Here is a 144,179-nt window from a genome sequence, read left to right as displayed (position 1 = left end):
GTGTCAAAGTGCTGTCGTTAGCAGGCGGTCGAGGAGTCGGGATATCGATACAGGAGTCGGGATATCGATATACACATGCCGCCCTACCTAATGATCACGTGCTACGTGACGCTCGCGGTATAACAGGATGTATCACATCCGCCGCTAGGGATGAGGATGGCGCTGGTGCACGCTCACATGTTTAAACCGGTTAGTGAACATATATACCCAAGCAAGCGGAGGGGAGGACAGCCGTCGGCTTCCGTGGGAGACGGACGTGCGATGGCAAGCTCTGAGCGTGCTTCGTTATCGGTCATGTCTGGCCGAGGATGCGGCGAACGACGCCCACCACTTGGCTATCGCAAGGTTCTACCTACGTTTCCCTCGGGAGAAGCAATGAAGACAACGGTTTTCCTTCACTGTGATATTGCCGGCCGGCCTTATCGCATACAGGATTTTCGTGAGCCGTTTGAAAAGGCCAGTGTACTACTCTACGTGGCTGGCATTGGACACTTCCAAATGTCCCATATCTGGATGCTGAAGATGAAGAATGAGGAAGCGAAGGAACGCCTGCTGACAGAAGGCGCGCTGGAAGTGAAGAGACACTAATGTGTGGTCATCGACCCGAACAAGCGTGAGTTGGATTTCAGGGTGCGCTGGGTGCCTTTCTACGTTTCGAGTGAAGCGGTGGAGAGGGCGTTTGAAGACTTTGGAGATGTGAAAGAAGTCCCTTATGAGCAGTGGAACAGCCCGGGTTTTGAAGAGGCCGAATCGACAACTCGGCTATGTAAAAATAGTGCTCGAAGAGGGGCTTTCGATCGATGATTTGCCCCACATGTACAAGTTCTACGGAGGGCATGTGTTAGTGGTGGTGCCTGGACGGCCACCAATATGCTTAAGATGTAAGAAGACAGGCCACATTCGGCGTGATTGCTGCACTCCGAGATGTAGTTCGTGTCATATCTTCGGGCACGACCGGGAGGGATGCGTCCGCACGTATGCCAGTGTGGCCACGTGTATTGTGCCCCCTCAAGACAACGGGAGCGAGTTAATCGTGGACCAGGAGGAACTGGAGAGCGCTGGAGCCCTGCCCCCTACAGGATCCGGAGAGGGACCGGCTGTCCAACAGCTGGAGCACACCACCGGCGGAGGGAAGGCGCAAGTTAGCGAACCCGCTGCAGAAACGACTGGGAAGGGAGCGGCGGCTGCAATGTCGTCGGATCAGCGAAAAGCACTTTGGAAGGAAGCGTTGCTGAGTCCCTGATGGATATGACAACCGCCTCCATGAAGAGACCACGAGACTACGAAAATGTACCAGCTACAGAGCGGGAACTGCGTCGACTAGAAAAGTAGTGGAGGGTGGAAGGTGCTAAGAAAAGCAAGTTAGCCTTATCGCAAATCGCGTTGCGGTCCTCGTCGCTCACTCGCTACGAGAAACTGAAGAAGTGAGCCTTTAGTCATTGTTTGTTAGCTGGGTTTAGAGTATGGCTTACTGGAAAAAAACCGCTAAAAGTGTGCACTCTAAACGTCCGAGGGCCCACCTCGAGACGGAAACAAGTGCAGTTGAACCGTTTGTTGAGCGAACTAGATTTAGAAATTGTAGCCATACAAGAAACGAAGGTTGAGGATGAGCAGCAAACAGATAATATGGTGTTTGGTCTTCGGTCACTCTTCAATTTTTGCGTAAGCCATGCAGTCGGTTTGTCCGCAGGTTGCTGTCTTTTCCCGAGGAAAAGTGTAGGCATAGCAGTGGAGCAAGTAATAACTTGTGCAAGGGGGCGTTTCGTCGTGTGCGACATCAAGTACGAAACCTGTGCGGTGAGGGTGGTGGTCCTGTATGCACCAACGACACAAAAAGAACGGCGCGACTTTTTCGAGCAGTTGGTGCCTTTCCTTGAATGCAGTCGAGCGCTTATATTTTTGGGAGATTTCAACTGTGTTGTAGACTTTAAGGATCGTTCGAATAGAAATGTTGGAAAAGACCAAAGTGCCGAATTGCTGAAGTGTGTCCTCAGTGAGTGCAGCTTAGAGGACGTAACAGTCCTGGTGAACGGTGAGAAACGTGTGCATTTAACACATTTTCAAGATTGTAGTCACGCGCGACTTGGCTTAATATATGTGTCGCCGGAGTTTTCGCCTACCTGTGAACAGTATGAAGTTAAGCTAGTGTCATTTAGTGACCATTGCTTAGTTACGGTCACGCTGGGAGGAACGAAGCAGTGTATATCAAAGATGAAATGAGACTTATGGAAAATAAACTCGAGGCTTACAGAAGACGAACTATTTTTAAGAAAAGTTAAGGAAAGAATTGATATTTTTTACGAGAGCGAAACAGGCTGTATTGAATCCCGGGAACGATTTAAACAGGAGGTTAAAATGAATGCAATTGAGCGCTCTTCCACTATTAAATATGAGGAAAAGAAAGAAGCAAAGCAACTGCAAGAGCTCTTAAAATATTTAGGACGTGAAGAAGAACGAATGCCGGGTATGTTCATGCATGATATAAATGGCATCAAAGTTAGGCTAGAGGCTTTGGATGCCCAGAAGTACAGAGGTGCTGCGATAAGAGCGCGCACGGAAAAATGGCTCGGTGGCGAGACGCCAACAAAACGCGCCCTCGCTGATGAAAAGCGATATGCGCGCGCGAACGAAATAACGGTTATTGAATACAAGGGGCAGAGGCATGATGATCAAGACGGAATTACGAGCGCCTTCGTGGAACATTACCGCGAGCTGTTTTCGAGCAAAGCACCAAGTGAAGAAGGGTTTAGAGATAACTTTTTGCCTCTGATGCCAATATTAGGAAAATAAGTTACTGAAGAGTTAGAGAACGAAATAAGTGTGGAGGAAATAGAAAAAGCCATTGATGAATTGAATGTCGGAAAGTCCCCGGGTCCAAATGGTTTGAGTGCGGTCTTTTACAAGAGCCTTAAAAGTGAGTTATCTATCATGCTCTATAGGCTTTTCAAGGAGTGCTTTGATATGGGTTATCCGCCACCGTCGTTAAGCAACGCGCATACGGTCTTGGTTCCCAAGACTGATGAGCCAGCCATGCCTTTAAAAGTAACAAGCTATAGACCGATCACGTTAACAAATGTTGATTATAAAATTCTGATGAAGGTGTTAGCTAAGAGATTGCATTACATTATAAAAGATATTGTTGGACCTTATCAAACATGTGGAATAAAGACCAGACGCATATTTAATGATATTCATGTAGCGCGTAGTGTGTTCGAGTGCTGCGATGCTCTAAGCAGGAGAGTGGCCATGGTTCAAGTTGATTTTGAAAAAGCATTTGATCGTGTGTCTCATGAAATATTGTACTGTTTGTTGGAACATATTGGTGTTGGTGTAGTTGTATTGAAAGGAGTTAAAATGGCTTATGCATGTTGTTCTACACTCCTTATGAATAACAAAGTGTTATCTGAAAGAATTGATATAAGAGCATCTGTGCGGTAGAGATGTCCACTATCTCCTCTCCTCTTTGCTATATATTTGGAACCATTGTGTAGAATGGTAACTGCTAACGAATACATCCGTGGTTTTAAGCTTGGAGTATATGAAGTAAAAATATTGGCATACGCTTATGATGTGGCGCTTTTTTGTGAAGACCGCGAAAGCATTTCGGAAGCTTTGAAAGTAACACAAAGGTATTGCAGGCAGACTGGTAGAGCTGTTAATTTAAAGAAAAGTCTCGGAGTCTGGCACGGGGAATGGGAAGAGGAACCGGAAATTTTCTGGGGAGTAAGATGGGTTACAATGCCCGGAGTTTATTTGGGAGTCCCATTGGACAAATACGCACGAAATACTAATTACTGGAATGAAAAAGCGGAAGAAATACGGGAAAGGACGAAAGGATGGATGGGACGTAACCTGTCTAGTTTCGCCCGTGCGACTCTATGCAATACCTTTTTGGTGGCAAGAATAATGCATTTACTTCAAGTATTGTATTGTGCTCGAAGCAATATACAAAGGCTCCATCGGTATTTGCGGTCTTCATTTGGTCGTCCAACTGGGAACGAATTAGTAGAGATAATCTCTTTCGGCGAGTTAAAGACGGAGGGCTGTCTCTAATGCATCTATATGTGCGGCAGATGGTTTTAAGGTTCTGTTTGCGACGTGACCAAGAAGATGCATTAATGAGAACCTTTATGCAAATCATGCTGTCCAGTGCAATTCCATAGTTTATAGTTTCTTCATGCTCTGCTCGGGCATCCACTGTGTCACGCTTCCTGCGAGAATTGTTGTGGTCGTTCAGGTTTTTGCGCGTGTGGTACTCTGTAGAGTATTTAGCGACGGTACCACCTAAGCGGCAGTACAAGGATCTTATTTCACAATTGTTCCCAGCTCCATTGTACATAACCGTATACTGTGAAGGCCCAGGGAAAGACGTGCTCAAGCGAGTGAAAAACATGACTGTTGCACCGGGCGTAAAAACATTCCTTTTTTTAAATTTCATACAGGAACTTTCCCAGTCAAAACATGGATGGAAGAAGAGGGCCTTTTTGTACCTTGGGGCTGAAACTATCTACTATGTAGGAAGCCTGAAATAGTTGAAAACGTTTTCCTGGATTGTTGGGATGCGGTGTTTTACTGGGAAGTGTTACAAAGGGCACTTAAAAAAGACCTGCCATTGAGGCCACGTGGAATTCGGTACTTGGCAACTGTTAATGATGACGTCATCATGCTATTGGGCCTTCACAGTATTTGGAGGAGTAGGATTGCTGATGGCTTATAGACACTCTGATGTCGATGCACGATCTGTATGTGATTATTTTGTTGAACAAGTGTATAAACTAGAAGAAATTTTGAAGCAGCAAGACGCGGCGGAGGAGATCTTGAGTCTGATGGGCGAACTTGTGGTAATGAAAGTCCATTAGACACGGTTGTCAGCCAAGGGGCATGGCAACCACGACCTTTTACTGATGTATTTGTACCAATTCACGCAATAAAGAAAAAAAGTCGATGTAGCTTAGTTGGAAGAGTACTGAACGCGACATTTGGAGGTCGTGGGTTCGACTCCCACCATCGGCGGGTTGTTTTTCCTTCCGCTTTGCATTTAATGCTCTTTATTCCAATAATCAACACACGACAACATTCCCGTAAATGTCAACAATATATGAATAATAAAAAAAAAGTTTGTCTTGCACTCTGAGGCTGTTCGCTCCTTTAAATGCTTTATTAACGAGCCCCTCATTTGCCTTTCAATTGTCTGCTTAATAGCTTGCGAGGGTTTCGGTTCTGGCAGTGTGGAGGTCGCGATGGTAGCGTAAGAGGGCTGTAGCCCAGCTGCCGCCCTACCTAATAATCTGCCAAAATTGTGCACGCCGCCATAAGCAGTTTTTCCTCGATTTCGGAAAATCTAGGCAAGTACCGATGGTGAACCACTTATCAGATAACGTAGACGATACTTTGCTACTTTCTGAATGTCATTTAAGCTCGAATGGGGTACTAGATTCTGCATAATAATTTTTCAAATCCCAGCGCCCAAATATTCAAGACCCTATATGTGTGTGTGTGTGTGTGTATGTATGTATGTGTGCGTGCGTGCGTGCATGTGTGTGTGTGTGCGTGCGTGCGTGCGTGCATGTGTGTGTGTGTGTGTGTGTGTGTGTGTGTGTGTGTGTGTGTGTGTGTGTGTGTGTGTGTGTGTGTGTGTGTGTGTGTGTGTGTGTGTGTGTGTGTGTGTGTGTGTGTGTGTGTGTGTGTGTGTGTGTGTGTGTGTGTGTGTGTGTGTGTGTGTGTGTGTGTGTGTGTGTGTGTGTGTGTGTGTGTGTGTGTGTGTGTGTGTGTGTGTGTGTGTGTGTGTGTGTGTGTGTGTGTGTGTGTGTGTGTGTGTGTGTGTGTGTGTGTGTGTGTGTGTGTGTGTGTGTGTGTGTGTGTGTGTGTGTGTGTGTGTGTGTGTGTGTGTGTGTGTGTGTGTGTGTGTGTGTGTGTGTGTGTGTGTGTGTGTGTGTGTGTGTGTGTGTGTGTGTGTGTGTGTGTGTGTGTGTGTGTGTGTGTGTGTGTGTGTGTGTGTGTGTGTGTGTGTGTGTGTGTGTGTGTGTGTGTGTGTGTGTGTGTGTGTGTGTGTGTGTGTGTGTGTGTGTGTGTGTGTGTGTGTGTGTGTGTGTGTGTGTGTGTGTGCTGCATGACGAAGGCCCGTAGAGGCTTTCATCATATCTGGCAGGCGCCTTTCCCAACCAATAAATTGGACGTTGCGTTGCTTCAAAAATCTGAGAAAGGAACGCGACAAATTAGAAGGAAACCCATCAACGAATTAGCGGGGAGGGGGAGCGCAGAAGAGTTCAGGATCTCGCTACAGAATAGATATTCAGCTCTTACTGAGGATGGCGACATTACTCTAGAAGCAATGAACAATAATTTCAGAGATATCATTACTGAGTGCGCTGTAGAAGTAGTTGGTAGCATAGTTAGAGATGATATGATGATACCTGTAAACTGTCTAAGGAGACGAAAGGTTTGATTAAAAAACGCCAGAGTATGAAAGCTTCCAATCCAACAGACCGGATAGAATTGGCCGAAGTGTCAAAGCTAATCAATAAGCGCAAGTTGGCCGATGTGAGGCAGTATAACAAGGGGAAAATTGAGCATGCTATAAGAACGGGGGAAGCCTTTAAGCCGTAAAGAAGAAATTGGGCATAGGCAAAAACCAGATGCATGTGATAAGGGACAAAGCGTGCAACGTCATCACGAATATGATCAAGATAGTCAAAGTAGCCGAGGAGTTCTATACGGATCTCTACAGTAGCAAAAGTAGTCAGGACAGTAGTGAGATTGTGGGTAGGGAAAAACAGTCAGACGTTTCACCAGTGACGAAGGACGAGGTCAAGAGAACATTAGAAACTATGAAAAGGGGGAAATAAGCTGGAGAGGATCAGATAACAACAGATTTGTTAAAGGACGGGGGTTATTTTGTGCTAGAAAAACTGGCCACCTTGTATACGCAGTGCCTGGTTGTCATCGACGGTACCAGAACCATGGAAGAATGCAAACATTATCCTCATTCATAAGAAATGGGACTCTAAGGACCCTAAAAATCAGAGACCAATCAGCTTACGGTCTGTTATGTATGAGGTATTTACTAAGGTAATCACTAATTCAATCAGGACAAGCTTAGACTGCAATCAAGCAAAGTATCAAGCAGCTTTTTGGAAAGGTACACTAAAATCGATCATATCCATACCATAAACCAAGTGATGGATGAATTCTCGGAATATAACCAGCCCTTATACCTGCCCGAAATATAACCAGCCCCGGACTACATAGGCTTCATTGATTACAAAAAAGCATTTAACTCATTGAAACCTCGGCGGTGATGCAGGCATTGCGAAATCAGGGGGTAGACGAGCCATACGTGAAAGTGCTGAAAGATATATATATAGTGGCTGCACAGCAAACATAGTCCTGCATAAAGAAAGTAACAAATTCCCATAAAGAAAGGTGTTAGGCAAGGAGACACGATCCCCTCTGTGCTATTAACAGCTTGCTTAGAGGAAGTATTCAGAGACTTGAATGGCAGCGGTTAGGCATAATGGTAGATGGAGAATACCTCAGTAATCTTCGATTTGCTGATGATATTGGCTTGCTAAGTAACTCGGGGGATGAACTGCAAATGATTGATGACCTATACAGGAAACGTAAAAAGGTAGGCTTCAAAATTAATATGCAGGATACTAAGGTAATGTTGAACAGCCTCGGGAAGTAACATACATTTACGTTATGTAGCGAAGCACTTGTAGTGGTAGGTGAATGTGTCTACTTAGGACAAGTAGTAACCGCAGATCCGGACCATGAAAAGTAAAGGAAATAACAAGAAGAATAAGTTGGGATGGACCGCATTTGGCAGGCACTCGCAGATTATGACTAGCAGCTTACCGGTATCGCTCAAGAGGAAAGTATACAACAGTTGCATCTTACCTGTACTCACCTATGGGACTGAAACCTGGAGGCTAACCAAGAGGGTTCTGTTTATGTTGAGGACAACTCAGAGGGCTATGGAACGCAAAAGGGTAGGGGTAAAATTAAGAGTTAGGAAGCGTGCAGAGTGGGTCAGAAAAATAACTCAGGTTACTGACATTCTAGTGGAAATTAAGAAGAAAAATGGGCACGGGCAGGACATGCAGTGCGAAGAAAGTATAACCGATTGTCGTTTAGGTTAACAAACTGGATTCTAAGAGAAGGAAAGCGTAGCAGAGGGCGGCAGAAAGTTAGGTGGGGAATGAGGCTAAGAAGTTCTCTGGGGTCAAGTGGATGCAGCTAGCACAGAACCGGGTTAATTGGAGAAATATAGGAGAGGCCTTCGTTCTGCAGTGGGTATAGTCAGGCTGATGATGATGAGATTGAACGACCGAGGGGGGAGGGGCTTGAACTCTGGCCTCCTAGGTCGCGCGATTTTGCGATACCATTGGATACCCCTGTGGGGATACGCTGAGAGCGAAGGTTTGAAGACAGCCCCAGCGAACCTCGAAGGCCTGAAGCCGCATGTTATATCATCTGAGGAGATTTCCGTAGAGATGCCCATTTCTGCTTTGAACTTCGTTAAAGACAACATTCTTCTCTGTATCAAAATGGACAGCAACGAGAATAAACATGTCAGGGTAAAATTATTTTCTCTCACCCGAAGTAGCATTACTTTGGAAGGTATGCAAGTGGAGCTGCAGCGAACTACGTAATAAAAGTTAACCAGTTCTTTTTATTCCAGATTTTATACATCCAACCAGAGAGTGCGTGCTAAACATCTACCGTCGAGGCCGATCAGATCGTAAAGGATGAAACGTGTGGGATCCAGCACACACTAGCCCTATCGAGCTAGTCTGTGCAAAGCAGCGTAGAGCGAAACTTCTAATGTTTTCGGCAATCTTTTCATCTTACGAAGGCATCCTCCTTTAATTTAGCTGTGAAGCACATAACGCGTACGGGAATTAAACACTCGGCAGTAATAATGCAATGCCCCCCCCCCAATTGATATACCAAACCGCTTAATCGCTCTTGCCTGCATAAACCACACGTGCTTCTTTCATTACCCGGCATCAGGAAGAAGGCCGAGCTATCGCTTACAAACCTAAAACAAATCACTCTTGAATACTTCTATGAGCACCATGCTAATCGTTTGCATGTCTACACCGATGGTTCAGTGAATGCCGTGAGTTCCTTAGGCTGCATGGTCATACCCTCAATTAATACAGAGATAAAAGTTAGGACAATTCACCAGATATATTCAACAGCTGCAGAGCTAACCGCTCTTTGTGTCGCAATTAGGCACATCAGTCAGCAGAGCCCTCAGCGGTGGTCTATTTTCACAGATTCAAAAGCAGCCCTGCAAGCCTTAAAAGCGGCTCTTCGCCGTGAGCCCAAGAACAACTCGTTGCGGAAATACGACAAATTCATCACTGTGCAACTATTGGAGGACATGACATCACCTTTCAATGGCTTCCAGGACACTGCGGTATTGCGGGCAATCTTCGGGCGTACGAGGTCGCACGAACAGCCCACCACGACGGCAATTGTGTGTTGATTCCCTTTTCCAGGGCAGACGCAGCGGGCAGGCTTCGCGCACTTGCGTGGGAACAAACACTCTCCTTGTGGAATTCTGGCCAGTTTGCGAACTGCCGCTTAAAGTCCCTGGACCCTGACCTGAAGCTCCGGCTTCCACCTGGTCTAACCCGACGCGAGGAAACTTTGCTGTGCAGCCTGTGCGTTAGTGTAGCATTCACAAACTCGTATTCTTTTATGATAGGCATCGCAAATAGCCCTCCATGTACACACTGTGGGTGCGACGAGTCTATAGGCCACATTTTTTGTGAGTGCCCCATATACAGTGAGGAAAGTAGCGTCTCTGCCGTACGCTGGAGCATCTAGATGGACGCCCAATGACTGAGAGAGAGAGAGAGAGAGAAACATTTATTACGAGCAGGCGTGAAATATTCAACCCTAGGTGGGCAGCCTCCACAGTCCAGGAAGCCGTGGACCCGAGCCATCTCCCGAGTCCGGCTGACCAGACTAGGCTGTTCCTCCAAACTGGGGCTAGACAGCAGTCTCCCGCTGCTCTTCGTTTATGGCCATGGTGGTTATAGTGCCATTTGGTCCCTTGCATTCCCATACCATATGTTGTAGGATGTTTGGTACGTTGCAAAATGCGCATTCATATCTGTAGGTGGTGGGCGAGGTTCTCTGTAGTAAGGTGCCGTGGACGTGGCTGTTCGTTTGAATTTTTCGGAGAGTGACTGCTTCTTCTCTGGTTATAGTTTCTTGTGGGGTGGAGAATATTTTCTTCTGTCAAGTCTGTAGTGCAGGAGGATGTCAGTATATTTCTTGGGTACATCATGTGTGCTCCGAAACCCCTAATTAAGATTTTAGGCCCCTGGTCACGACGATTGTCTGCGGTGAAGGCTTCCCAGGTACTGCTCCGCCTTATGAAAAGTACAGGCCTAATCGAAATGCTATGAGTTTGCTTTTATGTTATGTGATATGACTATGACGTGATGTGGCACGTCTGTGATGTGACTGTACTAACTTCAACCATCTCTCTCTCACAACGTTTATATCCACTCACCCCCTTCTCCCAGTGCAGCGCAGCAAACTTGTTGCGGTTACGGGTTAACCTTCTTGCCTTTCTTCCTCATCTTCCTCCTCCTAACATTAAACAGCAATCTGCACGCTGTCACAAAAGCGCGGCGTTATTTAATTGTTTCGCAATACTGGCGACCAATTTAAAAAGATAAAAAAGGTAATTTCAAAGGTGACCTGGAAGATTGAGGGCCAGGACAGAGCTTATAAGTGTTGCCAAAGTGACGGTGCCATAGCTGAAGATGACTAATTGCGTCGAAGCAGACGATAACACCTGCTGTAGTCTAAGTAAAGCGTCGAGGTTCCTTAGCCACAGAAGTTATCACACGCTCTTTAAATTGTGCGAGGCATTCATTGCGACGTGTCACCAGCGGACGTTGCGCTTGTGCCATACTTCAAGCTCTACTTGCGCACTCAGTTTCGGTTGCATGTGGAAAAAAGCGTCGGTTTTCATCCAACTTCATGGTAATAAAAAATGAGCTTTTATTCACCTTAAAAACTGGTATGGAATCGCGTTAACAAAGCGAGTTGGAAGTCATATTCCCTGGTGATGGCATTGTGAGGAATTTGCCTACAAATTTTGCTTCCTATTTTCGTCACATGTCGACGCCCAACATAGCCTGAAATATTAACCGCTAATATTACTGCTAGCGACATGCTATGGTCAGACAGAACTGCGTGTGCAGGCAAAGATGTCTTTGCTGCCGAGCCTGCTTTCTTGCCTTCATGCAACCAGCATGAAGGCTAGGAAGGTCAGGGTAACGTCAACTTTTAGATTATTCTCTGAGCAGATTTCTAGCTACCAGGACAGCGGTGCATATTGTTCTCCCATTTTTCCGCTACTTTCCGTTTCACGGGACAGCAATAAATATATTTGGGGCACCCTCGATGTGAATGTAACCCGTCCTCTTCCGTGACGCGTAACAATGGCTGTTTTTCGACACTGAGTCAGGCTCAACAAATCTCAACAAATTTTCGTGAAGTCTCCGTCACATTCGCTTTAGGCGCCTTTTCATCACACTAATGAAAAGCAAAATTTCATAAACAAAACGCGAGGAGCAGGATATTTAAGAAAACGCGATTACAGCACGCGTGCACAGGTTTTAACACGGTTGGCATGGCTAAGCGCTACAGTGAACTTGACATCAGCGCCGCGACGCGGCCACTCGGAGAAGCAAAATTCGTTGACATTTACGGCGCCACTGCTAGCATGGGTTCGAGTAGGCCCACTGCCCCCTTCTATTAAACTAATTAGTTTGGTCATCCGACATGACGCTTTGGGGCCTGTTGTAATCACTGGTTTAGGAAGTTCGAAACATGAAAGGCCGCACATCTACCAAACTTCCACTGATGGTGACAAAGCTTACGACAAAAGATTTAGAGTAGCTTGGCATTCAAATCAAATCTATTAAAGCAAAAGTTGCACTAGTCCCTCCGCAGTTTCGCCCAAAAAGATATCAGCTTTGCACTGAATGGACGAAGCTTTGACGCCACAGTGAGTGGCTCCTACCTCACACGCCAGCGCCTGTGCCAGATCCTTTTGTGGCTCATCCGCCATTGCCCATTATCGCTCTACATGGACTGTCCAGCTTAGGCAAATCGGAACTAATCCAACACAAGACATCTTACTTCGCTCATGATCTTTAAAAAACAAGTCATCCTCCACCGGGAACTGAACTCCGACAGCTCTGCCCACTGGCCAAGCAGGCTGCACAAATACGTCAGGCTGGGCACGTGAGAACCGTATCTTATTTATGCTTTTCTAGCGTTCCTGCCGTCGCCATGGTAGCGTAGTGAGCGCGACGACGGTGGCAGCAGCCGTGTGCCGACCACCCTCACGCGCTCAGCAGCTCTAAAGATAAAGCGGTACAAGGAGCGCACTCCATCACCGCCTCCTAACCTGGACCTCCTAACCTTGAATCGGGCACCAAAGAAGCCGATCCTAATGTAATTGGCAGCCATGTGGTTATATCAAATAAACACTCAAGTCGAAATGACGCCAAAGATTTTCGCATTATCACTTTTAATGTGTCTCAAGTGCCTCCTAGAATTGTATTAGGCTGCGTTGTCTGTTAAAAAACAGAACTTGGCAGCGGCGTTAGCATCAAATGCGCACGCCGGTATTCCAACTATGAATATTCGCTTCATTCGGCAGCGATCAGCTTAAGATCGACGAATAAAAACTGATACAAACCAGCAAGGGGAAGATAACGCTTTATGAAACGAAGTAAAAACAGGTGGTACAATCATTACAGATAAATGTCGGGACTTCAAAGACAGTGATAAAGACGCATTTGGGCGATACTGAGCGTGAACAACAAAAAGCGCTACATGGTTATATAAGCAGTGTAGGCAGCCTATAATGAAGTTTGCTATGTCGATCGCCACGCCGTAATACATATCCTAGCGAGAAGAGCAAACACGTTTAAGGCGCTCCCGTAGTGCGTTTCCGCGCAACCTGCTTGAGCTTAAAGAGGTTAGATTTCACGATCTGTCAAACCTTTTCATGGTGTGTTTAAAATAACTGGGCTACATCGAAAGCGCCTGGGCAAGTAAGTTATCTTTCACATGCGTATCTATACTGGTACCGAATTTGTTCGTTCTTTCATCGCGAAACAAGCGGCTACCAGCAGCATTTTGAAGCTCACTGCAGAACCATTTCAGCGCCACCTGGGCAATGTAGGTTCCCTATTCTTCGCTCCCGTAAGGCTTTTATGCTCATCCAGGCAGCACATAATGGGCTATGAAGTGGCGGCCCCGTTGGTCCGCTGTTGGACATGCAGGACCGCAGTTGGGCTCGATGAGACTGCTGCAACATGGGCCTACGTAGGCCTGAAGTGGGCTGCCGACAAAAGCCCCATTAGGCCCCACTTGGGACCGATTCAGGCAGCTCTTGTGGGGCTGCCTACATTTTTCTCGCATAGCGAAATATGCACATCGCTCCAACTTTACCCGATGTACCTATTTAAGACATATTCGGGAATGCCCCATTCTGGATTAAGTTTATTTTTTGTTTCTGTCAGCCCCTCAGAAAATGGCATAGAACCAATGTGGGTTCTGCAGCAACATGGCCGATTTGGGTTTGCACACACTATTCTCATAGTGATCTGAAGCAGGTAATTGATAGGCAAAACTACTCAAAGTGTGCAATAATTTTTATGGCATAATGAGGTATTTGTTTACACATGTCAGGTCTTTTTTTTTTTAGAGCGACATAAAATTTTGCAATAATTCATAATGCCGACAGCCATTCAAATTTGTATTCATTCTTTTTCTACAGCCGCCGACTGCAGTCTTATCAATGTGAATCTAGTGCGCGGATCACTTTAGTATTATAATGCCGACAGCCATTCAAATTTGTATTCATTCTTTTTCTACAGCCGCCGACTGCAGTCTTATCAATGTGAATCTAGTGCGCGGATCACTTTAGTATTCTTTGTTCGTGGTCATCGCGAGACGCGAGACTCGACTTTAATATTTGTTTTGTTGTAGCAGATTATTGGAAATTTGTATCGAAGCATTCCTTCCACGTGCCTGTATTTCTACAATGTATCTCGGTTATGCTAATCACTGATCGCAGTCTTATCTAGATGTTTCTAAGTCGCTTTTAAATTCAGCGTTGACGAATGAAACGGGCATTCTTAGTTCAAATACCGACGAGCACGTTTGTTGTTATCACCACCGCTGATCATCTTTGGTTCTTTGCGGGCGCAAGTCAGCCCCTGCAAAGAGTTTCATTCGAGTGCGACGCCAGTGCCTTCATTTGTGGCTACCGAGCTTGGAACCAGTGCGTGATATCTGGTGGAGGTGCTGCACTTTGAGATCCGACCTACCTCTCCAAGCGAAGACCTCTGCATTGTTCCTGTCGCCCTTGGGGACCAGCCTGTAGGTCAACAAGTCAGCCGCTGACGTCAAGGAATGCTAAGTTAAGAATACTGATGTCTTGGTTTTCGAGACAGTTAATGAGTGTAGGCAAGCTGTGACGAAGCATTTGGAGCCCATAGTTTGTTCGTGTGGAACACGAAAGCACTGTTTGGCGTGGATTTGAGATATTAGATATTGCTGTGCTTTGTTTTCTATTGCCATAATAACACTATAATATATTGTAGAATTGTCGGCCTGTAAGGAAAATGCTTATATATAATTGAAAATATTGCTGCCACAGAGTGTTTAACTTAGGTGGGTCAGTATGACTTCGTGTTTGACGTTATCGAAAGCGCCTTTCAAATCTAGCGCGAGTACAACTCGGTCATTGTGGGGGCGGGGTCCAGTGCGAGCACGGTCTGCTGCTGAATCCAGTTTGATACCGAAAGAAGGCCCCAACGTTGACACTGGCCCAAACTACAGCACCATTCGTTTTGGTGAAGAAGCTAGCACACTTCGCTTCTGTGCCAAGCTAAACGCGAGACCCGAGGCTTTGCAGGTTATGTCAATGGCGGGTTCGCTTTGTGTTGTCTCGCCTCGCCTAGCCTAGAAAGCTCTGTCGACAAGATTACTGGTTATCTCGGCTCATTCGTTCCTAGGCCTAAAAACATATAATCCTACTAAAGCAATCGTGCTGCAGAGCATTCCACATATTATATATTACGTACGTGCACTTCGGAGAATCGTCTTCAAAAATACATTAATAAAGATTTTTATCATAAATGTAATTTATGCAATAGAATTAAGAGCTCGTTTGAATACGTTTGCATCACACAATAAAAAAAGAAAACGATAGAGTAAAGACTAAACCGTCACTTAAATGGCATGAAATAGCGAATTTATTCCATTTAAAGCTATCATAAACGCTGCCAAAAAGGAGGAACTGTCTTTATAAGCAGTGAGAAGATTTTGCATATTGAATGAGATCATATGTGATAAAATTCAGCAAATAATGAATTGAATTTCTGCGCCAAGTGTTTAAGGGGAAGGCCGAAGCAAGGTAGAATAAAACCATGGGCTCATTTGTGTATTTATTTTTATATTTTCCTTCTGAATAATGCAATATTCTTAGTTTCTGATATTTATGAAGAACTATTGTTTTAGGTGGCTTAAAAAAAAATCAAAGATCGGGATGTTTCTTAAATTCCAATAAAAAATGCCCCATTCCTTGATATTTTTTAATATTAGCCAAATTTTCAGTAATATTAAGAATGTGCATACAGCTTCAGAGCAACAGCAATAAGGAACAAAATTTTCGCAATACCGAGAAAAAGTTTCAATGCCACCATTTTATTGGAAGGTGCCAGAACGCAGGGCTAAACAGGGACAATTTTCAGTACAAGCACTAAGATCTATACGAGTTCTTATAGTTTTGAACAATATCATTCAACACCTTTTTGTCGCTAATGATTCTGGGGCATTGAGGATTCCTCCGGAGGATTTTGTAAAAAATCGATTGGGTTGGATATCATTTAATTTGTCAAAATGCAGATGCAGACGGTTCACTCTAGATGGCCTCCTGTCCATCGCTTTTCGCGATCTTAGCAGTCCACTCGGTGGCCAAGGCTTGAATGCCCGGGTTCGAGATGACCAGAACGGCCTCCCGTCGCTCAAGAGAAGGAATTTGTGCTAGATTATCTGGTGCAGGTTCTTTACATTGCCATATTATGTCACCATACTTGACTGCTTCGCCACAGAACCGGCACGTTAATTCAACGTCATCCGGGTACATTTTTGCTAGTAGATAGTGGTAAGAAAGGATCTGCTCTGGAGAAGATTTTTTTTAAATTGGAATCAAAGTCGACCCTTCATTACTGTTTTCAAAAATAGGCCGAATTCGATGCGTTGCGGAGAAAACATGTAGCAGTCTAGAGTCTCATTTTCTTTTAAATTAGGAGCATCGCATCAGTAATCAAGAGAAAAGGTTTTAGTGAAACAGCGTAACTCTTCCTGTCATAACATAGGATTGGAAACAGACTTTTTGCAGTGTGCTGCTCCTGGAGCAAAGTTTTCGATTTTTTAGTAAAACATGTGAGGCAAAAAAAAACCTGTTTATTAATTGTCCTAAATAAATGTTGCATAATTGTTTATTAAAAATATTGAACGACAAAATTTTAGTTCGCTAGCAGCAGAGGCCCTATTCTCGATATACATAAGGCCGCAGTTTGGCACCATTTTATTTCTTTGATTGGTTCTCAGAACAGTCACGTGTTTCAAATTTGTGGCGCGAATTTTTGGTGACTCGAAATGGCTTTTTTATGTGACGTAAAATGACGTGTGTGTGAAAACGGATTTTTAGCAGAAGTATTCATAATGTCTGGATGGTATTTATAAGTACTAGTGGAGGGAAAACAGAAGTATATATGACAGAAAGGGAACACACGCTTGTATTACGAATGGGCTGAAATGAACTGCCCACTGTCAAGAGCCGACTTTTGAAATCTGACTGGCTGACGTTGTGTGGCGGGAAATACGGCGTGCTAAACCATTTAATGATGACGTCAAAGTGACATTACATTACGTAAAGAATGTTCTGCCATTGCTGTTAATGGCCAAAGTTAGGCGCCGCATTTCGGACCAGTTAAGGCGGCCACGAAAAAAACATGGCGAATTCCACGTGAAGTGTAGGCCGCCGTAAGCTCACCACAGTTTTGTAGACATTTTGGTGGGTGGTGAAGTGATCTGACACATCATGTTTTAATTGTAGAAACATCGTCATAAGGAAACGTTTCAGTTGCGTCATCTTTTAGAGGATTTATAATGAAGACGCAGATTTACAGCCGCACGAGGGTGGTAGCTACCCTCCCGTTGCAAATGCTTTGCTATCATAGAGAAACCATCGATCCGCGCACTCGTTGCCAAGCGTAGCAATGCGCCCCGCTACCTCAAGAGGTTGATCTGCGCAAGACGAGGCATTTCAGAGAGCAACAGAAGGGAAAGGTGGGTGAGTGTTGGGTTGTTTATGTTGGTTTCATGGGCGCTTTTTAACAGAGACAAAGAAAAGAAGAGATGTAAAGACGCCAGTACTATGTTTTCTCCCCTGTTTCCCTGTGTTAAACAGCGCCCACAAAACCATCACGAATGTTTTAGAGCATCGCGATGCTTTCTAATTACCTGTTTGGTCGGGTCGTTTGTACAACCTGAGGGGCCATATGATTCGATGGCTGTGCAGACACTTCGCACGACGGGCCGCGAGGAATCACCCAAGACTGTCTTAAAGATCTGCCCTAAACACGGCCTTTTATGCCTTGCACTATGCACTCACTGTAATGCTAATGAATTGAACAGCACTCACATCTTCTATTGTAATAAAGGAATCTATGTTCCATGTACATGACACCTCTTTGCTTGCTACATGTGACGTGTTCCATGTATAAAGTTTTGTTTCAATATGCATTTGGGTTCACTATTTGCTTATATTTTAGAAAAAAATAAGTACTCTGGTGCACGTTATGGTGGTACGCTTTAATCATATGATATGGTTGAGTGACATTTTGTGTTGATTGCTTTTTTTAATACAGCCGGAAAATAATCTCGCTTTATTGATTTCCATTTTACCGCTTCGACAGTAAGGAATATGCGCCCGCAGCGCCGCCCATACCACGATTTCTTCAGTCATCTTTCGCTGTCTTCTCTTAACGTCCGTTTATTAGATTCTCCGCGTGTATGGTAGACTGGCAATCGCCCAATTGTTGTTGTTGTTGTTGTTCTCCTCTAATGTGATGGCACGTACCCACACAGGGGGATCGGCCAAGAATTGGGGTGCAGAAATATTAGATTTTGAGATGTATAACTACATCGGAAAAAAAAAATAAATAAATGCTAGGGAATAGAAAAGGAAATCTAAATATGCTAAACCAAAATATTGCCGCGAAACCTGCAAAACAGTATTTGTTGTTTTTTAACAGCCGCCGGCATACAGGCTTATCACTCTGATTCTGGACCGCGTATCAGTTCTGTAATCTTTGTTTGTTACTGCTCGATGTCGCGAGTCACACCTTTATCAGTTTTGTCGTAGCGCAAGACGCACCGAGATCTGTCTGGAAGGTACCGGCCACTCGGGTGTCTTTCCACAATGTTCCAGCCCGTGCTGGTAGCTGTTTGCGACGTTATCTAGATTGTTCTGTGCAGCCTTTAAATTGAGCGTTGCCGAGTGTGACGAGCATTCTTTGTTCGACGATCGACGAGCACGTTTGTTTCTATCGCCCCCGCCGAGTTGCTTAGTTCTTTTGCGGGCGCAAGTCAGCCCAAATAAAGAGTTTCTTTAGTGCAATTATCGACCCCTTCATTTGTGTCGTCGACCTCGTCACTACTACGTGACATCTGGTGGAGGTGCTGCCTTTGATCCTTCAAGCGAAGACCCAAGCCGTGTTCCTGTCGCCCTGGAAAACCATCCTACAGGTCAGCGAGCCAGCCGCCGACTTCAAGGCCTACAACCCGAACACGGTCTGCTGCCTGACCCTACTCGATCTCGGAAGACATCGACGCTCACAATGGCCCAGCCTACAGCACCGGTTGTTTTCGTTCAACCCCGTGAGCCCCCCTGCTTCCATGGACGACCGGATGAAGATGCAGAAGACTGGGTGGACCTTTTCGACCGTGTGGCAGAATTCAATGGCTGGAACGACGCCACGAAACTCAGGCAAGTCTACTTCGTTCTTCAAGGACATGCCCGAGTTTGGTTCGAAAATCATGAGGCAGCTATGAAGGACTGGGACATTTTTAAGGAAGCGTTTTTGACTGCCTTTTCAAGCGTCGTCCGAAAAGAAAGAGCCCAGGACCTCCTTCAGTCAAGACTTCAACTTCCTAACGAGCCTGTGCTGGCGTACGTTGAAGAGATGAAGCGCCTCTTTCGCCGCGCTAACCCTAACATGACTGAAGCTGAGAAAGTCAAATTTTTAATGCGAGGCGTCAAAGAATCGCTTTTTGCAAATCTTGTCCGAAATCCGCCAACAACAGTGGCGGAATTTGAAACGGAAGCGTCTGCCATCGAGAAGACGTTGTACACCCGGATGCGCCACTACGAGCGACCACTTCAACCAGACTACTCATGCCACTACCCCAGCGCATCTGCAAGCGGAGAGAACCTTCGGGACATCATCCGGGAGATCGTGCGAGAAGAGCTCCGCAGAATGCAGCCATCATCGCAACAACCCCAGGTGGCGACACTCGCGGACGTCGTCCGTGAAGAAGTCCAGCAGGCGCTGGGCGTTCCTGAAGCGACGGCTGCGACTTTTCCAGCACAAGAGGCAACAGCGATGAACTACGCTGGTGCATTACGTCGCCCTCCGCCCCGACGTGATGACTTTCCGAGCCCTCGCCGCTACCGGCCTGTTCCTGAAAACCGTCCCTTGGCTCCCGCCCGCCAAGCCTACCAACGACCAACAAGCCCCAGGAAGTGCGACGCATGGAGGACAGCGAACAACCGCCCATTATGCTTCCACTGCGGTGAGGCCGGCCACATTCTGCGGCACTGCCCGTACCGACGAATCGGTCTCCGCGGATTTGCAGTCGACGCTCCACGACCACGCCCAGGTGAACGACCACAAGAAATCGACAAATATCTGCGTAGCGGTGAGATTGCGCCACCAAGCCGTCGATTCAGGTCTCCATCGCCGTACAGGGCCCACTTTGCGTCGCCAGGACGTAACTATGATGGTAGTGTGCGCGGAAGGTCCCCAAGCCCCCGTAGGGGAAACTAAAGGCAGCAACCTTTGGAGGTAAGGTTGCTCAACGGCGAAAAGAAGAAGATCCTCCGCCGCCGACGACCACTAACGACGACGCAACCATTTCATCGCCGCTCCACACGACGACATCGCCGACAACACGACCAGAGTGCAAGCAGACACCGCCGCCCAGCGAAGTAACAACGGTATGCCCCGGCCATGACCTGAAGAAATGACGAAGCCGAGATCGGACACTAAGGCCCACGTGCAATGCGAGGACGCGAACAAGTGACCTTGAAGTTGATATCGACGGTCGCAGAGTCACTGCCCTAGTAGACACCGGAGCTGACTATTCAGTCATTAGTGGACCGTTAGCCTCTCAGCTCAGAAAAGTTACCGCCGCTTGGAATGGCCCGCTGATTCGCACCGCAGGTGGCAACCTGATTACTCCATCGGGACGATGCACTGCAAGAATAACCGTAAATGGGCGTACTTACCCCACCAGCTTTGTGGTCTTGCAGCAGTGCTCCCGGGACGTGATTTTAGGTATAGACTTCCTAAATGAACATAGGGCTATCATCGACCTGCGATCCAAGCTCATCAAGCTCTCTGCAGACAAAGCCATTCCTGCTACGACGACGTCGATGCAACACATCGCTCTAAACGTCCTCGATGAAGAATTGACCGTCCCGCCCCGATCAAGCATCGCAGTCTGCGTTGGTAGCGCAAACATTGAAACCGCTGAAGGCATCGTCGAAGGAAATATCCAATTGCTCTTAGAACGAGGTGTCGGCATCGCAAGAGGCATCGCGAAATTCCGGAGAGGTCAAGCTCAGGTGCTGGTAACAAACTTCACCGAAGAATACCGGCATCTCAACAAGGGCACGACGATCGCTTTTCTCGACGAATTAGCCGACCTCAAAGATGTATTCTCCCTCCACGACCAAACGCTGGAAGACGCACCGGACCTATTCCGTCAGCCCACATTTGACATCAACCCGGCATTGACCCACAACAGGAAAGACCAGATTCTCAGTCTGCTTCGAAGCTACGGGGAGTGCTTCTCATCGTCATCGAAGGTACGACAAACACCACTGGCCAAGCATCGCATAATAACGGACGAACACGCCCGACCTCTGCGCCAAAGCCCTTATCGTGTATCGCCGCGAGAACGCCAGGCCATTCGCGATCAAGTTGAGGAAATGCTGCGTGATGACGTAATCCAGCCATCGAACAGCCCCTGGGCGGCACCAGTCGTTTTGGTCAAGAAGAAAGACAGCACACTTCGCTTCTGCGTTGATTATCGCCGCTTGAATAGCATAACGAAGAAGGATGTCTACCCGCTTCCCCGCATCGACGACACTCTCGACCGGCTCTGCAATGCAAGGTACTTCTCATCGATGGACCTGAAGAGCGGATATTGGCAAATTGAGGTCGACGAAAGAGATCGCGAAAAGACCGCATTCATCACACCGGACGGCCTTTATGAGTTCAAGGTGATGCCATTTGGGCTCTGCTCCGCACCAGCCACGTTTCAACGAGTAATGGACACAGTCCTGGCAGGCTTGAAGTGGCAAATTTGTTTGGTGTATTTGGACGACGTTGTTGTCTTCTCGTCAAACTTTGAAGACCACCTAAAACGACTACAGACAGTGCTGGAAGCCATCAAGTCATCGGGACTAACGCTAAAAGCAGAGAAGTGTCACTTCGCCTACGAAGAACTCCGGTTCCTAGGTCACATCGTTAGCAAGGACGGTATTCGCCCAGACCCGGAGAAAACAGCTGCAATCGCACAATTCCCACCGCCTGCCGACAAGAAAGCTGTGCGCCGATTCCTTGGGCTGTGCGCTTATTATCGACGATTTGTCAGAAACTTTTCGCGGATCGCCGAACCGTTGACGCAGCTTACAAAGGCTGACGTACCTTTTAAATGGGAAGCGCCGCAAGAAGAAGCCTTCAACGAACTTAAGCGCCGCCTGCAATGCCCTCCTGTACTTGGCCACTTTGATGAAAACGCCGAGACCGAAATTCACACCGACGCGAGCAGTGTAGGCCTAGGAGCCATTCTTGTCCAGAAGACTGCCGGACAGGAAAAAGTAATCGCCTACGCTAGCAGGTCTCTCACAAAAGCCGAAGTCAATTACTCGACGACCGAGAAGGAGTGCCTTGCGATCATCTGGGCTACTTCTAAGTTTCGTCCATACCTATACGGCCGACCATTCAAGGTGGTAAGCGACCATCACGCGCTCTGCTGGCTGGCTAATTTGAAAGATCCTTCCGGCCGCCTTGCCAGATGGAGCCTACGACTTCAAGAATTTGACATGACTGTAGGCTATAAGTCAGGCAGGAAGCATTCCGACGCAGACTGCTTATCCCGCGCTCCCGTCGATTCTCCCCCGAAGGACGATGACGATGACGCCTTTTTGGGACCGGTAAGCGCCAACAGTTTCGCAGAACAACAGCGATCAGACCCTGAGCTGAAAGCGCTAGCCGATTACTTGGAAGGAAAGACCGCTTCCCCTCCTGGTGTGTTCAGACGACATTTATCATCCTTCACGTTAAGCAATGGCCTCCTCGTGAAGAAGAACTTCGCACCTAACAAGACCGCGCAGCTTCTCGTAGTGCCTAAAACCCTTCGGCAAGAAATTCTGCAGGCGTTGCACGATGAGCCAACAGCAGGCCACCTCGGATTTGCGCGCACGTTGCGTCGAATCCAGGAGAAGTATTACTGGCCGCGACTGCCTGCCGAAGTTGCCCACTACGTGAAGACGTGTCGTGAGTGCCAACGACGCAAGACGCCGCCGAACAGACCAGCAGGACTACTAAACCCGATTCCGCCCCCAATCCTGCCCTTTCAACAAATTGGGATGGATCTCCTCGGCCCCTTTCCATCTTCGTCTATGGGTAACAAGTGGATCATCGTGGCCACTGACTACCTTACCCGTTACGCCGAAGCAAGCGCACTACCAAATGGTACCGCGGTAGAAGTCGCCAAATTTTTTGTCGAACAAATTCTCTTGCGACACGGCGCCCCAGAAGTGCTCATCACGGACAGGGGAACGGCGTTCACGGCAGAGTTGACGCAAGCCATCCTGGAATACAGTCACACAAGCCATCAACGAACAACTGCGTACCATCCCCAGACCAATGGCCTTACGGAGCGCCTGAACAAAACGATCGCGGACATGATCGCTATGTACGTCGACGCTGAACACAAGACCTGGGACGCCATCTTGCCGTACGTGATCTTCGCGTATAACACGGCAGTCCAGGAGACGACCAGAGCGACCCCGTTTAAGCTTGTGTACGGCAGGGAGCCCACGACGACGCTCGACGCAATGCTGCCGCACGTAACCAGCGAGGACAACCTTGACGTCGCCGCCTACCTGCAGCGTGCAGAGGAAGCCCGACGACTCGCACGGCTGCGTATTAAAGACCAACAGCGCACCGACAGCCGACGATACAATTTACGACGACGCCACGCAGAGTACAATCCAGGAGACCAAGTGTGGGTTTGGACACCAATTCGCCGTCGCGGATTAAGTGAAAAGTTGTTGCGTCGATACTTTGGGCCATATAAAATCCTTCGCCGCGTCGGACCCCTGGACTATGAAGTCATTCCCGACGGCACATCAGCATCACAACGGCGACGCGCACGCCCAGAAATTGTACATGTTGTACGACTGAAGCCATATTACACGCGTTAAAGAATCTGTGGTGTTTATAGTTTGCAGTGTTTATGTTTAAGTTTCTTTGTTTTGAAACATCGAGGCGATGTTTTTTTAAGGGGGGAGTAATGCCGCGAAACCTGCAAAACAGTATTTGTTGTTTTTTAACAGCCGCCGGCATACAGGCTTATCACTCTGATTCTGGACCGCGTATCAGTTCTGTAATCTTTGTTTGTTACTGCTCGATGTCGCGAGTCACACCTTTATCAGTTTTGTCGTAGCGCAAGACGCACCGAGATCTGTCTGGAAGGTTCCGGCCACTCAGGTGTCTTTCCACAATGTTCCAGCCCGTGCTGGTAGCTGTTTGCGACGTTATCTAGATTGTTCTGTGCAGCCTTTAAATTGAGCGTTGCCGAGTGTGACGAGCATTCTTTGTTCGACGATCGACGAGCACGTTTGTTTCTATCGCCGCCGCCGAGTTGCTTAGTTCTTTTGCGGGCGCAAGTCAGCCCAAATAAAGAGTTTCTTTAGTGCAATTATCGACCCCTTCATTTGTGTCGTCGACCTCGTCACTACTACGTGACAATATATAAGAGTAAATACTAACGCACGCAGTAGGAGAATAGTAGGATTTATATGTACAGATTAAAAATTCAAAGCATATTAGCCAGGTAGACCTTTTGTTTCTATTAAGAAGTTTTGAATGGCGTTAAAAACATACCTGTGACTGTACCCAAGCATGGTGGCACCGAACGATAATAAAATTTGGCTGCTCAAATTAAGACCCAGCTGTTGTAACGGCTTCTCTAAGTACCGTTTTCTTATCATGGTAAAACGGCGGCAAAATATCAAGAAATGGTCTATTGTTTCCGGTTCCCCGCAGAATGCGCAGACAGGAGAAAACGCCAAACCAGACCTGTGCATATATAAATTTAGGGGCGGAATACGACAGTGTAGCCTGGTTAGAGAGACCTCAGTCTGCCTTGATTGACATGATTTCCTATTCCAGGAATACTTGAGGTGCAGGTAGTCATCCGAGGATAAAATAGATCCAGACTGCGTGCTTAATAAGGCACGCCGCCGAAATCGTGCTGCTGTTATGTACGCTGTTGCCGGGAGGATGGGCAATACAGGGCCGTTCAGAGAATATTTGGCTAGTCTGTCTGCAACCTTATTGGCTGTCACACTGCTGTGTCCTGGTACCCACACTATATGTATGAGGCTCAAATGTGAGGGGAACAATGAAAGAAAGGTGTTTAAAATTGGCGAGTCCATATTCGAAGAAAGCGACAAGCACAAAGAATAAGAGTCTGTAATTACAGCCACTGTTGAGTATGTTGGGTCTAGTTTGCGCAGAGCAAGCACCACCGCCAGCAACCCCGCCTGGAAAATTGGAGTAAAATCCGGAAGACGGACTGAAAAAGCCCAGTCTAAAAGCGGACAGTATATTCCAACGCCGGCTTTTTCATTAAATTGAGAAGCATCCGTTGCTATCGTTATGCTAACGGGAAGACTTTGTAAATGATCTTCTAATAATCCATTTAAAATGTGAGGTGCTAAGTGTTTTGCATTATTTGGGAAAATGTCATCATAGACAATTTGAACCGACGATGCACTTAGTTTTGTTGGAAGGATGTTAGAAAGGACTACGTGCAAAGGTTGTAACAGATTTTGCACTAGAATTACCTGCGGGGTATGAAACCGAGGCCATCCGACTCCAAAAATGGAGTCTGGCTCGCAACAAAAAATTGATATGGAGCGGTGGAATTGTGATTCATATATTTTCATATACGTCTGGACAGTCAAGAATTGTCATCTAGTTAACAACGGTGGTATTCGGGCTTCAAGGTATAATACATTATTAGCCACGAATTTGGGGAGCCCACGGCATAATCTAAGCGCTTCCCGCTCTAAAAGAACAAGCGGGCGAATTTTGTAAGCAGGTGAACCAGAAAATAACACAGATCTAAATTCTATAATTGGGCGGACATACATAACATAAATCAGTAAAAGTGCGTCTCGCCGCGTCCCAGACCTTGGATTGCTTAACCTGCGCAACATACCTACAGCACGTGCCCCCTTCGCTGCAACATGTTCAATGTGATCCCTCCATGCCAGATGGTCATCGTAAATCACCCCTAGATATTTCAAATACTTAACTTGAGGAATCATTTCCTGCTTAAATGTTAGAGCAAGAGTTACCGGATCCTGAATTTGGAAAACAAGGAACGCGCACTTTTTAACATTTAATTTAAATCTTAAGTTACCTAACCAATTTTGAAGGGAGCTTAGGTACGATTGCAGGCGCCAGCTGTTTAGGGATTGAATGTCAGGTGCAGCCGTAAAGCATGCGATGTCATCCGCATAGACATACGTGCGAACCTCCTAATGAGTGGGAATTGAACTCATTAAAATGGTAAAGAGCACGGGCGAGAGAACTGCCCCTTGAGGGACACCTCTGGTTTGTTGATATTTGCCAGAATGCACTCCATTCAATGAACAGTAAAATTGTCTGTTTTGTAGGAATGTCAATTTCCAATCAATTAAGTATTGTGGAAAGCATAGCGATTCTAATCTGTGCAATAAAATTCGGGGCTCTACACTATCATAAGCCTTCTCTATATCTAGAGTCACCAATGCAGCATGCATTTTTTTGAGCCGCGCAAGAATTCGACTCTCAAGGTTGATATGTGCATTCAATATTGAAAATTTTGCTCGAAATCCGATTTGACAGGGACTAAGAATATGTTTTTCTCGACAAACTCGGTAACCCGTTTGAGTACGACCCCTTCAATTAATTTTACCAAGTTTGATGTTAAAGATATTGGTCAGATATTTTCCAAAGTATAGCCACCACCATTGTGTTTCCGTAAAGGAATCACTTTGGCTAGTTTCCAGTCACCAGGTATCCAAGAATGAATAATTGAGTAATTTACCAATTCTAACAAGGAATTTGGAGACACTTCAAAGAGGAATTATAACATTTTTGACGTTACTCCGTCAGGGCCAGGCGCAGCAGTTGGCAACGTCATTACAATCGAAGAAAGCTGAGAAAAAGTAATTTTAGGGACATCCTTTAATTTTAGGGCCAAGATAAGCAAGTGATTGTCATGCTTAAGTCTCTGATGAGCGCTATGCGAATCCTGCTTTCGAACATGCACACGCCAGCAGCGAACAGCGCCTTGCAAGTACTGAACGCATTGCAACCGGTTCTTGCAGCTTTACAGTAGACAGAACCATGGCTTTCTCGGGATTACCTTTTCACAAAAAGTTCAAGCAAGCATTCATCTTTCAGTGGAATGCCCGTGGACTACAGTCCAAGATTTCAGATATTCGACGCTATGTTTACGAAAATAAGTTCCCTGTTCTCGTTATTTGCGAGCCGAATCTACCAAATACTTTGCGAATTTCCGGTTACGAGGCATTTCCTTCGCCAACACTCAACAGACCCAGCAAAGTCGTCGTCTACGTACGACGTGAACTAACATATGTGCTCCACTCTGTTCCCCCGAACAATGACAACCAGTATGTGTGTTTGACCGTGAAGTGTTGCGCCCTAACATTTACGCTAGTGGCTGCATGCGTGGCACCATCAAGTCACTTCGACGATGACAGATTAAGTGATCTTATAGCCATCACTTCTGGATCATGGATAATCACAGGTGACTTTAATGCTCACCACCCCGTTTGGGGAGGCGTTCGGATGAACTCTAAAGGCAGAAAGCTTGTGTCCTTCGCCTCTGACAATGGTCTACTCTGCCTTAACGATGGAACGCCGACCTATATTAGAGGTGTTAATTACAGCAGCTGCTCGGACTTGACTTTCGTTTCACATTGCCTTACAAAACATGTCCGGTGGTTTACAGATATAGAAACTCATGGAAGTGACCATATCCCAACCTACCTCAACATTACTGGCCATTCGACATCTCTCACAGCGACACGTATGGGGCGTATTGATTGGACACTTTTTAAAACTATTATGGAAGATACTTGCACCCAAGACTTGTCCACAAGTCTCGAACAAAAAATTAAGGACGCTATGGAGAGTGCAACCTGTACCTTTAACCCTGTCGCAAACTACACAGATTTTGACTTTGAACTACAGCGACTACGATCGCTTCGGCGCAGGGCGGAACGTAGATACCGGCGCACAAAGTCTCGCCTAGACCTCACATACGCAAGGCACATACAGAAAAAGATCCAGCGCAAAATTCAATCCCTGGAGTCTAACCGCTGGAGGACATTTTGTGAAACTCTCGACCCACGGAAGTCATTGTCACGTATCTGGACTGTCATTCGTGGCCTTCGTACACCACCTCAACAACGACACCCTTTCAAATCAATCGCGCTTCACCAGAGATGCAGTGAGGTCGACGTAGCCGAAGAATTCTGCACAAGAATAACAGGACCTTCAAACACACTCGCGCCACAGCAGTGTAGTGATGTTCCGCCATCGAGGGATTCCCGGATGGATCTACTGTTCACACTGGAAGAACTTGACGCTGCTCTCGCTTGTTGTAAAAGGTCATCTTCGCCAAGACCAGATGGTGTGACGTACTATGCGCTTGCCAATCTAGGCCAAGAGGCTCGACAGGCTCTCTTGCAGACATACAACAGATCATGGAGCGATGGCAAAGTTCCTAGTGAATGGAAGACAAGTCGTATCATTCCACTTCTGAAACCCGAAAAATCACCGCTCGATATTAATTCATACCGCCCCATTGCGCTCTCCAGCTGCGTCGGCAAAGTAATGGAAAGGATGCTATTAACACGCATTGAGTGGTACTTGGAACGACACGAAAAATATCCAGATTTCATGTCTCGGTTTCAACGCGGCCGCTCCTCTATAGATAATGTCGTAGACCTGGTTACGTCAGTCAATGTCCAAAAGAATCTGAAAAGATTGACTGCGGCATTGCTTTTAGACATTAAAGGTGCCTACGACAATGTAACGCATGAAGCCATCCTAGATGCACTGGAAACTGCTGATATCGGAGGACGAACTTATAGCTGGATACGCAGTTATTTGTCAGACAGGTCACTGTTCATCCAGACAAAGGACGGACGAACATCCTCACATAGAACCTCTCGCGGAGTTCCGCAGGGTGGGGTACTGAGCCCCACTCTATTCAATCTTGTGCTCATCGGCCTAGTCGACCTGCTGCCTCAGTCAGCTCAGATCTCCATATATGCGGATGATATTTGCATTTGGGCCTCAAGCGTGACTCGACCCCAAGTTTATGCAAGACTACAAAAAGCGGCATCTATTGTGACGTCATATCTTCGTGTACAGGGTCTTACTATCTCAACAGAGAAGTGTTCTCTGGTGGCCTTCACACGAAAATCAATGTCGCAATACGCAGTATACATAAATGGCAAAGCTATTCTTTATGAAAAGAGTCATCGCTTCCTGGGAATCGTCATTGATAGGAACCTCTCGTGGAGTCCACATATCAGTGGTATGAAGAAGAGACTGACGGCGATTGCCCATGTTCTCTCCTTTCTAGGAGGCAAGTCCTGTGGCGCGTCAGTGCACTCTATGCTGCAACTACACCGTCACTTTTCCTGGGTTACATGCGGTACAGCTTTCCAATATTCAATAATATTAGGAAGACGAATATCGAGATCCTCCAAAGCGTGCAAGCTCAAGCTCTCTGCATCTGCCTTGGACTGCCAAAATGCACCTCAACGGCAGCAACGGTTCTTCTCCCCGCGAGCATCCCATAGCTACATATATTGCTGTTGAAACCATGAGGACACATATACGACACCTCACCCGGGTTTCCCGTCACCACCTGGCAACTATCCCAACAATTAGACCACATACTGCATTTGCCAAAACCATAGCAGCTCATCGCACCTACGTTCCTTCACAGTTCACTCCAGCTTCAAGACCGAGTTTACCCATATGGAGCCTACATGAACCGAAATTTTACCTATCTATTCCGGGAGTAAAAAAGAAAGCGGGTGTACCATTGCCTGCCTTGAAGCAAATGACGTTGGGTCACCTGTATTCTATGCACAATAATCGTGAACGCGTCTACACCGATGGCTCAGTTGCTTCAACAAGCTCCGCGGGGTCCGTAGTGATACCGTCGAGGTCCATCGTGCTGAGGATGAAGACGACGTACCCCACCTCTTCAACTGGTGCTGAACTGGCTGCCTTACGTGCAGCTATTGAATACATCGGCCAGGAACTTCCAGGTGTCTGGTCCATTTTTACGGACTCGAAAGCAGCGCTTCAAGGCGTTCAAACTGCGCTACGTCGTGGATCACATGAACAACTAACTGCAGAGATCCGCGTGCTATATCACGACGCTACATCAAAAGGTCATGAAATAATTTTCCAGTGGCTACCTGGACATTGCGGTATTGAGTGAAACCACCAGGCAGACCAAGTTGCCCGTTCTGCACACAACGACGGAACTACAGTGAAAATTCCTATATATAGAGTTGACGCAGCTTGTCGACTTCGTTCCTTAGCGGCGGAGCTAACGCTTTCAGCCTGGAACAAAGGAGAATTCTCCAATCGACGCCTCAGGGAACTAGACCCTGGGCTGCGCCTTCGTGTTCCCCCTAACAAAGGGCGGCGCGAAACAACACTGATGTGCCGTATGTGGCTCGGTGTTGCATTCACCAAAAAATACGCTAATGTGATGAGAATGGCGGATAGCCCTAACTGCGAAAGATGCGGCTGCGAAGAGACCACAAAGCATCTCCTTTTCGAGTGCCCTGCTTTTTCAAGCGAAAGACATGCGCTGCGTTCGGCTCTGGACCATCTTGACAGGCGTCCTTTCACAGAGGAGAAAATCCTCGGCCCATGGTCACAGAAGGCGTCTAACGGCAAAGCCTTCAAAGCACTTATGTGTTTTATGAGAGACACAAACTTGATTGAGAAACTGTGACTGTGCTCCTCGCCGCCTTACCTTTCCTATCATTCTCTTCTATCTTTCTCCTTTAAACTCCTCATTCCCCTTCCCAGTGCAGGGTAGCAAACCGGAAGCTTTCCTGGTTAACCTCTCTGCCTTCTCTCTCTTTCTCTCTCTCTCTCTAGGGACATCCTTAACCGTATATACTGGGCTTACAAACATAGGGTATTTGGGAAGTGTTGACAAAAAACGCTTTTCTAAACCTTTAGCGATGTTTTCTACTGTTCTAAGAGCTTCTTTAGAAGTCGAAACACTTGAGGGTAAATTTTCTGAGACAGGAATCTTTTTTCGCGATTTTAAAAACCTGAAAAGTGCACGTCGGTTATTCGATTGTGAAAGGTAATTAAAATACTAATTATCATAATTACCTTTCGCTTGTGCGACTGCGTTTAAATGCAGCTGCAAAAAATTTATAATCATGCCAATTTTTGGGGCACTGGTTGTGAAGGAGCTTCTTCCATGCAGCCTTTCTTCTTCTATAATCGCGCTAACAATCTGCATTCCACCATTTTGTTGATGCATTGCCTTTAGATGCACGTACTAAGAATTCACACTTCTTACGACAAGATGCAATAGCCTGGCATAACGTTTGCGATTTTAACTCTTCCGTAGACTCAACTACTGACTCAAGAGACGAAATCAAAAATAAGTGAAACTGGTTATAATTTACGTATGATCTCAACTCAGATGTTGGCAGAGTTAAGCGGCAGTTAACCTCAAAAACAATAGGTATATGATCGCTAGAGTTGTCATCATCAATTGTCGACCAATTTAGTATAGAAACACTAGTGCTGGAAAAAGTTAAATCTATCACAGATTGACTGTGAGCACGTAAAAAAGTTGGTAAGCCAGAATTCATGCAGTGAAGGTTATTGTCTGAATGCCAATCCCACAGTCGCTTGCCGCAGGGATCCGTCTTGTAACCCCACGATACATGGTGCGAATTAAAATCTCCAGCCAAAATAACCGAATTTTGTCAATTAACTAGTAGGTGGTCTAGAGATCGGTGTCCTGAACACCATGAGGGAAATAAACATTCGCTAATGTAAACGGACTGAACCCTGGAATTTCAAAATCTAGAGCCAATAATTCTGAATCTAAACTAGAATATTGAAAAGAAATCTTAGCCCTATGACAAAATTTTGAAGAAACTAGAATTAGTAACCCACCACCTCTTGACTGGCGATCTTGTCGGAATGATCGATAATTTTGTAAGTGAAAATGTTTTTCAGTTGTAAGCCAAGTTTCTTGTAAAACGATTATTACTGGATTATGTTTCAAAGAAAGATAAACTAAATCTGTAATAGCTGAAAGAAGAGATCTACAGTTCCACTGAAGAACTTTTAACTTTCCTATGGTTATGTAATCCGGGCAGCAGCAACAGCCTGCCCCAAAATGTTTTCCTTTGGTTTAGAGCCTAGCTGTTGCTTTTTTGATTTTGCTTCTTGGCGAGGTGATGACGGGTTTGACAACGGGGATCCACTGCGTTTTAGAATTCGCGTATCTGTCTCTTCCATAGCTGCATCATGAGCCTCATCTGACTTGTTGAAATTTCGCATAGGTGATGTGGAAAGAGACTCATTTTGCGAACAGGACATTGCAGCTAATGAGCGCTGCACTGATAGTGAATGTCCAGGTGCCGTAGGAGAAACCATAGCAGTTTGCACAGTCTGAGAATTTTGAGCAGCTAGAACATTGGATATGCATTCTGTGACTATTGTCACAATCCTATCCACTATTTTGGTCACGGTTGCTTCCACAGCAGTTATTATGGTTTTAGACATCGTGGAATCTAATGATGCTCCTGAACGGGCCGACCCACCTGCATACCCATGAGCTCTGTCTTTAATTTCCTGGATTGCCTCACGCCTCGAGCAACGTTTGCGGTCAATAATCTCCAGAATTTTCATTTCATGCGCTCTTGAGGGACATTCCAAAGAATTTGCTGAATGAAGTCCGCCGCAAAGACAACATTTGACAATTTGATCAGAGCATAAGTGTGTTTTATGTGCTTCACCACATTTGCAACACCGCAAAGTGGATTTGCAACCGCGTGCAGTATGGCCATAACGCCAGCAGTTGTTGCACTGCAGAGGCTTTGATGGTAGGTGATCTACTCTGAATATTAAAGGTCATGCTTCAATCTCCGATGGACAGACTGTGTCTGCAAATGTAGCAATAACCGATTCTGTCGGCACACGAACATAATTTACCTCCCGGCTGCAGCGATAGACCGCAACAACGCCTGCCGCGGAAAGAAGCTCAAGGGTTTCTTGGGGACTTAATGAGGAATCTACACCTCGGACTAGACCTCTTGTGCAAGCCAGGTGTGCAAGGGATAAAACTGCTTACCTGATGAGAGGCGAAAGTGGAGCATTTTAGCAGGTCCTTTATGCATGATAGTTCTGGCGAACGGCAAAGAATCTCGCCGCGACCAAATTGGCGCACCTCGGCTATTTCTTCGTAGAAGGAAGTGATTTCCTGAAGGGAAGCTCGAACAGCTCCTGGGTTGTTCATTTTAATGGTGCCCCCATCCTTAGGTACGAGTGCCACAGGGATGTTGCGGACACCGGAGCTCTGAAAAGCTTCCAAGGGCAGATCATCGGTCAGGAGGGAAGCTGACCAAGGGAGCGCCCTTGGCCGGGGGACTGCGTCGACATTACCTCAAATTGACAATGTCACCGCGTGTGTTAGTCAACAGAGAACAAAAGAAGCACAGGGGAAAGACAAAACCGGGACCAGCAACCCAATACTTAGCCGATCGTCAAGGCCCAGCTTCTCTCAAGCGACCGCTTTTTTTACTACCGCTGCAGACAGACCGAACGAGCTGCTGATTCCGTTCTTCTGTTTCTTTCTCTTTCTAGGACATCTTTTGCGTTTCGCAAGGGCTTTCCGACCGCCAGCGCATGATAAATTACCCGACTGGGTAAGGCCCAGCGTATGCCTTCCACTTCGTGTGTGTGTGTGTGTGTGTGTGTATGGAAGACTCTTTCTCTCTCGCTCCATCGCTTTCTCTGCGCTGCTATCCGCGCTCTGCACAAATCAAGCCGACACAATATGGTGGAAACGTAAGCAGACTTGGTGACCTGTGACCTGACGATAGCTGCTGGTCATAACGCGGCTTTTCGAAAAAGATGGACAGCCAGTACCTAACAGTAATTGATACTTTAAGACTGCAAGCATTGTCCTCAGACATGGACCATGCCGGTCGCTGCGCCGACGCGTCTTCGTCAGTGCTGGAGCTACTTTGGAAATCTGTCAATTCATTCTGTTTACGACCAAGTCTTCAAACGTTTTAGTTCCTGCATTTAAAAGCCACCGCTACGTGAACGTGAAAGATCCTCAGCGCTTGAACAGCAATGCTACTTTGCGCTCCCATTTTGCACCAACCCACTGCGAATATTTCGTTGCCGTTCTTGCTCTTCAGCTGAAACTCGCGCCGCCTTTCTATGCGTAGCTGATGCCGAATGTTCAACCACAAGTATGTCATGAAACTGATACCACATCGCTACAACATACTTCACTGACCTCACTGCAACCCGAGGCTTACGGATCACGGAATGCAGCGCAGCACATCGGTTCCTGCAGGAGCATCGTCGTTTTTCGTACTTGGCGCCAATATATAGTAGGAGACGACAGCGTGCTTTTTTCTGTCACATTATTTGTTTGTTTGTTTTTCAGAAGGCGTAACCCGATTGTGTGCTTACGTAACCTGGTGCCATTCTACTGCACACATTTTGCGTATGTCACAATTTGTACAAAATGGTAAATTGTCGAGAATATTGCTCCAGGGCTCCAAACTTGCAGCTTGTTGAAATGGCAAAAAAAAAACTAAATTTTCCACCCCTTGTGATAAACGGTTTTTTCCAAGATATATACTCCATATCTTACAAAACTAAGGTTGATTACTATGCGTTGAGACACTTGCCCACCACACATAAAAATTTCATTGAAAAAAAATGGTCATCAGCTCTATGTGGCTCTACAACAGAGCTTTTGCAACCTGACATGACAAGCATCCCCGAGAAAGGCAAACAGCAGGCCAATATTATAGCAGAAACGTAAAATTGTGAAACCAAAGCAGAGCACTGTTCTCTCTACCAATTGTCGAAGACTTTAGTCGCTGAAGGCCTAAGGAGAAAATGCCACTGAGCAGAATGTTTTACCCATTCCTGTACCATTATCACATGTGCCACATTTGCTATGCACCTACATATTCGCGGTATTCTATCCGACCGATGTGCCGCCGCCGTAGTTTGGTGGGCACATAAATGAAATTAATCGGTATATGCATCTGTCTCTGTCATACCTTGAATCGCTTTGGGACGATGAACCTCACAAATCAAACCAAACAAACCAAGCATCTATCTTGGTCAACAGGTACCCAGCTTCGTAGCACGCTACCCCGGGTTATGAGCGCCACAGCCCTTACTCCAACGATCTCGCTGCCGCGACGAAAGCTCCGAAAATAAAAAAAGCACTTTTTGAAAGGACAAAATCGACAGTGGTCTTCCTGTGTCACCACCGCACTTCCCGGGACGCACGTTTCACATTACAGCGTTTACAATTTTTAGACGATCTCGGTTCTATGTTCTGAAACCCAAGTTCATCACTCCAGTTCAGCTTCCTCCACTTCAGGAATCAAGAACTCGTAGCCGAACGCTTCTAAAATGTCAAAACACGACTCTTCGATTATGCTGAGCGTGGCTTTCGACAGTCTCTTTTTCCACCGATCAGGGGCACTACTTGGGCTCTTTCTTTTCGCAAGGTACTCAGACACGGCGGTTGTGTAGTTCAAACCAATGCGCCCAAAGAGGCGCAGCGTCTCGTTCCGGGGGTTTGCGACGAGGTCTTCGAAGCGGAGTCGTTGCGTCCAATTAACCGGCAGCAGGCCTTCCAGATCGCTGAAAGCGTCGAGGTCAAAGCGCATCTGATCGCACAGGGAACTGGCTTTGTCGCACTCTGCACTAACCGTACACCACTTCTGAGTTCTACGTGAGTAGTATACGGCGCGCGGGTCCCGCACAAGATGAATCACGCGTAGATATTTGGCCATGTCCGGGTTCCGCTTGAGCCAGTGCGCGACCTGCGCAGCAGAAAGAAAGGGCTATGTAAAAAACATTTGACATGCCTCCATTTCTTAACGCCTTCAATGTCATTTTGCAATTTATAGCAGATAATTCTATTCGGGAAAAAAGCGGTTAGGTAGCTATCACCATCATATACTGTGCAGCACAAGTAGCATGGTCGTAGGATAATCGGCACTGTTGAGTGAGCTGGAATTTGCGCTCTGGCCGACACAAAAAATGTGGTGCATGCATCAGTTTTTGTCAATGATAAAACCATTTGTCCATGTGTTCTATATGCAATCAATGGCCAAAGGAATTAATTTTCTAAGTGTATCTTAGGATGTTTTGTCACAGACGTACTGTATTATAAGATTGTTAGGGAACAACAAGACGTAACTAGAATCACTAAGCACGACAGATTTAGTGCAGGGTGTATGGAGCTAAAATGAGCACAGCTACGAAGAGCACGGGATGGGCGGATGACGTTATGAAGTTTGCGGAGACTCGGGTGAATGTGGCTGGTACAGGCCCGTGTTAATTGGAGTAATAGTAAACAGGCCTTCGCTCCTCAGTGGGTATATTCTGGTTGATGGTGACATTAACGGCGATGACGAAGATCAGACAAGACAGGTATCAGCGCAAGGGCTGCCTTCCAACTATAAGGCAGCAGCATACATCTCCACTACGCAGATTCAGCGGTGAGGGCTGCCGAGTACTGAGCACTCGGGGGACCCATTTTTACCGGTGGGTGTCCGGCGGTGGGTTTCGAACTAACCACCTCCCGCAGCCGAGACGGGCGCTCTAACCACTAGGCCACGGCTCTGAGTGCTATAAGACCGTGTCAGCGAAGTTTCAAGAAGCTCAGCGATGTGAGAGCAAGATATAGAAATACACTGGTGGAAATTTTCCGGAACACTCCATTATGCCATTATAACCGAAGAAACCTTCACATGTGAAAATCCGTAAACCATACCAACCAGACGACAAATTAAGCCATTATGCAGCCAAATCTTGAAGAAAAAGCGACCCAAAATGACTATTTCCAGGAAAAAAAAATCTCTGGTTACAAAATTGAAGATTATGTTGACAAATGTCAGATGCTAAAATAATTCAATTGGCCGTATTATTTGCGTCTCACATTGTTCTAGCAGTGGTTCCTCTTTTTTTGGAATGTTAATTATTACACGTGATTTACACATGGAGGTTCATGTTTGTTTCCGTTTATTATGTTGCATAGACGTATTTTAGAGGAGCGCTGGGTTCTTTGCTTTCTGTAATGCTTGATTTCATTGTCTGCTGCGCTCCCATTTTACGTGACAGCGTTTTTGTACAGACGCTATGGCGTCAGCCTGTGCACAGCGGTGCTTGAAATTGTGTTTTTGAATAACTCGCATGTAGCGTACCATTCCATCATTTTCGCGTCGTCTCTCTCCCGATAGTTCAGAAACTGACTGCCACAAAATCTAGCTCATGAGCTTCCCCAAGTTTGGCAGTGCATGCCAAACTTAGGGAAATTCGGGGATTTGTGAGTGATGCTTCACCAGTGTTGCATGCATTGTAAACTTTAAAGGAGTAAACGTAACCAGGGTACCCTTCCCACCCGCCTAACTTTCACGTTTGTTTAAGGATGCGCTTAGTACGTCAACATTATTACCACTTGTGTGCCTTCGCAGATGCAAGAGCGTAGGAAATGAAGGGGGCGTACGGCTTCTTCAGTGTTTTCACTCTACATCAGTCTTCACAAATTATTCACTTCTTTATCAAGCCTGCTTTAATTATGGTGTACGATATCCGAGTAAAACTCATGAACCAGTGAAAATAGCCGGCTGTAAACCATTTTCTCCCCTTTACGTCGCCGCCCCCGACACTGCTATCCTTATTCAACGCAATGTGCGGGTGCTTTAACACTATTTAGACGACGTTTGCGTCGACAACACCTTGCTGGAACTCCTCCCTCGTGAAAGTAGTGATGAAAACTTCTTCATTCCAAATATTTATAGCTCTACAAAAGACAGAATATGAGAATTCACCACACCATTCGGTTCTTTTCTTCTAGGAGGTTTCGATGCCCACTACCCCGCTTGGGCCAACCGCTAAACCAAAGGGTAGCAATGTGGCTGCGAGTTCAGGAACTGATCCCCACACTCCAACCTGCATTGAAAACTACTGTCTGCTAACACATTACCTGATCTAGCATTCTGCAAAAATGTGCCGGTTGACCAGTGTCTCAACACTAGGGATATCATCGGCAGCGACCACCTCCTCGCACCGGCGAAAAGGGCACCCGACCATAACCACAGATTGGGATAAGTTTTGTGAACTGGGTTCTCAGAACTCCCCTGCCCGAATTGTAGCCTGGACGAGTGAGTCGCCATCCTCCAGGAAGACATCTGAGCTACTACTACGGAGTCCCCTACTACGGCTGAACAACTTAATACAGACACCTGTCTGCTGCCTCTATAGAACGCCTGCGAAAGGATGCAAACCGGCTCGAAGATGCAGCGTTACAACAGAGCGCTTCAGTATTGAATAGCTCATATAGACCAGATCGAGGCTCGCATTCTTGCCTTGGATAGGATACAACAGGCTGCGAACTTTGCGATATGATGCGAGGCCAGCTCTGGCTAACCCACACCTTTCAACTTCACCGCGGCTTTTTTGACCCAAACGATTGCAAAACTACCGAACAGAACAGCCTTTGCAGCATAGGTCTTAAATACATCAGTTCCGACTAAGACATTCTCGATGAACGCCCTGCCTTGTATTTCAACGCTGCTCCCCCAACGCTCTCTCCCTATATGGGCAATGCCGACCCCGCCTTCGATGCGGAGATTTCAAATATTGAGGTAGCATTCCCTCTACTTCAACACCACTGTTACTCTGCTCCGAAACCGGACGTCATTTCCAACAAATCGTTCCGCAATTTAGATCGCCCATCCATTGAGGCCCTCACTGCCATTATGAATGATCGCTGTGCCGTGAGTGAAATTCCCACTGCATGCTCGGGTGACTTTCATACCGATGCCGGCAAATGCAAACAACCCGCTCTCGGGCAACTCTACCTCACCTCCCTCACTTCCTGTGCTGGTAAACTAATTGAACACGCCATTATCCATTTGTTTACCCAATATCATGTAGATAATCACCTCCTCCCTACCACTATGATTAGCTTCCGCTCAAATATCTACACTCAGGGTATTATGCTGTAGCTGTAGAGAGAGCTATTATGTTCTCTACCAGAGCGGGCACAAAGGCTATACTAGGTATTGACATAACCAAATCCTATCATAATAATCTCCCACGCGGCTATGCTTACAGACCAATCCCTTCTAAATCTAGGCTACAGTATACCTACGAATATATACGTACGTTTCTTTCCGGCCGTACTGTCGAAGCAGGTTCTTGCTGCTAACTCTCAGGCCCTATTACCCCTAACTTAGATGCTATTCTCCGGCTTTCCCATAGCTTATACGCGGGCGATATCAGCTCCTGTGTTTAAACAGACAACTAGGCCGAAATTTAATCCAAACTCCTGCAAGCGTTGAATGTAAAGGAACGCCCTGCAGCTGGAGCAGATCTCTCGTGCTCCCCTCAGAAATCCGCGCTGCTCCTAATCCGAGCTTCACCCGACTTTCCCGATACTCTTCCCATCTTCTCAACTGATAGCGGCCAGCCAATATGCAAGTATCGACCATTAGGGTATTGGTGATTCTTATCCAAAGCGATCGTAATAACATCGACAGTCCAGCTAAACTCACATGTGCTGTCTCGCATACGATTGTTCTCATTCAGCACATTGTTAACAAATATAGAGGCATGCGAAAGGCTGACTTACGACGTATCTTCCATGCGTTTATTATCAGTAGCCTAACATATACCCCCGCTTACCTTTATCTTAGCTGGCAAGAACGGGTCCCTATTGACGGCCTTATTAGACAGGCATACAAGGCGGCTCTTCACCTCCCTCACCAGTCCCCCCCCCCCCCCTACAAATGTCTGGTCAAGAGTCTATAGCACTGTAAAGGAGCTCGTGGAAGCTCGTCTCACCTGTCGGTACGAGCGCCTCGCCTACACCTCGACGAGACGTCACATACTCGATAAGGTGGGAATAGGCTTCTAAGCGGCCTTGCCGAAAAGGCCCAGCTTCCACGTCGCCTCCACAGTAATCTAATCATTACCCCTCTTCTAAGAACGTGTACCCAGTGTACCATATTGTGCACCGCAAAAACAGGGCTAAGTCCCTGCACAAAAAGCAGATTGTACAGCAGTCTATGTCGATGTAGTTGAATACTTATACCACGGTGCTTTTTCGCTCGCGGTAGTAACCCACTGTGGAAAGCTGTTGCTTGCGTATTCGTCAGATCCTCTAAGATTCCGAGGAGGCGGCCATAGCCTTAGCGATAGTCTCCACCTCTGCAGAGATTATATTCAGTCACTCCAAGTCTGCAATTCGTAACTACGCCAAAGGCCGGGTATCCCCCGTCGTCTTATCGCGCCTCCTTTCATCAACCTCGAACTCCGCCAGACAGCTGATGTGGGTTCCAGTGCACTCACCAACCCAGGTAATGAGATGACACACAACTACGTCAGCGAATTCTTCGGTCGGGCTGTCGCGTAACCCGTGCTGCAGAAGGTGAGATATCACATCGTTAGGTTTCATGACATCAAATTGCACTACCACTTAGGTAGACTTAAATTCCGCCGCACATATTTTCCTTACGAAACTGCAAGAGGTCGCGCGAAGGCAAATCCAGACGAACACGTTCCCGAACCCCGCGATATATGTGCGCATATATTCTATGGACTTGCCGTAGGGACTCCCCTCCCGCAAGTTTGCAGCTAGTAGGAGGTCGCATTGCTCAGCTCCGACTCAGACCGGCAGTTATGGATCGTGACAAGAGCACTAGAAATTGCCGAGCCCAACGAGCTCGCGGCCACTTAATGGAGCTATACCCTGATATTGCAATACTTCCTGCTTAAGGAATATTGTTTACCCTCCTCCTCAAATAGTGACCTGTTGCGGAAGCGATATCCACCCCTATGACTGCAATTTTCGGCAGGATATTGCAACAAATTATTAAATGGGTTCCTCTCGGCTGCTAAACTCCAATGGTGCCATATATAGTGTAGAAATAAATTACAGTTTATATATGCTCTCGATGGGCCCGTGGAGGCCGCATATTCGTAATGTCTTCGGTGTGCGAACTTTCTAGCCAGCACTTACCAGCGATTTGTTCAGCCTTGTTATGTTAGGCTTACAATTTCCCTCTACCTGCCACCTGGCTCGGTAATAAAAACGACGTTCTGTTCTCTTTTTCTGAACCAAAATTAGTGGCACAGGCTCGATCTGCGAACTCCGGCTGCCCCCCTCTACCCTTGTTGAGTGCTCTTTCATGCCACGTTATTTGTCACACGGCATTTTATGAGGAGGGAGGGGGGGGGGGCGGATGCGAGCAAAATTTTCACTCTTTTCAAAAATGCAAACGGGGCGAATTATAGATACAGAAGCGCGCCCAATCTTCTATCGTTGGACATGTTCTCTGTTTACGTTTAGAGAGCGGCTCGTAAGTGCGCCGACAATTACACTGTAAAACGTCCGTACTTTTAGGAGACTTATACTACGTTAGAAAAGGAGCCAGTTCTCGCGTTAAAATATATGGAGAGGAAGTCCGCACTTTACCCTACTAACGGTTCAAAGTTGCAAGCTTTCGTAGAGTTGATGTTCACACAGAGGGCTTCCACAATCTATTGTAGGCGTTCCGAAGGACAAAAATCTAACATTTTAGTAGCCAGGAAATCTTCCCATAACAAATGGTTGACTCCTATATTATGCTTCCGCCAACCGGACAAACACCCTGCTTCATAATTGCAAAAAATGATCTGAGGTGCTAATGGTGTAACGCCGCTGCTTACTGTAATAGTATGCGTGAATAACTTATATTGTTTATTTGAAAGGTAACCCTCAAATATCTGCCTCACTGCTTCGGTGGACACCTGAGCCCTACCTATCACCGGAACGTCACAGTATTGTTACATTTTAGAGCGCAGCTCTTTGGCACCCGTTCCTGAGTTTCGCGGCGTCGCCGTTGTCCCTCCCAACCAGCTCCATAGATAAATAAATAAAACAGATAAATCATCTCTCCACCACGAATTTAGCCGCCATCCATTGGATCCCCAGCCGACCGCTTTACCCACTGCGCCACTTCCGAGTTTTTTTCTTTATTGCATGGAAGTACGTCTAGCCCGATTTAACAGTCGCATCCCACAACTTGTCGTACACAGTCGCACCAACATCGAACACTCACTTTGCTTGCACATCAAAATGATATGAGACATATACTTTCCTCGAGTAAAAGTAACTATAGGCAGGAGGTCGATCCTGCGAAGCATACACCAGTCTGTCTTCTGGTAAGAATGTATAGGATTCTAAGAAAAACAGTACAGTAAGGAAATGGAATGTGTCGACAACTTCCTTAAGCAAACCTCACAAAGGACCCTCACTTTATATGACCAGTGGGATCAAACACATTATGCAAGTGGCCACTTAATCATCTATTAAACATAGCGCCGAGGAAGGGATGGCTTGCTTGAACAAAAAACTTGAAACAATTGAAACAAGCTGATGAACAATTAAGTGCTGAAGACTAGCTCCACGAGCCTCCAGAGGGAGAAATAAATTGCTTTAACACTTAGGCCCCCATTGAAGGCGCCATACAAAAGTAGTAAAAATTCTATGCATGGACAGTATTTTGTTTCTTACACAGTGCAACCCCTGCATGACATAGATAAGCTTCGACATTAAGAAAAAATTGCAAACTTGTGCTCGCGCAATTAGAAACAGCTTCCTAGCCATTAAAAGCCTGGGTTTATCACCTAACTAATGAGATCTGAGACTCGCAGCGAAACCCGCTATTGCAATGCAAGGGATCCTCGAAATGCTGTATATCTTCGGAGTGCCACCTGATGCCAGACAAAAAATAGGTTTTGTATCCCGGTGATCTAGCCAAAATTGTTTTGATTTATCAAGGTTAAGAGACGCACCCGAACTGTCCCACAAACGCTCAGTCATGCGCAAAACCTTTACGACACTCCTTTTATGAGAACAGAAATGGCAATGCCACCAGCATAAGCAAAAATCAACATTTCACATTGTGATAGCGAGAATGCACAAATTTCTTCGGTCTTGACGATACGACGACATAGGCACTACTGATATAACGCGAATAAGAAAGGCGATATAGCGAACCGCCCTCTCGAACCGATGATTTAAGCGGAACAATTAGATCTAGAAGACAAAGAGCCCGAAGAGATGTGGACTGATGTTCGTGATATAATACAAGAAGTTGCTACTAAGGTAGTTCCAAAGCAAAATAAATGCAAAAAAGCAAACTGGTTATCTGAAGAGGCTTTGCAAATAGCTGAGGAAAGGAGGATGGCAAAAGGTATGGGGGAAAGAGAAAGATACAAGGTTCTCAATGCGGATTTTCAGAAAATAGCAAGGAGAGATAAGAATGCCTTCTTGAACATACAGTGTCAAGCAGTTGAGGACAACAGCCAATTAAAGAACACAAGAGCTCTGTATAAGACAATCAAAGATATCAAAGGAAGCTTCTGTGCTAAGCTGGGCGTGATAAAGGACAAACGAGGCAAGGACCTCACTGAAGCCTCAGAGATAAAGAAGAGGTGGCAGGTATACACAGAAGAACTGTACAAGAAGGACCCGGATGTGCAAACCCAACATAGGACGGTTGTGATTACTGATCTTGAGCCGGGCATCCTGAAGAGTGAAGTTGAATGGGCCTCAGCCAGCCTTGCTAAGAACAAAGCTAGCGGAATTGATGGTATTCCAGCTGAGTTGCTTCAAAACCTCAACCACGACGCTGTTAACACACTGCATACATTATGTCAAAAGATTTGGACAACCCTGCAGTGGCCACAGGATTGGAGGAGGTCAGTTTACATCCCCATTCCAAAGAAAGGCAGTGCCAAAGATTGTTCCAACTACCGCACGATCGCGCTTATTTCGCATGCTAGCAAGGTGATGTTAAAAATCCTGCAAGGTAGGCTGCAGCAGTATGTGGATCGGGAGCTTCCGGACGTGCAAGCTGGGTTTCGCAAGGGCAGAGGAACTAGAGACCAAATTGCCAACCTTCGCTGGATCATGGAAAAAGCAAGAGAGTTCCAGAAACCCATTTACTTCTGCTTTATTGATTATGCGAAAGCGTTTGACTGCGTAGATCACAGCAGATTGTGGCAAGCTCTCCAAGAGATGGGAGTTCCAATTCACCTCATATGTCTCCTCAGGAACCTTTATGAAGGGCAAGAGGCCACAGTCAGAACTGGGCATGGTCTTACGGATTGGTTTCCGATTGAGAAAGGGGTGAGGCAAGGCTGCATACTGTCGCCCTGCCTATTTAACCTATATGCAGAGTGCATCATGAGGAAGGCCGGTCTGGACAGTCTTCAGCTGGAGTGAAGATCGCTGGAAAACGCATCAACAACCTTAGATATGCGGATGATACCACTTTAATGGCAGAAAGTGAAGTGGATCTCAAGAGTCTTCTGATGCGCGTACAAGAAGAGAGTGAGAAGTTTGGGCTTAAACTGAACATTAAAAAGACGAAGATCATGGCGTCTTGCCCTATCAAGTCCTGGAGCATCAATGGACAAGAAGTGGAAGCTGTGACAGATTTTCTGTTCTTGGGCGCCAAGATTACCTCGGAAGGAGACTGCAGCCATGAAATTAGGAGACGCCTGCTTCTGGGAAAGAGAGCAATGGTTAGCCTTGACCGCCTAGTAAAGAGCAGAGACATTAGTCTGCCAACCAAGATCCGTATAACCCGTGCTATGGTCTTTCCAGTTGTGATGTATGGATGCGAGAGTTGGACTGTGAAAAAGGCTGACCGCCGAAGAATTGACGCGTTTGAATTGTGGTGCTGGCGAAGACTCTTAAGAGTTCCTTGGACTGCCAGAAGATCAAATCAGTCGATATTGTCGACCATAAACCCTGACTGCTCATTGGAGGGTCAAATTCTAAAGTTAAAGCTCAGCTACTTTGGTCATCTGATGAGAAGAGGGGAGTTGCTGGAGAAAGATTTGATGTTGGGAAAGGTTGAGGGTCGCCGGAGAAGGGGTAGGCAGCGAACGCGATGGTTAGATGGCATTCTCGAGGCATTGCAGATGAAGCTATGTGATGTTAAGAAGATAGTGAGAGACCGGAAAGCGTGGCGTGACATGGTCCATAGGGTCACGAAGAGTCGGACACGACTGAACGCCTGAACTGAACTGAAGGTTTGGTTAAGTTTTAATTAACAATCAGTCTTGCAGCGGCCGATTCGTATACAGGCAACATAAATACCCAAGAAAGTAGCAGGTGAGACAGCGGCCGATGTAGCTGAGTTGGAAGAGCACCGGACGCGATATTCGTAGGTCGTGGGTCCGGTTCCCACCATCGGCATGTTGTCTTTCTTTCTACTTTGTGTTCATCTTTCGCCTAAACAAATTACATTGCTAATTTATTTGATTATCAAAGTAAAAATTGAAAAAAGACATAAAGGACAATCACGAATTCTCTCCTTGGCCTCGCGGACTGTTGGCTCTTTTCCTTCACGATTTACAAGAAGTTCGATGACTTTAAGCAAGATGTTACCAATATTTGTGCTGTCTAATACAGCAAACGAACAATCATGACGCACTTCATCAAAATCTTCTGCCAGACATATCTTAATTATGGCATATCTGAATTGATTGACTTCATCTGACACTGTCTTTGTCACGGAACGTGCGATATGGATATGAATTTAGATACTATAGCTTTTGATCCCACACACAGGGTGTGTTCGTAGTAAATCTAATCCCACAGGCTGCAGATAAGAACCTTCGAAAATATCTTATAATTCGAATTGCATAATGATATCGAATGATATCTTTCAAAACTATTGAACTGACATGCGTCCATACGTTTCGAGATTAGTATTGCGTGGCCAGTATAGAACATGGGAGAACAAGGGTCGTCATGATTTGCAGCAGACGGCCTGTGGAGCCGCGGCGGGCAGCTGAGTCCACGCCTATCGGTTAGGCTTAGGTCGTACCCCGTTAAGGTCGTCATGATTTGCTGCAGACTTTGCCCGTGGAGCCGCGGCGGGCAGCTCAGTCCACGCCTATCTGCTAGGCTTAGGTCGTACCCCGTTAAGGTCGTCATGATTTGCTGCACACTTTGCCCGTAGAGCCGCGGCGGGCAGCTGAGTCCACGCCTATCTGTTAGGCTTAGGTCGTACCCCGTTAAGGTCGTCATGATTTGCTGCAGACTTTGCCCGTGGAGCCGCGGCGGGCTGCTGAGTCCACGCCTATCTGTTAGGCTTAGGTCGTACCCCGTTAAGGTCGTCATGATTTGCTGCAGACTTTGCCCGTGGAGCCGCGGCGGGCAGCTGAGTCCACGCCTATCTGTTAGGCTTAGGTCGTACCCCGTTAAGGTCGTCATGTTTTGCTGCAGACTTTGCCCGTGGAGCCGCGGCGGGCAGCTGAGTCTACTCCTATCTGTTAGGCTTAGCTACTCTTTCAATACGCTTCAACTTGAAATCCTCATTGGATTTGAGAAGGGTTCCACCTGATAAACGGTGGAATCCTCGTTGTTGTGGAAGTTACCGGGAACGGGACCTGATGCTTTTGAAGCATTTCGCGAAACCTTTTTCGCGAAAAGATCATAAATTCAGCTGAGCCGACGTAGGAAACCGCCGTACTTCTCGACTGCTCGCAGCGCCCTCGATGTGAGGGGACAGCTGCCGAAGTTGAGGACGCGCGACCGAACCATTACTGTTCAGTCTGGAGCACGGTGTAAGAATAATATAGGTAGGTGCTGAAACTCTACCGCTGCGCGCGAGACCGCCGCTCGCTCGCTGCCAAAGTATGTGCGGACGGTTCGAGCGTGTAGCCATGGCAACCGGTTAGAGGGCGCTGCCAAATGCGGGCCCGCGTTGAGTGCCTCAATTATCATCTTGTCTAGCGCTCCTGCCATCTCTAATCCCAAACATGAACGCGCGCCATGGAACGCCACGCGACAGGAACGATGATGTACCGTCAAAACGCGCACTATTCGGAGAAAGTGTGACAGATACTGCGCCATTAATTTCCTGTGAGCCATTTAAAATTATATGTTGATTGCAACGAACGCCGATAAAACACAAACAATGATAGCCAAATGATAGTAAATGAAGGGTAAGCTTTCGTCATTCTTTTAAGAGACGTCTGAGACCCTGTAATTTTATGGAACTAATAAATAAACATGCCCCCTTCCGCTGTTTTATGGACATTACAACACACATTAGTAAGAAAGAAACCAATCAACGAATTAGAGGTGGGGGGGAGGGCAGAAGAGTTCAGGATCTCGCTACAGAATAGGTATTCAGCTCTAACTGAGGATGGCGACATTACCCTAGAGGCAAGGAACAATAATTTCAGAGATATCATTACTGAGTGCGCGGTAGAAGTAGGCGGTAAGATAATTTGAGAGGATTCCGGTAAGCTGTCTAAGGGGACGAAAGATTTGATTAGGAACGCCAGAGTATGAAAGCTTCCAATCCAACAGACCAGATCGAACTGGCCGAGATATCAAAGCTAATCAATAAGCGCAAGTTGGCCGATATAAGGAAGTATAACATGTAGAAAATTGAGCATGCTGTAAAGAACGGGGGAAGCCTTAAAGCGGTGAAGAAAAAATTGGGCATAGGCAAAAACCAGATGTAAGCGATAAGGGACAAGGCGGGCAACGTGATCACTAATATGGAAAAGATAGTCAATGTAGCCGAGGAGTTCTATACAGATCTTTACAGTAGCCAAAGTAGTCAGGACCGTAATGAGATTGGCGGTAGCGAAAAACAGTCAGACGTTCCACCAGTGACGAAGGACGAGGTAAAGAAAGCACTAGAAACTATGAAAAGGGGGAAATGAGATGGAGAGGATCAGATAACTACAGATTTGCTGAAGGACGGGGCCGATATCGTGCTAGAAAAACTGGACACCCTGTATACGCAGTGTCTGGTGTCATCGACGGTGCCGGAACCATGGAAGAATACAAACATTATCCTCGTTCACAAGAAAGGGAACTCTAAGGACCTTAAAAATTACAGACCAATCAGCTACTGTCTGTTACGCATAAGGTATAATACTAAGGTAATCGCTAATAGAATCAGGACAACCTTACACTGCAATCAAGCAAAGGATCAAGCAGGGTTTCGGAAACGGTACTCTACTATCGATCATATCCATACCATCAATCAGGTGATAGCAAAATGCTCGGAATATAACCAGCCCTTGTACATAGCATTCATTGATTACAAAAAAGCATTTGACTCAGTTGAAACCTCGGCGGTGATGCAGGCATTGCGAAATCAGGGAGTAGACGAGCCTTACGTGAAAGTGCTGGAAGATATATAAGGTGACTGCACAGCAACCATAGTTCTGCATAAAGAAAGTAACAAAATTCCCATAAAGAAAGGTGTTAGGCAAGGAGACACAATCTCCCCAGTACTATCCACAGCTTGTTTAGAGGAAGTATTCAGAGACGGAATGGGAGCAGTTAGGGATAAGGGTAGATGGAGAAAACCTCAGTAATCTGCGATTTTCTGATGACATTGCCTTGCTAAGCAACTCGGGGGATGAACTGCAAATAATGATTGATGACCTAGACAGGAAAAGTAGAAAGGTAGGCTTGAAAAATCAATATGCAGAAGACTAAGGTTATGTTCAACAGCCTCGGGAAGGAACAGGAGTTTACATTAGGTAGCGAAATACTGGAAGTAGTAGGCGAATATGTCTACTTAGGACAGGTAGTAACCGCAGATCCGGACCATGAAAAGGAAATAACAAGAAGAATAATATTGGGATTGAGCGCATGTGGCAAGCACTCGCAGATTATTACTAGCAGCTTACCGGTATCGGTGAAAAGGAAAGTATACAACAGTTGCATCTTGCCTGTACTCACCTATGGGGCTGAAACGTGGAGGCTAACCAAGAGAGTTCTACTTAAGTTGAGGTCAACCCAGAGGGCTATGGAACGAAAAATGGTAGGGGTAACATTAAGAGATAGAAAGCGTGTAGAGTGGGTCAGAGAAATAACTCAAGTTACCGACATCTAGTAGAAATTAAGAAGAAATGGACATGGGCAGGAGATGTAGTGCGAAGAGAGGATAACCGATGGTCGCTGAGGGTAACAAACTGGATTCCAAGGGAAGGAAAGCGTAGTAGAGGGCGCAGAAAGTTAGGTGGGCGGATGAGATTAAGAAGTTCGCAGGGGTCAAGTGGATGCAGCTAGCACAAAACCGGGTTAAGTGGAGAAATATGGGAGAGGCCTTCGCCCTGGAGTGGGTATAATCAGGCTGATGATGATGATGACACACATGCGTCCGCGTGCGCAGTGCTTACCAGGTAACAATGTTTGATCGGCGCATATAGAAAAAGGTGCGGAAGAACTTGGACTCAAGTATAGGGTACTGTCTACAATTTTAATATGTGCTGCCGCGCCCCTCGTTGTTCAGCACTGGTGGTGCATCTGTTGTGGAAGCTGAAAACCGGCTTATGTAGAGTATATCATGTGATCATTGACTTCATCATGGTGGTTATCAGAAACCACTGATGTGACACTGTTTCAGTTTCGAGCCGTCCAACCTGAGGGTGCGGAGCGTATTGCAGGTTCGGAGAGAATCTGCAAACAGAACAAAGAAGACGAACACGAGGTTTGGGATTAGCGCGCGAGACGTTGGCGTCGCCATGTTGGCATATCGATAGCCAAGGGAAGAGTCTGGTATTAAAGATATTCAAAGGCGTTCTGGTGCCTGCTCTCCTTCTTCAATATCGTGTACGTTGCGTTGAATTGACAGGATCTGTGAGGAAGCGCAGGACGGAAGGTTGGTTCAGCGGCTTTCTCGGTATGCAAAAATGGCGGCGCCGCGCCTCCCCCCTACTGCCTCCGTGTGGATTCGCGCGCAATCGCGCTTGCCGGTAGAACCGTGCGTCGGTTTTTGGAAGTCATGGCGGTGCAGCGCTCTTAAAACCGCTTATTTTACAAGTTGTAACGTGATTTTTGTTTTGTTTTTTCAGGTTCTTTCGATTGAAGAGCCATCACCGGTCCGAATTTTGCAATCATGCAATCGAGGGTTACTTGGATGTCATCAATGTCTTTTTTATGTGCCACTATTCGGCGCACTCGCTTATGTTGCTATGCATTTCAAAAAACTTTCACTGACGTACCATGCGACTTTTGACTCTTATCCTCCTCCAAAGATCCGTCGTTTCATTAAGCTCCAGAAACTGTGTGCATGCTTGCAGGAAGTACTTTCAACGTTTGTCGAGCGGGTAATCGTGTTTTGATTTGGGTTCTTTATATATTTATATATCGTTCCGTGCACCAAACCGAACGTGTTACTGTTATCTGACACGACTTGTTCCGAGCTCAACCGGCCTTCGGTTAGATGCTCAGGCTACAACATTGCGTTGAGGTCTTTGTGTTCGAAGATTCTTAGCTTAGCCGCCCCATGGGAGCTCATAAGATAGAAACAGGAAAGCCGAGCACTGTGTGAATGGACAGAGGACGCGAGAAAGACCAAACAAAAGCTAGACTAATCGAGGAACAACGTTACAGGGGAGCGCTGCTGAGCACAAGGGCTAAAAACACATCTGCTGGGGAAGCGCCAACAAAACGAGCGCTAGGCTTAGAAAAACCCCGTGCCGAAAGGAATCACATTGAATAGAATAGGGACGGCTATTATGAACAGACAACAGCCTTTTTCAAGAATTGCCTGGCGCTCTTCGTATCGCACCCGGTAGAAGTTATCCTTTTAAGGATTAGTTTCTGGCTGAGCTTCCGCATCCCAACGACGAAACAAAAACAAATTAGAACTTGGCATAACCTAATTGGAGGTGGAGCACGCAATTGATAAATTAAACCCAGGTGAATCCTCTGGATCGGACGGGTTGAAGGCGGCATTTTATAAAGACCTTAAGCACCAAATTGCTCCTGTCTTGGCTGTTCTCTTTAACCAAGCCTTCAAAAAATATGCTCTGCCTCGATCATATAGGCAGTCCCACACTGGGTTCATTCCGAAAACAAGTGAAATAAATAAGTTAAGACTAGGTACCGCATACTGGAAAATAACACTCACAAACGTGGAGTGCAAAATTTATGAAGGTTCTCTGGCGCAAGTTGCAGACTGTGATTAATGACATATTTGGGCCTTATAGGACGTGTGGGATTAAAATGCGCTCCATTTTCGCCAATACCCAGTCGAAAAAAACTACAGAACTGTGTCAAAAATACGACAAAATGTCTTGTAGTTCTGTCGTAACCATCAGATTTTTCTGTAGTTCTGTAGTACTTTTCTGTAGTTCTGTAGTTTTTCTGTAGTATATTTCTGTTGTCTGTAGTTCTGTAGCACTTTTCTTTTGTAACTACAGAAATTTCTGATGTTAAGACAGAATGTTCTGTTGTCACAACAGGTTTCCCGTCAAAAACCGCACAGAAATTCTGTCGTAACCTCAGAAAATTTTCTGTAGTTTTTTTCGACTGGATATTCATAAAGCACACAGCGTATTAGAATACTGTGATGACAGTAATGGTCGGGTGGCCTTTCTACAGATTGACTTAGCAAAGGTATTTGACTGTGTCGCTCACGAACAATTGCTTGCCATTTTCGACCATGTGGATGTGGGTTATGTTATCCGTGAGAGCTTTGCCTTGGTGTAACGGAGCTGCACGACGAGATTGTTCGTTAAATTTTAAGTACCCCGGTCCGCGCACAGCGTTCTGTACTGTAGGGCTATCCCTTCAGCCCTCTTTTATTTTGTATCTGTATAGAGACCCTTTGTTTGAAAATAAAAGCACTTAGGGATTCAAGGTACAAGTTTTCGAAGTAAAGCTGTTAGCGTATGCAGGCGATATCTCAATATTTACTGATGAGGAGGGGGCGTATGCCAAGCTGTAAAGTGTGGGCGCCAATTCAGTCACGTCTTCGGTAGTGGAGTTAACTGGTCGATATGCTTCGGACTTCAGCATGGAAGATGGCCATCTACGCACGAACGGTTTGCCAGTGTCCCTGGACGACGACACCAGATAGGTGCTTGAGAGGCCCGCTTATGGCTTAGCGTGACAGTAAACAGTATTGGAGAGGGAAGGCGAAATAGATAAAGGAAAAAAGGTGGGAAGGGGAACGGACCAACCTATTTTTTCAAGTGCCACCACTTGCAACTTGTTCTTTAACAGCAAGCTCTGGTACGTTATGTACGTGTTGCACTGTTCCTGGTTAAATATTCGGAAGCTGTACACTACCACGGCCGCTCGATGGAAGCGCACTAGGTGCGGCCTGCTACGTCGCCCGAAACCTGCGGGAGGCGCCTACTTCCAGTCGCCACCGCCGTGGCGCCACCGTTCAGGGACAGCCGCGCGCGGAGAGCTGCGCCTGGCTGCGCTTTGAGGGAGGCGTCGGCGTGGTAGAAGCCTTTTATTTTAAGGATATAAGAGCTCCGCTTCACACAGTTTGGCAACACGAATTAGTATACTGTCATGTCTAGTGTAACCATGTCAGCACTTAGCACTTGCTCGGCAAGGATGTATACTGGAGTGTACCCTGAAAAACTTACAGTGATGATGGTTCAAGACCACTAGATTGGAGAGCTCTTATTACTGTGATGTTGCATTCTGATCTAGTTTTTTGTCACATGCAAATGTGACCCGGTTGTGAACAATTCGAAGCTGTTCAGCTGTTATGGTAGCATAATGCATAACCCCTTAATTAACTATGTCGCGAATTCCGTGTGTCATTTTCATACCATTTACTCATTCCTGCATACAGCTTTTATACACAAATTGATGTCACCCTGTTCTAAGCTGCCAGCGCTATCCAATAAAATATGTCCTACTATGAGCAACCTCTGGGAAAATGCGACATGTAACCAACCGTTCTATCTCATAATGACAAATAATGCTACGGTGGAAATATGAAGCTGTTTATTTTATTAAATCTAGATGATAACCTGGGATCTTCGACTCAGTTGGAGACCTGAAACTTTGCACGCCAGAACGCTATTCGTCATGGTTTCCCGTGTTTTGCATGACCGGACAAAGTAAGCGCTCTTGATAGAGCCGTCTGCCTCAAGGTGCTACGTATATGCGCTGAAAGTTTTTATTACTCTTTTTATTGGCTGCTTGCAAACCCATGCAATTTTGCTGGTTCGTAATTTTCAATGGAAAAACGCGCATCGAGTGTTCCTGTTGTGAAACTCTTAGCTGCCATCACAAGAATGTTCACGCTTAAGAGCGCAACTTCAGCCGAGATTCAGCGAGCAGCCGAGTACGCTTATTTAATAGCCACACAAAAGAAAGGAAGAAAATTACCAATCGCAGACGGAAAACCTTTCTTGTGAGAGTTTTTCCCATAGCCATAAACGCCGCTCCACTGCTGAGTTGACATTTGCAGCACAGCTCGCTAACAGTGGGGGCAGCAACTTAATGATATCTTGCATAGCGCCTTAGCATGGACACGATCATTGTTATTATAGATTAGCTGCAGGTACTGTGTACAGGGAGAAAACAATGATGAAATCAAAAGTTTACACAGCTTGCTACTTCGCCGGACCTCTTCAGACTTCACCATACCGTTAATGAAGGTGCTCGTTAGCTGACAAAGCTTGATTACTTCTTTTGTGGGGTAAATCAAGCCTCCATTGTCCTTCGTTTTCATTAACCTGTAACTGGTCCAATTGACTCATATTTCCTGCAACAGGCTCCTGCACGGCTGATATGTCGCCTCAAAGCCATTACCAAATATCGCATAAATTAAGCAACAACCTGGTAGTGATAAACAAAACTTGGGGTTCTTCAGTCTTCCTGAGGAGCCTCGTTAGAGTGCCCGCACTTTGCTACCTGCTTATTCACGGTATCCCGTAAATGCTGCCTCTGTCGCATATCATTAGAACGCAGCCATAAGCAACCGCATTGTATGAAATAGCACCCTACACATAGCTATATAAAGACCCTATTTACCGAAGCCGTACGAACGTGCCCTATAGGAGTATAGTGTGCCTGACTTGGGATCTAAGGGTCCCGCTTTCAATAATTCCCATTCACCCTTACATCTTATTGACTCTCCCTGGTTTGTCAGCTCCTGCCACATTGAATACGTCATGTGTTCTCATTGCGCCAAATGTGTCTGGTCATATCACCAACTAAAGTGCCTCATACCAGAGAGGTTTTTTTTCCCACTTTCCGCCGACAGAGCGGGCGCCGGAGTTTCTGTGGAACGTGGCTTTTCATTTTATCGCATCGGCTCAAACAGTCTCAAGAGCATAAACAAATGTGGTATGCACGCTCCTTTACTTGCAAGGCCACTCAGACTAGCGCGGCAAAATTTAGAACAAACTGCATGCTTATATATAAAAAAAAAACAATTTGTAGCGTTTTCTGATATGTCCTCGCAACATAACCCGCGAGAAAAGCTTCTGGTGCTATCTCATCGTGTTCATCTGCTTCACAACACATCGTTAAAAATTCTAGTTCACTGGCCAGCTCCCTGGTACCTAAATAGGTTAAACAACGTGACGGGAACACAGGAAAAGAGGACGACACACCTAGTGCGGTTGTGCCGTCTTCTTCTCCTGTTCCCGTCACGTTGTTTGCATGGTTAACCTATAATCAATCACCAACAAGTCCAATCTACTGTCCCTTGTAGCAAATTCAATGGCAGCTGATAGGGCATTATGCTTCAGCATCTGGACTTTTTAACCTCAGCGCTACTTTCATTTCAGAGGAAGCGAGCGCATTCCCACTTCTGGCTGCTGTGTTTGCCTGAAGCGAGTTCAGAAAATGAAATTAGAGGGTCTCCTAGATGTCTCTTAAGAGAGTTCCAGAAACCCATCTACTTCTGCTTTATTGATTATGCGAAAGCGTTTGACTGCGTAGATCACAGCAGATTGTGGCAAGCTCTCCAAGAGATGGGAGTTCCAATTCACCTCATCTGTCTCCTCAGGAACCTGTATGAAGGGCAAGAGGCCACAGTCAGAACTGGGCATGGTCGTACTGATTGGTTTCCAATTGAGAAAGGAGTGAGGCAAGGCTGCATACTGTCGCCCTGCCTACTTAACCTATATGCAGAGTGCATCATGAGGAAGGCCGGTCTGGACGAGTCTTCAGCTGGAGTGAAGATTGCTGGAAAACGTATCAACAACCTTAGATATGCGGATGATACCACTTTAATGGCAGAAAGTGAAGCGGAACTCAAGAGACTTCTGATGCGCGTACAAGAAGAGAGTGAGAAGTTTCGGCTTAAACTGAACATTAAAAAGACAAAGATCATGGCGTCTTGCCCTATCAAGCCCTGGAGCATCGAGGGACAGGAAGTGGAAGCTGTGACAGATTTTCTCTTCTTGGGCTCCAAGATTACCTCGGAAGGAGACTGCGGCCATGAAATTAGGAGACGCCTGGTTCTGGGAAAGAGAGTAATGGTTAGCCTTGACCGCCTAGTAAAGAGCAGAGACAATGGTCTGGCAACCAATATCCGTATAACTCGTGCTATGGTCTTTCCAGTTGGGATGTATGGATGCGAGAGTTGGACTGTGGGAAAAGGCTGACCGCCGAAGAATTGACGCGTTTGAATTGTGGTGCTGGCGAAGACTCTTGAGAGTTCCTTGGACTGCCAGAAGATCAAATCAGTCAATATTGTCGACCATAAACCCTGACTGCTCATTGGAGGGTCAACTTCTAAAGTTAAAGCTCAGCTACTTTGGTCATCTGATGAGAAGAGAGGAGTCGCTAGAGAAAGATTTGATGTTGGGAAAGGTTGAGGGTCGCCGGAGAAGGGGTAGGCAGCGAACGCGATGGTTAGATGGCATCCTCGAGGCACTGCAGATGAAGTTATGTGATGTTAGGAAGATAGTGAGAGACCGGAAAGCGTGGCGTGACATGGTCAAGAGGCTAACGAAGAGTCGGACACGACTGAACGACTGAAAAAGATGTCTCTTAAGTGGAGGACGGCGAAAGCCTACCCTTCTCCTATCATTTGCCTCTCATCGTTTGCCACAGTTCATTTCAAGTCGTCGTTTGATACATTGGTCGTTTCCATGTCATGATGAGTCTGCTTCCGTAGTCATTGTAGCCCTTATCACTCATAACTAAGCAGGTTACTCATTTAGAACCAGCGGTAGTCATTACATGTCGTCGTTTCACATATTGGTTATTTCGTAGTCATTAACAGTAATGATGAGTCACGCCTAGCTATTATAGTCATTACCACACATCGCTAAGCACTTTTACTCATTTGTAATAAAATGCGGTGATTACATGTCGTAGTTTGATATACTGGTCATTACAAATCGTTGTAGTCATTATTAACCATTATTAGTCATTATCATTAGTCATTACCTCTATTAATGTGTATTTATAACTTTTATTGATTACCTGTTACCATCGATCATCTTCATTATAATCTCCCTCCTTGCACGTCTGCTTTTGCGACTGACACACCAGTGCAAAGATGCGACCCCCAGATTAAAGGCACAGCTTTTGTGCACAGATTTTCGATCCATGAGACTAGAACGGCCTTCGCCTTAAAAAACAAACGCATTCCGTCTCAACGTTAACGTGGTTGCACATGCGCACACAAAAAAAAGTTTGCGTTTACCACGCAGACGCCAGGCGAACGCGCCCAGAAAGGATGCAAACCGCGCGCTCAGAGCCGGCGACCACGGCGGCGACGTGTCCCCGAACAGTGGCGCCCTCAGCAGAAATAGCGGGCGCAACTGTAAACTCCCCAAGGGCGCGCTTGCCCATTGACGGCGGCGCGATGCAGCAGGCCGCACCCAGTGCGCTTCCATCGAACGGCCGTGACAGTATACTTTCGCCGTAGTTGTCTGGGCGTCTAAATGGGAGAGCTGCAGCCGGACCAATTCGTTCCGACGAGTAGAAGATGCTGGGCTAGAATAGAGCTACCTGTTTTTGCGACCGCCGAATTCAGTCGTTTTTTTCCTCTTTAGAGGCACGACTGATCCGTTCTTACGCACCATATGCCAAGTCAGGCTGATTCAGCTGCTGCCGGAGAGCGTTATTTCAACTGGAAAATTTTTCTGCAGGAATTAGGCGCTTTTACAGAGAATGTCGAGCGGGTGTGCGGCTTCTTTCATTGCAATTTGTAAAGCATCCCACAGTAAAACAAAAGAATTTGTCCTGTACATTGTGTGACATTATATTTCTGGTGCCTTTGTGGAAGGCCCTCTACAGTGGAGGCCCAGGCGCAGATGTTTTAAAAAGGTGTAATGAATGCAGGTGACGCCAGGAGTAAAAACCATCTTTTTTAAATTTCACATCGAAGCCTTACCGGTAAAAACGGTTTCGGAGGAAAAGCGATTCTTTATACCCTGGGGATCACCCTGTTTCAAATGCATGAAGTCAGAAACAATAGACCATGTTTTTTTTTCAGTGTTGAGAAGGGAATTATTTTCGGGACGTATTATAAAGAACGCCCATCAAAGGTTTATTCGCTAGGCCCTCATATTATCCGGTATTTAGGCTTAGAAAGTGAGGATAGAGTACTAGTAGATTTATTATGCTCGTTGGCCTCCACTGTATATGGCGCTCTACAATGACTGACAACCATTGTGATAAAGACGCACGGCCTGCCAGAATTCATTTTCTGAGAAGCGTGGACAAGTTTTTGGCAATTCAGAAAGCTGCAACAGAACGTCCCCAGTGGCTGTCAAGACTAGAGCCTTTGGTCTGTATGTGGGAATTTTAGTGTTTCGCATGTAAATAGCGCTTTGTGTGATTTTTGACGATTTGTTTTTGTGAAATCCATTGGGTCAAGACCAGGCATAAAGAAAAAAAACATACTTAGCGCACTTGTGTGCAGGCGTGAGTAGGCTTTTCAGGCCCCCCATTTACGCATTTGTCGTTCCAAATACTTTCCAAATAGTAGTGAGCTAGGCCGTGGAGTTGGCCACTGCAAAATGACAAACAAAATTTAACACTCCATTTCGTGTCGCAGCGAAGTGTTACATTTTGTTTGTTTTTGTTTTACAAAGGGTCGCATTTCGACGCATGGCGTAGGCTTTTTTTTTAATTTGTTTTCAATTTTTGTTAAGAAGTACTAAGTATAAATTCGGAATGCAATCGAAACTGATATAGCTACTTTGAAAAGTAAATGTCGCGACTTTATGTCTCCGCATATCTTTCTGTGTACTTGACAGTGAGCAATGGCTAAGCAGGTATACTGTACCAGGAATGTGTTGTTTTCCAAAATGTAAACTTCTGTATTCCAGGTAAATATCAGCACTTATTGGCCCCTGCTCTTCCAGTCTTCATGAGTATTCTTCAAAAAAATCTGATCTATCTGCTTTGGGTTCCACAACATCAAAGCAAAAGCAACGATGCAGCTTGTAAAAAATTCCTCATGCCGCTCCTGACAGCTTTCTTCCAAGGACCACTCCAGCGCCCTTTAACATGCTTTTCAGGTGAGTAGTACCTATTCCATGAAACATGGTTTTCTGGAATATCCATTTAGGCAGTCAGTTATCCATTAGAGGCAACAATTGCAGTCGTTTTGTTTCGTGTTACTTTTGTAAACCAAGCTGCTTAAAATAAGCACCTTTAGAAACGCATGACAGAAACGAGGCATTTAAGAGCGTATATACCAAACTTAATTTCTGTGATATGAGTGAGTCTGCTTTTTGTTTCCTATTAGGGGATCCATCAAACACTACACAGCAAAGAGGGACAATTCTTACAGCTTGAAATGTGTATACTTATGCGTATTAGTACAACAAGTTTTTCCAGTACAATCGAATTATATTGTACGCACTACTCCTGCATTACCTCTACTTAAGACTGAGTTGGCCACGATATATAGTGCTACATTTTGGGCGAGTTGGTTCTTCATATTTTGGAAGCAATTTTGCACAAACACAACAGTACATTTAAAAACAACACACACAGATTCAAATTTCAACACCAACAAGTCAGGTGCTACCTTCACACAGAATATGTTTTATAACCTCCATTTTTTTTAAAGTAGCACCTGAAAAAGTCGAAACATACTGTGCAGGAATACTTGCCACCATGTATTTCCACAAGCAAGGTAATAGCAGTGATAAAGCTTGCATGTGGTGCTCTAATGCAGTCGGATGCATCGTGATCGACGAACAGTGATCAAAAGATCCTTTTCACTCTTGACATCATAGATGGGAGAACGGTTTTAGTTTGCAAATGCCATTTTCACAGATATAAATGTATTTTCTTCCAAAATAAGCATCCACATGTACAAAAGAGCCACGTAATTGATCATTACTAGAAACTGAATTAAGCGGAAGTTACACCAAGTGCACCTTTAGCAGTTTCTCTTTCCATCTGTTAAAGGCGTTTAAGCAACTGCACATATGCATTTTTAAATTCGAGTTTTCTCATTGGTAGGATAATTGACAAATACCCTCACTGATGTCTTCTGGTCAGTATCATCGACATCAATGCTGGGCCCAGCTTGACTTTATCAAGGAAACTAGATCTTTTCCTAACTTTTCTCACTAAGTTCAGTTCAAGAGCATTACTGTTAAAGTGTCACTAAAATAGATGACTGCAAAACATGCACGTTTCGTATATTGTCTTCAACATCAGCTAAAGTGCATTTCCCTTTCTTTCAAGGAAGCACAAGTATCTCGTCCAAGGTCGCCGAGCTACCATTCACACCATTTGTGGCTGCACTTGGTAAGCTAACCTGTTTTGTATATTGGTGATTCTCACTATGCAATAATGAATGTGAGAAAATGTAATGGGCCTTGCTCATTCAGTTATACCTTTGCTACTTGAGAAGCTAGTCTGGGGTGCAAAATAAATTGTGATGTGTTACGAATTTGAATAGAAATCACTATTGATGAAACTGCATAAGATTGTACAGCTGCACAGTTTGTAACCTATTGTGGAGGCCTTTCTTTCTAATGCTCAGTATTTGTGAAAATTTAAAATATATCCAGATCAATGTTCTTGGCAAAGTTCTAAAATAACACTAGTTGCTGATGCATGCAAATTCATTCATATTGATAGCAAAGTACATCGCTTATTGGATTGAACTATTGTTGTGCTGTGTCATATTTAATTAGACATCCTGTGCTAATCAGCATTGATTGGCCTGTCTGCGTCGTCCTTTCCATTCTTCTTGTTCCTTTTGCGCTCGTGTTCATCATAAACGTAAACAAACTTGTCTTACTTTCCAGGCTGCTTGATTGGGAAGGTTTCCTTTTGATGAATGTTAATAGGGATGCACATTAGATGCAGTAAACCCTTTCGCTGATTACAGATGTGCAGTTGGTTTCATGAACATGCTGTACTTACATATGTAAAATTGCAAATCTTTTTGCTTATTCTTCTCTGGTAGCCCATGATTATTCACTCATTTCTTTTTCGTGCTGTCAGTTTTTGACAAAAAGCATTCACTACAAGCAGTGTTACATATGTTGTGAGATAACGGTGCTGGCTGCCACTCCTTCCGACTTCTTTGAGGCTGTTTACTTGTTTTGGTATAGGACATGTTCAAAATTACGTGTGGTGATGGGGAAGCAACGACGCTGGAATAACTTAAGAGGCAAGCTGTCTTGCAGGTAGAACATACAGCCGTCTTTGTTTTCCCCTTTGTCAATATTTAGCTTGTGGTAATATACATTGCCTCATTATATATTCAAGGTTGGGCTGTAGAAATCAGGTTTCCTTTTATTTATATTGAAAGCAGCCAGAAGCTGACTAGAATTACCTTCTGGGTGCAATTTCTGCTTCTATCATATTGTCACGAGCCTTCGCAGAACGTCGACGGAAGATGAAGAAGAGCGGTTGGGTAAATCAGTGAAAAAAAAGGAAGAGCAAGGGCAGAGGCAGTTTGTACGCTTCGCCGCAGTCCTGTTAGAACCGATCCCTGTAAATAACACCCCTCCTGTGCATACAAATCACGTAAGATCTTGGTGGAGGGGCTGGGTGGCGACCACGGAGTATTCCATCTACCGAAAAAGCCGTTGACTCTTTGGCCTACCACCAATGCCATCGGACATGACTGAAGGCGGCAGTACTAAGCCAGGACCATCTACGGCAAACAACTGGCGCCATTATCGATAGCCGCGGACATTCTCTGGAATACCTGAGGAGGACGCTGATGAGTGGCTTAAACAGTATACGAAAGAGTGAGTAAATACAATCTCTTGAACGCCGCTACAAAGCTGGCTAACGTAGTGTTCTTCCTTGCGGCTAACGTAGTGTTCTTCCTTGCCGCCACTGCCTTCGACTGGTTCGATAATCAAGAGGACTCATTACGTACATGGGCTATCTTTACAAGCGAGATCAAAAACCATTTTGGGGAAGAACCTGCAAAGAAGAAGCTCGCTGAACAGACTTTGCTTCACCGGGAGCAAGTTCCTGGAGACAGTTGTACGGCATACATCGAAGCCATCATAAAGCTGGTCAATACCACTAAGCTTGAAGAAGACAAAGTAGGCCACCTCCTGAAAGGAATGGCTGAAGACGTTTATAATTTTCTTACTAGCAAAGAGAGCCTGAGCACCACCGCTGATTTTATAAAGCATTGTAGAACATTTGAGGCTCTCAAGCTGCGACGAATTACACCTAAATTCGGAAGTCTGGCCAATGTCACCTCTGTAGCAAATGTTGAAGCCTGACCTTCAGTTTCAATGGCTGATATCATACAAGAGATTGTACACGAGGAATTTTCAATATCCAGGGACACCATATATTGCGACGAATATGTGCTGCAGAGGTGTGCACCGGGCATATGTTGCCATCCTCTCAACTCCGTAGGTTCAACCTAGCGGTGCTTTACACATGGGCGACCGGCGCACCTCTACTCAATGTTATGACCACCAGCAGGCGGAAAGGAGGCCCGCCTACTCTGGAAACGTGGTTCGTCAGCAGCGAGAGCCTGGCTACAACCAACGTAATGACTTTGTTAGTGAGGACTCTTATGCTGCTCGCTGGCGCCCTCAACCTGCGTGGTACAGGTGTGGCATTGGAGGGCGTATAGCTAGATAGTGCTGTCGACGTTTTCCAACTGTCCAAGACTACCGACCCCCCGCGAACATTCGTGGACGGCTGCACACGGAACAACAGTGATCCCTGACTATGTCTACTTGGCACTCATACAATTCGACATATTTGCGGAATTCATATCCTGCATCTGGTCGTAGGGTGACGCCGCTACCCCAGCGCCAGCGTCGGTCACCTTCCCCTCTACTTAGTTCTTCCCCTCCGCGTCAGGGAAACTAGGAGGTGCTGGCGATGGAGGTGAGGCCGCCGGTGAGCCGATGACGTCCATATCTCTACCCTTGTTCATGTTAAAGAACAAATTGGAAATGTTTGTGGATGGTGTGAAAACAATGGCTCTAGTGGACACTGCTGCTGCAGTATCTGTTATGAGTTTTAGTTTTAAGAATCGTTTACGGAGGAAAGTAATGTTCAGTGGTGACCGTGGAGTGTCATTCCGTGGTGTCGGTGGTGAACTTTTAGTTCCTCTTGGTGTGTGTGCTTCGGATGTTCTTATTCGTGGCCTCAAGTTTAGAGTAGAATTTGCTCTCCTGCATCAATAAATGCATGACGTGATTCTTGCGATTGATTTTCTACAAGAGTGTGGTGCAACTTTTGACTGTGGTACGTGAGAGATTGCTTTGAAACCTTTACTACTTTCAGCTCTTGTGGATGACTCGATACTTGATTTTGGAGCATTTGCTGTGGAAGAAGACACAAATGTGCCAGTGTTGTTTGCAGCCTTCGTTCGAGTTTTCTCTGTTCGCAGCCAGTGCAAATCTTTTGAAGCTAAAGTATAACCTACGAAACTCACCTGCTATCCTTGTGCCTCGTTTTATCGTTCCCGTGACTAGAGGTCGCACTGAGCTGTGGACAGTGAACCACTCTGAAGAGCCAACTGTGTTGCCTCGGGGCCAAAAACTCGCCCGTTTCGAGGAAGGCGTATCAGGTTCTGTCGCGGCGTTAAACAGCTCTGTCACTGAGCAGCAGGTGCCACCAGGTATGGAGACCCAAGGTATGGCTATGAATAATAATTCTCTTTCTACAACCGAGCGCCGCATACTAGTGGAACTACTTCTGAAGCACGTGACAATATTACTAGTAACAGCCATTGTCTTCCTGGATTTATACTTTTGAAGGCATTCTCTCATACATTTTAGGTAATATAATAACGGTTTCATCCCCTCATGCACGTAGGTATTTAACAATGCCATCACCAGTGGAACGTTTGCGTGGCACAGAACAGCTTACAGTTTTCTGAAGCTGTATTTGGCAACTAAGCTCTCTGAGAAATAGTAATTTTTTGATGTTTTTACTAAAGCGATAAAAATAGCTTCCTACATTAGCTTCTGTATTTGAGTGCCTATGATGGGAAGCGAAATCTTTAACGAACTAATATGCTGGCCCACGAGCTCATGAACTGCCGATACAAAGCACCAATGATTAGAAGCGCAAATGTATGGGGCTGCCAAGACATCAGATGCGACAGACAGACGCGATGTACAGTGGTACAAGCTCGGCATCAGAGAATCGATTCAAAGGCAACGCTCTTGTGCTTGTGTTTGGTATGTTTACGCGTTCCTATCTCCCTGATCGACACTATCACCTTATAGATAGGTGAGTTTGAGCTACCATGCATACGTTCACATCCGCAACATCTATAAGTTGAGCCTGATAGGCTTTTATAAAATAAAGCTCCTAGCCTGCGAATCCGTTCCGTGTGCTCAATCATATCCTTGTGTTCTATCCTACTTACTATAGTGCATCGAACAATATAGTTCGTAATTAAATTGCAAGGTTCTTTAGTTAAACGCAAACAAACTCCCGAATAGTTGCAACCGCAAATAAAAGTGGGCATGAAACGGTAGAATAAAGCAAAAAAAAAAAAGAGCAAGCTCACCTGGCTTACGTAAAGCCTCGAGAACTTGAATACTCGAGTGCTCGATCGTCTGCACACCGCTGACATGTGGCTTGGAGACGTGCACGCTTGGCCTCCTTGGCAGAGCTGCGACATGAAGCGGTTGCGCTTGTGAAAGTCGTTGCCCTCTAGCCACACTGTGTATAATGGTACGTTCTCTAAACGGCACGCAATCAGCTCCTCGATGAGCTTGAAAGCGTGGTTCTCTCTGCCGGCACGAATTCGACCATTCACGGTGAAGAGGCCGAGTGGTTCGAAGTGGAAGAAAGTACTGTTATCCGCCGACAGCAGCTCGTTCAGTAGGGGCGCCCCTGCTCGATAGTACGTCAGTACGAACACTACTTTCACGTCACTCATAGGCACCACCGAATGATTCTTCAGAGCGGATTGGAAAGAAGGCGGCAGCTCTCCTTCAAGACTAGAATCCGGAAAGTCTCCTTCGGTCTTTTTTGCAGGCTGCGGACTCTTGCCTCCTGAAGTTTCAAGTCTTAAAGTAATGGTCCATCCTAAGACATAGAGATAAAATAATTAAGTAAACCGTATAGAATTAAACGAGTGAATCTTAAACGTGAGCGCATAAATAAAATATCGGAAATACATTTTAAATAGATAAGGATTGTCGACTCGGTTCTCCCATGTTCCAATGCTCTTTGCATAAATGTTAACAATTTCGAGGTACAATAGATAACAAATTTACTAAGCTAGGATATATTGAATTAGGGTTAATATCGAACTTTCAGAATATGCCTTTGAAAATCTCATACAGAGGTGTAGAAAATTTACTCGGCAAAGCACTCGAACATTCTAGGTATGAAGACGTTTAAGAAGCTCGCATGCAAAATTATTGAAATTTTAATGCTTAAATCGGCGTAAGATTTTTAGTTTACGAATTTTAGAATTATATGTTCCTTTATACTTGCTGCCTTTCGAGCCTTTCCGTACTCTATTTCACAGTTGCCGCTTAATGGGCTCTATTGTCCCAGAGACCATAGCATGCAGCAAAATCGCTGCTCTATTGAACAGGTCTTGAGCAAACGAAATTGCAATGGCAGCTTCTGAAAACTATACCGATGATCCTGCTCTGCGTCTTCGAAAAGCAGCAGGTCGCGTATTACATAACTTCCAATGGTGCAGTACTCACAGTCAGGTGCGCCATAAAGCGGAAAATAATGAATTTTTGTAACGAGCAAGAGCCCAATCAACAACAATCGCAATCGTTGTTTCAGGTATGTAGTTTGTTAGTACTCTGCTTTTCAACAAGTAGTGCAGCGGTTCAGCAGTCTATCTTGGAGAATTCATGAATATTCGGTAATGCTTTTTAGTATTTGCAGAGCAAAGGTTGTGTTTTGTTTACCCCTGAAAGCGTATGACCTTTTTATTTCTTTATAGAGATGCCTTTCAACAAAACAGCTTTTCAAGGCTAAAAATAATATCCTTCGGCTGTTTCGTTTCTTTAGCTACAATTACTAATATAATTAGACTCTTCCACGTTGATATGTTTTTTATGCGTTTGCTTTTATTGTGAAGTACTTAGAACTCAGGATCGACTTGTAAAACGCCTTCCGCCGAAACAGAGTATTGGTGCACACTGCCATTGACAGAATGGAAATACGCTTGCTGGTCCCTGCATCATAGCAGGAATTACCCTACGATGGCCTATTACACGAAGATGGCGAAAGCTAGCCGGCGCTACTATTTTTTTTGATAGGTGTAATAAGAGACACGGCCCTAGACTTATACATAACTTTTCAAGGATATCACTACAGCTGAAGACGTGGCCCGTGTGCTTTTTTATCTTGACCGGTTGGGTTTGGTTTGGTTTACGAGGTGCAACATACGACTCATGCTATCATTTACGCCATTTTAGGGGGCTTAAGAATATCATTTACCTCGTCCTTTTAAGCAAAGCCGCAGCCGCGGCCGGGATCACGGGACCGTAATCATCGCGCAAAAGTTTCCTTTACTGAATCCTATAAAGTGTATATAAGCAGCATATTTATTTCGCATGCTAGCAAGGTGATGTTAAAAATCCTGCAAGGTAGGCTGCAGCAGTATGTGGATCGGGAGCTTCCGGACGTGCAAGCTGGGTTCCGCAAGGGCAGAGGAACTAGAGACCAAATTGCCAACCTTCTCTGGATCATGGAAAAAGCAAGAGAGTTCCAGAAACCCATTTACTTCTGCTTTATTGATTATGCGAAAGCGTTTGACTGCGTAGAACACAGCAGATTGTGGCAAGCTCTCCAAGAGATGGGAGTTCCAATTCACCTCATCTGTCTCCTCAGGAACCTTTATGAAGGGCAAGAGGCCACAGTCAGAACTGGGCATGGTCTTACTGATTGGTTTCCGATTAAGAAAGGGGTGAGGCAAGGCTGCATACTGTCCCCCTGCCTATTTAACCTATATGCAGAGTGCATCATGAGGAAGGCCGGTCTGGACGAGTCTTCAGCTGGAGTGAAGATCGCTGGAAAACGCATCAACAACCTTAGATATGCGGATGATACCACTTTAATGGCAGAAAGTGAATTGGATCTCAAGAGACTTCTGATGCGCGTACAAGAAGAGAGTGAGAAGTTTGGGCTTAAACTGAACATTAAAAAGACGAAGATCATGGCGTCTTGCCCTATCAAGTCCTGGAGCATCAATGGACAAGAAGTGGAAGCTGTGACAGATTTTCTGTTCTTGGGCGCCAAGATTACCTCGGAAGGAGACTGCAGCCATGAAATTAGGAGACGCCTGCTTCTGGGAAAGAGAGCAATGGTTAGCCTTGACCGCCTAGTAAAGAGCAGAGACATTAGTCTGCCAACCAAGATCCGTATAACCCGTGCTATGGTCTTTCCAGTTGTGATGTATGGATGCGAGAGTTGGACTGTGAAAAAGGCTGACCGCCGAAGAATTGACGCGTTTGAATTGTGGTGCTGGCGAAGACTCTTAAGAGTTCCTTGGACTGCCAGAAGATCAAATCAGTCGATATTGTCGACCATAAACCCTGACTGCTCATTGGAGGGTCAAATTCTAAAGTTAAAGCTCAGCTACTTTGGTCATCTGATGAGAAGAGAGGAGTCGCTGGAGAAAGATTTGATGTTGGGAAAGGTTGAGGGTCGCCGGAGAAGGGGTAGGCAGCGAACGCGATGGTTAGATGGCATTCTCGAGGCATTGCAGATGAAGCTATGTGATGTTAAGAAGATAGTGAGAGACCGGAAAGCGTGGCGTGACATGGTCCATAGGGTCACGAAGAGTCGGACACGACTGAACGCCTGAACTGAAGCAGCATATGTCTCGAGAAACTGTGCAGCGTTTATCTAACTCAAAAGCCGGTGCTCTCCTGATATTATAAGTAGCTAATTTTGTGTCCCCTTTTGCGCACTATTAAAAAATATATCTAAGACAGCATTTCGTGTGGAAATCAGTATCACCGACAATAAAGTTGTATTTCAAAGAACCATAAAACAATTACACGTTTTGATATCTCATAAGTTTAAGGACTCGCTTTGGTCGCCGACTATTATGTACTCCCCTGCTGCAATTAGCCTTAGTCTAGTTCACAGCTCTATTTTAGTGCAGTCGAAAAGGTGGGCACCTACCTTCTCTCGCTGTATGCAAAGGACTCCACATGACAGCCACGTAGAAAAAGACAAGGGCGAAAGCTGCAAGCACCATAATTCTCGTCCGCTGCATGTTGTTTCTGAAATAAAGAATTTTACAGTGATTCAAACTGGAGCAAGGCTGTCACAAAAGAATTCGAGAACAAATGAGCACAAATAATGCGAGTGGCTAACCTCAGCTATTCCAGGATATACGTAGCGAAAGGTGCGTTTATCTGACTGAGCTTGCTGTGGTCATGCATGTTAACAATGAGAGCCAATGTGTATTCACATCTCTTATTAATTTCCCTTGACAGAGACGAAGACTGCTGGATTCTCTGCGAAGTAGCCTGCAGCAGTATGATTTTTGTCTGTCCAGTATTTCGATTTGGCAGAGTCTCCAAACGCAGTCTCATAGATTGTATCACTCACCGGTGTCAAGTCCATTTGGTGCCACAGTCTCGCACACAGTACACATGGATCCGAACGGAATACTGCCAAAGCCTGCTTCAAATGTCCTTGTCACATATGCCCTTTCAGAAACTCGAATGGAGTGATCAGTCATACGACGTGCCTTTAGATTCTCTTCTTTTGGTTCCCGTGCACTGAACGCTTCCATAGGGCTCATCTCGGTTGCTATGCTTCGTCTACTACGCTCGGCAGTTAGCATCACTGTTTGGCAAGCCGTTCCTCTCTGTTCGGGTGTCTCCGCTACTCTGTTCCCCTTCTTACGCTCATTCTCTTTTTTTCTGCAACTATGTGCCGCTTTTTACGCGCTTTCAGCAGCTGCGTTTTGATTCAGGCGAAGCGGAAAGACGTCCGTGTGCTGTGCGATATCAGTGCACGTTTAACATCCCCAGGTGGTAGAAATTACTCAGCAGCACTCCATTACGGCTCCTCTTTTTCTCTTTCCGCTTTTTCTCCTGCTTTCCTCTCTTCTATTACAGCGCGCTTCAGATGTCCATGGAGCAAGTGTGACTGACACTGCACTTTTACTTTGCTGAGAATCATTATTTATTTATTATTATTATTACTATTATTATGCGCTCTGCATCCTTGCGTCTCCGCTTAGCAATGTGTTGTGCTCTTTGATCGGGCCTCTAGGCTGCTTTGGATCTTAGCATCTCCGCTTGGCAAAACGTCCTCTTTGTTCGGACATCTCTGCTCTAGGGCGGGATTCTGGGCCACTGAGTAGTCTGGCTAGAAGGGAGAGGGTTAAATGATGAGATACTTTGTAGTACGTGCGGCAAAATGATCCTCGTTTGTTCCTGCGAATACATGAAAACTTCTTCGTATTTCCGCTTTCTGGTCCGTATTTCGTTTAGCAGGGTCACAAGGGCACGTAGAATGTTTTTGGCTTTCGAGACACCAAGTTGGCCCCGGAGACTATCGCGTAAGGTGCGCCCGTTTTGATGGGAGAGAGAGAGAGGGAGTAAAAGCATAATCAGATGCGCGGAAGATGAGGTCGGTATTCCGATGTTTAAGCATGCGATGAAGTGTTTGCTTTTTTCATTGTTTGGCTAGGACGTGGTGGGCCTCCCACAGGTGAAGTTGGTGGGGGTCAACAGGCGGAGTGTCATTAGATGTACGCAGAGCTGTGGTGTATTTTTTGACCTGTGCGAGATTATTAGACGCTCATTTGTCGTTATTTGAATTACTTCCCAGATGGGTAACAGAGAGCCTCGCGCCATTTGTCAAAAGCGGCGCATAGCAGCAGCAAAGACAAAATGAGCGTAAGTTAAAGCGAAGAGAGAAGCGGAGAGGCCCGAACAAAAAAAGGAACGGCTTGCTAAACGTGATACCAGAAGGCCAAGCAATAGACGGAGCATAGCCGCCGAGATTGGGCCGATGGAAACGTTCAGTCAACGGGAACCAAGGGAAGCAGATCTGAAGGCACGTCGTGTGACTGATCACACCATTCAAGTTTCCGAAAATGCATCTGCGACCTGGACATCTGAAGCAGACTTTGTGAACAATATGTTAGAACGCATGTGTAATGTGTACGGGAGACTCAGGAAATGGGCTTGACAGCGGAGAGTAATCGGATATTTGAGACTGCGTTTGGAGACAATGCCAAATCGACATATTGGGACAAAACTGAGACCGCTGCTTGTTGTTGTTGTGGCTGTAGGAAGAAGGAAAAGAAAATACACGGGCCTGGTACTGGCTCTGTTGCTGAACCACCTCCGCTGCCTCGTGCGGACAGAGAAGAAAATAGAGGAGAAAGGAAAAAGAAGAGGGAGAGAAATGCGCGCGCTGCACAAAGCAGTGGTTGGTGCAATAACGGCCTACAACAGCTAAATTTCGGTGGCTGCCTAGCCCCCACCGCAAGCGATGTTGACCTACCATCACAGCTCCGTAGGGCCAGGAACTGCCACCCTTCACGACCTCTCCTTACCAGACTGCTGCATGCTACTCCACAGATTATCGGACAGGCTCCTTCAGGCTGATAGAGAGAGAGAGAGAGAGAGAGAGAGAGAGAGAGAGAGAGAGAGAGAGAGAGAGAGAGAGAGAGAGAGAGCACAATTTTTTATTTATTCCAGCGGATGAAGAGGCTCCGGCCCTCCGTCGCTTGGGATGGATGGCGGGTGCCCCGCCTCAGACGCAGGCCGGCAGACGTTGTTGGCCGGCGGCGTCCCAGGCCAGCTGGATGGCGGCTAGCTGGAGCCCAGGGTCCGAGCAGCGCAGCATGGCCTCCCAGATTTGCGGCGTCAGATTTAGACCCTTCCCGGGAGAAAAGGGGCAGTCCCAGAGGATGTGTTCGAGGGTCCCTCTCGTGTCACAGTTTGCGCAGAATTCAGATCTTTCTCCTGAGAGCATATGGCTCACCAGGAGCGGGTGTGGGTTGTTTCACAGAGAATGAAAGGTGCGTGGACACCTCACCGCGTTAAGGAAAGAGAGGAAGGCGCGAGTGAACGCGGAAAGTGAGGCTGGGGTGGTGGAGGGAAAATGAATAAAAGATGCGTATACCCAATGTCTCGCATTGCTGAACATACATTATCGAAGCAAGCACAGAGCCGGGATGGTGCAGTGGTAAGACGCCCGACTCCTGTGCCGAAGTTCCCTGGTTCGAACCCGACCGCGGCGGCTGCGTTTCGATGGAGGCGAAACGAAGTGGCGTCCATGTGCTGTGCGATGTCAGCGCACGTTAAAGATCCCCAAGTGGCCGAAGTTACTCCGTAGCCCTCCACTATGGCTCCTCTTTCTCTCTGTCTACTTTCATTCCCACCTTTTTCCCTTCCCTTACAGCCCAGTTCAGGTGTCCACAGAGATACTGCGCCTTTCTCTTCCTGTGAAGCAATTATTATTATTAAGGAAATGCACCTCTCGCTATATATATTCTGCTGTAGCTGAGGTAAGTCACTGCCATTTGGTTTGTGCGACGGTCACTAGCCTAAGTGTAAATGGCATCCACGTGAACACAATGTGAAACTAGTGTCATTATATACGCTAACGTGCAGGCAAGAGAGCCTGCGCTTGTCAGCCTGCACCGCCTGCCTCCATCTGCATCGCTAGCTGCCTGCCTGCCTTTGTCTATGCCTGTGAATGCTTGCGAGCTTGATATGTAGCCTGCCTGCCTCTGCCCATCTTCAGACGTCGGCCTACGTATACCTGTCGGCTTACCTGCTTGTGTGCGTTGCTTGTGTGCGTGCATCTGCCTGCTTAAATGCCTGTTCCGATCTCGGCGGCTGCGTTTCGATGCAGGCGAAACGAAGAGGCGTCCGTGTGCTGTGCGATGTCAGCGCACGTTAAAGATCCCCAGGTGGTCGAAATTAATCTGTAGCCCTCCGTTTCGGCTCCTCTTTCTCTCCACTTTCACTCCCACCTTCCTCACTTCCATTAAGGCGCGGTTGATGTATCCGCATGAAACAAATGAGACAGTTACCGCGCCTTTCTCTTCCTATAAATCATTCAGCTTTTTTTAAATGCCTGTTCCTTCATTCCTTCACTTACAGCGCGGGTCAGGTGTCCACATAGCAAGTGTGACAGAGACTGCACCTTTCCCTTCCTGTGAACCAATTATTATTATTATCGCTCTTCTTAAACGCCTGCCCGTGTTTGCCTGCGTCTATCTGCCCGTCTGCTTCGCTGATTGTGCACGCCTGCATCTGCTCACCTGCCTCATGTTGCACAATCCTGTAGATACCGGCACACGAGGGAATCGACCGCAATGAGGCATGCCGACAGGATAGCCCGAGGGCATACTTTCCGGGCACCTGCGCTAGCTGCCCCAGAGCCTTCAACCCCTCTTACATAGGGGGAACTAATACAATACTTCAAATTAGAAAGAAAACGATACGCAGAGCCACACAAACACCTCAGCAGACAGGAGGCAGTAACCTGGAGGAGCATACAGGCTAGAACATCCTCAAACCTAGCAAAGTACCACAAAAGCTGGCTTGAAAGATTAAAAAATAACACGTGCACTGCATGCGGTGAAGTCTCGGACATCCGTCCGATGATATGGAACTACAAAGAGCAATTAGAGAAATGTGAAGCTCGAGCACTCAGCCAAGCGGAGTGGGAGGCGGAACTGGCCCACACGGGTGTCTGAGCGGCGCAGCCTGATCGCCAGGGCACGGGGAGGCAGCCCAAGCCAATGGTATCCTGGACTGAGGAAACAACCCAAGCTTTTCCGTTAACTAAATAAAGTTTAATCTCTCTCTCTCTCTCGTTACCTGCCTGGCCGCTTCTGCCTCCTTTAGCCTGTCTCAGTACCTGCCTCCCGCGTCCGCCGGTTTTCGTTCATGTGCGCGCATCTTCCTGCCTGTCGGCCTGCGCCAGTCTATCTCCCGACGCCTCCCTCCGTTCGCCCAGCTGCCTTCGTCTGGCTGCCTGTTTCGGCTTGCGATGCCTACCTGTTAGCGGCTACCTGTGTTCCTCCGTCTGCCTGCCTAAGTGCCAACTCATCCAATAACTTCAGGTTAGCGGAAGCGTTGTGCGTGTGCCTGCCTAGGTGTGCTTGCTTACGTCGGGCTCTAGCTGACTGCCTACCTCTGCGTGCTCCCGCCTTTGCCTGCATGACATTGCATATCTCCTCTCTGTCGGCCTGTCGCCACGAAGATTACAAGTCAGACATATATATATACAGGGCTGTCTTCCATTCTTCAAAATACGCCATATAAAATGCACACGTGATTTTGTATCAAAACACACTATAACGTTCATTTCGCAGCTTTCATGGCAGCGGCACGCCATTTTGTTTCACAGTCATCGCCCACTTGCAAATCTTATTTGAAGCTAGTTTGCGATATTCAGTTGATCCGATGAAATATGTATAGAGGCAATCACACTTGCAGTTGACTCGGCTCCGCATGGCCATGCATTTGCTTTGCGCTGTTACACGATCCGATCATGAATCAATACAAAATTGAGACCTATGGTCCTGCCTCGTGCAATCCGCCACTTTGAGTGAGTTTGCCACTGGCTTGGCTTAATGATGCTTCGCACGAGCCTAGCCACGAGGAACCATATTCCCGCTAAGCGTAAATGGCCCTACATCCCTAAGCGGCAGTCAGAAAATTGATGCGTAGGCATACACTCAGAGATCACGTAGTTTCCCGTCTTTTCCCAAGCAGGTGCTACCATGCAAGTCTACAAATAAAGCATTATTTACTACTGCCTCATTTTCTAAACTCTTTACAGAATGGCAGTTTTAAAAATTACAAGATGTACATCTTGTTGGGTTGTGAAGCGGGTTTTACAGCTAAACGGACATATATACGTTATAAAGTTTTATTCATTTGAAAACGCTTTTATGCAACTAACTATCCATATTTTTTTATTTTAATACATTAGAGCTACAGGAGAATCTTTTAAACCGAACTCCGAATCAAACTAAAAAGCGCGTCAGATTTAGGTGTTTTCGTATTTAAGGCAAAATAAAACGTTTTGATTAATCAGAACTCAAACTTCCCGACCACCACGTAAATGCAACCAAAAAGAGTCAATAGCATGACTACCCGCACAAGCACAGCGCCATCGTAATATATTTCGCTCCCCTCTTTCATATCTTCACCCCTTCCTCGGTATTCGTCTCCAGCTATTTCTTTTTTTTCACGCACACATCCACATCATTTGCTTCCAGCCGCCGTATGCTTGCAGTTGTGTTGATGAAAGTCTCTAAGCCTTTGTTCGGTTTGCTGTGCAACATTTAAGTGCGCAGTAAGCCTCCAATGGCAGCACAAAAACTACCAGACATGCTTTTGTGTTGCAAAGCAAAGCCAACACAATTCTCTTCCCGAGGAACGAAAACAGCAATTGGGGCAAAGTACGCCGTTACCATGGGCAGCCTCTCGAGTATGGATTGGGCCATTTAGAAGAACCATCGAGATCTTACCAAGCACGCAGATGTAATGTGATCGTCCTCTAGCCATCAAATTGCAATTCCCACACTGTTTTACAGGTAGAATGAAGACGGATCTATTGATCTTTTTGCTTATTTTCTGTAGTACTAAAAAATATTGACGGCATACTTTCCGGCCGTAAAGATTGTGCCCCCCGTTGTGTACCGCTCTCCTCATTACCTGCGTTTCGCAGTTCGCGCCGGCCTGTCGCGTCCTAGCCGCTGGGCGGAAGTGTGGTTTGGTTTGGTTTTTTAGGGTTTGATGTTCCAAAGTGACTCAGGTTATGTGTAGAGGCCCTAATGAAGAACTCCGGAAACTTCGGCCACCAGGAGTTCTTTAACATGCACTGACATCGCACAGCACACGGACGCCACTCCGTTTCACTTCCATCCAAACGCAGCTGCCGGTGGTCGCAGTCGAACCCGGGAGCTCCAGCACAGTGGTCGGGCATCTTAACTACTATAGCACCGAGGCGATGGCGCTGCATGCATTGGATTGCTTAATGCTGAATTTATTAGTGCAAAGGCGCTAATCCGGTGGTTCAAAGCCTAACAAGATCGTTTAACATCTTTCAAAATGAGAAGGCATAGCAAAAATGAAGAATATAGAACCTAAACAAACGAACTAATAAGCTTGAGTATATGCCGCCTGACATGCCAAAATCAGAAAGGCTTCCAATGATCGTCCATAATTGCCAGGCGCAGGTGCATGAAAAAAGTACATGATTAGGGCTGTCAATAAACGTGTTTCAATCAATCAATCTTATGAGTGCGGAAGGGATTTGTGCGTCCGAGGAGGCTGTCACACCGTCATTATCGTAAAATAAATGAATTGTATGAATGAAATAAATAGCTTCATGAAATAGAGGGTGGAACAAATGTGTCTGCGTGGAAACTTTAGTTGATGTGGAGTGATTAGTTAATTAAAACCCAAATATTCAATTCAATGTCAAAATAGCAAGGCTTTCAACATAGTGGGCTGACGTCAAAACAGTCAAGGTGATACACTGTGTACAAGAACGTACAAAAACGTTTCAGGACTGATCATAGCGTTGCAAAATCGAAAACAGTGACGACCACAAAAACTACCAAGCGAAAAAAAAAAAGTACAAACAGAAAAAAAAACAGCAAAAAAAAGAGAGAAAGAACGGACTAAGAAAGAAAAAAAAAGAAAAAAGCAAATGAGTGAAAAACGGCAATTGACTGTAAGGAGTCACAGGAAGGGCTTTTGCCATAACGCACTTAGGAGAGATCTAAGTGCATCTAGCATTATTTTTTTCGACGTGCAATGGTAATCAGACGTTCATAACTTCATCTCTAAATGATGAAGAGATCAGCTTGCTGTCTTTTATGGTCTATTTCGGCTCTGGTGATATTCTGACATGTATAACGTTTTGTAAAGGTATGTTTGACAGAAGCTGTCTCACTTCGTCTGAATCACAGCTATCCTGATCGCTCTATTAGGGGCATCCAATCACTTCATGGGTAATTCAAGTCATTACCTATCAATATCATTATCACTATCACTAACTATCGATCTAATCTGTTGGCATTATGTGTTTACCTTTGAGGGGACCAAAAATGCCCACTGAGGACTGTTACCAGTCTAAACTATCTTTTCTCATTAGCTTTATTATGCCTATCATAACTCTAACGAGTAAACTGTGCACAACGTTCGTATGACGTATCTTAATATCGGTAATGATCCCCAATTAATTGCCCGGTTGTAGTTAGTTTTCGTCGTTTTTATCATCATTATATCTCGTAAACATCTCGTGGTCACTTCCAATCCACATATCCTGTCCACGCCTACAATGAGCCCAGAAACGTTTTTTCAATAAAAGAGGTGAAAAAATAGAAAGAAAATAAACAAAAATAATGAGGTCATTAGTAAATACTAAGACAATGGGATAATACATTCAAAATGGTGTAGTATGTGCTAACTAGAAAATCATTGTGTCGTCAAGTACCATCACCTTAGAAAGACGCGTAGTATGTCATAACTAAAATTTATGAAGTTATGAAAATCAAGTTATCAAGATTACTTGCAAAATCGATATAATATGCCATAACTAGAAAACAATGTCGCCAAAGCTAACTCGAAAGAGTGGTGCAGAATATCAACAAAATCTGCGCTTTCGCACTGTATATGAACGGTCTATGCGATCTCTCATTTCCTTGTAAACGAGCCTCCTGTTGACTTACAATATTTCCCAGGTTCCTTGATGTGACGTGTAACGAGACTTCACGGCGGTATAGTCAAGCACCTAAAACTGACCTCCAGATTTGCGCATGCCTTCACTCTGTCTGGTTAGGCTTTTGTGACGTCAATAAAGTGAATGATAGCCTTATTTACTGTCATAGTTCCGGCGCTTCCCATAGTTAGCACCAGAAGTCTAGTCCTCGCTGTTGGAAGCTCGCAGCCACAAAACATTGAAAACAGACATCGGACAGGTGGTAGTTGGCAGGTGCCAAGGCTGAATTTTGATTACTCAGCTCGTTGTGCGACGTCATAAGACGAGATGACATGATCGAATCGTAATGAGGCGCCAGCTCTGGCAGCTCTTAATACATGGCAGAGAAAGATGATAACCGAACAGCTTCTAACATATATTTTGCAATCGCTCTTTGTCTGGGTAAAAAAGGGCCTCATATGGGCTTCGACTATACGAAGCGGGTTAAAGGTTGCATGATTACTGAATAGTTCATTTGCCCGTAAGCCACAACGGTCGAGCGGAAAGCCCTTTTCCAAGCATTTTACCCAGCACCGGGCCGTAGGATATCTTGTACTCATCTGAAAGTAAGTGGGCGCAAGGAATCGATCCTAGTGCCTCCACGAAAGCGAGGCCGATGCTCTAACATGATGTTTTTTTTTTAAATAATGCGCAAGCTGATTGCATACATAAATTTCTAAGCTGACGTCGCTAACACAAGCTACAAATTTTATAATTGCAGTTTTGATTTCGATTTCAGCTCCTAAGCGGCAGCCGTGATGTGATATCAGCCGTTTTTTCATAACAATAGAGGAGAAAACCGAAATGTAATCGCACGCATTCCATTTTGCGATCTTATTTTTTGGTTAGGCTTGCGAAAGCATTCGTGTGACTTAGTATAAAGACAGCCGCGAAAAATACTGAAGAATTTTTAAACCTTAAGTGACCCAGTGCATGTATGACGTCAGAGCCGAATTTTGGCTCTTGAATCTGAACCCAAAACTGCGTGAAAGAAAAGTCAATGATAAATTATTTCCTAGTTTTCCCAGCAATATAGGAAGTTTCTTATTTTCAGCAATGTGCAGCACATCATCTGACAGACATACTTTATAATAATAAAAAGATTAACGCGAAGGTAGAGGAGGATGAGTTAAGAAGAGGGAATACGTGCGAAGCCATACGCTTTCGGCATTCGCCACAGTATTCGATTACAGCAATATATAACGACATTTGTCGGTCCTCATATTTAACAATAAAGTCATATAAAGTCTGGAATACAGCACAGGCGGCTTAATAAGTCTTTAAATCTGCACTTTTGAGGTACACTATACTTATACAGAAAGCAGCGCAGCAAAGGAGACAAGAGAGAAGACGGGACTGGTGCTTTTTTTTTTTCTCTCTCTCTTGCCATACGTGGCACGACATGGACCTCCCAAGAGACAGCTTCTCCTCCTTTTGCAACGTCGGCTGGACAGAAAATTTCTCCAATGTTACAAAACGTCAGGTTGGTACAAAATGTACCAACTCGCTCAACTCGCCAATTTTACTGATGTACAGTATTTTGGCCCACACGGGCAATTAATAAAGTTGAACACCGAGGCCGTTTTTGGCTTTACGGCTTTCAGTTTCTAACGTAATATTTCCTATTATTAATAGTAAAAGGTTGATAAATGCATCCTAACTATTACTTGCCTGATCATTAATCGTCAACAAAAACGCATTTCCCGTCCCACTGCAAACACACCAGCACAGACCGAAGAGACATCTTTCGTAGTTTTTAAAATACAAGATTGAAAACGGTTCAAAAATCACCTTGCATGTGTCCTACTTAGAAATACTTCGCTGCCTGCGAAGTGTATTCTCACGGGAGATCTTCCACTTGGCATTGAAGACTTCATCGCTTACAAACCAAAGAAATTGGGCAGCTGCAAAACTTCGTCTACGTCAAGCTTCTACGTTACACGAACTCAGCAACACTGATCGCTTTGCAGCGAGAAGGTCCGAATACCACTGCTCTAAAGTGCAACAACTCGACAACAATGTTTATAGTATACTGAACATTTGCGGGATTATTACTGCCACAGGATTTAACGCTCTCTCATTCTCATACATATTCAGTCTTAGATGTGTCTCTGGCTACTTTATTTTTTTTGCTCAGGCGCTTACAGGCAGGCTGCAATGTTGTTTGATATTTAGGTATTCTGCAGACCTTGCTCATTATTCTCGAAAAAAAAAATACATGACTCGCTTTATCTCACTAATGAGCAGCAGTTTACAGCGGAACATTTAATTGCATTTCAGGTTCACCGCTGTTTCAGATCCTCCTTTTCATACTGCATAATTTCTTTTGCTTTTCAACCTCTAACCCTCGCTACATTAAATTCGGAATAAATTGCTTCCCTATAGTTTTCTATTTATTATGCACTAGCACACCAATGTTTTAGGCATTTCCCATTTTAAAATGTGTTTAATTAATTCGGTTAGATAAACGCCAGGCTAGATATATGTGGTAGTGCCCATAAGTTTTTAAACTTTGAGCTCATGCATTAAGTGTTAACGGAATGAGGCAGGTTATCACTAAAGAAGCGTTTGCGAATAACAGTGTCAATATATCTGAATTAGTAGTCTTAAACATCTAAGTATTAATGTGCGACAAACAGGAATCTCGCTAGTGATAACCGGACTGAATGGATGAAGACAGTCCACCTCAATCAAAAAGCTGGATAGGAAATTGAGGGTCCCCTTTTACCTCGGGATTTTTTTTTTTTTTTGTAATGCTGGCAGCGATATACTTCACCTAGCTCGTTCTCCGAAGAAAAGACGATACTTATACGGCGGTCGGCCACTCACTGTTGGAAATGGGCCGCGCCTCTTCCTTTTCCATCGTCTTTTAATGGTGTATTGTTTCAAGCAAATGTAAGCTTTTTAAATCACGTCGCTTGTAACGAAACATTCAGCAATGATGGATAGTGAACCACTTGTCTGCATAGAACCATCGCCTTTTATAGGAATATCTGCGCAAGCATTGAATTTTTTATTGACTTGCAAATTGTGTTAGGCAGGTTCGGGTACGAAGCTTTGTGGCACATAAGCGGCAGTGATCATCATGCGTCAAGCACAAGTTTAAAAATATATTTCCATCCGACTATTATAGGAATGGTTGGTTGCTTTGGGTTGCGGGGTTTGGCGACACAAAAGAATTCAGGCTATGATGGACACTGCAGTTGCGGCTTCTGAAGCTTTGACCATCTGGCGTCTTTCATCATGGCCAGACATCGCATAAAACAAGGCCGACTATATTTGTACCTCCATGGAAAAGCAGCTGCCGCAGCCGGATTCGAATCCGCGTCATTGATTTCAGCAGTCTAAAAAAATTTATTGTAATAAAATGATATTCATTTTATAAATGCGCAAATGTATGAAAATCGGCGACATTCTATGACATTTTGGTGAAATATTTAGTAAACCCTCTTTGAGGTTGTTGCAAGATAGTATGCATGCAGTCTACCAGGAATGTTATTTTATCAACAGCATAAGTTGGCAGCCAACCTTATTCGACTTAATGCACCTGAACTCCCCCGACATCCAACTCATTCAACGTGATTCATCCTAATCTATGACAATCAGCCATAATTTCATCTGAATCGCCCAAGCACACCTTAGTATATATCGTAATGAAACGTAATCTAAAATAACGAGCTTTTTTCTGCTGCTATGCTCCAGAATCCACGTCGTCACTACAGATGATATCGTTATCCGAATGTCTACACCATGCCTAAAGTGCCTGTACTATTGGCTATCTAACGGGGAACTAACATAAACTCTTATTCCGTCGAAAGCCTCCAAAATCTAAAACATTGCTAACTATTGCACCACTGATTATAACTATGATTATGTTTACGCTACCCATTGAAACACGCATAGCGGCTCAATATTTATTCCAGACCAAATTATTCGTGGTAAACATTGCCGACGCTGTCCGGTATAGGTGCTAAAATTACATTTAAACACCTCGGCTTCAAAACTATCCACTTAGAGAGGAGGAGCGCGGACGCTGGAAGCACTAGCGGGTGCACGCGGCAGGGAACCTGCGATTTTTGTACACAACAAAAATAACATGGCAACAAGGGCATTATCTGCGTATAGAAAGCATGAATAGCTTCAAAGTTCGCAACCAGTATCTGTTCCGTTTATCTACTCAGGATATAACTCATTTGTATAAAAATAACGTCCATGAGTTTACGGCGCCTTTTCGCATGAAATCGTGTTTCCAAGCTTTGCGTCTTCCGTTTTGTTGAGTAAGAAATTAGAGCCAGCTTTTAGCCATGCTATTATTCTTCTCTTCAGAATAATTGGAACCCCATACATAAGCAAGAGGCTTATGCATTAGCTGCAATGACCTGCATGCATAGTGACAGCAGTGTTTCTTTTTCGTTTTTGTTTTGTTCTTCGAGGGAGGGGGGAGGGGGGGGGGGGCATCTGTTTCTACAGCAGCTGCTCTGGGAGACAAGGTTACTGTGAAGGACATGTCGTTTTGTCTTTTATTTCTCGGGCACCATCGGCAGCATCCGTGTCGGCGGTAGCATCATTGCAGAGCTCTACTGCGCAAAAAGACATGAGAGCTGAGCGCAATAAGGAAAACAGCTCTGTGTCCGGGTTTTTTATTATTGTTTTTTACTCTATCTCTCCGCTATTATCGCCGCCCATCTCAGTTTCTTTGCTGGCTTCTTTCATCGGTGACCTTAAAGAGACGTGATGCACGCGACGGCTTAGAGTGAACTCTGCATACCAGCTCGCGCACCAAAAACTGCGCCAGTAAGCGCAATGTTTCCGCATACTTATTTTTTGTAATGAGCTCAGTTGCTCACGAATATGAGCTTATCGCCTAAAACTTACCGGTTGTGTGCCGTGCCATCACGCCCTTAAAATGTCAACATTTCTTCCATCGAAGTCGATAGCTTTCCCGTTTCATTTATTTACAACTCGTGATGACATCAAAGGTCCAACTAAAGGGTTAGTAGATTGGGGAGTGCCTTATAGGCGCACAAAATTTTCAAATCATTACCTGAAGGTTCGCGAGTCGGCTAAAGCACAACGGAAAAGCCAGTGCTGTCCTTTGAGGTATGAACCGAAAGTGGTGACCAATGCCCAGATATCTGAACAGGGAGTGGGTAAACAGTCTTGTCGTGCTTGGTGCGGCATGAGCTGCAGCACGCATGCTGATAACGAACTTGACGAGATGATCCTAAAGATGTCGTAAGAAAGACATAGTCTTGCAATTTTACGAGGGATTGATAAGTTGTAAGGTGAGCGTCACGTTTCGCTTCGGTGACGCCTTCATCGCACGAGTAGGCCGAATAGATGAACCTTCCCGTTCGTGTTCGCGTTGCTTCGAGGGTGATAGCAAGGTTACCTTCATAAGGGTCCCAAATAACGCTCGCATATTCCAATTTCGGTCGCATAATTATTCCATAAGCTAGCAACGTAACTGACAAAGGCGATAGCAGTGTGGTTCGCTGAAAATAATTGAGTACCTGATTATCTTCGTTAGCCATCTGCGTTACACGATGTGGCCAATTACGAGTCATTCCCACGAGTCGGGCACGTTAATTGGAAGAGTTGTCTTGGTGCTCTCCGTCCTGGCCAGACAGGCCAAAATGGGAGCCAAGCCTATCAGGATCACATGGCAAAATCCCGCTGTCCCCGTATCCTATCCAATTGCCCGTTACCCAGTCCTCAGTCTAAACGTTCTGCTCCATAGTCCATCCCGTTGCGCTACTTCCCAGGGGAGATCAGGGGAGTCTCCCCTAGCCCGCTCGCCTGCTGTTGGTCTCATAGTAGCATATTCCATTTATTTATATTTTCGTTACGAAACAGTTTGTCCATTTGGGCCTGTTTGTTTATATCTGCAACTGGGATATCTTTTTCTCCCCGCGATACATTAGTGGGGCGGGAGGAGTCTGAATATAGACTCCAAAATACTTTCTGTCGGTTACAAGAGTGTAAAAGTATTTATATTTTGCTATGCGTTATTTTGAATATGGCCAAAAAGTGATGCCGAGGAAAAGATAGAGAAGACGTTTCTTTGCCGTCTAAGGACATTAGCCATTGCTTACTCCCAATTGTTGCACACACAATGAAACCGCGCAATCATCTGTCCACCCAACCTGCAAAGCGTACGTAACCTGCAGTTTAGGTGAACGGTGGGTTCACTCCGTGTTGGCTCGCCTTCCGTTGGACTATAGGCTCTGTCGACGAGATTGCTCGACATCTCGACTTCTTTATACTGCTGGTACAAATAAATATAAAATTCCGCATAAACAGCCCTGCTGCAAAGCGTCTTGTAATGATTGTAAGTATGCGCACATTTGAAGAATGGTCTTCAGAAATAGAGTAATATCATCGTTTTCGGAAAAGAGGAATGAAATATAATTAACAAGTGGATTGGGTAGTACAGCCCCTCGAAACAAATAAAATATATAGAAAACGTTCAACCGTCACTTGCGTTCTCCCTTTAAATTGCCAGAAATAGCAAACTTATGCCACTCTAAGCAATCATCAACACTGCCAAAAAGAAAAAAAAGGACTTTTTAAAGATTGAGAACGGTTTTGATATTGCATAAGTTAAAATGTAACGAAATTCAGCGCATAATAAACTGAAATTTTGACGCTTACTCATTAAGAGTCAGTTGAAACGTATTTCGCCAAAAATGTGTTCTGTGCGGCACTTTACAGCTTTTTTGTCTGTTCGACAAGACTATCAGACTTGAAATGGGCAGAAATGAATGAAAATAACATTTTGTACAAGAATACAAGCACCAGCAGCTCCGCCCTCCGAACAAACGCCTTTGTTGTCCGTTATTGGACGGACCCTTCATGACGTCATTTTCGGGCTGCCAGGCCGACGTCGGTGGTGCAGCTGTGAGCGCATTGCTTGTGGTGACTTGACAGCTCGATTTAAAATGTTATTGCTTATTTGAACAATGTTAAACACCATAGAAACTTACCGCAGACGTTCGGGCAAACAGCAGTCTCAAGAAACGGCCCTACGAAAGACGCTGTGCAGCACGTCGTCTGCAAAAGCGAAGTCAGCACATTTGCACAAGTCGGAAATCGGTCCCGGATGTTAAAAGCACTGGAGGTAGCCCCTCTATAACAACTGCCCTTTACACATTAAATCACGTTTCAGTAGCAACAAATGGAATAAGCATTGTATAGGGTGCAATCCTAGTCCACAGCGCGTTTATACAACCTTCTAGTATAGCCCTACGGCGCAACGACCAACGCACGCGTATACTGCAACTACTGCTCGTCCCGTATTTACAGCTCAGTTTGCGCGGTGCGCTGTACAACGTAACGCCCAAAATGGTCCGGCTTCAGTCATATCATGAAATCACACAAGTTCACAGCACCTCGAGTGGCAGATGAAGCGAGCGTACCGGAACGGTGCCGACAGCTGGCGCGGCGCACGGGCGAACGCACTCCCTGGTAGTCGTTAGGCCTATATTATTTCGCATCGGCGCCACGGCAGGCGACGTTTGGGGTAGAGCAGCGCTGTAGTAAACGGGCTACTCATACAACTGCCTACTACAAACTCCTTTGTCTCACAACGAAATGAAGATATCATTAATTACAGCACCACCTTAGCACAGGAGCTAATCTATACAAGATAATCAGATGAGTCACGATGCAGCGGCGACTGCCGCTACACAGCTGTGAAGGGAAATTGGCTCGTGTCGCACGTATCCCACCAGCATCTTGGTACGGGGCAGCAATCATTAATAAAGGTTCATTTTTAACATTCCGTTATTCCTAGACCAATTATATAAGATAACAATAAATTTAGCACGCTTTCTTGACGCTAGCGCCTCCACGGACAGCTTGCGGGAGACGCGGCCGGCTAGGCATGTGGAGGCAGTGCTGCCTTCTTCGGACGATGCTTGAGCGCGCTGTTGCCGCGCGAGCAACACGGCATTCCAGACACTGCGCTATAAATGACTATTGCAAATGAAGTTTCGTTCTATCGATCATGCATTTCATTTGCTGTACCTAATTGGTAATTGTTAACGTAGCCGAGAAGGGCGGCAAGCTGTGTAACAACAGTGAACCGCGAATAGCGCTTCAAGTTCGGTATCATCGGTTAAGCGTAAAGACGGGGAAGCGAGCCGTGCAAAAACGGTATTAACCTAATTAGGTGCAGGAACAATGACACAATGGCACCGGAATTCAGTTGGGCTGATTATATTGGGATCCCATGGGACCGCAGTCGCTGCCAAGAATCGTTTATCGTAATCGACACGGAAATCATCACTACAAAACGCCGGTGATTCCAAAATGCTTTTTTTTTTCTTTTCCATGCACAGACCCATGCGCAGAAAGTTTCTTATCCTCTGGGAAACTATAGCGCACCATGTCACATGGACCACCGATGTTCGCACAACGGAAAGCATTGCTGATAGCCACCAGTTGCTTCACACACTAATGACACGACAAAAATAAATTTGAAACAAATCGTTGATTTTACAACTTTATTTTATAACTAGACAAAAGAAGCTCACTTGTCGGAGGGCGTCGAAGCGCGCGGCGCGCCACTCCTCTACAACTGCGTATCTGCTGGTTGACCTCGTGGAATCATTGAATGCGCGGAACCTTCAGCATAAAACGGTAAGACTTGGGAAAACAAACTGCACCAGCAGCTCATTTCGCTGATTCGTCGGTAACCAAAGCGTGGTATGGAGCGAAGCAACCTTGCAAAACACGCGGCCGGCTGTGGCGGCCAGTTATTCCGACAATGGCGTAACATCCGCTTGTTCCCCAGCTTCGGCGCCGCGCCCCCGCCGATCCCGGCAGCGACGAGGGCGCGACCATGGCGCGATTTTAACAAGCGATTTCTGTTCTTCTTATCGACAGAATTCAGAAAAAATACGGCAGATTTGAGTACTTCAGCAAGTGAAGCACGGCGAACCTTCACCGCAGTTCGTGACAGCCCGGCTTCAAATATTGTGACGCGAAGCAAACGCGTCCTCAGCATTCTTTACACCTTCTTCCGAAATGAAGAAAAACAGGCACAATGTACCTCTACAATTCACTGCTCTGCGGCCGAAAGGTCTGGGGTGGGATCACAGAGGGAGAGAAATAGAGAAGAGAGGAAAACGCTCTTGAAAGCGGGCGCCAGTTAAGGCGCGGAGGTATAGTACAAGCAGCTTCACGACGCGGCGAGCGGCTCGGTGCCGAGGTCCAGGGAGAACCGCGCGTGCATGTCTGCTGGCCTTGAAGGCTGAGAAGTGTCTGATGGCAGGGGAGAGATGCCGAAGTTGAGGGCGCGCGAGCGACACACGACTGCACTATTCGGAATAAAACACGCTTGTGAAACGCTGTCCAGTGACGGCCGCCACATTTACAACTGACACGCCCCTCTCTCACTGCCTTAAGGCTGCTGTACAGCTGCTTTTTAGACCCGCTCCGCACGTATGCGGGCGCACCGAGACGACCGGTACGCAGGGGCATACAATCGCGGTCACCCGCATCCTTCATCCGCAGAAAAGTTGACAATCTCAACTTTTCGCCCGAACGTGTTGATCAGCAAGGCCACCGAATTGCATCTTTTGGTTGCCCTGTAAGCGACGTCTCCGGCTCCTCATCTTCGATCTAGCCTGGCCACATGGCCGCTAGCGGTGCGAAGCGAAGCGTAGATGGTATTTGTTGCTTTGCCGCGAAAACCAATATACTTAGCGCGCATTACTAATACTAGTGTTCCTATCGACTGTAATTTCCCCTCAAGTCGAATTATATGCGCCACTGTTATCTGCGCTGAGGTGAATAGAGCGATCTTCCAACCGGCAAAGTATACGTCGCACCGGTGTCACGATGTGTTTGTGATTATCGCAAGTGTTTCTAATAGCCGCGAGGATCTTCACGGCCGACAGCCAGCAACAGTATTTCACGGTGATTTTCATGCGCGTGAATCGGCTCCTCAGCGCATCGAAAAGTGCCCGTGCATGTGTTGCGAAATTAACTTGGTGACAGCTAGTCTGGCACCCGTTCCGCAAGTCGCAGTGACCGCTAAAGAAACGTGCACATGACGTTGTTTCCATGATGTGTCGATCACATGTGTTGATCGCGGTTCATGTGCATGCTGTGCTTGAAAGAAGCCGTGTGTACGCCAAGCCCTTCGAAAACAACATTGTGCACAAAACGACCTTTCCTGCATGGCTTTCGGGCTACTTGCCACTATTCTGCGGTTTGCGCTTTGTGCTGATATGGGTTCTTGACGGTACTGTGTAAACTGTGAAAATATATGAGTACTTTCATGGCAGCTGTCACTCGAGAGTATTTTCCTGTTTATTTTTATTTCCTGCTAGCTATGTGCACCTATGTCTGCAATACGTATCTGTGCGATGAATCAGTCGACTGAACACAACTTCTGTATGTGATGGGCTAAACACTTTATCACCACATCGGATCTTTTTCGAAAAGAAAAGTAACAATCTGACGCGACGCCAAAAAAGTACAGTATGGCAGGAGGTTATGCTTATGAAAAAATACACAGCATATGCAAATGTGCCCCTTCATATGGACCCTTTGGTGTACCTATGACATGTTGAGCATAAACACATAGTCGGATAAAAAGAAAGAAAAAAAGATTGGGAAGTTATTGTGATTACCAATCTGTTTTCTTCCTGCATAACTTAGATGAGTTGAGTTCATTGGACAACTCCTTAAAAGCAGTTTCTGCTCAAAAGCACAGAAGTGACATAATGTTAGCAATTTAGAAACAAAAATTTAATAAATAGAATGATGGTTTAGTTAACCTATTTAAATCAATAATTAAGGTATAGGGAGAAGAATGAGCATGATCGCTACTGCTACCACCCCGTTTCAAAGGGGACGCTCCTATATTCCATCCATCCATCCATGCTTAGTCAAATGATGTGGTGTAGGCTTTGTACATATAGTTGCACACATTACATCTTGTTGCTTTGACAGCACTACTCTCACCAGACTACATGCCAACTCAGTTTTATCGTTATTGAGTGGCTATTCAGCTGCATTTCGTTGCTAAGGTGCACCAATTTAGATATTTCTACTGCCATCAAAATCAAATGTCGTCGATGCACATGTATGTGCCTATTTGCTGCTTTCATTTTTCTGTGACGCCCATGATTACTTGACTGCTGAGGGACATCGCTGGTGAGCATGCGCAAACCTTACGTTTTTTGATATTGTAGGATGCATTACAGATTTCTTTTGTCCTTTTTGCATTTGCTGCTCGTTTATATCTGCACCTTGCACAGTGATCAGCTTTGTTTTCTGGGGCACATATCAGTTCACATTTGTTGTATGGCCGCCACTCTACATGGTCTCATACCACATTTGTAAAGATTAATTATCCTATGTTACATCGTGTTAAGCATTATCACATGGTTATTGATTCCATAATGCTGAGGTTGATCCATTCTGAAAGCTCCTAGACATGGTTTTAACATCTGACTTGTTGACACTAAGGTCACTTGTAACCTAATCTGAATTCATTCCTTTTCTGCTTGGATTGAATTTGCTGTTTGCATTCACAGATTCACTGCTTTCCTTTGCACCTATGCAGACTGTTATCTTCCCAATGCAGGATAGGGTTATAACAGAATGGTTACAATCTAAGCGGGCAGCTTAATCAGGGGTGGAAGTGCTGCTCCAATTCCTCTACTCTACTCCAAGCTGCTTTTCCTGCTGCATCCTGCTCCAAAACGCAATATTGCTCCAAACCTGCTCCAAACTGGCTGTTTTGATGTCCTGCCATCAAATTTAGCAAAACATGGGAACAATGTCATTGCATCAGCAGCAGAAATATAACGCATCTTGCGATGGGTTAATAAAAATTAAATATTTGTAAGGGAAAGAAGCATCGAGCATAATAAATATTTGTTCGCAGGTAAATTTATCATGAGCCACCAGTGACTGGAGATAATTGCAAAAAAAGGCACTGTGCATGTGATGTAGCACCTTTTCTGTCTTTTGAATTGCCGGTGGAGAGAAGCGAGATCAGCAAGCAAAGCAGGTAGCACAAACTTCTGTTAACTGTTTGGAAGAACATTTGTCCGACATCAAAAACTGTATGGACTATTTTAATTATTCTGCTGTGAAAACAAGCAGGTATTAAAACTGAGCACCAGCGTTGTTTAAGCAAAGAATGAACTATTGGCAGGAAGCAGTGAAGTAAAAAAGCTGTAAGATGGACGGATTACCTTTTAATGCCATTTATCCATATCCCAAAGCTGTTCCAAAATGTTCGAGCTGCGTCGGCTGTAGACCTCCGCCATATTTAAAAACGAACAAGACGATTCAGGTCATGCTGTAGTCGTCTGCGATCCCACAGTAGGCAATGAGCACGGGAGCGGCACTAACATCGAGCTTTTCATGGCGCATTATTGGGATCTGAAGGTGCCTTTCTGGCAGACGAAATAACCATGTACTCAGGAACTTATCAGCCCAGACATAGGATCTAAATAGATCATGCAATAGCCCATATTGGAGGGCTTTGAGGTGTATTCTAAATACATAAAATAAAATAGATATCCAAAAGACAGGCAGCGGAAATGTCATTCCCATTAATCTGAACTCCAAATTAGTATCGCTGCAATAGCTTATTGAAGTGGTAGAGTGGACATTTAAATCTATCAAGTCAAAATAGGTAAATTCATTAGGTCAGACTACATGTTCAGTTATGAAGCGCACCAGCAAGCGTTACGTTTGTTCCACGTTCTTGCTAAAGTCGGCCTGTGTTGTATTACATAACTTTATATGCTTTATTTGTTTATCATGCCACAGATGAGTGCGAAGTTTTAACGGTATTGAACTTGCATAAAAAGGAATCAGATTTGAGATTTTGTATTTCGGAAAACGAAAGCTGCAATTATCAAAGGCGTTTGACCTTAGCAACGTGCTCCAAAACATAATTCAAATGGTCCAAAACCCGTTACGTTTCTCCAAAGCTGCTTCAAAATGGCTTTAGTACTGCTCCCAAAGCTGCTCCAAAATGCTAGAGCCTGCTTTCACCCCTGCTTAATTAATTTTGTGCAATGACTAGCAAATAAGCTGCCAAGTCTTGCAGTAGTAACTTACTACTAACTATTTTAACATAAGAAAAAGTGATTTGGGAGCCAGAGTGTGAGCGGAAGGACTCAGTGTGCCTCACAGTTTATTGGTTCACAAAATATTGCGCACAGTGCAATGAACGGTACGATGGCAGTTTCACAGAGTAACAGCCATGTAATTCGGTCTGTTTTACTTTCCTACTCAAATAAAAAGAGCCTTAAAAGCCCTCACACACTATAATATAAACCCAGCTACCACAATGGCAGTTTTGTTGTCAAGCATTGCCGTGCGTATTAATGAAAAATACACGCGTCACAGGGCCTCAGTAGGGTCTTGTTTATTGTCTAAACAGCAAACTTCCATGTGAATGAAGTGTAAAGGCATTGCAAGCCTCATCTGCAGAAAATGTTTCCATAATATGAGTCGTACACGTCCATATTAGCAGGGTCCTTATTAACGAGGTATTGCTGTACATGTTAACATATTTATTTTTAGTCATGGTAATGACACAAACAGCCAGGCTGTGTGTTTTTAAACTGTGGGACTCAAGAAGGACATTTCTCCTTGGAAAGTCTGCATGATAATTACAGCACTGTGTTTCATGGAACAAAAATATGAGTGGAAAATATGTCGGCTTAACCTGCTCTTAAAACTTTTACAAAACACATTAAAATGGATTTTGTGGAGCTTGCGAAAGCACTGCTAAAGGACAAGGACAGTAAGAAAGAATAAATGCCATTGTACTAGGTAGCGATTCTTGTTCTTGTTTATTCATGCAGTTTCCTCTTTTCTGTTTCCAAAAACTATCCCTACAGTACACTCGGATCAAGCCCTTTAGAATTTACGCAAAGTGGCGAGATGACAAAGTACAGGAAGCAATGCGTATGTGTACTTGTAATACACACTGCAGTTACCCACCTCATATACATTGCCCTCAATATGCTGCTTATTCTCATCATAATCTCAAAAGCATGCACTCCCTTCCAATACAAGGCATCTGATAAGGGACTACAGGACTATTTGAGCATTGCATATGACACACAAGTCATTTATACTGAATCTGCATATGTAGTCTGAATGCATTTCCAACCTGTATAAAGAATATATTACATTGGCAATTAAGGATGGCACTTCATTTAATACTGAGCCCAATGTATAGTCTCAACGCATTTCCAACTTGTATAAAGAATGTATTACATTGGTAATCAGCGATGGCACTTCGTTTCATATTGGGCACAGTGTATGTTGTGCAGTAGATTTCTAGAGATAACTCTTAAATCCAAGTAACAGCAGTGACAAATGCAAAATACATTCTTCACATCACTGAAGAAGCATATTGAACAAAATTCTAAATAGAAATGTTGAAGCCAATTTTTAAGGCCTCTCTAGAGTGTGAGCAGATGCCGGAAGCAATGGTTCTGTCGTAAATGAAAAGGCTGCAAAATTTCTGCTAGTTTGTTTTAGGAGAACATTGTTACATTTTGTATGTGTTTCCAATTTTCAATGTTGCCAAAGTGGACATATGTTTTCTTTGCATAGCAACCTTAAATCTACACCTCAAGTAAATATGACCTGGCAGAGCAAGACAGGGTCCATGACATGCAGAACATGTTAATATAATATGCGCCGAGTAGTCAATCTTTTGCATATCACGGTGGTGGCAACCCCAGGGTTTGGTTCTAGGGGGAACAAAATGGCTTCATTTTAACCAAAAAATAATAGCAACAATTTTCTTGCTTGCTTTTAATTTGTCAAACAATACCATGCGTTTTGTTGTTGAGCAATAAATGGCAAACTAAATGTTTTAACTTAACTCATGCTTTGCATACAACTGCTCTGTGAGCAATATTCATATATAACCATTTGTATATTTAGCTTACTGTTATAGCTTGAATAATAGTGTTCTGCTTCCAAGGTCTTTAAATCTTGGTTTAAAAAATGACCAGTGGAAAATTTTACTTGCTAGAAGGCTTCAGGGGGGCGGTAGCTCATCTTCCACAGCTGCATCACGACCGTTTCTTTTGAAGCTGACCCCAAGAGGAAAGCTACCTGCCTTTATGCGAGCAAATCCTGCATACAAAGTATTCCTGCTCAATTTTATCAAACTTTAAATTATGTAGAGTGGTCTAGGCTAGTGAAACCAACAAAGAACTATTCAGAGTTGATTGCCCTAGTCTCAAGTAGCTTTTCATTTGCAGTGGTTTTGTGTAGTTAGCAAAAACTAATTAGTGACTTCTTTATTTATTGGCCCCAAGTTCTAAAGTTGCAGATAGCGTTGAAAAACAGCTACCCAAATATTTGCGTCACGATATGATTTCCATAAGTTTATTCACTGCCTTCCAAATCGAGACACCACGGGACTAGTTGCTCACACATCTCTCACCCACATCACGTAAAGCCACACATTGGAGAGCATTTCTGACAAAAGCCGATTCTGTTGCTGGAATTGCTGTCATGCAGACACTTCCTTTATTAGGCTTGTTGCCATTTAAGATCATAAAAAGAATTATTCAAAATAGAAGGCACATTGGAGCAAACATTTTTGTCAGCTGTTTTGGAAGACAGTTTACTACCTCCTTATTGATACTTATTTTTCTTGAAGCCAATAATTTGAATGCTAACTATTTAGTCTTAATTATTATAAGATTCAGTAATGAAACAATAATTCAATAATGTCGACAGCCCGCAGCTGCATTATTCAACTGGTCTAGGGCACATCGACTATTTTAAAGCTAGGACACCTGCTGTATATATAACACACTCCATGGTCTCTCTTTTTTTTAGTTCTTTTAAAGTCACATGTCACAGCCAGCTTCTGTTTTAAGTACATAACACAATATGCTAGGATTTGGTTTCTGGAACTCTAGGATTAAAAGAATTTGTTTTATTGCACACATCAATGCTTTCATAAAGCAGCTGCACAAAGAGAGCTCTGCGGAACAAACATGTAGTAACAACAGAGCAAATTCCAGCTAATATAAATACCTTAACTGCCATCCTGGGCAATAATTACCCTGGCACTAGTCCCACATAGGAATAGCTACACATGTTTCATGCTAGTTTTTCTCTTCAAGTAATGCTATTGAGCCTCCATTTTCTTTTCACATATCTGTCCCATATAATTCATTTTAATTTTCTTTTAGGGGGATGGGGTAGGAGTCGAAAGAGAGCTTGCATTTGTTCATACTTGAGGCTATTCAATTTTAGATCCTATTCTATAATTGGTATCTTTCCCGTGTTGCACTAGTTCAGGCTTCACTACTTTTTTTTTTTTGCTGTATGCTGGAACCGTTGACCATATGATTCCTTCTAAATTGTTTCTTTCATCATTCGGGATTTTAACGCCTAGTGAAAGTCGCCATTGGAGATTCTAGTCTTTTATCCTCACTGCACACATTTACACTGTCATCAATGGGACCGGTGTGTGCTACTTTAGCAACTATATTTCTTTATTGGGCTGACTTGGGGCCACAAAACAAAACGGCTTCGTCAATAGTAGCAATCGTGCTCATCGGTCGTCAAACTATGGATGCACGTTCTTTAGACAGTGCTCATTTTCAATTCGGCGTAGAAACATCTAAATAGATCAGCGAACACATACTAGAAAAGTCAGAAAAGTGGACAGACGATGCGGCGGCAGCTACGAACCGTGGGAGAAAAGGTCAATTCAAATTTACGGTGGTCGCCATGTAAGCACTGAAGACCTGTAGTGAAGCGCTACTTATCTGGCAGCTGACGAGAACTCATGATCACAGCAAAAGCTACGCCATGGTGATTCCAAGGCAAGCGAACTGCGCCGAAGTGCCGAAATCGGTAGCACCCCGCAGCACGGGTTGCGCGCCAGCATTGAATGTCATTTGAGGGAACATGCTAGGGACAGAAGGCGATGCCCGGGCACGCCAGCCGGGACGCTGGAACCGTCCGGCTGAACGGCAGTCTGCAAAGCGAACGTACAACACCGCTTCCGCACCACGTCTGCAAGCGGACAGAAAACGTGCGGCCGCATACATCTGGAGCGGGTCTAAAAAGCAACCGTACAGCGGCCTTTACTCTCTCACTGGGTGCATCAATGCGGCCACTCCGCCTCCTCAGTGTTAAGTAGGGTGATGCGGGCGTCATCGCTTTCCCTTCCTCCTCTTCAAGTACACGGAGAGACAGATAGACAGAGAGAGAAAGAGGGAGGCTTCTGCTGCAGCTATGCGGCAGCTCCGCCTCCTCAATGCTGAGCCGCGCGCCGCGCGCATCGCCAGCTTCTGTTTCTCCCCTTCAAGTTCACGAAGAGAGAGAGTGAGCGGCTTCGGACAGAGATCGGTGAAATTTGCCATTTGGGCTAGTGGTGCTACGCACAAAAAACATTGACACACATGAATAACAGGAGTCCTTCTTTCCAACTACCGAATTTCATGTAATTTGAAAACTGTTTCAGCTTTCCTTTAAGGAGAAGCCATAAACACTTTTGTAGAACGAAAACATGCGTTCAGTTTTGTTTTTTTTATTATTATATTTCTACTTTGCATAATGCAATACATTTTAGTACCTTATGTTTATAAAGTACTTAGGATTGTTTTAGAGGACTTCGATAAAAACAGACGACGCGGCAGTTGTTTTATATTCGAGTCAGATTTATAATTCCTTTTTTGATAATATTGAATTGTGGCAGCTTTCAAAATATTACGGAGAAAACAACACACTTTAGACTTTCCAATTTTAGCGGAAATAGCGAAGTAGGCCTGGCTAATGTAGAAAATGTTTTAGCGGCAACACTTTATTAAGTCATGAATGAAGGTAGGGCTGAATGTTGACATTACTCAAAACCAGCGCTTCATTTTATATTTCTTTTTATTTTTTTAGACTATATATTGCAATACTTTTCTCTGGCCCCACACTTAGGCGCCTATTACATCGATGGCCTGCTGGACGAGCAGGAGCAGTTCTTCCTCGCCCTCAACACCAAGCCAGTCCACCCAGGTTCAGATATTATGGCAGCTAGGTGGTTGGAAAGAAACCCGATTGCAATACGACCGGGCATGAAAATAGGTAATGGGAAAGGTTGGCATAAGTGGAAGGGCAGTTGTGGCAGGATGGATCACGAAGGAATATGTACAGATATAGGCGTGCAGGGGTTATGAGCGCATTCAGCAGTATCTACCGAAGGACATGAGCCTCCCGAACAGAGAGATTAGGATGAGTTTTGGGGTAATCGTGCAGTCTAAGTAAGCAGTGTTACAACATTCGCTGATGGTGGCGCGAAAAGACAGTCTGGACCAGCCCTCGAAGGACCTTTGTCAAGGGATGAACTGTGCCCGGTTACCAGTTTAGCGGGTGACCTGGTTCTCCAGATCTATGCCGGCAATCCGCGAGTGTCCAGGGATACATCGGAGGAAGACGGGGCAGGGCTGCAGCGCAAAAAGCACGGCCTCGAGCTCCGTGGACAGATGAGGTGTGAGGGTTTTAGATTGAATAGTACGGATAGCCACCTGGGAGCCAGTGTATATAATATAGGAATGCACATGTAGGAGAGAATAGAAACTTTGAATGACATGAATGATGGAGAGGACTACAAGCGGGATAATATCCCGAGTGTGGAGAAAGGGGCCGCTAGTGTGAGTGACAGAGGTATATAGACGAGGATGAAAGAGGACCTAGCTTCCGCACCCGCGAGGAGCCACATAAGAGGCATCAGTGTGAGCGATTTCATGGGCGGACTTTGATGAGAAGCAGCAGCATGTCGGCGGCCAGCATGCAGGACCGGCTGCATATTGGCTGAAAGAGGAAGTATATGGAGATTAGTAGCCTCTGACGCGTAAGGAGTTGGCAAAGGGACTAGATGAATGGGGGAAATATTAGGCTTTTTGAGAAGCCAGCATCCATGAACGGTAAAGGAGGCGAGCTACCTGTCGCTCGCGGTGAAGGGAAAGGAGACTGCGAAGAGGATCAGAAAACCCGGTGGCATAAAGATTATCGGTCGAAGTGGTTATGGTAAGACGAAGAGCAGCTTTATTAAAGGGCAACTCCGGTGGTTTTTTCATCATTTTGTGTTTTTAATTGGACTACATTCCTCGGCACGTCGTGACTCCAACACAAAAAACCATTTTCCAAAATTCTAATTAGAAGTATTTTTAAAAAAGAAAAACAGCAAATCGAAACCGAAACTGCTTTCACGGCCAGAAACGACGTCCCATTTGACGAAATGGTGACGTCACACTCAGTATTAGAAAAACACTCGTACGTGCGTTGGATGGTGAAAATAAAGTATGGAAATCATGATGCACTGCATAAAATGTCTGAGGTAGTTCAATATAAGCCCCACAATTTCATAATCACGCGGGAAGTGAACAGTAACGCCGGTATACTGTTTGTGACGTTAGAAACTCAGTGTTGCCTGCAGAAATACTCTCAACTTAAGCCATGAAAACGGCATATTTTAAAGCCGTATTGCGCGTGAACATATTATCGTACGGTGCCCAAATTTTGTAGAATGCGTCAGGACGGAGAGGAGAACCTGTGGTAAAAGTTTCACTACAATATTCGAATGTCAAAAAACCTCCGGAGTTGCCCTTTAAGGCCTTGAAGAGCTATTGCAAGTATGTCTAGCTGGCTCTAGGTGAATGAAAGATAAGGTATGCAGTAAAGGAATTTGTTTAGAGCCAGCGTGTGAGCCAGTCGACAGGGGTGAGCTTCCCTAAGGCCTGAGGGCCATCTCACAATTCGGCGACGTAAATGGGTGACAGACTGACAGGTAGCAACAGCCACATGGAGAGCCGGATTTTTTTAAAGGCATGCAAAGGCATGCCATGAGGGCAACATTGACAAACTTTGAAGATTAGGGAGCCGCCCAAGGTAAAGAAGATCAATACGTTGTGAGCACGTTAATAGGCGCAGTGAGTCAAAAGTAAGAGTTCCGGTTTGGGAGACTGACCTGCATGGTTAAGAAAGCACGAAATAATACCCAATCCCTGCTGAGTTGTGTCTTAACGTCCTTGAATTTGCAGCGCCTTTTCACACGAAATCATGCTTCCGACCTTTGCGTCTCCTGTTTTGTCGAGGTAGAAATTAGAGTCAGCTTTTAGCCATGCTATTACTCTTTTTGTAGGAATAATTGGAACCAATTACATAAGCAGGAGACTTATGCATTAGCTGCTATGACCGGCATGCATAGTGACAGAAGTATTTATTTTTCCTTTTTGTTTTGCTTTTCGAGAGAGGGGAATCAGTTGCCACAGGAACTGCTCTGGCAGACAAAATTGCTGAGAAGGACATGCCGTTTTGTCTTTATTTCTCGGGCACCTTCGACAGCATCCGTGTCATTGTAGAGCTCGACTGCGCAAAAAGACATGAGAGGCCAGAGCAATAAAGGAAAAGCTGTGCGTCAAGGTGTTTTATTTTTGTTTTTTACCACCGCTGTTATCACCGCCCATCTAAGTTTTCTTTGCTCGGCTTCTTTGATCAGTAACCTTAGCGAGACTTGATGCACGCGGTGGCTGAAAGTGGGGTCTGCAAACGAATTCGCATCGCAAACACTGCGCAATGTTTTCGCAGACTGTTTTTACTTCTAATGCGTTCAGTTTCTCAATACTAGCTTGTCGCTTCAGACGCATAGGTTATGGGTCGTCGCACACCTTGCTTAAAATGTCAACATTTCTTCCGTCGATAGCTTTCATGTTTCATTTGTTTATTTATTAATCATAATGTCCTTAAAGGCCCCATTCAAGGGCTAGTGCATGAGGGAGTGGCCACCAGTGCACGTAAAAGTTTAATTTGATGACATGAAGAAGAGTAGATCGGAAGATGTACAACGGAAACGCCACTGTAGTCCTTTGCGGTACGAACCAAAAACGATGACCGATGCTCAGATATCTGGTCAGGGAGTTAGTAAACAGCTTTGTCGTATTTCGTGCGGATCGATATGTAGCATGCTGGGCTCATAAAGCATTTGACGACATGATACTAATAGATCTCGTAAAAATTTCATTGTGGTTCAGCTCAGCTATGCCAGGATATACGTAGCAAGAGATAATGGTTAGCCTTGGTTATACTGGTGTTAATTTATGATTATGCACACTGTTAGCTTGATTCATTCATTTATAGGAAGGGAAAGGCACGGTAACTGTCTCACTTGTTTACTGTGGCAACCTCAACCGCGACGTAACGGAAGGGAGGAAGGGTAGGGTGAAAGTGTAAAGAGAGAAAGAGGAGCCGTAGTGGAGGGCTACGGAGTAAGTTCGGCCACCTGGGGCACGGTGCCTGGGGATCTTTTACGTGCGCTGACATCGCACAGCACACGGACGCCCTCCATCGAAACGCAGCTGCCGAGGTCGGGTTCGAACCCCGGTGCTCCGACACAGATGTAGGGCGTCTTACCACTGCACCACCCAGGCGGGGTACAATGTTAGCTTAGTCTCCTGACATTCACATTAGAGGAGACATATTGTTGCGCAGAAAGTGGTTATTGTTTTCTGCCTGTTGGGTGGTGGTACGAAGCCCTCCACTGCGGCACTTCTTTCTCTCTGTTTTCACTTCCACCTTCCTCCTTTTCTTTACGACTGGGTTACTGCAGATACTGCGCCTTTTCTTTCCTGTAAACCAATTTGAAACGCCGCTGATGCCTGCTGCACTGTGTCTGCTTCCATATGCTGTATGGTGCGGCGTTAGAGTATGCGCCAAATGAGTGGCGAAGTATCTGTCACACTTGTTAGATACTGTGCCTCTTCCTTGTTGCAAAAGAAATTATAACCAATTATTACTATTATCTTGCAAAACTAAATCCATTTCTGTGTGTAGAGACATTTGCCCACAACATATAAAAATTTCATTGAAAACAAAAAAGGGTCATGGGTCCTCGATTACTTGTCTTAACTGAACACACACACACACACACACACACACACACACACACACACACACACACACACACACACACACACACACACACACACACACACACACACACACACACACACACACACACACACACATATATATATATATATATATATATATACATATTGCAAAGGTCGTGCAATATATATATATATATATATATATATATATATATATATATATATATATATATATATATATATATATTGCACGACCTTTGCGGGGAGCTGGAGGGCTAGGCATGAGAGATAACGGTAAGAAGCCAATAGTTGGCGAGGGCAAAGAGAGCGTAGGGTATATTCTGTAAGATAAATAATCAAAGTGGAATACAACAACGCCCTGGTGTTGGGAACCGAACCCACGAACTCCGAATATCGTATCCGTTGAACTGAGCAACGACGTCTCATGTCGACTATAGCCGAACCTTGAGAGGGTGCCTCGATGTGCACGCCCCCCTCCGCAGCTCCTTGAAGGGTTGAGCACATCCTTTGAAAGGGTGGGGGCCGCATCCGCCAGGGCGCGCACCACATTTGCTCCCACTCCCGTGTTCCGCCTGTCTCAGTTGCACGCGCGCATTCGTGTGTCCCTTCGTTACATGTCGGGGTTTCGCATGAGTGCGTGCACGTGTACGCATCACTCTAGAAATGGTTTGGTTTGGTTTGTGGGGTTTAACGTCCCAAAGCAACTCAGGCTATGAGAGACGCCGTAGTAGAGGACTCCGGAAATTTCGACCACCTGGGGTTCTTTAACGTGCACTGACATCGCACAGCACACGGGCGCCTTGCTTTTCGCCTCCATCGAAAAGCGGCCGCCGAGGCCGGGAGAAATGGCCACAATTATGTTTGCATTTCCCAGAGATCCCACGAGAAGGCTCCTGTGCGCTATAACTATGAAACGAGACAAGTGGCAGCCGATCAAGATTTCAAGCCCGTGCAGTGTGAACACATTATTCCTCGGTTCGTTTCCTTGCTTTTCCCCCATAGCTACAGGCACAGTTCTAAATTAATACCCAAAATGGCTTAAACACATAACGATAACAATTTTGTAGGCATTTATTTACATTTCGCGTATGATATTTGGCACAATAGTTTATGCCAGCATACATCGCCGAATTGTGTAATGTATATAGAATGCATAGCCAACGTGCACTTCAGGACGTTCAACTGCGGACATGAATCGCATATTTATCGTAGATAGAATACGTTGTAAAGAATAAAAGATCTTTATCTCAACAGAACACAGGAAATAAAAGCGTGTGTTTTACAGTGGCGAAAAACTTTATGCTTTAGCCTTCCGCCACTCGTAATCTGCGCATAAAAGCTACAGATGGTTCTGTTGAGTTCGCTTGCGTTTACATTTTATTGAATAACGGGGATCGTAACTATGTAACTTTTAGCCGAACTCTAGAAAAAAACAAAAAAGAAGTACATGCGCCAAAACTGCTTGACCAATTACGTTTAAGCGGAAGCTTACTTATGTGTAGCTAGTGATGCAATGAAGAGATGAATGCAATAAAGAGAACTCTTAGACGGTATAAGACTATGTATAATGACTATGACTTTACTACTGCTTAAGAATTATTCAAATTATTGACAATTAAGATTATTCAATAAAAAGCATTGATTTAATGTCACTCAGAAAATTAGATTGCCTTAAAATAATGCCGAAAATTACCGCTTACCGAAAATAACTTATCCTAGGTATATGAAGTTCTTTAGAAACGTAAATATGACCTAAAATGAGTACGTAAATATGACATAAATGAGTGAGCAGAACAAACGGTCACTTATTTGTAAAGGTCTTTAATACGGTAGTTCTCCGTACTAAAGCGCAGTCCGAAGGCGTATAAACTTCGAATTTCCTCCAAATATTTGGCCCCTAAATATTTATTTTGCCCATGCTGCTCTTTTATCGGTTTCGCACGATGTACGGTTCACTTGCTGGGTTGATTTGTCTTCGCTACTTACTTGGATACCAATTTTTTAGTATATTCACCTCTAAAAGTCACAACATAGAACAGCATAAAGTTAAAGGCTTCAAAATGCTCAATCGCGCCGTAGCCATGTGTAAATAATTATGTCAGAGTGAGCAATTTCTTTCTGTAGTTAATACTCGACTCCTAATATTACAGTTTATTTTACGTACCACTCCATTTTGAGCAAAGCTGCTTATACAAAAAAGCGCCAAGGATGAACGGAGCATCTTTAAGTTGGAAACATTGTGCCTACGATATTTTCATAATGACGTAAGTTGCGGCATTTTTTTTTTTCAATAGTGAAGACTCTTGCAGTATTCTACACTGATGCCGATTTGCTGAAATACTGAGGCTCGTTAATTTCATAGAGTTAGAGTATTTCGTTATTCTAAATTTCTTTACGTACCTTCACAGAGCTGCAAGCTTTCGGTGCGTTTGACAAACTACAGTAACTTGTAAATAGTAATTTCGCATTTATTCTGCACCTTTGTTTCCCGGACAGAAATCGCCGAACAAAAGAAGGTTATCTGTTCGACCCTATCCACCGAACATAGTGGTGCCGTGAAGAAAATCAGATTTTTGCTGCGCTTTTAATAAGCCTTTAAGCGTTGCATCGGGATATTTATGAAGTTTTAAGCTCTTCTTGTTATGAAAAATAAATATCCAATTATGATACACGAGCGTTTTACCGCAGTAGCTGGAAAGCGAGGAATTGTTTGTTGTATTAGGATTTTTAGTGTTCATAATAAGGGCTGCGGTGCAAGCAAATGTGTTTTCGCAGGTTAAAGAAAAGACGGTTTAAGCCACCCCGCTGCAGTGACTACTGAACCAAAGTACCCGGATTTGAACTGATCTGCGGTAGCAACGTTTTATTAGACGAATCACAGAATGCGAGCAAGACGTGGGCGATGTCAGTGAACGTTAAGGATCCCAGGAGGACGAAATTATTCCAAACCCGTACACTGGCACACCTCCCTCCCTTTCTCACTCATTCATTACTACTTGCATCACGCCGCGGCAGAGGTGTTCTGCTTTAAATCGCTTTTATGTTCCTGTAACCCCAAATATTATTTTAAGACACCATAAAACGCCCAGAATACATGAACACGTTTCGCAAATTATGTATTATAACAATGGGAGTTGCAGATGCATTCGCAACACCACACTATAGAATAGCTTGGTCGTCTTTTCCTGAACAATACCTGCATAAAATAAGCACCTAAGGAAAATATTTGAGTTCATAAAAAAATGGTATTTTATCGTTTGTCTCACCTGCGTTCTATTCATATTGATATGTGACATTCCGTGAGCAAAGCAGCTCCCTTTCGAAGGAGCGCTTTCGACCCCAGTGCGCGCTCCTGAAGCGCGATGAGAAGAGTGAGCCCAAACATGGGGTACGCTCGTAGCAGACGACGCGGTTGTCTCCATCTTAGGATAGGGCGCACACGTCGAGGCATCCTACATGGTAGTGACTACCGAAGCCGCCAATTTTAGCCGCGGACGTCGAACGTCCTTTTTACCGAAATCGTCACGTATGCCGTGACCAACAGGAGAGAGCGGATATATATATATATATATATACGATGAGGTAGGGGCGCACAAACGAAAACAAAGGTTTATTTCCGACGTTTCGGCCGGGGCCCGGCCTTCGTCAAGGAATGCCAACGAAGGCCGGGCCCCGGCCGAAACGTCGGAAATAAACCTTTGTTTTCGCTTGTGCGCCCCTACCTCATCTTATACATATTTCTGGATCCTGGAAGACTTTTATGAAACATATATATATATATATATATATATATATATATATATATATATATATATATATATATATATATATAGTCACGTCTCGATAGAACGCCAAGGAGGGCCTAAAGATAGGACGGTTTTCATAGTCGACCAGAACGAATACTGCGTTCAAGCTTCATTCTCTTCCAGGCTCGCGCTTGTGGAACCAGTCGTCATCTTCGGCGTCGTCTTCTATGCGGCATTTGCTCCCCACCTCCCCTTCTCTGGAAGCATCGTCCCGATGAGAACAAAAGTAGGAGGTCAAGGTCAGTCCGAGTCGGCTTGTTGCTGGCGTCGCTTTGATGTCGACACCCAGTCTGGCCCACCTCATAGGTGATGTCGGTTAAACGTTGCTAAACAGCATATTGCCTGAAGCATCACCGCAGTAGTTTTTCGGAGAGTCCACGGCGGTGAATAGGCGTCCAGACCCACACTCGGCCGCCAGGTTCGTACATTACATGTCAGTGTCTATAATTGCAGTATCATGCATCATGCTCCTGGTGATTTTTTATCCGCACACGTGCTAGTTGGCGAGCTTTGTTGCGAGAATCGCTGAAGAGCAAGGTCTCTCTATTGTTTTGCTCAATTTTCTCCAAACTAGGAAACTCCACGGAGATTGGAGATAAACAGTCATTGAGGTAGTCTTGAATCCTTGCTGCATCCCGTAGAGGGAAGCGTGACAAGCAGTCCGCGTCATCTTGGCGGCGTTCGCCTTTATATGAACGGTAAAGTCGTATTCCTGGAGGCGTAGGGCCCAACGAGCGAGTCGGCCAAATAGATCGGGCAGGCCAACAAGCCAAAACAAAGAGTGATGATTAGTGATGATATTGAAATGACGCCCATGTAGATATGATCGAAACTTCTGGACCGCTATGAGAACCGCCAGGAGCTCCTACTCCGTTACTGTATAGTTCCCTTCCGCTTTGTTCAAAGTACGGCTTGCATACGCAACAACTAGCTGGAAGTCGTTATGAAGTTGCACAAGGCCCGCACCGACATCGCCGCTGCTAGCATCCGTTTGGATTCAGTAGGCGCCGCCAGGTCAAAGTGGCGCAGAACATGCCAAGACGTTAAAAATACTTTAGCTGCTTGAAGGCAGACTCAGATGCCGACAACCATATAAATATATTGTCATTATGAAGCAGAGGAGTAAAAGGATGGACGAGCTGAGCGAATCCGTGAATGAACCTACGAAAGTAGGAACACAAGTCAAGAAAGCTTCGCAGGTGTTTCAGAGTACGGTGTTGTGGGAACTCACGCACGGCATCTATCTTCTGTTGATCGGGACGTATGCCCTTCTGATCAACAAGAAATCCGAAAGGGGTCTACCGTTCACAAAAATGATATTTCTTGGAGTTCAAAAAAACACCGCGCTTGTGCAATGCAGGCAAAGACCCACTAAATCGCTCGTTATGCTCATGAAAGGTCTTATCGTAAAGGATGTCTTCAAGGAAGCACATGCATACCTGCCACTTACGACCACGCTAGATAATTTTCATGAACCGCTAAAATGTAGCTGGGGCATTGCATATTCCAAAAGGCCCCACGTTAAATACGTACAACCCCTCCGTCATAACAAATGCTGTCAGCTCCCGGTCTTAGAAATGCATGCGTTTTTGCCAATACCCTGACCCTACACTGTAAAAACAAAAACACCTTTTTGGGCATTTGTCTGATTCAAAAAATCCTTACACCCTGAGTCTAGGGTGTTCGTGCCATTGGAAATCACCTTTTTGCATACCAAAGGGGTGCTTTGGTTGGATAATATGCCTTAGGGTGTAACGGGCAAGCAATATCACCTAACATGCTGGGGCCCGGGGGTATATGGCTGCGTAACTTCGTAGCCTTTTATACACAAGCGGCGCTGCTAATATAACTCAACACCTAAATAAAGTACCAAAAGTAACGCTAAAATTAAAATTACACACGAGTGCTTTCTAAAAATGAAACAGAAACTGAAGCAAAATTTAACCGCCAGGAGGCCGCCGGTAGCTACGAACGCTCTTTTCAAATTTCACAATATGGCCGTTAGCTTTGTGGGGTGCGTTTCTGCCACGTTTCGGCGAATGCTGAATGTGCTTCTTTGATTGTTTACCCTCGTGAAATGTGTTGTATTTCCCATGCATATGTGTCACAGAAGTGTGTACGCTTGTGAAGTGCCTTCTACATGTGGTGTTTAACGCAAACGGGCATTTATCGCGTCGGCAAGTGTCCGGGCTTCCTTTTGCTTTGCTTAGGCGGAAGGACTGCTGCACAGCTTTATGTTTGAGACGTTCGAAAGAAGAATGCATGGACGATTTTTTTTCTGCGTGACTAAGAGGCATACGTGCCGACTACATTGCACTCGCGCTGAAATCGCACTGGTTGAGTCGGTGCCGGTGATACGAAGGCGGACAGCGTACTGCGCGGCTGACGCAATCGCCTGTAAAGATAAGCATATTCTCACGCATATGGCGCTTTGAGGGAACAGTGCCGTACCGGATTGCTGCATTCTGCGTCTTTTTGTGCCGGAACGCTCCAGAATGTCCTGAAATGAAAACGTGGGACACGCGCTTGTTTTCACCTGGCTGCCAAAATGACATCGCACATGTGGTAGACGCCGCGGCGAGTTATGCAGATTTCGCGCAAGAACATCAGTCTCAATTTTCTTGAACAGAAATAATGGATGTGCTACGTTTCCTTGCATTTTGTACGCGCAGGAGGATCACGAAACGTATTTCGTTTCTTGACAGTTTGATACTTGCGCTCAGTTCGCAACGACTCGGTTTTGTTCTACGGTTTCCGTTCGTGCGGCAAGGTCATGTTGACGTACTACCCTAATTCTCCTAGCACTCTCGACTCCCCCCTCTCCCCACCTCCCTTATCTCTTACATTTCGAGCTCGCTCACCTGAAACCTCCTTCATGCTTTGTCATCGAGCGCTGCAACTCCCCCCCCCCCCCCCCCTAATTTTTTTTTATGTACTCGGAGCGTAGGCGCGCCCTGTCCTGCTGCTCGGGGAGCTTTGTTCGAGGAGGCTATGTTCTTTCTCGGCGGCCGTTCAGCGCGGCACGCCTCTGCGCTCGTGCTCTCGGCATCGAAGTGCGCCGGTTGGCCGGCCTGGTTGCATAATAGTTTATTCCAAACTGCGTAAACTATATGCCACTATCATCAGCTTATGTTACCTTCCCCGCGTCTGGATTTGCCTTTTTTAATCACAATGGGAGCATTTACGGTGACCATATTTTGCGGTTGCATGGAGTGTGAATTTGCATTTTTATTATGCTGCATTTGTTATGGAGTTTACTTTCGCTCTCGAAGAATAATTTAGCTACGTATTTTATTTTCAGCAAGACTTCAATTAAGGCACTTGTACACGTGCTAAGTCAGCTGATGTGGTTCAAACCATCCAGTTTTCATTACTTTTGTGGTCACATTTCAACATAACTGTTTGACCGCATTACTTGATTTTTGTAGTGTCTTTAGACTAGAATAAATGGATATTTGATACTGATGCCTCAGCATTCAAGTAGAGGTCGGCAGCTTGAATTCTGTGGCCAAATATTGTACCGGATGTTGCTGTTACAGAGTTTGATTCTGACCAGATGTTTACTTTTTTTGTCTTTTGCTTGAATGTACATATGAAGCGTTTATCATAGCCTTAGGCGCATATATTTACCTGCTTTGCTCATCACAGTGCGCATATTGCAGGCAAATTTGTGACTTACTGTTAATAAAAAATTTGTAATGTATGTGTTGAAAGCAGTTTACTGATTTAAAGGGCCCAGAAAACAATTTGACTTTCATATGCTAACGATGCATGTCTGTAGATTGTCTCTAAGAACTGAAGCCTACTTTTTAAAGCTGAGCGTGGACTCTTAGTTTAGAGATATATTACATATTTCATTGCCATTCAGCCGTGTGCCAAGTTGAGGGGAGGAGGATCATAATTTTTTGCTTTGTTATTTTTTATATTAGACCTTCCTTAATATTGCTTGCAGTTTGGTGATGAGTGGCAAAATACTGATGGTTTTTGCAGTTTTCTAACCTTAGTAAATATTTGTATTTGCTGTTTGCTAATGCCAGTTTTTTTTTATATGTACAAAGGCATCAATTGCCTTAGCTTTTGTACAATGATTTTAGCTATTCAGTTACTCAAAACATTGCGTAAAAGGAATTATTAATGGCTACCATTCACACAAACTTGCAGTTCTTACATGACTTCAACATGGTGATCAAGAAGGACGGCAAAGAGGCAGTTGAAATTGGCCTTAACAAGACACTTGTCTTGGTTTCGAAGGACATCATTCATGCAAGAAAAAAGGACATTGCCCAGGTGCTCGAAGTATGTTCTGAGGGAGTACGTGAAAGGAGAAAGAAGCGTAAGTATTAAGCTGTTTCCTTTTGTTTGTTGCATGTGCTATCTAGTTGGCAGTTTTTCGCTAAATTCCTACATTTTTGCTATTTTGCATTGCCTTATAAATATACTAAAAGCATGGCTAAGCATCAGAAAGAATAATAAAACCATAACTAGCCTGTGCATTTCTTCATATGTAACAATTTTCGTAGCTAATTTAAATTTCCTATTGTTCTTCTCCATTGTAATGGTGCAGCCTTTTCGAATCTGTTCAGCTAGTAGCAGAGAATTAGGTGATACCTAATTCAAATCTTCATAAGCTTTGCTAATTTTTGCTGTGAGGTGTTTCTCTTTCAGTTTACGTGCATCTACATGTTTTCAATTTTGTTTATTTGCCTTCCTAAATTAGACAATAAATTATCGCCTCAAAATTCTGCTGTCTTGTTTTACCTGCAAGGAGGTACACCATTGTTGTGTTGCTTATTTCTATCGTAGATGTAGAGACAATATGCATTCTACAACTCTTGGCAAACATTGGGAACCAGCCGGGAGCTCTGGATATTATATTTGTATCATTTGTAAGTTTTCTCTTTGTCATTTGAATATTCAGGAAGCCTCCTTGAAACCGACAATATTACCGATTTTTTTTGTTTTTAAAATTGCTTACAGTCTAACTTGTAATATGTATTAGTGATTCATAATCCAAATAGAAATACTACACAGGTTTTCATCACAACTGTGAATTCTTTCCTGTGAAAGGATTATTTGCACCGTAAGTACAATCAAAGGCACTTGTAAGAGACCCCTGCCATCACATGCTTACCACATCGTATTGCATGCAAGAGTCACCTGATAACGCACTGGTAATGTCAAGATTCCCCTTCATGGATCACTGCCTGGTCGTGGCGGAGGGGCTTGCGAAACTCGATGAAGTCGTGAGCTCTGCTGTGTAGGGCCACCCAAGATAGACAGGTCACGGCAGAGAGTTCTGACAAAATGTGATTCACTGGAGACGGTAATGGCAACCCACTCCAGTATTTCCTGCCAAGAAAACCCTATGGCCAGCCACAATACCATTAATGATATGGCGCCGGAAGATGAGCCCCCCAGGTTGGAAGGCGACCCACATGTTACTGGGGATGAACAAAGGGCGATTCCTAGTAGCTCCAGGACGAATGAAGCGGCTGGGCTAAAGCCAAAAGGACGCTCAGTTGTGTGGATGTGTCGGGAAGCGACCGGAAAGTCGGATGTTGCAAGGAGATGTATCACATAGCAACATGGAATGCAAGATCTATGACGCAAGGTAAACTGGATATCGTCAAGCGAAAAATGGACAGATTGAACATTGATATCTTGGGTATCAGCGAGCTCAAGTGGACCGGAATGGGAGAATTTAACTCCGGCGACCATTATGTCTTTTATTGTAGGCACGAATCCAAGAGAAGGAATGGGGTCGCTCTCATAGTAAACAGAAGAATGGGCAAAGCAGTGCTAGGGTACAACCCCAAAAACGACCGAATGATTTCACTTCGGATCCAAGGTCACCCTTTCAACATAACAGTTATCCAAGTCTATGCACCGACCACTACTGCTGAAGAAGCTGACGTTCAGAGATTTTATGCGGACCTACAATGCCTTTTAGACCGCACCCCATCGTCAGACGTCGTTTTTCTCATAGGAGACTGGAATGCTAAGGTAGGGAGTGAAGGAATATCCGGAATTACAGGCAAGTTCGGTCTTGGTGAGCCAAATGAAGCTGGGCAGAGGCTAGTAGAGTTTTGTCAAGAAAACAACCTGACCATAGCGAATACTCATTTTCAACAGCACAAGAGGCGCCTGTACACATGGACTTCACCGGACGGTCTGTACAGGAATCAGATCTATTATATTATTTGCCGGCAGAGATGGAGAAGCGCTATACAAGCAGTAAAAACAAGGCCTGGGGCCGATTGTGGCACCGATCATCAGCTTCTTGTTGCCAAGATTAAGCTTCGATTGAGGAGAACGCAGAAAACTAGAAGACCTTTCAGGTATAATCTGGATCAAGTTCCATTTAGAATATGCTGTGGAAGTGAGGCATCGATTTCAAGAATTAGATCTAGAAGACAAAGAGCCCGAAGAGATGTGGACTGATGTTCGCGATATAATACAAGAAGTTGCTACTAAGGTAGTTCCAAAGCAAAAGAAGTGCAAGAAAGCAATCTGGTTATCTGAAGAGGCTTTGCAAATAGCTGAGGAAAGGAGGATGGCAAAATTTATGGGGGAAAGAGAAAGATACAAGGTTCTCAATGCGGATTTTCGGAAAATAGCAAGGAGAGATAAGAATGCCTTCCTGAACATACAGTGCCAAGCAGTTAAGGACAACAGCCAATTAGGGACACAAGAGCTCTGTATAAGACAATCAAAGATATCAAAGGAAGCTTCTGTGCTAAGCTGGGCGTGATAAAGGACAAACAAGGCAAGGACCTCACTGAAGCCGCAGAGATAAAGAAGAGGTGGCAGGAATACACAGAAGAACTGTACAGAAGGACCCGAATGTGCAAACCCAACATAAGACGGTTGTGATCACTGATCTGGAGCCGGGCATCCTGAAGAGTGAAGTTGAATGGGCCTTAGCCAGCCTTGCTAAGAACAAAGCTAGCGGAATTGATGGCATTCCAGCTGAGTTGCTTCAAAACCTCAACCATGACGCTGTTAACATTCTGCATACATTATGTCAGAAGATTTGGACAACCCTGCAGTGGCCACAGGATTGGAGGAGGTCAGTTTACATCCCCAGTCCAAAGAAAGGCAGTGCCAAAGATTGTTCCAACTACCACATGATCGCGCTTATTTCGCATGCTACCAAGGTAATGCTGAAAATCGTCCACGGTAGGCTGCAGCAGTATGTGAATCGGCAGCTTCCGGACGTGCAAGCTGGGTTTCGCAAGGGCAGATGAACTAGAGACCAAGTTGCCAACCTTCGCTGGATCATGGAAAAAGCAAGAGAGTTCCAGAAACCCATCTACTTCTGCTTTATTGATTATGCGAAAGCGTTTGACTGCGTAGATCACAGCAGACTGTGGCAAGCTCTCCAAGAGATGGGAGTTCCAATTCACCTCATCTGTCTCCTCAGGAACCTGTATGAAGGGCAAGAGGCCACAGTTAGAACTGGGCATGGTCTTACTGATGGTTTCCGATTGAGAAAGGAGTGAGACAAGGCTGCATACTGTCGCCCTACCTATTTAACCTATATGCAGAGTGCATCATGAGGAAAGCCGGTCTGGACGAGTCTTCAGCTGGAGTGAAGATTGCTGGAAAATGTATCAACAACCTTAGATATGCGGATGATACCACTTTAATGGCAGAAAGTGAAGCGGAACTCAAGAGACTTGGGATGCGCGTAAAAGAAGAGAGTGAGAAGTTTGGGCTTAAACTGAACATTAAAAAGACAAAGATCATGGCGTCTTGCCCTATCAAGTCCTGGAGCATCAAGGGACAAGAAGTGGAAGCTGTGACAGATTTTCTTTTCTTGGGCTCCAAGATTACCTCGGAAGGAGACTGCAGCCATGAAATTAGGAGACGCCTGCTTCTGGGAAAGAGAGCAATGGTTAGCCTTGACCGCCTAGTAAAGGGCAGAGACATTAGTCTGCGAACCAAGATCCGTATAACTCGTGCTATGGTCTTTCCAGTTGTGAGATGTATGGATGCGAGTGTTGGACTGTTAAAATGGCTGACCGCCGAAGAATTGACGCGTTTGAATTGCGGTGCTGGCGAAGACTCTTGAGAGTTCCTTGGACTGCAAGAAGATCAAATCAGTCAATATTGTCGACCATAAGCCCTGACTGCTCACTGGAGGGTCAAATTCTAAAGTTAAAGCTCAGCTACTTTGGTCACCTGATGAGAAGAGGGGAGTCGCTGGAGAAAGATTTGATGTTGGGAAAAGTTGAGGGTCGCTTGAGAAGGTGTAGGCAGCGAACGCGATGGTTAGATGGCATCCTCGAGGCACTGCAGATGAAGTTATGTGATGATAGGAAGATAGTGAGAGACCGGAAAGTGTGGCGTGACATGGTCAATAGGGTCACGAAGAGTGGGACACGACTGAACGACTGAACTGAACTGAAATGTCAAGAATGGTGCAATGTGCTATTTCACTAAGCACTCTGCTGCAGTGGACCAGCAGTGCTTTATCAGATGGCTCTTGCAGGCAGCTTGGTGGGATTTAGCATTTGCTGGCAAGGTGTCTCTCAACCTGCTCATGCATGCTAGTACCTAACATGTTCTTAATGTATGGAATATATAAATCTGAGACTGCTTCAAAAAAAAAATTTGCCGCATTGTCTTATCCTACAGACTTCTGAAGGTGGGTAATGAAGTTTATTAGTGGTTTTAAATTAAAGCTGTAATTTGCTAGCCAAGTTTGAAATGATGCAATAATTTTAATATTTCTGAGATTAGGTATACCACATTGATTGGGGGAAAATACTGCTGTGTTTCAAGGTTCATGCTGTATAAATGTAATGCCTTCAACTAAAGATGCTAACATTTCATGCATTAACCATGTGGCACTGTCATACCCATTCCCATTTTTAGTAAACATTCTCAATAAATCCAAATTGTTATTTTTGCATTTGAAGTTGGTCAACATATTGTAAAGAAGACAAAGAACAGAAAACGCTGCGGCATCGCCATGACCATCGCTTGTGTCCGGCGCCCATCTCGCTCGCACTGAAGCTGTACCCTGCGGCTGGTAATTCGATTCTGCTGTGCCCGAATTACTGCCAGCGCTAGACGTTCCAACCAACCATTAAATCCACATTTCACTTGGTGGAGGTCAATCTGAGGTTCCCTGTACACATCTCGCCCTGGAACTTGGCAGCAGAACATTGACTACCCCAATGACGGAGCCGACTTCATTGCACCTGCCTCCGCCCGTCACCTGCACAGGTGCGCTTCGTCAACGGGACCCGGCTACCTTCAGTGGAAGCAGCGATGACGACGTCGACGACTAGCTGACCACTTGCGAACGGGTCAGCCGTCACAATAACGGGGACGACAACCGTAAGCTCAACAATGTCATCTTTTACTTGAGCGACGTCGCTAATCTTTGGTTTCGAAACCACGAGTCGGACTTTGCCACCTGGGCGAATTTCAAGACAAAATTTTCTGATGTCTTTGGCCGCCCCGCCGTCCGAAAACTACGCGCGGAACAGCGTCTTCGGTCGCGACTGCAGCTGCCCGGTGAAACGTTCACCAGTTACATTGAGGACATTGTTGATATGTGTCGTCGCGTTGACCCGACCATGACCGAGGCCGTTAATATACGTCATGTCCTCACAGAAATTGATGACGGCGCTTTCCACATGCTCATCGCGAAAGGCCTCACTATGGTCAAGGAAATCTATGACCTCTGTCAAAGCTACGACGAGCTCCGGAAGGAGCGTGTTTTGATTCGCCGGCCTCATACATCACTTGCCGGACTAGCCGCGGAGAGGGAGTCATCTAGCCTCTCTGAAGACATCAAGGCTTTTGTACACCAGGAAGTCGCGCGACAACTGTCCCTGCAGCCATATGTTAAGGTGTCGTCAACAACTGACCCTGTTCCGGAGCTTCGCCATGCAATCAGCAGCATGTATCTGAAGTCCTCCCTAATCCTGTTCCTGAATCAGCTCCGGTCGCACCCTCAATGCCGTTCATCACGCCCACAGTTTCATCGTCCGGCGTTGCGCCACTGAGCTACGCTCCAGCATTCGTGCCGGCTCCTCCTCAAGTATTGCGTCGCACTTATGCCGAAGTCACTTCAAGTCCACCGCCTGAGCCAGCATATGCCTATGCTTACCCCCGTGAGGTCCGCACCAACAACTTTCGCTCCCCCCTTGCTTCCGACACGATCTGCATGGCGCACTTCAGACAACAGGCCTATTTGCTAACACTGCAGCATCCCTGGGCACACTACACGCTACTGCAGGCGCCGAATAAATATGGCCTTTGCTGCACGGCCTGCGCCACCTTATTTGGCCCCCAGTTCCCAGTCCCATCGGGTCCTCCAACAGCACCCTCTGACCCTTCGGACTTCCTCCCTCGTCATTCGCCATCAACACGTCGCCGCTCCATTTCGCCAATGTGCCCACGACCCGCTACCCAGCCGGAAAACTAACCGCTGCAGTTCGCGAGACACGAACTGCGTATTCGACAGAATTTCAAAGTCCTCGTCTTAATCCCGCGAATGTTGTTCCTGTCATTATTGAAGGTGTTCATACTCTTGCGCTCGTCGACACCGGTGCCGCTGTATCAGTTATCAGCCAAAAACTCTGCCGCTCCGTCCGAAAGGTGACTACGCCTCTCGAGGGGCTATCGCTTCGTACCGCATCCGCTCACAGTATACAACCGACAGCTATCTGCACTGCTCACGTCGTCATTGCTGCAGCCTTGTACATCATCGAATTCGTCGTTCTCCCCACATGTTCCCATGACGTCATTATCGGCTGGGATTTCCTGTCCCAGCATCATGCTATCATTGACTGCGCCAGTCATCAAGTAGAGCTCATTGAATCGAGTGATGCAACGTCTGATGCCCTGCTCTATGAGCCGTGTGCTCGTTTTGCGACCAAACTCCTCGTAGCACATGACACAACCATCTCACCCGTTAGCGCTGTTCTGGTTCCCCTCACTGCCTCGTTCACCACCGCCGCAACAGTCCTCTTTGTGCCCTCTAACGTTGTCTGCCGCCGCCGCCACTTGCCGCTGCCATTTGCTGTCCTTGACATGAAAAACGGCGCTAGCACACTTCTGGTAGCCAATCCTCTTCCGTCTCCCGCTATGTTGATCGAAGGGGAGTGCCTTGGCCGCATCGAGCCCGTGGACCTTCTGTTCGCCTTTGATGATGTGTCATTTGCCAAGTTGACGCCTTGACTCCTACTCGTATGGCTTCAGGTCCGCTACAGCGGGACCTTTTTGACCATTACGTGGACAGCGCTCTAGAACCGCGCCACCGCGAGCAACTTCTTGACCTTCTATACCAATTCTGCGCCTCCTTGGACATTCCGCAATCTTCCTTGGGCCGCACGACGACCGTTTTCCACCTCATCGACACTGGCGCTAACCCACCTCTCAATCAGCGGCCGTATCGGGTGTCCCCGACTGAGCGCCGTGTTATTGCCCAACAAGTCAATGACATGCTGCAACGCGGAGTAATTAGAGAATCCTGTAGCCCATGGTCGTCTCCTGTGGCCCTAGTTAAAAAGAAGGATGGCTCCATACGATTTTGTGTTGATTATCGCCGCCTCAACAAAATCACTCGTCGTGATGTGTACCCCCTCCCACGAATCGACGATGCCCTAGACTGTTTGCAAGGCCCAGAATTCTTTTCCTCACTCGATTTACGCTCCAGGTATTGGCAGGTGCCCATGGCAGAGGCGAATCGTCCTAAGACCGCCTTTATTACTCCAGACGGACTATATGAATTTAATGTTATGCCATTCGGACTCTGTAACGCCCCAGCCACATTTGAAAGAATGATGGACACTGTACTGCGCGGCCTGAAATAGAACATCTGTTTATGCTACCTCGATGATATCGTCGTCTTTTCAACCGACTTCCCGACCCACCTGACTCCACTTCGCCAGGTCTTCACCTGCCTAACCCGCGCCGGTCTTCAACTGAACTTCAAAAAGTGCCGCTTTGGTGCCCGCCAGCTCACAATACTCAGACATGTTGTGTGTAAAGATGGAGTTCTGCCTGATTCTGAGAAGCTGCGCGCCGTCGCTGACTTTCCGAAGCCGACCACTTTGAAATAGCTGCGAAGCTTCGTGGGCCTCTGCTCGTACTTTCGTCGTTTTGTTCGGAATTTCTCAACCATCATAGCCCCCCTTACACAGCTCTTGAAAGCCACCCCTAACCTCTCCTCTTGGTCGCCAGCCTGCGATGATGCATTCGCGACACTGCGCAATGTTCTGACGTCACCACCAAACCTTCGCCAATACGACATTACTGCACCTACAGAACTTCACACCGATACCAGTGGTGTCGGCCTCGGCGCCGTCCTCGCCCAGCGCAAGCCTGGCTTCTCCGAATACGTTGTCGCCTACGCAAGCCGTGCTCTCACCAAAGCCGAGTCCAACTACTCCGTTACCGAAAAGGAGTGCTTAGCAATCGTGTGGGCTGTAACGAAGTTCCGCCCTTACTTATACGGCCACTCCTTCGAGGTAGTTACAGATCATCATGCTCTCTGCTGGCTCGCGTCTCTCAAGGATCCGCCTTGCCGTCTCGGGCGCTGGGCTCTCAGGCTTCAGGAATAGGACATCCGTGTAGTGTACCGCTCTGGCCGTAAGCACTCTGATGCCGACGCTCTTTCTCGGTCACCTGTGCGCTCGCCTAACTCATCGTCCCCTCCTCAAGCATTCTTGTCAGCACTCACCATTGAGGATATGCCTTTCGATCAACGACAAGATCCTTGGGTTTCTAACCTGCAAGATATCCTTGGCACTACTTCGGCGGCTACGCATCCTTGGGCACTCCGCCGACAGGCCTCCCATTTCGCCATTCGGGACGGTCTTCTCTACCGCAGGAACTACAACTCAGACGGCAGAACGTGGCTTCTTGTCATTCCGCGCTACCTCCGCTCCGAGGTTTGGGCCCACCACCACATTGACCAGCAAAGCGCTCATGCCGGCGTCAAAAAAAAACCTATGATCGAATTCGTCAGAGGTACTACTGGCGGGGAATGCACAATTTCGTACTTGGCTACATTCGCTCTTGTACCGCCTGTCAACAACGCAAGATTTCTCGCCACCCTGCTGGCCCTCTCCAGCCTATACCGTGTCCAGCTCGCCCGTTTGATCGCGTGGGAATCGACCTTTATGGTCCGCTACCATGCAGTGCCGCTGGTAATCGATGGGTCATCGTCACCGTCGACCACCTGACCCGTTACGCCGAGACTGCTGCACTTCCCGCGGCAACAGCCCGAGAGGTAGCCCATTTTCTTCTGCACCACTTCATTTTTCGACACGGCGCCCCTCGCGAGCTACTGAGTGATAGAGGTCGTGTCTTTCTTTCCGAAGTAGTCCAAGAGCTCCTGTCGTCTTGTAAATCGATACATCGGGCTACAACTGCGTACCACCCACAAACAAACGGCCTCACGGAGCGCTTCAACCGTACGCTTGGGGACATGCTCGCAATGTATGTTACATCTGAATCGGGAAGCTCCAACTGGGACCAGGTACTGCCATTCGTAACGTTCGCGTACAAGACTGCCACCCAAGCAACCACTGTGTTTTCGCCCTTCTTTCTCTTATATGGCTGTGAACCATCTTGTACTCTGGACACAACTTTGCCATACCATCCAGATGCCTCTGAGTACAGTGCTTTGTCAGATATTGCACAGAAGGCCGAGGAATGCCGTCAGCTAGCTCGCACGTTTACCTCCAACACTCAAAGCTATCGCAAAGATCAGCATGATAGCGATACCCCTGCTCCCACTTTCCTGGCCGACAGCTTCGTTTGGCTATGCGTTCCTGCCACCAACAAACTAGACACCAAATACCACGGACCTTATCGCGTCTTGGAATGCACATCCCCTCTGAACTAAGTCATCGAGCCAGTCACCCCTTCTTCCGACCACCGCCGTCGCGGCCGCGAGGTTGGCCACGTTAGCCGCCTCAAGCCATATTACAACCCTCTGGTCGTCTCTTCTCCCTGAGTCGCCAGGATGGCGACTTCTTCACGCGGGGGAAATGTAAAGAAGACAAAGAACAGAAAACGCTGCGGCACCGCCATGACCATCGCTTGTCTCCGGCGCCCATCTCGCTCGCGCTGAAGCTGTGCCCTGCGGCTGGTAATTCGATCCTGCTGTGCCCGAATTACCGCCAGCGCTAGACGTTCCAACCAACCACTAAATCCATACTTCAATATTTTTAGTATTCGACCCTTTAGTGTTTCAAAGTGCTCAGACTGCCTGCCGCTATAACGATTACAACTTCTTGAACACTTGAGCTTTCTACCGCCTCTTGAGGCTCACCATTGATGTTCTGGATATCTATGCATACAATGTGCTATGCATGGAAAATGTTATAACATGCCATGCTTCAGCGTTCACATTTTTTGGAGCTTCTGCTGTTTGGTTGTTTGGTAATGCTTTGCTGTTGCACATGTAATTGTCGCTCAACTCAAAGCTCCAGTCTACTTTCAACGAATGATGTGTGATGAAGTTTCAGAACTGCCACATAGAGCAGCGAGAACACTTTTTCCTTGTTACTAAACCTTAAATGTAAACACTTCAGGAAGCATTGCGATGACCTAGGGCTTGGCTGGTTCATACTTAGCACAAGAAGGAGTGCAAAAGTTCAGAAATGCATTATGTGTTATGTATTACACGCACTTTGTTTTTTTTTTTTTGTAGTGCCCCATCACTAAGTATGCTCTTTCCACGTTTTTTTGTTTGGTTCTGCAGTATCTATTTGGCCAGTGCAGGGTATGCTGTAGGCCTTATGTGACGCCTTCAATTGAGCCAGCTGTTAACACTTTAGTAGTAAACACCGTGGGGGTTTCAGTGCTGTCAACAAATCGTCACAAATTTTGAAGGTAGCCTATAACTAATTTTATTTTCAGTTACAGGATATTCAGCAGTGGGTAAAGTGAGGATCAGAACTGCACCAATCGTGGTTGCTTTAGAAAGATGCTCTGCCATTAATGCTAGAAAAATAAACTGCCTTAATTTTATATTCAAGCGCATATTGAGTTCCAGGAAAACAGTGCTTACTGGGGCACTGTTATTCAATTGCCTCATTTCTCTGCCTATTTCTAAAATGATACTGGGACCAGTGCAGCCCCAGCATCCATTCAGCACTTGTTTCAGTGCATTGTGGGATACCAGCAATGCACCTGCATCGTTGTAAAGTAAATGTCAGTATTTTCTCCCATCATACAAGTGCAACGAGAGTCTTCGCGTCGCAGCTTCGCTGAATCTCGCAGACCACCAGCGTACCCAACAGAAATGTCTGAAAAAGAATTGGTTTCGCACTGGAAGGTGGTGGTTTCTGTTATAGCTAGGTAGTTCAATTTATAAATGCTGTTAAAACATTATGTAAAATACAAGGCAGTATTTTTGCCTTTTGGCCTGCATTGCCAGTTTACAATAATTTAATTTGTTACCCCTTTTGAAACAATTTTTTCCGGTTGAAATCATTCGAATGCTGTTAGGAGTGATAGGAATCCAGCTGGTATTTTTCCTTCTGCATACTTTAACAAGCTATTGGTTATTTAAATTTTAACTATCATATTAAACATTCCGGTTCATGTGAAATGAAAAGTTTGTGGAGCAGCATGGAAGTTCTCTAACCCAGGTGCTTTTGATTAGTGTAGCCATTTTTATTCAACAAAATAGCTTGCATAATCTGAAAATACCATGCAACAGTATGGTGCATGAATAAAAGTGGGTTGATCTTACGTGCTCTCATTTATGACTTGATCAAACACTGCTAGCTTTGTGCCTCCTGAATCAACCGTAACAGTGTACTCTGCATTGCTTATTGTGAGATAACCACCAGTGGTTACCGATGGGGTCCTTTTCCAGCACACTGCTGTACACTAAAGGGGCATTGGTGTATTCTAAATATAGAGTAGAAAATATTTTGAATTTGCTCAGGACAATGCACATTTATACAGCTGCTCTCTTATGCACTTCTTTCACATTTTTATCAAGAAACTGGAAGAAAAGCCTGCCACGCCGTGCGTCGGATATACTGGGAGCAGCATCAAAGAAGCTGAAGGGCATTTCTTCTTCATTGAGCAGCGGAAGCTTCTTCAAGTCATCGACTCTACTTAGGGTATTTTTCCAAAAATGGGTCGAGTTTGGCTGTTCAATCTGTCATACGACAAGGGGTCCGAACATTTGTGCTGCTTTATAGAGCCCCTCTTTTTGGGCGTATGTGTATCGAAGTCAAGATGCGCTGCACGACGCTTATTTCATCGCACGAGGCCGAATTTTATGCATGTGCACGCGTTGACACTGACAAAGCGTAGGATTATTATTGTGTACTCCGATTATTGTTGTATGCGACTAAACTTTTTGTTGTCGTTTTTTAAGAAATGTCACTATGCTGTTGTGTGCATTGTTCGGATATGTTTTTCAAAAAAATTGTATACTTTGTTGTCTGCATTTGTTGGAACTGTTTTGCTTCTTTCATTTTTTCAGGTATTTACGTACATAACATGTATGTTTTTGCCCGTCTGCTAGGCTCTCGGTGGAGAGTGGCAGTATTAAATAAATGAGGTTTCCATAGCGCGCATCACTGAAGGAACAGAACACAAGTACCCCCCCCCCTGACCCCCTCCCCCCACTAGCACCCGAGCACCAACTAGTCCGAACCCTGACCCTTCTATGCCCAATAAAATACTTCCAGTTTCATTCTGTGTTTGAAGGTGTGACATTTTTTCGTAACATGCTCTGTTAATTTGAGAAAACAATCATACTGGCATGGGCCATTCGAGATGTGAAAATAATGGCATGCAGCACCTCTTTACATGCTCATTTGGCAGTACAGGTGGTTACCAGGTAAACCATTAAGCTTGATTGCAAATGTGCACATAAGAAAATCATTAAAGAACGTGTAGTGGCAAAGGTAATTCCTAATTATGGAATGCAATATACGCAGGTTATCCGCACTGATTTTCTTCAAGAGGTGTAAGGGTGCAATGTCACTGTTCCCACCCTGCAATAGGGTGTTATAAACATGCGAAAACGCCTAAAGAGGTGTTTTTGTTTTTACAGTGTAGGTCAACTGACAAGAAGTAAGACGCAGATTGAAGTCAATCCACGGTGTTGTCTATACGCGGAAAACGGTAGACGTGTTTCTTCATGATAGCTATTATTCGACAGTAATTGACGTAAAAACGCCAGCAATTATGCTTCTTGCACACCAATATAACAGGGCCACCCGACGGACTAGATAACTACCGAATGACGCCATTCTGCAGCATATCGTGAACTTGCTCGGTGATTATTTTTCGCTCTTCTGGGGAGGCACGATAACGTTTCTTTCGGATAAGCGGCGTAGCCCGGCGTTAACCTTAAGGTATAGGGGAGAAATGGGGAGCGCCGGGGAGTGATTGGCTCAGCGAAATCAAATACCGACACATTTTTGGGGAGAACATGCTGCAATGCAAGACATTGCGTTGACGGAAGCGATTTGTTAACCCTGCATTCGATATTGGCTGAGAAATCAGTGGCTGCCTGGGCAGGCTTGACTGTCGACGGATGGTCAGAGGGTCATAACGATCAAAGTGATTACGTTTTATGCCAGATGGGAGTACAAGTTCATCTGGCGTGTTCACTGTCCACGCGTGTACTCTTTCCTCAGCTACTGAAACAAGAGCCCTTGGCACGAGTACATTCTTCGCGGCGTTCTGGAAGTCTTCGGGAAGCGTTCATTGTCGCAACGGCTGGAAACGAGGTGCGTTCCGGTGCTGCAAGTCGTAGAATCCCATCAAATTTTGGCCAGAGGTACTTACGTTCCAACGCGGATGCTGATCATATTGCTCGCTTCGCTGGTAGTACCGAGAAATGGGCCCACGACGACCACAGCGTTAACACACTGGAGCCGCACGGTGAGAAGTTGGGCCGGGAAACTGATTTTTTGGGTGGTAGTAGCGGCGAGATGCAGGAACGGCAAAGTCGTTCGAAGGCTGGTAGTATCTCAGCGGCCCTGGTGCTTGGCCTTCCTCAGAGCGGTTTGAAAACGCACCCTAAAAATTCAGCTGCTGGATCGCTGTTCCTGCTATGTCGTAGACGAGTATACCTTGGTCCGGCACAAGAGGGCGGTGATTAAAAATGCGACGACTGGAACGCACATTTATGGTAGGTGGTGTTGGCAGTAGGATGCTGAATTTTTTGGCGAGTTTTTGTTAGAGTATTCACCGGATAAAAGACGCAATATCATCCTTGCAATCACGATTGTAATAATTCTCGAAGCTAGCAATGGTAGGGACGTTGGAAAGACGACCGAACGCCGAGTTATAATGCTTCAAACGTTCTGCAATGATGGACGACTTCAAACAAAGTGGCGTGGTTTTCTTTTGTAATAAGGAAATTATAGACATTTTCAGCGATGCCTTTCAGAAGGTGGCCAACTTTACCTTCTTCCGCCATGGCAAGCTGAACAGTCTTGCAAAGCTTTAGCATTTCTATATACATAGTACAGGTCATGCCTGGCAGCTCGTCTCGTTTGTTTGGCAAGGGTTTGTTCAGCCCTTTTCTTGCGCGACAAGGAGTCACCGAAGCAACTTCTCAGTTCCTCTGTGAAAGGGTCCGAAGTGCTAAGTGAACTTTCATGGTTCGCGAACCACAAGAGTCTAGTTCCCACGAGAATGAAAACCACCTGCGCCAGCAGCATGGTCATGTCCCAGCGATATACTTGCTCACTTGTTGGTAATGTGTAAAGCACTCTTCAACATCTTCATCAGACGTTCCAGAAGCCACACGTGACTCTTGTTGATGTGGCTAGGATCTTATCTATTCACGGCAGTACCGAGGATGTTGTTGACTAGTCCAGACTTCCCCGCAGGTTGGTGGTTTCCTCCATAGGTATTCGCAGTCGGCAACGATGGCGGCTGCACGGCGAGGTGTCGGCTGTTTCGGATCGCTGATGGGTCCAAGGTCGATACACAGCACCTGCCACCAAATGGGTCGAAGTTGTTTTTGTGCCCTCAGATACAAAGTGGCGATTGGCAAAAGTAGTTATTTACAGGGCATCGGAATTGTTAGATTTGGGTCGCGTGCGCCTCGGTAGCGTACTGCTGCCAGCAGTTATTACATGCGGGTCGCGCCCCCCTCGGTAGCGTTGGCCTGGCGGCTCCGTGGACGGCGGACGGTATGAACGGTCCCAGCAAAGAGGAGGCATCTTCTAACGAAACAACCTTTACTGCAACATCATGAAGAAGCGGGCAGAGAAGCTGACCCGGAGAGAATACAGACACGTTCACACAGCTGGTGTCTAGCGTCGTCTCAACGGCGAGTCAAAGTAGTCTCCCCCTCAGCGGAGTCGGCCGCTGCTTTTTATAGGTTTTCCAGTTCACAGGGAAAGGGAAAACCCTCACAGGAAATGGAGAGCCCGACAAGTCTGGGCGCGAAGGGATGACTCAATAGCAGGTGGTCCGACCGCATCTCCTCCACCTCCTGCAGACGGGCGAGGGCGGCGCACTCTCTCACGAGCTCCAGGCTTGGCCGGCGTTTACACACCCACGCACGCACACACATTTGGCGCGTGGTAGGATCACGTTGAGATTCGCCCGCGGGAGGAAGCGTTGCGCGGCCGATGAACGGCGCCGAAATGGCCGATCCGCTCGCGGTTCTGCCTGTTGCTATGCTGTGGTCGCGTCAGCTGTCCCACGTGTCGGTGCAGAAACGTAACAGACTGCCCCGCCGGGGAAGGGAGATCCCGAAGGGCAGGGGACTGCATCCGCTGTCCGGAGGGATCGGGATGTTGCTGCTAGCCGGGGTCGTCCGACTCTTGTTTCTCTTGAACCAGTCAGCCTGAAGAAGTACATGGCAAGTCCGGGTTTCCAAGGAACTCTGCAACTTTTCAGGAGAGTTTGCTGACAACGCACAACGTCACAACCACGCTAAAGGCTCAACCGTTCAGCCAGCAAGCACGGCACAATCTTCACTAAGTTATGCCAGACTATTTCCATCTTATGCCCCATCTATATTAAAGGGAAGCTCTGCAGCACTTGGAACGCGCCCACAAATTTGAAAATTGCATTTTCAAAACATCACTTTCAAACAAAGATAATACAATACAATATGTTCAAATTCCTATGTCAGGAAGAAAAACACCAACTAGTGAATAAAGGCTTCTTCTCACGTTAGGGGCTCCGACTTAAGCCATCGCCGTTACCGCTGAGATCACTCTTTTCACTAAAACTTCGGCTGTCCGTTTCACGGAACAACCGTACCTTCCTGTTTCTGTGCAAAGAAACGCATGAGCATGAGTCGCTCACCTTTCTAAACAACCTATCTCTCTCCTTACGGGTTGCGCACCAGTCATGCATTTTCTGTGCACGGGCGCATTTGTGCCTTTGGGATAATCGCTTTCTTTTTCGCGATGGCTTACACTTGCTCCATTCTTTCTCGCGCCTGCGTTTCCGTTTTTTTCTACGGCAGCACTGAAACACAGGCTTTCTGCTTTCTTTTCGCAATCGTTTGAGTTTGCTCTCCTTACGATAATAGCATTCTTTCTCGCATCTGCCTTTTCGTGTTTTTTGGTGGCAGCACTTGAATACTCTAGTCCTGCTTTCTTTCGGCTCGAGCTCTGGTAAGCTAGCGGTAACTGCAGCTAGTAGGACACCGGTGTCGTCAATGTGCGGCGCCGCGTCTGATTCGCGGCCAGCAGCGCATGACTCACTTTTAGTCAAGTCCGAACGACAACGGCTGACGTCAGGCGTGTCAGTCCCCCTTCTAGGCATTTGCCTTGGCGGCTCGCCACTCAGTGCGTCGCCTCGCTCAGAGTTAACCGGCGGGCGATCAAGCTCCTTCAACAGCAGGGGCGCTGCGGATTGTGTGAGGGCCATGTGTGCCACGTCTGCGTTCGCACTGGGGTTGCTTTCTCGAATACAACCTAGCGTGGTATCGGAGCACGAACTATTCTGACTCTGCTCTGGTCGTTCGCTGTCGCCTTCGCAAGTCTCGCTCTCTACAGCGGACGCGCACTCCTCGTCGGTCTGCCGTGGCTGATCACAACTCGCGGGCTGCGTAGTTTCCCTGATCGGCCCTTCGTTTTTCTGCGTGCCCTGCTCTACGACACAGCTGATTTCGGAAACTAATGTTTCTCCTCTCCTAGCTCATTTCCATCTCCGTCGCGCTCTACACATGCTTCTGCTTTCGACTTGACAGACGGTTCAGTTACTACCAGTTCCCCACATTCATTTGATGGAACTGTATCTCCTACAGCTACTTGAGTCGGCATGCAGTTCACCTCGCTTAACGGCGTCACTTCTGACTTCTCGCCGATTAAGCCTGTGCTAACCGCCTTAGCTAGTGGCTCGACCAAGATAAAACGATGCTCTTCAGTTCGAGGATCGGTCGGCTCACTACTGCGGTCACGTTTCTCGGCCGCTTCACCAAGCTGTTTCTCACACTCCGGTGCAAGTTCGATTTGCTCCGAAACTTCCGCACTGTCTAGCCATTCGCTTACAGCGGCTTTCAACTGATACGCCAAATCGAAGTACGACTCGTCACAATGTGTCTCGCTCTCATACCTCTTCCAAAGATCATGAGTCGTTATCTGATATCGTATCAGCAATGACTCTTTTAGTTCATTGTAATTTTTCAAGCGGTCGCCAACCAAGCGCTTGATTTCTTCCTACGCTTCAGCGGAGAGAAGAGCTACCAACTTCTGTGCCCAACTATCTCGCTCGAAGCGTTTACTTCTACAGACATTCTCAAAGTCTGCCAAATACTCGGCCACATCCTCGGCAATGAGGAACGGTGGCGGACCGTCTCGCGGTACTGAACCGTTACACTGAATGGCATTAAAAGCTTTAATCTTTTCCACACTCATTCTATGTGCTGATATCTCCAGCTGAATCCGTTTCCTTACACGGGCGTCCACTTTCTCGTGACGTTCACGTTACTCTTTCTCATGACGTTCATGTTCACGTTCCTCTTTATCGGGACGTTCGTCAATGATCTCAAGGCATTTCAAAAGCTCGTCATCTTCAGCTTTCGACTCAAGAATAGCCTTTAACACTTCTGGTTTTCTGAGTTTGCCTGACAAATTGAGACCCAACTCCTCCGCAAGCTCCAGCAATTTCGGTTTGCGCAACGATTTCAAATCCAAACCCATGGCTGTTCTGAGTGCTGCCTTCTCTACTGCCCACTATTGCCTTCCTGCACTTAACCCAGCAACAGCGACAACACAATTACCAGCTCTGTTCTCTACTTAACAAAAGCCTGGCAAAACTCAGTAGAAGAAAGTCCCGTACTCACCAAACCTCGCAGCCAAGAATCCAACGCAGTCGTTCCGCTGCAGGCAACCAGTCATCACACAGGGCTCGTTGCACTGCTCCTGACTTTCCGCTTAGCTGCTTGTTTCACGAGTCACGCCTGGGACATCTCCGCTCTTCCCACCAGAAGTTGCACCTCGGTCAGGCCTGGCTCGTTTCACCAACCACGGTCGCTGTTTGGTCGTCCTCGTCCCTCCGCTGTTTACCAGTTGTTGGACGACGGTATCGCCTGGCTCTTCCCTCCGACCACGGTTACGGCTTGGTCGTCGTCGTCCCACCGCTGCCTACCAGTTGTTAGATTTGGGTCGGGTGCGCCTGGGTAGCGTACCGCTGAGAGCAGTTATTACATGCGCGTCGCGCGCCCCTCGGTAGCGTTGGCCTGGCGGCTCCGTGGACGGCGGACGGCATGAATGGTCCCAGCAAAGACGAGGCGTATTCTAACGAAACAAGCTTTACTGCAATATCATGAAGAAACGGGAGAGAAGCTGACCCGGAGAGAATACATACACGTTCACGCAACTGGTGTCTAGCGTCGTCTCAACGGCGCGTCAAAGTAGTCTCCCTTTCAGCGGAGTCGGCCGCTGCTTTTTATAGGTTTTCCAGTCCACAGGGAAAGGGAAAACCCTCACAGGAAATGGTGAGTCCGACAAGTCTGGGCACGAAGGGATGACTCAATAGCAGGTGGTCCGACCGCATCTCCTCCACCTCCTGCCGACGGGCGAGGGCGGCGCACTCTCTCACGAGCTCCAGGCTTGGCCGGCGTTTGCACACACACGCACGCACACACATTTGGCGCGTGGCTGGATCACGTCGAGACTTGATCGCGGGAAGAAGCGTTGCGCGGCCGATGAACGGCGCCGAAATGGCCGATCCGCTCGCGGTTCTGCCTGTTGCTATGCGGTGTCCGCGTCAGCTATCCCACTTGTCGGTGGAGAAACGTAACAGAATGTTGCAAAACGGTCAACGAACGATTATCGTCTCAGTCCATGTGACTCCGCTCATCCGCTTTGTCTTCCATCTCACTGCCTGCGAGCGCCACGTATACGTATGTATGCATACATATATATTGTAAACAAGATGACACAGCACCGACACAAATGATGATGAAGAGTCCTGGGTTTCTGGCCGATCAGCTGTCGCGAGCACTGGGAGCTCGAGCTGTCTTGATAGGACGCGATAAGGCTTCGCAATAGTCATCTTGCGTCGCCGGTCACCATCTCCAGTCCTCCGACAAACCCGAATAAACCCCTCTTCTTTATTGGAACGTGCCGGATACGACTCTTACGCGTGATACCTGTGGCGAGACAAACGAGATAGAACAGCCAGTGGCAACCCCTTCGCAATCCATCTCAAGCTCCGGTGCCATTCGGCGGCGAGACTCCACAATTTTCAGCGGGCAGGGCGACCAGGACGTTGAACATTCGTTGGCCTCGTACGATCGGGTGAGTCGTGATAACAGCTTGGATGACCACATGAAGATCAACAACGACTTCTTCTACCTGAGGGACGTTGCTAACCTATGATATCAAAATAATCAGGCCGACATAGCATCTATGGCTACCTTCAAGGCAACGTTCACAGATGTTTTCGGTCGTCCCACAGTTCGGAAACTAAGCGCTGAACAAGTCTTGAGCTTGCGAGTTCAGGATGATGGTAAAACCTTCAGAAGCTAGATTCAGGCCGTCGTCGATTAATGCAACCATGTCGGCCCATCTATGGATGAGGCTACTAAGATAAAGAACATAGTGAAGGGCATTAATGCCGATGCATTTCGCATGCTGTGGGTAAAGAGCCCCACCACGGTGGCTTCAGTCTATAACTTTTGCGAATGTTTTGACGAGGTGCTCATTCAACGCCTCTGCACTCGTCGCTCTCCCGTACCTGCTGCAGCGACCTTTTGGCTCACATGATATATTTAATTCGAGATGAGGCCGCCTAACAGCTTGGGCTCTTGTCTGGCCCTTGCCCGTCGTCTACAGCCCAACTGTTAAACCCTACGATCCGACACATATTCACGCAGAAGGTTGTCGATGCACTTGCCAATTTTTGCCAGCCAGCGCCTGTGGCACCTCATGTCGACCCTGTTGCACTGCCGCCCAGACCTCTTGCTGCACCATTAAGTTGCGGCCCTCCTGTTGTCGTGCCGTCTCTGCCTGTGCTAGTACAGATGCCTCCCCCGCATGCAGAAGTTATCGCCCGCCCTCCACCGCCACAGTCATTTGCTAACGTGCCGACTATGGTGCCACCGTCTTTCAATTCACGCTTCCGATCAACAATGGGTCCCGACAATCATTGGCGCACGAATGACAACCGGCCTATCTGCTATGCTTGCGGTATTCCATGCCACGTCGCCCGCCACTTCCGTCGCACTCTCCGTTCTTCTCTTGCACGCCCTATACCTGTCTGGAATTATCACTACGACACCTTGTGCCCAACTTCAGTGACATGCCTAGGGCTGCAGCACATACTAATGCACCTCTCGTCGTCCCCTCACCGTCGGTAATTGTCGCCAATGCGGCGTCGCAGAATGACAATATTCTCGAAATATTACCAGTCGCAAATTCTGGGGCACGAACAGAGCACATCTCGTCTACCATAAGTATTCGTCTGTTTGTGCCGAACGTTCTCGAAGTTTTTGTTGCCGGTGTTCGTGCACTTCCGCTGGTCGATACAGAAGCCCCTCCGACATTAGCGAAACTTTTTTGCCGCTCGCTTGATAAAGTCATCATACCGTCTTCTGAACCCTCTCTTCGCACCGCCAACGCCGGTCCTGTTCTTCCGTCTGCTGCTTGCACAGTGCGTGTCGTTATCGTGTACGTCTTGTACATCATCGAGTTTTTAGTGTTTGCCTCACACTAGCATGACAAATGTTGGTTGAGATTTTCTTTCCCGCCACAATACTGTTAGTGATGCGCGCGTTCCCACGTCGCTTTCTCTGCGCTCGGTGATGCGGTTCTCGACGCGCCCTTCTTTTCTTGCGCCAAACATGTCACCGACGACATCGACATTCCGTCCAGCTGTGCTGTGATTGTTCCCGTGTGCTTGCCCTTTTCTTTCGACGCGACTGTTCTTTTTGCAGCTTCTCGCGTGCTCGCTTCTCGCTGCCAGCTGCTTCTTCCCTTTGCTATCATCCATATTAACCGCGGTGCCCCCGACATGCCGTCAGCAGGTTGGCTTCCGTTAATGACTCTTCTGGACGCCTCGGCCGCTGGGCTCTTCACCTTCAAGACTTCGACTTTGACGTCATTTATCATTCGGGATGAGTCACTCCGACGCTGACGCCTTGTCGCATTCGCCACTGCCTTCTCCTGCACCCTCGGAACCGATATCCGAACTCTCCATTGCAGTCCTTATTTTCGAGGACCTGAATTTTGAGCAATGGCGGGGTTCTTGGATATCTTCGCTCCTAGACGTCCTCGCCGCGTCCTCAACGTCTTCGTTCCCGCGAGCCCTTTGTCGCCAAATTTCCAATTTTTAAGATCTGGTGTGGTCTGCGGTATCGCGCAAGCTATAGTCCGGATGGTCGCAAATGGCTTTTGGTCCCTCCTTGCCATCTTAGCACAGAAATTTGTGCCCATCACAAAGCCGATCCGCAAAACTCATATGATGGCTTGCTGGAGACATATGAGCGTCTCCGCCAGCGGTACTACTGGCGGGGGCTGTACAACTTTGCCCGATGCTATACTCGCTCCAGTACTGCTTATCAGCAGCCGAATTCGTATCCACGCACCTCTGCCGGCCCATTACAGCCATTTCCTTCCAGCACGACCCTTCGGTCGTGTCGGCATCGACCTTTAGGTCCCCTTACATATTCGACATCAGGCAACCACTGGATAACCAGGGAACCACCGAGACAGCAGCCCTGCCTGCGGATAGTGCTAGTTACGTCGCTTCCTTTATTCTACGTCACTTTATTCTACGAGACGGGGCTCCTTGTGAACTTCTCAGCGACCGTGGCTGCGTCTTCCTCTGACAAGTTGTCCACGAGCATACAGGCAAAATTACTTTTGAAAATGAATTAAATTACATTACTAATTACTTTGCTGAAAATTGCAGAAAAGTAATTAAATTAAATTACTCATTACTGCTCCCAAAAAGTAATGAAATTACATTACAATTACTTCTACTGAGTAATTAAATTACTTTTAATACTTTCTAGTTTCCATCCATGCAAAAACTTAGAAAAGCTAGTAAACAAAACAACAGTTTGTTCTTCAGACGCGAAGCACACACAATCTCTCGTCTTCCTGCCAAATTCCGTCCTAGAGAGCTATTCCTTCTCTCTCTCCTACAGTACGTGCTATTACAAAAACAAGACTACCCCCAAAAAAATAAAACACGGTCGAATGGTCCTGAAATGGCCGGCGAACCCAGTGTCTTGCTGGCCCGGAGCTGTCTCCGCCATTTGAAGGGCACGAAGAAGCTAGCTCATTTATTGCTTCCGCAGTCCCAAGAATCGTTGTCGGCACATTTGTGCTCACTGCTCAGTAATGCTCAAGCCCCGGGGCCTCACGTCATGGATCCTTCTGCCTATCTCCCCCAATCCCAATCCTCCTTCGCCCCCTGGTGTTGAGTGTAACCAGGCACCACTGTGCCCTAGCCGACGCAACAGGGAGTGGCGCTACGCCACGCCGCGCTCCAAACTAGTTTTCAGCTCCAGCCTTATTGCACCATTTCTCCCTTTAGCATTCCCTTGACGCCTTGTATCCTGCTGCTTGGAGAATAGTTGAGGTCTCAGACGCACTGTTCTGCTCAACTCTGTCCCCCTTTGCCGATCCGTTACGCTGGCTTCGCTTGCCGCACGCCGTTCCTGCTTTCACGGCACTCTACTTCGTCATATATTGAAGGAGTAGTGGCGCATTTTAGTAAAAGTAATTTCGAAAGTAATTAATTACCTTTGCTGCGAAATTACTGCCAAAAGTAATTCATTACATTACTAAATTACCAAACCGAAAAAGGAATTCATTACATTACAAATTACCGAGCAAAGTAAATAAATTACAGTAATTCCATTACTGTAATTCAATTACTGCCATGTATGTCCACGAGTTGTTGAACGTTTGCCAAACAATGCACCGAACTACCACCGTTTACCACCCTCAAATCAACGGCCTTACAGAAAGGTTTACCCGAACTCTTGGCTCGCCATGTACGTTTCTGCTCACGCTTCTAATTAGGATTAGATGCTTCCGCACGTCACCTATGTCTATGACATTGCATCTCAGGCAAAGACTGGAGTTTCGCCATTCTTTCGGCTATACGATGGTGAGCCTTCCTGTCTGCTGAAACCCAGACTTCCTTACCTCCCAGACAGTTCAGAGTACACATTTCTTTCTGCTGTTGCCCGTAATGCTGAGCAGGGGCACCAGCTAGCTCGCTCATCCACGTCCGACATTCAAGATCTTCGCCTACATGAGTACGATCATGGCTCGCCCCGCTCCTGACTTTCCTACCAACACCCTCGTTTGGCTCTGTGTTGCGGCTGATTCGAAGTTCTCAGCAAAGTATAATGGCCATTACTGTGCATTGGAGCATACATCTCCAGTTACCTACGTCGTGGAGTCGACAACGCCTTCTTCGGACTACCGTCGCCGCGAGCGAGAAATTGTTTACGTCAGTCGACTTCTGCCATACTACAATCTCCTTTTTTCCCCTCGCCTTAAATCGCCAGGAGGGCCCCCTCTTTCCGCCGGGGCAATTGTAAAGAAAAAGATGACACAGCACCGACACAAAAAACGATGAAGGCTGCTGGGTTCCTGGCCGATCAGCTGTAGCGCGCACTGGAAGCTGGAGCTGTCGATCGAAAGAGATTGTGCTTCGCAATACGATCGGCTTGCGTCACTGATCGCCTTCTCCAGTCCTTCGAACCCCAATAAACCCTTCATTATATATATATTATATGTGTGTGTGCGTGCATTTGTGTGTGTGTGTGTACGTGCGTGCGTGTGTGCGTGCGTGCGTGTGTGTGTGTGTGTGTGTGTGTGCGCGCGTGTGCGCGTGCGTGCGTGCGTGCGAAGTACTGCATGAGTAGCTGCGCCAGTAGCTTGGCAGTGCTGATTTGGGTAATGTGCCGGTTTCAGTCAGAGCGCCTCTGGGTACACGCTGTTTCCACATTGACAGAAGCGCTCCCTTCGCTTCGCACTCGGTTTCTGGCAAAGGGAGGAATTCATACATAATAGGCACAGGACCCACGTTGCAAAAAATTAAAATACTCTGTGATACTTTCCTTAGTGCTAAAATCTGCTTCAGAGGTGAAATGCGAAATAACCGTGTTGCGGCTGTGGATCTTGAATGATGTGGATCAGTCATGTGACTCAGGTTTGGCGTCATCCTTTTTTTCAAGCTACGCTTTATTAATTAACACTACCATTCTACACTTCTAATCGTCACTTAGTCATTATGTCACATGGTTAGCATAAAGACAAGTACACTCAGATGAAGCGACATAAACCGCTCTTCAACTTTATGGCGTCTCATGGCACATGATAATATTACATGGCTATGCGGCCAAGTATGACGCTCAGTGGTCTAGTGGTCTAGAATATTGGCTAGTGTGCTCAATCCGCGCCGGCTCGACGGGGAGCGGAGCCCCCGCGCATGTTGACAGGCTTCTGATTCGTGGCACCAACACCAGGTGGCGCCGCGGTAGACTTCACGGTAGGATTTTTCAGCGCCTCTTCGCTGTCCACCAGCCAATGCGTTGTGCGCATCCGTTGCTTAGTTGTTTTGTTTAGTGTTACTTTTTTAGCGCTTCTTGGGGGTCACTTTAGACTGTTCTTCACTTATGGTTCCAGTTTAGGTTGTTGTTTAAGCTTCAGTCGTAAATTAAAGTATTATTTATACACGTGCGTCAGTGTATTTTTATTCTATCTGTGATTGGAACTCCTCGGGCGTTTCTTTCTCACCTTGTGTGATAACTAAATAAATGTGGCGTGTACTAGGTGTTTGCTGTACTAGGACAGGCTGTTAATAGGTCGGCTCGTCATCAATACCATTGCAACGCGCCTGGATGCAAGACGAAGGTTGCAGAGCCAGTACATATTCGCAAATATTGAAACCAGCGGAAGGATGCAGACACACAGAGGTACACAGGACAACGCGTGACTAACAAATGAGTTTATTTTGCAGAAATTCACACTCTAATATACCCTCCGTTTAAGAAGCCACGCATGCACACAGGACAAGAAAAAAATTGATAAATAATGATAATCACGAGGAAAATGAAACGCCCGTCACAGCATGCTATCTATATGTGTGCTCTAAGGAGCATAAGAACTAATTATTTATCAAGCAAGGTCACAGACGTGTCACTAAAACAATTCTTATAATTTTGGTAATATGATATGCTTCCAGGATTTAGTGGGGGCTCTTTGTTTCCTGGTGGTTTCCTTAATGGTGGTTTCCTTAAATGCTTCTAGCAGTGTTTTGTCGAATTCGCCCCTCATCAGAAAGCACAGATTCATGTTCACGAGGTCGGGAATGTCAGCAACGGCCTGTCATTCTAACGTATACATTTTTCCGCATGATGATGGCATACACATATTCATTATCCGCTATATAGCAATGGAATACACATACACATTCTCCCCTATAGAAGCAGAGGAGGGAAAGTTTTGAACGAAAAAGTGTATATGCTACCCTCATGGCAGCAAGAGGCTTTTCGACAATATTTTGTTGCTGCACGAGTGAAGCCGTAGGGCATGCGCTACGGCAGGAAATGGGTTTTTGGATACATTATGATGAAAATGAAGAGCCCGCAGTTTTACCAGTACATAAGAAAAAAATAACATCTTCTGTCCACCCAAGCAAGGCTACCTTAAATAGTACTTTGCTTCATACCGATCATCATTTGGCTTCAATGAGGAAGTATCTGGAATTATTGACATAGCACTACACCACATTAAATTAATAGTGACGTTAAGTAATAATACTAAGAGTTGTATAATTGCTGCGTGAGCAGTGCATTAAAATTCTTTCTAGCGATACATTCCAGGCACAAGTGAGACTGCGCGATCATCTCAACGGGACAAGTGTATTGATTAACGTTCATTGAACATATGCACAGGGCAGAAATAAGTTCCATTCAAGGTCTGCTTAGTCATTTCAGCAACACTCACGCAAATATCGCGATAATATTTCCATTTGTTGGCGCGGTTACTTTGACGCCTGCCGGGCGCGGCACTGCTTTTTACCAGTGAATACACACGCAGCGCCACTATACGCCGCCGCGCCCTGTAGACACCGACGGGGACACCACGAGCTGTGCATGTGAGTAAACTACCCAATATTTTAGTTCACTGATATAACACTTGACATTGCCTTGCTAAGCAACTCGGGAGATGAACTGCAAATAATGATAGATGACCTAGACAGGAAAAGTAGAAAGGTAGGCTTGAAAATCAATATGCAGAAGACTAAGGTAATGTTTAACAGCCTCGGGAAGGAACAGGAGTTTACATTAGGTAGCGAAATACTGGAAGTAGTAGGCGAATATATCTACTTAGAACAGGTAGTAACAGCAGATCCGGACCATGAAAAGGAAATAACAAGAAGAATAAGATTGGGATGGAGCGCATTTGGCAAGCACTCGCAGATTATGACTAGCAGCTTACCGGTATCGCTCAAGAGGAAAGTATACAACAGTTGCATCTTGCCTGTACTCACCTATGGGGCTGAAACGTGGAGGCTAACCAAGAGAGTTCTACTTAAGTTGAGGACAACCCAGAGGGCTATGGAACGAAAAATGGTAGGGGTAACATTAAGAGATAGAAAGCGTGTAGAGTGGGTCAGAGAAATAACCCAAGTTAACGACATTCTAGTGGAAATTAAGAAGAAGAAATGGACATGGGCAGGACATGTAGTGCGAAGAGAGGATAACCGATGGTCGCTGAGGGTAACAAACTGGATTCCAAGGGAAGGAAAGCGTAGCAGGGGGCGGCAGAAAGTTAGGTGGGCGGATGAGATTAAGAAGTTCGCAGGGGTCAAGTGGATGCAGCTAGCACAGAACCGGGTTAAGTGGAGAGATATGGGAGAGGCCTTCGCCCTGCAGTGGGTATAATCAGGCTGATGATGATGATGATATAACACTATGATTTGCCATTACACTGAATATACTTGACTCGTGAGACAACCCACTTTCGCAAGACCTCACAGAAGCCTTATGGGACCACAGCTTTGGATACAAATTCTGCGGACACTTTCAGTTGCACGCAGTATTGTGCTTTGGTGCGCAATATAGCGCTTTCTCGTTAACAAAAGCCGGTGATGAGCTGCTTGAATCATACTTGAATTAATTTTCGTTTGTTCCCATGACAAGAACTCGATGAGGTGGCTGTTTTTCAAGCTGGTGTACTTAACGATGCAGAAGGGGAGGACACCAAGGCATAAAGAAGCACGCGAAACTGTTCCTGCTCATCTTAGACACCACGAAGCTCTTGTCTTCCGTATACTTGAAAAAATGAGCGTTTGCAATAACTATAGAGGTTATATCGCAAACCCAAAGATATTGTAAGATAACGTTACAGAGACAGCACTCTCGTACCGAGGAACACCAGCAACCAACCAGGTCAGCACGAGGCGGAGCAGTTTCATTTCGTCATATTTTCTCAATCGCCCATGTCTTTCCCCGTCGTCTTTTATGAATCGCATGTGTTATAGCCTCGCTTCTTTTCAGCATCGCCTCAGTATATTCAACTAGCAGCAGACTGATGAGCTGACAGATAGTATGTTAGGTTGATATCGGAAGACCACAATACAAAACAGGGCCATCAGTATCAAGATCAGTCAGCGGGGCGGTCGTGGTAGTGTTTCATTCGGACGACGTGTACAATGTCAGTGAACATGCGTCGTCTGTGGCTTTATTGGTCTCGGTTCGTGGATTCAACTTCGTATGTAACATCACTGATGCGCCGTAGAACACAATATTGGCCAAAGTATCTGGCGAAGCAATTTTCGAGGCAGTCCGCGATAACAAGCGTCCAAATCATGACGTAGTCTCCAGACTTGTAGGCAACGAAGCGCCGTTCCTGGTTGTAGCCGGCAGCGTCTAGTTGCTGTTGGTATATGAGCTGTCTTGCCAGCTGCCGAACTTCCGCACGCTAAATAAAACTAGCGACGTCCATGTTAATCTCATGTTCGCAGTCGGGGTATACGGGTAGCACCATAACCAGGGGAGTGGCCACTCGACGGCCGAAGACAAGCTCGAAGGAAGTGAGCTTCATCGTCCCTTGAAGTGCCGTATTGTACGCAAACGTGGCGTATGGGAGAATTTGATCCCAGGTTTTATGCTGTATATCCACGTACATGGGCAGCATGTCGACCAGAGTTCTGTTAAGCCGTTCTACAAAGCCATTAGTCTGCGGGTGGTATTCTGTGGCTCGTCTATGGCTAGTGTGTATATAATTCAGCATAGTCTTTGTCAGGCGGGCCGTAAATGCTGTCCTACTGTCGATTATGATAATAGCCGGAGCGCCATGACTCAATACGATGTAATGGAGAAAAAGCTCCTACTTTGCTGACAGCGCTGTTTGTGAGAGATGCGGTCTCAACATACCGGGTCAAGTAGCCTGTCACGACAACACTCCAACGTTTTTCAATAGTTGACTTCGGGAAAGGACCAAGAAGATCCATCTACACTGGTTGGAAAGGAGTTTTGGGTAGCGCGATGTTTTAGAGAAATCCGGCTAGTTTCACGGGTGGGGTTTTCGGCGTTGACAGTCACGGCAGTTTTTTAACGTAAGATTGTGCTGAAGGTAATAATTTTGGCCAATTGTAGTTCTCCCGAACTCCCAAATGGCCGGCGGACGGTTCTTCGCGACAAGCTCAGGAAATGGCAAACCGTGGGAGCGTAGGTACTAAGAGTAGGAATGGCTCTTTTGATTTTTCCAAATGGCGCCTGTATGACTGCAAGCGTACGACTGCAAGCCACAACGAAAACAAGCGTTGCATTACCACCACATGCTTCCAAATATCGATGAGCGGCGCCAGCTTCAGGTCCTTGCATTCAAGGTCCAGCCATTTGGGATTGACTAATGGCCCCAATAAATGAGGAAATCGCTGGTATTTTGCACTGTAGTGGAGTTCAAGGGCGCGCATGACAAGCAATCTCACTTTTGGTGCTGTGTTTCGACTTATAAACAACACTAACGTCATACTCTTGATTACGGAGGCTTTATCGAGCCAAGCGTGAAGACTCGTCTTTAAGGCTTGCCAATCAGCACAACGAATGATGGTTGCTGACAATAGGGAAGAGTCGTCCTGCAGATATGGTCGAAATTTCCTGATGGCCCCGATTACCGCAAGACACTCCTTCTTCATGGCAGAATAGTTCGCCTCTGACAGTGTTCAGCTCGCGTAAGCGATAACTCGTTCTACTCTATCTTGCCACTGGATCAGTACCATCCCGAGGCCAACGTTGCTGGCATCGGTGTGTACGTCGGTTGCGGCGTCTTCATCGAAATTGGCAAGTACAAAGAGACGGTGTAGGCGACTTCGCAGTTCCTGGAATGCTTTTTCTTGTCACTTCCCCACAGGAAGGGTGTCTTCTGATTAGTACTGTCAGTGGTTCAGCCATCTTGGAAAACCCTTAAACGAAGCGTCGGTAGTAAGAACAAAGACACGGAAATCAGCGAATGCCTTTTCGTACTGTGGTAGCCTTGTCGGGATCAGGGACAACGCCCTGTGCACTCACAACACGGCCGAGAAAGCCTAGTTCCTTGAAAGCGAAATGGATTTCCCAGGCTAGATCGTTAGTTGAGCGCGTTTGAGCGCTTGGAGGTCAATGCGCAACCGGTCCAGGTGTTGCTAAAAAGCAGCCGGGAAAAAACAATATCCTCTAAGCGCACCAAGCATGACGGCAACTTCAGAACTGGAAAAACTGTGTCCATCATACGTTAGAACGTGGCCGTCGCAGAGCAAAGACCAATTGGAAGCACCTTAAACTCGTATAGGCCGCCGAGCGTCACAAATGCAGTCGTCTCTCGGTCTCTCTGATCCACTTCTATTTGCCAGTATCCGCTTTTTAAGTCTAATGAGGAGACGAACCTGGCGTTGCGTATTCAGTCGAAGGCATCATCAATCATGGGGAATGGACAGATGTCCTTTTTGGTCAAGTTATTTAGCTTTCAGTAATCGACTCAGAATCAAAGGTGCCATCTTTCTTTTCGACAAGGACCACTGGCGACGCCTATGGACTCATCGGAGGCTGGATCACTCCGTCCGTAAGCATTTCATCTACTTGCGTTTTAATGGCTCTACGCTCCTTAGGAGAAACCCGGCACGCGCGCTGACATACCGGTAGCGTGGTCTCATCGATGATGATGCGATGCTTGGTGACAGGAGTGCGACCTACCTTGGAGCCCGTAGCAAAGCAGCTGCGAATTAAGTGAGAAGAGTCGATAGGGTATTCCTCTGATCGGGCGTCAAGTCCGGGCTAATTTTAACTGTTTGAAGAGCGTGGCAAAAAGCGGCCTCTTCTTGAGGGCTGGCTCCGGCGGTGCATGAATGAGGCAAGGCAGTGACATCGTGGAGGAAGGCAACAGCCGTGTCCTTGGCGAGGTGCAGCATCTCCTTAGAAAAATTCACCAGGAGGACAGTAGCACAACTGTTATGGAGTTGAACGAATTCTCGAGCGACGGCTAACTTCTTCTCGAGGTGTATTGAGAGGTATCAATCCGCGATGTCCTCGTAGTCGTGAAATAAGTCATGCCTCACACGAACCAGCACACTAGACCACGCTGTCACCCTCACGTCATTGTCGATTATACGCAAAACGTTCAGTCCCGCTGATCCTTGTGTTTAATGCGCGCCAAGCCCCGTTTCGTCGAGAACGTCACACGTGTTTCTTTCCTGTCAATGACAGCGCTGGTGGTCTGCAGGACGTTTAGGCCAAGAATCAAGTCATTCGAACACTCGGGAAGTACGGCGAATTCGATATACACAAACCCACGGATGCCCACCAGCGCTGTGCGCCTGCCAGCAGGGAAACTCATGTGAGTCCACGCCATGCGAATTTTCGAGCCGGGCCATGCGTCAATACTTTCTACAGTTCTCGGGCGAAGCCATGGCTCATTACTGAATAATCGGCACCGGTGTCGAGCAATGCAGTGACATCCACTTCATCAATCGTTACGCACAAATCGGAGGTAGTATGTCGGATGGGGCCGCTACCTGTCTTAAGCAAAATCTCGTCGTATTGGTCAAAGGTTAGCATGTCGGATGCTGCCGCTACCTGGCACCAGCGAAATCTCGTCGAATCGGCTTGACGATGACGGAGGATGTTCACACTTCCTGATACCGGCGACCCTGCCTCCAAAGGCCGCTGGTATCAGTTTTCCCGGCAAGAGCTAGAAGAGGGGCTTCGGCGATAGTTTGGACAATGCGTACAACACTCTTGACAGTCAAATGTGATGGAATACTGTCGTGCCGCAAGGTGGCTTACGATCTCAGTAGGCCATTCGTCATTCCGAAGGCAGGGGTCATCCAGTGCAAAACCCTGCATGCCGACGCGGCGGTACGGGCACGCCCTGTAGAGGTGACCGGCTTCAACGCATTGATAGAAGAGGGGCCGACGGTTCCGGGCCCGCCATACTTGACTCTTACGGGGTCGCTGGTAGGTTGGCCGAGGGGAGTAACGTAGAGGACCCTGCGGCTACATTTCTGGAGCGGTGGCGTTGATACTGTGGTCCGGCGTGGGGCCTTAGGCAGGATGGATGCATAGGCGGGTCCCGCGTCGAACTAGTGGGGAACGTCAGGCACTTGCTCTGCTGCCATACGCACCTTGTCCCGGATGACTTCAGCCAGTGAGGGAAAACATGGCGTATACCAAGGCATCCGGACGGCTTGCAGTTCCTCTCGTACGATAGGGTGGATAAGGTTGCATATTGCCTTCATGTCGCTGCCGACTTTCATTGTCATTTGGAATGCGTCGGACCCAATAGTGTTCACTTCAGGGTTGTATCGACAGGCTAGGTGTTGCAGCGTCGTCACCATGGTGGCAGCCTCACTGAGAACTCCGCCACACTACTTGGTGAGATGCGCACCAGTCGAGCGTAAATTTCTCACTTAAGGCCCACTGTCCACCCTCCGGTCGAAAATATTTTCTTCCCCGGTGACTGTGAGGCTTCGCCTCAAAAACGCAAGGCCGCAAGATGTTTTTGAAAAGAGTAACTAATAACGCAGTAACAGCCACCGCAATCGCCCGATTCTGCCATGCTTGTCTCCTTCCGTTCCCTCGCAAAGGTTTTTCACTCTCCTGCCCGAGGTCGTCCAGCCTCCACAAGACAAATTCCCATTCCTCCTCCGCGTTTGGCGGGAGGTGGGGCGTGGCACTTCGCGAGCGCGAAAAAAGAAAAAACGGCCGAGGGAGAGCGCGCCGCTGGATTCAGTCTGGTCGTAGCGAGGGAAAAGCGCGCAGCGAGCGGTAGACACCCATCCTTCTCCCGTCAGTCAGCGAGACGGACCAATGGACGTCGTTCTCTGGGAGTTCGTCATTACTGTGGCTCGACGGGCCAGCGCAGAAAACGGGGAGGCTGGCGTCCCAAAGGAGACCATGAGAGAGCTTTGATTTGTATTTTTGTTGCTTTGCGGCGCGCGTGTCACTAGCATTTTGCACAGACTATCTCCGGTACCTGATTAAAACACTAGGCTCCTTTGCTTAAGAGGTCCTTCCCTGGACAGTGGCCCTTTAACGCCCCGCATTAGGCGGTGCAGCTTCTTCTCCTCTGATATTTGTGGATCTGTGCGCTTGTATGGATGTGTCATGTCCTCAAAGAACATACGCTCTCGTTCTGGCGCTGTCTGCGCGACTGTAGTGCAGCTTCTGCTCCCTCCCGGCCGTCTTTACTATGAAAACCGGCTTTGAAGTCCCAACAGAAGGCTTCCCAGTATAACAACGAAGCCTCGTGGCTTTCAAACGCTGCCCTTGAAAAATTTTCCAAAGCAAAGCACACGTTGTGGAGCTTACGATCATCTGTCCACCCGTTGTAACGAGCAACACGCTCGTAGCTCTCAAGCCAGTCCTCGGCGGCATTAAACACATCGCCATAAAAAGACGGAGGTCTTCCAGCTGATGACACAGGAGTTCGTAGGAGGCCTGCTCTCATGTGTCATTTCAGCCGATTCTACGACCGCCTGATGCTACGTTGTCCTGGTAGCGGCCGTAAAGAGTCCAAATACCGGGGGCTCTACACGCAGGCGGCGGCGGAGGCGCTGATGTACCAAAGTAAGCTCCGTAGTGGCATGTAGCTTATGCAGGACTGGAATCGTACCCCGCACTGTCTCCAGCAGATTTGTAACGTAACGTAACGTTGCACAGAAACCTGGCACCGACGAACACCAGTAGCCAGTCAGGTCAGCAAGAGATGGAGCACAGGTTCACTTCGTCGTCTTTTTCCAATCGCCTGTGTCATTCTCCGTCGACGTTTATGAATGACATGAGTCAATATAGCTTATTTCCTTTACTATTGTGCTAAGCGGATAATGCTAATGCTAGATTTAGCGCATGAAACGGAGAGGAGTACGATGTCAGCAAAGCACCAATTCAAATAGAACTTGCTTCAGCCTCCCAAAAGCCTCGGCCGAAATTGACAACAGAGGTCCCTGTTCAGATTCTTCTTTACCCTGCCCTAAAATCAAATTAATCGACTGGCACGTTCTTTTATCAAACTTCCCCGTCTAATTACATCTTTTTATTTTTTTTACTTCCTGGGAAACAGAGCTAAAGAACAGAGCAAGAAGAACAATCAACGCGAGCGCATTGAACGTATTATACCTGTTTTAACCGCGTTTGTGAAAAAGCGAACGCACGCCATAAATACGCACCTTTCTTTATTTCCTTAAAAAACATGAATGCGCTATTGATTTATGATACACGTCTTAGCGGGGAAGCGCCAGCTACTAATACTATCATTATTATGCACGAAATGGATACCTTTCAGGCAAATATGGAACCCAATACATTAATTTCATAAATGCATTCGATTCAGAGCAGTATATTAAGGGTCCGTCAATTTTCCATCGCTTTTTTAGTCCAAACCGCTTTAGGTGTGTGCCATACCTCTAGCATAAAAAATAAAGGATGCCAAAACAAGCCCAATGTTTATTTACTTCATTGTTTAGTTTATCGTCTCATATGTGTTCTTTTTTTGCCTGAGAAAGAACCATTGTGATCAAAAGAACATTACATTCCGCTATTTATGGTGTTAGCGGGATGCTGGTGTCCCTTCGCTGGAAGCCCACGAAAGGAGCAATGCATTTATCCCGCATGAGGTGCTAGTTGGTCACATATTTGATGACGAATTTTAAACAACAAAATTTTATCAATATGTACGGTATAATTCGGAATAGCTTGAGGTCATGAGACTCGTGGACATCAGAATATTAATAAAGACTTCAAATTAGAAATCGTCACAAGACAAAATTTAAGTATATTTCCTGCAGAGATATTGACATTGTTTAAAATTTTGCTGTGAGTGACGAACTCATGCTGCTCAACGTTCTCTGCCTGTCCTTTTACGTTCGCGCTCGATATATCTGAACTAGTGCGCTCTGAGCATTGTGCACCCCCAAGTAGCCAAGTAGCAGACGTTACGTGGCCCACCTGGGGCCCGTATGGGCAAGTTGGGCTTGGGTAACCACAATAACGCCCACGCGGGCAAGCCCAAACTGGGCTTGCCCTTGCTTCTTCCATTTAGGCATCATAAAGGAGTGGAAAGGGCTAACTGAGTTCATATTCCCACATCTGGCCCTCAAGGGTCCCGCTTGGAGAATTTTAGGGCTGATACAAAGCAAATGTTGGCGTTGTGTAGAAAACGTATGGGCTAAGCTAATTGGGGCTGCCCACACAAAAGCCAATAGGCTAAATACGGGTATATGCCTGCACATTTCCTATTTGGGACCTTTGAGGGGTACTCGAGGGAAGGTCAGACGGATATGTGAGCGTCATGCAGAAAATTACTGGGCTGCCTGAAATGGGGCTGCCCACCAAAAACTTGGAAATTTTCCGCATGGCCTGTAGCAGCTCACGCAAGTGCTCTTTCCCGCTTCGGCCCGCATTGGTTTCTTGCAGGGCTCTTTAGGGCAGATCCAATGCAAATGTTGGCCTAAAGCAAAGAGAACACGGGCTAGCCCGAATGGGGCTGCCCGCTCAAAAGCCTAATAAGTCTCGCATGGTTTACGGCCAGGCTGAAAAGTGGGGACGCCCCCACGCTTTCCCTACGGTTATTTCTTGGGGTACTTGCGGGATAATGCAACATATTTTCGTATTCCATGCAGAAAAAATAAGATCAGCCCAATTGGGGCTGCCCATGAAAGGTCACATTGGGCTCCAAATTGGCCGTTGGCGGGCCTACCGCTCTGAAACGTCTCCACCATATATTTAAGGCACTATTTTATTTATGTAACTCATGTTACCGGCCGCTAATTCTCTTTTCTGGAGGTTTAACATAACTCTCCGAATCATATCTATGCCATGAATAAAGACGATCTAATTTTACTCTAAAACCTTAGTTAATTATGCAGTATTGGCAGAAAATATGCAGCAGTAACTGTTTCGCTTTATGAGTGTGTACTGAACTGCCTCCAAATTTTTCTGCGCTTTTATTATTCTAAACATATCACAGAAATAAATATTCATACCAACTTTTTGAGGGTGATGCGGGCCAGCCCACGTTATTGTAGTGTTGGGAATAAATTTTTTTTTATGTTACTGAGTGTGGAATACAAGGTAAAGAAATAGTGCCTATTGTTTCACACTTTATGATTAATTAAACTTGGGAAGCCCCGAAAATGCCAAATTCAACCCATGAGGGCAGAAAGTCGTCCAGCCCAAAACGGACTGGCCTCCGCAAAGTCCACGCCTGTACAATTGAGGTATTGGTGGGATTAATCAACTCAAAATTTAAAACCTTGATCAACTGGGCGGCATTGACTGCACAAAAGTAGACCCATTAGTGATTCTGGTATGCTGGCCACATTCGGCTATCTGGGTGGAATGCGGGCAGCCCTATTAGGGCTGCCCATATTAATACTGATTGGGGCCTGCATGGGGCCCGTATGGGCTGCCCCCACGGGCCCAATGTGGGCTCCCAAGTCATAGCCCACTGTGTGCTACTTGGGCCGTGGTCGACCCTTGCTGCTTGGTCGCAACATCATAGTATTACTATCATATTTTCCAGCACAACTTAGGCCGCTACCTTCTCAGAGCAAATAGTGTATCAGAGCTGTTCAGACAATGATTCTCGCATGCGCCACGTTTCGCAATGTATTTCCCCTAGTGCTTTATCCGTACCACTTATGCTGAAGAAGATAAAATAGAATGATTCTTTGGTAACCATGCATACACTCAACGTGCCTCACAAAGATCTGTACAGCGCATTCTGGGGCACTTGAAATGTGCGGCCGTCGTATACACCGAACCTCTCCCACACTTCTATTCGGCGGCGTCAGTTTCTGCGCACTGGCGCTTCGAAAAGTTCAACAGCCGTCTCTACCGGTGGGAATGACGGTCTCTGTGCCTCCGTCAGAGAATTAGGCGCCTACGGCAGCAGGCTATGAGATTCGTGTGATCTTTACTTTCCATTTAATGAGCAAATGCGCTCACTACACTTGTCGTTCTGTTCTCTCCTGCTTGGTCCAACACTTGTGCTCCTGCCCGCTTCTAAATTGATGCCGCATTACCAAGAAAAGTGCACACTATTCTCCCTTGGAAGCGTTAATGCAAAGGAACCTCTGCATTGAGAAATCCGCATTCATTGTCTCGTATTACGGCGGCCTCTTAAAGAAATCTAAGAAATCTAGGCCATTGGCCGTCTGGTAGTCTCTATTGTTTATTTCACGCGCTGAAAGAAATGCTAGTAGGGCACAACCAATGTTATGTCAGTAACCATGGAGTTTAATTTTCATCGCGTACATTGCGCAGCATCGGTATATCATGCAATGTGTTGGTTTTTTTTTCTGAGAACATTATTCCCCTAGAATCTGTGTTCGCGAATTCACAATCCAAAATTCATTAAAACGTGCCGGATAGGTTCAAGAAACAACGTCAGCCTTAAATACTTTGCGAGCAGAAAATATCTCTATTAAAAAAGAAATATGAAATGGAGCTACATGATTGGTTTTTAATAATCATTTTAATGCCTCAGATTTAGAAACGTTCAGCAGGTCGACTCTATATTTCGCTTATTGTAAAGCGGAACTCGCTCCTTGCAATATTTGTTCGAAAAGTAAACAGAAAGACACCATTCCAACTATTTCAAGGCGAAGTTGAAAACGCAAGTGCTGCTTCACCCTTGTGTTTGGTCAGCAAACCTTATTAAAAGTAAAGAAAGTGTTGCGAACATACCTGCTCCCGGTTACGCAGCTGCGTCTACAGATCTCTTTTCTCAGCTTTCATTAAAGGGAGATGGATTCCCGCGCCTACTGCAGGGAAAATAAAAACGACGTCAAACATGCAGCGCAGATTTTCATCTAAGACTACACGGCATCCGCTGCTGAGAGAACCCCATGGAACATCGACGAAGAGGCACAACAGCTGCTGCGTTGTACTACGCAAGCAAAACGATCTATTTCCTGAACTCCGATTCGTGGCAGCTGCTATGAATGTTATATTTGTAAAGTGTTTTCATAAAGCATTCCGAAAACACGACTTAGCGTATCTTTGCGAAGTGCGTTGCGCGCCCCTTAAAGGTTCTCTAATATCAAATCCAGTAACAGGTGCTAGGCTGTACCATAAGAAATGGATGGAAATTTGAGGCTCACATACGTGGAGCGACTTTTCTCATACTGCATATTATGCTGCGCCATGACACCGTCCTTTGTATACACTCATAGTTTTTTGTGGGCGCCGATACGGCCGTAATAATTATTGGAATGAAGCCGCTCGGTGTGGTAATGAACCCCATTGAAAATCTCAAGCAGAAAAGAAACGTTTCTTGATTGGTTTAAAAGCAACTGCAGTTCGTGTATTATATAAAAAGAACACTTTTGCGTGTTACTTGCCCCGCCTGAAGGCCTCCGGTACTACTGCCGCATCTTGGCGATGAAAATACGAATGGTTAACTCGTGTGTTGACTGCAACACAAAAGAACAAGATGCGATTTGATCTGCTTCGCCTTCAACTGCAATAAATTTACACTTTATTCAATTTTTAGTTTTTGAACATGGATGCGTCTCCAACGCGGTACTGCCCTTGAGGCCATACTTAGGCTATTTTGGTGCTGACACCTCTAAA

General features: G+C 46.1%; 1 protein-coding gene across 5 annotated transcripts; it reads right to left on the bottom strand.

Moving 5' to 3' along the window:
• Positions 1-23,196: 23,196 nt before the first annotated feature.
• Positions 23,197-143,484, bottom strand: LOC146200314 (carbohydrate sulfotransferase 2-like). 5 transcript variants are annotated; one of them, XM_084595495.1, is made up of 5 exons: positions 143,292-143,483; positions 82,920-82,986; positions 67,354-67,454; positions 63,755-64,278; positions 23,197-35,824 (listed from the first exon to the last, which is right to left on the bottom strand). In XM_084595495.1, the coding sequence occupies exons 3-5, from the start codon at positions 67,445-67,447 to the stop codon at positions 35,348-35,350; spliced, it is 1,095 nt and encodes a 364-aa protein (XP_084451621.1). In that variant the 5' UTR covers positions 67,448-67,454; positions 82,920-82,986; positions 143,292-143,483; the 3' UTR covers positions 23,197-35,347. The 5 variants fall into 5 exon arrangements, with proteins under 5 accessions (XP_084451621.1, XP_084451623.1, XP_084451622.1 ...); XM_084595497.1 differs by lacking the exon at positions 82,920-82,986 and having other exon boundaries at positions 143,292-143,484; XM_084595496.1 differs by lacking the exons at positions 82,920-82,986; positions 143,292-143,483 and adding an exon at positions 67,786-67,919.
• Between the last annotated feature and the right edge of the window lie 695 nt (positions 143,485-144,179).

This window comes from Amblyomma maculatum, chromosome 2, assembly GCF_055883805.1.
Source record: "Amblyomma maculatum isolate TAMU_Amacu chromosome 2, ASM5588380v1, whole genome shotgun sequence".
Lineage (NCBI taxonomy): Eukaryota > Metazoa > Arthropoda > Arachnida > Ixodida > Ixodidae > Amblyomma > Amblyomma maculatum.
The sequence above is the reverse complement of the archived record's forward strand: the minus strand, read 5'-3'. Positions and strand labels throughout refer to the sequence as shown.

Bases quoted from the DNA above. Each gene is read 5' to 3' on its own strand.
- LOC146200314 (XM_084595494.1), bottom strand. From the start codon at position 77,810: ATGAAGTCTTCAATGCCAAGTGGAAGATCTCCCGTGAGAATACACTTC. The intron at 67,455-77,724 runs GTGATTTTTGAA...TCTTTATTTCAG, and splicing joins CTAAGTAGGACACATGCAAG to AAACAACATGCAGCGGACGA. The intron at 64,279-67,353 runs GTAGGTGCCCAC...TCTATGTCTTAG, and splicing joins TTTGCATACAGCGAGAGAAG to GATGGACCATTACTTTAAGA.